The sequence below is a fragment of the Aricia agestis genome, chromosome 1, assembly GCF_905147365.1.
Source record: "Aricia agestis chromosome 1, ilAriAges1.1, whole genome shotgun sequence".
Taxonomy (NCBI): domain Eukaryota; kingdom Metazoa; phylum Arthropoda; class Insecta; order Lepidoptera; family Lycaenidae; genus Aricia; species Aricia agestis.
In genome coordinates, this window is record NC_056406.1 from 4,584,215 (window position 1) to 4,692,046 (window position 107,832).

Below are 107,832 nucleotides of genomic sequence, written 5' to 3' on the forward strand. Positions count from 1 at the left end.
CCTTTGAGTCATCAGATAAATAATATCAATGACGAGCTTTTGCCCGCGGCTTCGCTCGCGTTAAGAAGTATTATTATATACAAACTTTCATCCCCTATTTTAACCCCTTGGAGGTAGAATTGATTAAAATCCTTTCTAAGCGGATGCCTCCGTGATATCATCTACCTGCATGCCAAATTTCAGCCCGATCCGTCCAGTGGTTTAGGCTGTGCATTGATAGATCACTATGTCAGTCAGTCAGTTCACCTATGACCCTATGAGTTATATATATTCAGATTAACCCAATAAAAAGAGTAACTACACAAAGTGATAATACTTTAGGAGCTAAATGTGACTTTTAATAGAGGTTTTTTTGTTTTGTTACGCCTGTATAGTAAAATACGAAATAATACGTTGGTTTAACGTTAAACCTATACACGCAAATACTTGCAACGTCTTATTTCGAAATCGTTATATTATTAGAGGTAGTGAAATAAAAAGTTGAGTAACTATTTAAGTATTTTATTTTACTTAAGAAGGCAAGTCATTCAACACGATACGTGTGTAACATTTATACAAGACTGGAACCACACAGAAGTCATTTAAAACATTGTCACTTCGACATTATCCTTCCCTTTACCAGATGAGTGAAAAGACCACACACAGCTCTTAGGCTGTATGCAGAATTCTTACGCCGACGACGTCGCGAAATGCGAAAAAGCGGCAGACGTTTCTGTTTTCCCACGCACACGTCAAACAATAACATTGCTCTTCGATCTATTGCATGTTCGCAGTTCGCGGCGTCGTTGTGTGAACATATTTTTATAAAATATTGTCTATAGGTACTTTTAACTCTTAGCTCTTTAGCTTATTAGTTATATACATACATCTAGTGTTCGAGTTAAAGGACTTCTATGAGGTACAGTGTCATATCAATAGCGGTATGGCTAACATTTGTACACGGTATATCACAACAGGCAAACATAATATCGTTAATGCTATTATTATGATCATATTTTATTAGTACAATAATTACATAAACATCACGATTCACGTGATAATCTACTCTAAGCACGAGTTTGACTACTATAAAATAATATATTGTCATGATTTTGTGACTATAAAAGCGTATTCGGTTGAGTATTTATGTGACAAAGTCTTTGCTATTGCATGCCTATTAAAGCAACTCAAAGTGACTTTCCGATCTTTTACGCGGCTAGCCGCGACCGACAAAAATTTAAACAAAATTCAACTTTATGACATCTAAGGTATCATTTTCTTCTGACATGTGTGTAGCGGAACATGCTGCCGCCGCCTGTGGCGTAGAGTTAAATTAAACCTATAGCGGATAGCCTATGTCATAAGTCATAACTCATTAAGTGGCATTTTATTTTAATTTTTGTCGGTCGCGGATAGCCGCGGCAAAGATCGGAACGATAGCTTTACAATCAAACAGCTGCTGCACCTCGGAGTTTGTCTATTGCAAAGATAATACTGAAGAAAATAAAAACTGTCTAAGATTCCTGTCCCAAAAAGTAATGGCAAGGTATAATTTTTGTTTAGTGTTCTTTTGCACAAAAAGTCACAAGCGGGCTCTAGCAAGATTAATGTAACAAATAAGGGTGGGTTGCACCAGAGGCGTGGTTAAAGTTATGGTCAAAGTTATGGTTATAGTTAAGGGCTAAGGCTAATTTTAACTTTAACCTTAACTTTGACCACAGAATTTGACAGATGACAGCTGGTCCGACAAGGCTTGAACTGTCAAAAGTACGTTTTTACGTATGATGACAGCGTTAGTTCTTTTTTCGCCACGTTCATTCAAAGCCTTGTCGAGCTCAAGGTTATGGTTAAATATGGCGTCCATTTTTGACTTTAACCAAAGATTTTATATTTTGCATTGTACTATGGAGTGTAAATGGAGTTGGAAGAGAACTATCTCTGTATGTAAAAAGTGTCCGCTGAAATGCGTTAAATTAGGGTGGCGCTACAGTAGCAACAGGGTAAATTTTAAATCATTTAGCAGCTTTTATTTCAGCTAGTTTTGGTTATATTTTTCAAAATATATTGGTATTAACCTAGTAATTCTGTGACTCGGCTATTCGGCTAATTTTAATTTATATTTTGTCACCAACGGCTACATTCATTCCATACCCTTTGCTGCAGCTAGCACCACTCTTGGAGGATTTTTCAACTGTTATTTACTGCGTACAGCTGGGCACTTTTTCAAATATCCCCCATATAAGATAGTTCTCCTCCATCTACCCTCCATACATTGTAGTTATAGTTACATTTAATTTATAGCTAAAGTAAGTTGGTGCAACCCACCCTTATAATACATTATTTTGTTTTTCTCACAGTTAAATAAGTCGAAAATTTCTTCGGCAAGTGTGGCCCAAACTCTAAGCTAACTGATCTAGTCGTGATATTCAAACTATTATTGCAACATTGACTACAATTTATGCCAATTATTATTACAAGCTAACCGCGTATAGGTCACAGCCTAAAATTTTCTAAAACAACGGTTTTTTTGGTTAATTACAAAGCTAATTAAACATTACTTATTATTGGATATTGTTAACATTGTAATGTTAACAACAATATTTTAATAATAGTTATTATTTATTAATATAGTATCATCTGCGAATAATAAAAACTAAGGAAACACTCCCATACTTCAACCGTTTTGAATTTGGTTCTTTTTCACACTAAAATAAGACAATAGCTACGAAACACTACAAACATTCAAAAGGAAATAAAGCCGTTGACAATAATAATGATTGTCACTTGTATAAAAACACAAAATGAGTTTTGCTGGGTAATGTGGAAGAGTGCTGTGTGGTCTTGTATTATTTTCCTAAAATTGTGGTTTTTAATGTGTAATATTGGTAGAATGTTATACATTAGATATTCGTTTTCGTGCACAATTAGTGTTGGTAAATGCTGCAACTTCCAGAAACTTGTTTTTTTGTTGTTCCCTCCAAAACTCCGTGGAAAGTTTCAGTAAAGCGTCTACCACTTTACTGAATTGACCGACTTGACTCCTTGACTGTTTTGACTTTTACTTAGACTTTGGCTAGACTTCGATTTGACGATATTATTTTGTAGACTGGCGGACAACATTTTTGACACAGTTACTTCCTTCGTTTTTATTATTCGTAGAGTATCATGTATACTAATATTATTAAATTTTCACTTCGAAAATTTCTTAAAAAATTTCTGCCTTAATAATTATGACGGTGGGTAATTCAACGATAATGAGTTTCAAGTAATTGCAGTTTTCTGCAATGCCAAACGCAAGAGTAACATAAAAATATATGGTGAATTTCTAACATCGACTTAAGCGAGCATTATTATACATGCCACTGCTATTGATAGGATATCATAAATATATTATAATAGTATATAACTAAAATTTATTAGATTATAACGTAGATCACTTGTTGGAAGACAATAAATTAATGTCTTGAAAACATAAAATAATGTCAATTTAAATTATAAAACAAAATGGCATGGATATTAGATTGTAAATAAGTCTTTTAAATGAGTAAATAAATAGTAAAAAACAATTAACAAAAATGCAATCATACACTATACAGTTACTAATTACTATATTATTATAATATTAATTGTTTCAATTTTAATACCAGTTTTTATTAATATTCCATGTTTGTGAACAATTCACTATGCATTATACTAGGAACTTATTAATACTATATAACTTGCTAGTATTTGTGTATTATATAATAAAATAAATTTACTAGTCATGTTAAAATATAATTTCGTAGTATAGCACTATACTATAATATACTGAAGTGTGTAGTATGTCGTTTTGTGGAAGCAACAATAACTTATAGTGACTTTTGTGATTAAAGATTAAAGTACTCAACTAGGCGGATTGATGTGAACTGTGAAGTTCGGTCTACAATCAGTACAGAATGGTGTGCAGGCATTTTTACATGGCTCTTGTCTCTATTGTGATGATGAGAACGATGTTAACTTTTAAAGTAACGCGTTAGAACGAGACAGAATTATTTTGCTGTGCGAGTACCACAGTGTCTCACTATTCGAATTTCTTCGAATCGAGCAATGTGAACTAAAATACCTTCAACAGAATAAATCTTATAAATGAGTTTATTTCCTAAGCACAAGTAGTTATTGCTATAACTGATATTGCAACACTCTTACTCTACCTAATGGATATTAGGAATCCTTGAAATGTTTCCGCTAGAAATGTAATACGATAGTATTATTGTTTATATATTTTTTTAAACACATCACTTAAGAACTATGATTAGGTCGCCTTTTTGCCTTACTCTACCCGCGTTAATCATAAAGGCAAGATTAATAGCCATCTAGAGCCTTATTCACAATTCGTGATTCCACTCTAATTTGCCAACTTCACCGCGCGACGGCCAATGAGAGCTCGTCTTGATAGTCGTTGATCAATGATGACGCAGTTAGTTCCAAATCAACCGATATGAGTCATATAGCGGACTGATTCACAAATCCTGGTCGACCAGGATTTATGAATCAGCCCGCTTCAGTGACGAGTTAGTTCACTAGATGGCGCTTCCACATAACCTCCACTCATTTTATTGCATTTTCTAACTTATTGTACACGTCAACATCCTAATAACGAGTAAGCGTGAGTATAGCTTAAACAACAAGCCAATCAACATTTATAATTGACTTAAGGACAGCGTATTTGTGCGATATTATTCTAGTTCCGGGTCTAATCATGTAGGATGTCATCTCCAACTTATCTTTAACCTGCGAAGCGTATTTTGTACTCTTTTCCTTGTAGCACCGAGCTCGGCTTGTCACCAACGATGCTAGCTGAGATCCAGTCAACATACCTTTAACCTGCACGAGAAAAAAAAAGCAACACAATAGCTTTAGTAATAAAAATAACACAGCGGATATCCTATCCATAAATGCTATCTTTGTCTGACACATTGGGAAGCCCTGTCTTATTTTAATCTAGAATGCAAGCGCTTGAATTATTACTATTAGTCCGTCAGAGTCAAGACATACAACAAACAGCCGCGCATGCGCGGCATGCCCGCAATCGCCGTCACAATATCGCACGTCGGGCTGGTGAAGTGCGGGCAGCTCGCACGCCGCATCTATCGTCAGAGTCAATACACACCGTATCACCGGGCGCTAGGGCTCAGTATCGCGCGTCGGGCTGCTGGGGCGAGTGCGGGGAGCGGCGGGGGACGCCCGCCAGCCGCTCGCACACCGCCTCCAGCTGTGCGTCCAACATCAGCGACGCGATCTGCTCGTCCGTCAACATCTCCACGCTGGAAACGTTAAAAACGGTTGGTAAGATTGTTTAATTGATTAAAGGTGATCGCACATTCGTCCGCACCGTACGCACCGCATTTCGTGACGTCATTTCATACAACGAATTCTAAAATGCGGCGCGTACGGTGCTGACAAATGTGCGATCAGCTCAAGAAAAATGTTATAAAACTAATAAATCTTTTAGTACCGCTTATGCCCTTGGCTTTGCCTATATAAATATAGCACGAGAGCAAGCCGTACCTTTTTGGTTTAAAAAAGTTTAGCCTATATTATGTTGAACCAAGTTTAAACTTCAAAGCTGAGTAATTCCGTTGAATAGGTATTAGGTTTTATCCAATAGCATCCGTTCATTTTCATAAGATTTCATAATATAAAAACCTGACAGCCAGTTTTTGGTAATTTTATACTCGTAACAGCTGAAACTTTTCCTGTATATATGACCCCTATAGAGGAAAGAATTACCTGCAGTAACTATGGAGTTTCGGTAGTTCGGTCTCGGCAGAACTGAAAAATCCTAAGGTAACTGCGATCATTTAAACTGTCAAACGACGGACCTGGCGCGGCTGTCGGTGTCGGAGGCGCGCTCGTCGCTGGCGGAGGAGGCCGCGCGTGAGGGCGAGCGGCGCGCGCGCGGCGTGCGCGGCGCAGACCCCGTGCCCGAGCCGCGCCGCTCGCCGAACAGCGACAGACCTGCAACATGTTACAAAATACTGTACTAAACATGGTAACAACAACAATACTAATTGTTTTTATGTGCCAAAAACCAAACAGTCTTTCACTCGTTTTCGTAGTTTAGTTCTCTCAGTTTAATTTCGAAATTAGTAAGTACATTACATCAGTCCCGCGCGTGTATATTATGACAATGCGTTAGAGGCAACATTTATACATTCATCAGTTTATTATTCTCTGGAGCAACGTCTGCAGCGGACGACTTCATCGAATTACACCGCAGTTTATTATCAACTCCGAACAGTCCAGTTTAAACTTTACATACCCTGAAACATCTCCTTGACCTTCTCGCCGGTGTCGTGCAGCAGCGCATCTAGACTCTGTCGGCGGCCGCGCTCGAGCTCCGCCCGCAGCGCCGCCCCCCTGTCGCCGGCCCCGCCCCCCGTGCCCGCCGGCCGGATGATGCGGCGCGGCGAGGCGGCCGACACGCGCGACTCCATCGGGCTGGGAGGAGAGTCCTGCTCCGGCGACGACCGCGGCCGTAACGAGCATTTCTCGAAGCTTATCTGTAATGTTCGGGTTGAAAAGTAATAGTTTGACATAACGACGCTTTACATAAATTTTGTTATCTCATGATAAAACTACAAAATTTTCTTAACTCCAGAATTTTTTTACTGACCAAGAAGTTGTAGTTCTTGGCAAGAACTACTTTATTTTTTAAAGCTTTTAAGGATTTTCTGAGCTTTGTCCGGCCATTTTAATGACGTCCTAAGTGTCTAGAGTCTAGACGCTATCCCAGGGGCCTGATTTACAATTAAAGTGATATGACTCTGATTCGAGAACTGTGCCGGTTCTTCTCGCCGGGTTAGTTCCCGAACCGGTGGTATGCATCTTAGTTTCTACGTTCTTTCTACGACGACGTTCAAAAAGTGTATTCATGATACCTATTTTGAATAAAAAGATATTTTATTTATGTGCCAAGCGACAGCCAATTAACGTTCGTCACGCTATAACTGTGGACCAATGAACACGTCGTATTCAAGTCAAAAGTTTACCTCCTCGGGGCTGGAGTCGATCTCGGTCCAGGTGTCGGGGTCTGGGCGGTCGGCGCGGCGCAGCCACTCCCGCAAGTTGTCGTCGGTGTTCCAGCTGTTCCACTCACCTCCTCGGGGCTGGAGTTATAGTCCAGGTCGATCTCGGTCCAGGTGTCGGGGTCGGGGCGGTCGGCGCGGCGCAGCCACTCCCGCACGTTGTCGTCGGTGTTCCAGCTGTTCCACTCACCTCCTCGGGGCTGGAGTTATAGTCCAGGTCGATCTCGGTCCAGGTGTCGGGGTCGGGGCGGTCGGCGCGGCACAGCCACTCCCGCACGTTGTCGTCGGTGTTCCAGCTGTTCCACTCACCTCCTCGGGGCTGGAGTAGTCCAGGTCGATCTCGGTCCAGGTGTCGGGGTCGGGACGGTCGGCGCGGCGCAGCCACTCCCGTACGTTGTCGTCGGTGTGCGAGCACAGCTCCTCCAGCGTGGAGCTGGCGTTGGACTCGCTCGCCGTGTCCGTTATTGTCGACCGGTCTATGTCTGATAATCATACAAAAAAATTAGTACAGCATATATTATATTGTTCAGCACATATATTTTAGACGTAGGTACCGCCTTTTACGCTAGTCAAAGGGTTAAAGTTTAGGAACAAGAAACTAACAAAGTGAGTTGAATGTTAAATTCGAAGAAGATGTATTATGTTATTATATCTCTACTTGTTATAGAAATTGATTTTTCCGGTTCCTTCCATTTCTATAGCTTGGTAAAACCGATTTCTCAGACCTACCTAGATTCAAAGATGTTTTGGCGTGTCGACGACATTGTTATCCACGACAGATGTGAAGCAGATTTCAGTCAAGATGTCGCCAGTGTTAATTTCATTTCACAAGAAATTATACTCAACGCCACATGCAGACGCTCATTTTTGACGTGGGAGAGCCATGCTTCTGCACGAATGGGCCGGCTCGACCGGAGAAATACCACGTTCTCTCAGAAAACCGGCGTGAAACAGCGCTTGCGCTGTGTCTCGCCGAGTGAGTGAGTTTACCGGAGGCCCAATCCCCTACCCTATTCCCTTCCCTACCCTCTCCTATTCCCTTCCCTTCCCTTCCCATCCCTTCCCATCCCTACCCTCCCCTATTACCCTATTCCCTCTTAAAAGGCCGGCAACGCACCCGCAGCTCTTCTGATGCTGCGAGTGTCCATGGGCGACGGAAGTTGCTTTCCATCAGGTGACCCGTTTGCTCGTTTGCCCCCTTATTTCATAAAAAAAATGCAAAATTATATTCAATAGATATTTACTCCTGTGTTGTGATTTTGGACATGCTAAAAGATCCTTATAAGTAGACTCTTATCTATACTATAATATAATATTATAATTGGGAAGAGTTTGTTTGTTTGTTTGAACGCGCTAATCTCAGGAACTACTGGTCCGCTTTGAAAAAATCTTTTACTGTTGGATAGCCCATTTATCGAGGAAGGCTATAGGCTATATTTTATCACGCTAAGTATAATAGGAGCGAAGAAATAGAGGAAAATGTGGAAAAAACGGGGGAAAATTATCTGAAAGGGCTTATTTGGACGCGCTAATCTCAGGAACTACTGGTCCGATTTGAAAAATTCTTTCAGTGTTAGATATCTCATTGATCGAAGAAGGTAATAAGCCATATTTTATCACGCTAAGACTATTAAGAGCGAAGAAATAGAGGAAAATGTGGAAAAAACGGGGTAAATTATATGAAAGGGCCTATTTGAACGCGCTAATCTCAGAAACTGCTCTTCCGATTTGAAAAATTCTTTCAATGTTAGATAGCCCATTCATCGAGGTAGGCTATAGGCTATATTTTATGACGCTAAGACTTATAGGAGCGAAGAAATAGATGAAAATGTGGAAAAAACGAGAGAGAAATTATATGGAATTGCTTATTATATTATGAACTACTGAAGCAATTTTTATGTTATTTGGTAAACATGAAGAATAGACCACGTGAAGGGACATATAGGCTATTTTTTGCTGCAAAATGTACGGTTGCGTGAAATTCCTAAATTACGCAAGCGAAGCCGCGCGGAACATCTATATATAATAAAATCGTAGGAAAGTCATTTCTGTATATTGAATATTTTTGTACAATAAATAATACTTTGGATGTGAACTGCTATGGTAACGCGGACGAAGTCGCGGGCAACAGCTAGTAATTGGGATTTTGAAAAACAAAAAAGGATTGATTTTTTTTATGTATTTTAAAACTTTATTATTAATTATATTGATTTTTAATGCAAAAAACTTGAAAAAAAAATTTTTTTAATTAATTAAGTATAAACAATTAAAAATTGATAAAATTCAAATAAAAATCACGTGATTGTAAACGCGCCATGATTGGTCGCCATACTTGTGACGTCATAATGTTAAAGCAATTTCATGATAGTACAGTGTTTATGGCTATTATCTTTGACTTGATAAAAATATCTCAAATTTATTAGTGAAAAACGATTTGAAAAGTTTATTTCGACTAACTATGTGTGATAAAGGATTTATAAAAGCAAAATCGGATAATATTCCTGATGTTGATATATTTATGATCACTAATTTTTTTAAAAATGACGTTCGGTTTAATTCTGCTGAAGTTCGAGGTGCCAAGGCATAAAGGTAAGTCTGTTAAAAAATACTATTCTAAATGAAAATAAGTATTTATTCTCTATTAAATATAATTAATAATTATTTCATTAATTGTAGAGCATCACGTGAGAGTTACGGTGATAAAGCTATAGGTTATGTTCAACTTAATCGTAAGAATGGTATTTGTGTTTTAAAAGGACGTGTGTGTCCAGAACACCGAGTTCGGAGTAAAGCTTACTCAGTTACTCTAACTATCAATGAAAAATTAAGAAAAGTTATAATATTATGTAATAATATTATTAAGTAATATTATTATGAATACTTACATCGAAATGATCTTCACAACAAAAAAATATTTGATTTTGTTTTTGAATAATCTCGGTGCACTGCTTGAAACCATTTCTTTCGACGTTTTTCGTCTTGTGGAACATTTAAAAACATTTTTTCAGGAGTTGTTTTTGTAGTATTTGTACATAATGGTACAAAACAAGAGCGATAACTTTTGAGTTTTGACATTTTTGATTATTTAACAATGCCAACAGAATTTACTAGATAAAAACTCAAAACACTGTACTAATTATTATATCTCTGTATGCTACAATAAGCAAAAACTAACATTGTGACGTCACACGCGCTCGGGTTTATTCGGGAGCTGTCGGCGGATCTTCGGTACTGAATTTAAAATTTAATTTTTATTTTGAAATAACTTTTTAATTATTGCAAAAAAAAATATAGTTTTGTTATAAAACTTATATATGATCTTTCCATTTATCACAAAAAAAAATATTCAAAAACCCAATTATAATAATATCTACAGTGGTCGTACCATTGTTCCTAGCGGAGTGTCGTCGGGAGCGGTGCTTGTGTATCTCGTCCGATATTCGCTCGAGGTTGCGCAGCGCCTGCGAGTACTTGAGCTTGGCGTCGGCGACCTGTCCCTCCAGAGTCTGGATCCGCGCCTTCTGGGCCTCCAGCGCCGTGTTTATACGCGCCTTCTCCTCAAAGTATGGCCTAGAGTAGTAAGTAAAGTTGGTCCTTCGAGCCGCATGTTTCTAATCCGGCTCGAAGGACCAACTTTTTTTTGGAAGGGAGCGTTTGTAGAGACAGCAACGTGCTGTGACGATACACGATCGATAATACAGCTTTCGTCTGATGAAATATGTCTCACTGTTGCTTCAAAAGCTGTTGCTACCGACACTCGCTTCGAAAGTCCCTCGGCGTCTCTTGTAGGTTTATAAAGTTTAATAATATTAAATATATAATACAACCGTAACCTCCATAAACAACATGATAACATACCATCTGAAGGATATTTACAGTTACATGCAGAAATTATAAAATACATGTCACATGACTGTGAGATTTAATATTTACTCAAGAAAAATTAAAAACAACATTAATATTGAAAGTAAGACCATCACAATTAAATAGAAAAAAATTGAAGAAATATAAACAAATTGGTGTGCACAAGTTAAAGTTACGGCATAGAGTAAGTAAGCATGCAAAAGAAAAGAAAGCGTAAGTAAATAAAAAAATGTACCAAACGTGAGATTGGCCTGCGGGCGGCGACGTGCGGCTGACACTACTCTGTGCAACTAACAAGCAGAGAGGAACTACATTAGCAGACTATTAGAAATTAGAGTCTGACTTCCGCATTCAGAGACGAATATTAGTAACGTAAATGTAATTAAATGAAGAGTTAGATAATGTATGGGGATTATGTCAAAATCTTCATTTAATTACAGTTTAGTAATTGATATTAATCTCTGAGTGCGGCAGTAAGCCGAAATTGTACTAGTCTTTGTCAGTAAAGTGACACTATAGTTTGTGCGTTTTATGATGATATGCGTGACACATTATAATTGACAATAGTAGAGAAGTTACCTAACAAAAATTAATCGATAGTTTAAAAATATCGAATCACTTCGTAAAGGAATTGCAATCGCAATTACAGATTTCGTACTGACATTTCAGTGGTGCCGGCGATTTAAGATGGCCGCCCTTTTTATCGATTTGATTTCGATTCAACAGAGTCAATCTTTATTGACATAAGTTCCGTTTCATGCATCTGACATTTTTCAAATGTTTTCGGAACAATAATTTTATACTCCTATTTCACAGTTAATATTTATAATTTTATATTAATAAGTTAGCATTTAGCAACATTTCATTTTTATTCATTTACAATTATAGGAAACATTTGTTTTTGTAGATGGAATATAATTTATTACATTTTGATTTTTTTTGTTTTCTTGTAAAAAAAACCCGTAGCAAGGAATATGAAAACTGTCACCCATATCATCTTAAAACGCACAAACTCTAGCATGACTGTTATTTTTTTAAATACAAAGAGGAGAAAGATGATACAATAATATGAAATGTATGATTAACTGTTTAGACTAGTACAAGTGGGCTTCATAAGAAGTTAATATTTTTGACAACTAATAGATAAGTGTTTGTTAAATAAATCACTCATAATAGATAGTAATCTATTGCAGTAAGCTACTTAAAAATAAATATTTATAAAGATTAGTATGAGTGTGGTAGAAATATTTTTATCGTGGAAAAACGAGACACAATAGATTTCTATTGTTATCGCGGCGTTATCGCAACGCCTACGTGGTCTAGTGGTATAGAGCGCGGTTCTTGACTCGGAGGTCGTGGGTTCGATTCCCGCGTTGGAAACATGTTACTTCCGAGTTTGGTTAAGACAATGCAGGCTGATCACCTGATAGTCTTACAAGTAAGATGATCCATGCGTCGGATGGGCATGTAAAAAGTCGGTCCTGCGCCTGATCTCTCGCCAGTCGTGTCGGTCTTCTGTCCCACTGGGTTATGAGAGTACAGGAATAGAGAGCGCTCTTGTGTACTGCGCACACACTTGGGCACTATAAAATAATTACTCCTGCGTAGCTGGCCTGGTATCAATGAAACTGGCCACCGTCACCAAAACCGGTGTGGGAGCTATTATTGTTATCGCGCCGGGTCCTTATTGGGGTTGAGAGGTTAAGATGAAATCTGTCTGTTAGTCTAGAATGCACGAGGCGTTCTAGACATAAGCGCATCCGCGTCACATCGACAATCGCAGACATCCTGCAGACTCCCCAGTATAATGATATGTGGTAACTGGTATAGTTAGCTGAGTCCTTGATATTGATATTTTACTCGATCAAGTAGTAGTGTTCGTTTATTTTGATACATAATTATGTAGTGGTTAATAATATTATTCTTCATTATTTATAGTGATAAAGCAGATTGCATCTAACAAACAATATGTGATGAAAAAAACTTTACTGTTAAAAATTAAATTCTATAGTCTACTAAGCCGCACTACAACTAGTACAACTATCGTTTTAGCGTCGACTTATTTTTAAACGACTTCCAAAAAGGAGGTGGTTATAATATGTTCTGTCTGTTTATTTTTTTTATATTTTTTAATATTTATGTAAAAAAATTACGTCGAAGTATGAACACTAATCTTGTTTTAGCTGCGTAGGGTTGCCACCCGTACTTTAAGTACACCCGTAAGTTGCCCGCGACTTCGTCCGCGTGAACTTCAGTTTATAGCGCGCGGTGTCAACAAAATTGGTGTCAAAAGCTTTTTAAAACCCTGGTACCCCTTAAATCAAAATACCCAAAACAGCCGTGTAGTGTGCACATAATTTATTTTTTAAATTAAACTTTTTTATACCAAATTTTATTTTTTTAAATTAAACTTCATTATTACACAACTTAGCTGCAAATTGCAATACACAACTTTAGCTTTACCCATAAACTATTTAGTATTTATTATTGGTATGCTGTTGTTTCTGATATCTATGTTGGTAGGTGAGTTATTTGATAACGTGTATAACCATCGAAAGAATCGAAAAACTTAGTCCAACATGGTACCACCTCTTATAGAAATACATATGAGCAAGCGATAGCGCGATCTAGGCGACTCTTGGCGCCATCTGTTATGAGTTTTGGAACTATCTTAATTTGAACAAATTTACGCATAAACACCCCTTTACAACCCCTTTTTCCAGTACCAAAAGTAGCCTATGTCCTTTCTCAGGCTTTAGACTATCTGTGTACAAAATTTCATTACAATCGGTTCAATAGTTTTGGCGTGAAAGCGAGACAGACAGACAGACAGACAGAGATACTTTCGCATTTATAATATTAGTATAGATTGTACATTATTTCAGGCAATTGTACTTTGTACTTTACGAAAATAATATAGTAGGCAAAAATACTTTATTTCAAACTATATGACCCGATGAACCTCGTATCACATATCTCTCGAGTTTTAAAGAAACTAACAAAGTAGAGAATTAATTTTTATTTATACAGATAATTTTATAAATTGTACGTTATTTTTATACTGTGTACTGTTTTTTCTCACCTAAAGTAGCCAATGTATTTTATTTGCAAAAAATAAAAGTGGCAACCTTAGCTGCGTGTGTTCTTGTTTGCCAAAAATCATAGGTTTCTACTCTAAGGATGTAGCCGCATGTACCCACCTGGACTTGGCTATATGCCGCTTGAGGGAGTTCTGCAGTTGCTGCACGAGCGTGGCGGCCGCGCGGTGCGTCGCCGCCTTGTTACGCTGCGTCACCGTCGCCGCCGCGCGGTCTGCCTCCGCCTTTATCACATATCAATTTTTACTATCAAATGAATCGCCTGTAGTATGTAGAACAACGTCTATCTTAACGAGTATTAGAAATACGACAGTGTCTGTCTATAAAAATTCAAATTCTTTATTATGCATAAAATATTATACAATAGTATAAAAGCTAGGTAGCGTACATCACGTCGTCTAATCCCATTCTAAGTAAAAACTTGTGTTATGGCAATCAGACAACGGATGCACGCCGAACAATTTTATTCTAATAAGTATATTATATTAGGCGACTATAGGCTGATATGATGATGATGATGAAGTATATTATATTATTTACACACTAGCATTTTGATTTGACCGAGCTTTGCTCGGTATTCGATAAAACACGAATGAAATGACATTTTATAAAAATGATTCCCAGCTAGATCGACTTATCGCCCCCGAAACCCCCTTTATACCTACTAAATTTCATGAAAATCGTTCGTCGCGGATTCCGAGATTACAATTATATATATACAAGAATTGCTCGTTAAAAGATATAAGATAAGATTCACACATAATCACACTACACTTTATCACGTAAACGGTAAAGTCTCTTTCGGCGACGTGATGCACGCTTCGTTCGGGAGCCTCCCCCGGAACCTCCGGTAAACTACACCGGCGGGCCAGAACTCCTCCACCTCGAAGACGGATAAAACTTGAGTCGGCACTCTCACCACAAAGGAACTGAAATTCACCTTGTGGCGAGAGTGCAGACGCTCCACCCTCACTCACCTCACATCTGTTTTACTTTACGAGCGCCTAAACCAGTTTAGATGAAATTTGGTATAAAGATACTTTGGGAGACGGAAAAGGTCACAGGATGGTTTTTGTTGCGGTAAAATGTACGGTTTTCGCGCGTTAAATGTATTTCGACTCAACGGAGTTACAGGCGTCATGTAGGTATGTGTATAGTATAATAAAACTAATAATAGTATACCGCATACCGCTCAATTGATTCAAGGAGATACTTATTCATGTATTGGGGCATATCAATTACGTACTGATATTTATACTATTTGTTTTTGTAAGTTCTTAACTAGCAATCAACGCCTCCCAACCCGCTACTAACATAACTTTTCGGTAATAAATCTACCGAAAAGCGATTCGCAAGTCGTTGGCTACAACAAATTGGTTACATCATTAGGTTCAATTGGGGCGATTATCATCGCACGCGCACGATTCTGTTAAGTGCAATTAAGTGGGAGCAATAAACGTTTAAAACGCTAATTGTTATGTTGATGAAGTGAAAAGATAGAATAATAGAGATACATTCATTATATAAATATGTAGTAAGTATTGACTAATGGCCATTGGCCACATACCGAATCGTCGCGGTGATACCTGGTTGCCACAGCCCACAGTGTAATACCTGGTTAACGCGATGTAATACCTGGTTGCCGCAGTGCAATACCTGGTTGCCGCAGTGCAATACCTGGTTGACGAGGTGCAATCCAGCAATACCTGGATGCCGCAGTGCAATACTTGGTTGCCAGTTGCCACAGTGCAATACCTGGTCGCCGTAGTGCAATACCTGGTTGACGCGGTGCGTGGCGTGGTTGAGCATCTCCTGCCAGGCGGGGTCGAGCGTGAGGCCGGTGGAGCCGTCCGCGAGCCGCGCCAGGCCCTGCTCCGCCAGGTACACCATCTCGCGCGCGGCCGCGTGCGCGCTGTTCGCTTTGTCGTAAGCGAGGTTCGCCGCATGGAGCTCTTGGGATGTCTGTGGAATGCAGTTTAAGGGTTAGGTCACTAACTCACTAATTAATATGATTTCTAAGAGCCTGTTTCACCACTTTCTGTTAAAATGCCGGATAGGCTATCCACAACTTGGTTTTTCCTCCATACTTTATCTATCAAGTTAAGTGGTGGACAGCCTATCTGGCACTAATCAGGAAGTGGTGAAACAGGCCCTAAATCAAATAATTTATTTGCAGAATAAGTAATGCTACACTTTATAATAAAGGAGGTGCAACTTATTCTAACGACGACAACGACGACGTACAGGAGATGAAGTGGAAAGGTAAATTACGAGCGGTGCTGTCACTGTCTTGTATTATGTTATATAACGCGTCGCCACAACGCAAATACATATGTGTCAACCACTGCGTTGTTCCGTTCCGACAACGCAACCCACCGGTGTGGCTTCGCTCTTTCAAGCATAGCGACGTTGCGACTATTGTTTGGTACTACTAATATATAATCTGTGCTATTGTATACCTAGCTCGCGACCTCTGATTGATTCTTAAAGATTGTTACGTCACGGGGTACCTATTTTATTTGGATCATAAGACTCTTATAATAAGAGATTCTTACTATGTATCAACAATTTGCCACGAAAATGCGCTTTCGCGCTCTCCATGTGCTAAAGAAGTATATAATCTAGCTGACCCGGCAAAAGTTGTTTTGCCATATAAATTATTTCTAGTATCAATATAAAAAGTAGGTAAAAACCAATTCTCAGGCCTAACCAATGTTCACAGAAAATTTCATTAAAATAGTTTGAGCCGTTTTGGAACAGTTCGCGCACAAACACTGTGACACGAGAATTTTATATATTAGACAATTTTGTACAGTGGTGACTCACGATATTAGCTCTGAATCTGGCTTCATAATAGGGTCGCGCCTTGTGCACGCTGGTGCCGAGTTTCTTGGTGAGCTGCTGGATCCGGATGTGGCCCTCGGCGAGCAGCCGGCGGAAGGCGAGCCGAGCCTCGTCCAACTCTACCTCCAGCCGGTTTATCTCATCTGTGGCTGTGTTCAGGCGCTCCAACTCGATCTGTTAAGAGTTTTTAAAGACAAAATTACTATTTATTGGACTAAAGCGCGCTTGACATATTGGGCCAAGGCACGGAGCCAAAGTATAGACTATAGAGTACGGAATGTCGCTCCCAACTTAAGTATTGGGCCCACGTTTAGATGCCATGATGATGATAGTAGGCATCTACAGTCTACACGTTGGCCCATATGCGCTGGCTCGATGCGGTGGCCTAATGTGTACAGCGGGCTTAAAGGCCTTGTCACATTGGCGGTTTGCGGGGCAACTAGCGCAGCGCGACGGGCTTTACAATTTTAGATTATAGACGTTTTACTGCGGCGGATTCGCGGGGCTTCCTAGATATATAATAAACACCACGCATTCGCAACCGCTTCGCGCGTAAACTATTAGTGTGAGGGCCCTTATAGGTACAAAAAAATTCGAAAAATAGCCGTGGAACACAATTCGACTTTTAGCTGACCATTTCGTAGTTAAGAACGTCCATACAGAATTCAGGTACGAATTTTAAGCAGGCTATAATTACCCATGAACCAATTTCATTCGTATATTTTACAACATCAAGAACAGCCGAAGCAGCTACTTGCACTAAAATGAAAATCAAAAATGTTTATTTCCAAATAGGTTAACAAAGTTAACACTTTTAGAACGTCGTGTCTACATGAGGCCTACCACCGGTTCGGGAACTACTCGGCGCGCCGATTCTTTTCGGCGGGGTAGTTCCCGAACCGGTGTTCAAGTTGTTGGTGCAAGTAGCTGCTTCGGCTGTTATGTCGGCTGTACACTCTCGCCGAGAGCTCTCGGACGAGAGTCTCGTGCGAGAGCCCCTTGCCCGAGTGCGATCATGTACATTCTCGCTTAGTTCAATTACAGTTATGAACTCAGAGAAGATGGACCATTATTTTTCTCTATGCATCGAAAGATATCAATGTAATCCAAAGATCTATAATCATATTTAATTTTATTTCTCACAGATAATGACTGATAATGACGTTTATTATTGTTATTTTTCTGTTCTGCACTGTCTAGCGGCGCGACTAGTAGTGAAAAAACGCGAGAGTGTACAGTAATGCGCTCGCTTTCCTCGCGAGACCCTTTGTCTCGGGCGCAAAATACCGACACCGGACCGAGAGGGTCCGAGACAGGCGAGACGAGGCGAGCGCACCCATTTACACTCTCGCACTCGGGCCGCCTCGCTGTGTCTCGGCGAGAGTGTACAGCCGACATTAGGCGTAAGAAACTCGCACTGCAGCTGCAATAGTTAGTCTCGGCGCGTAATCTAAAGCGCGGGCACGGACCTTTTCGCTAATTTATAGAATTTAGCATGGTTTGACTTTTGTTTAACATAATGAGTCAATGAACAAGTGAAACTGAATAAAAAGTACCGTTACGTCGTGGGAGCCTGTGCCTATACAATAACAAGCGGGTTCGCCGGGTGACACGCGATGACACGCGATGCGGGACGGGCGAAAAGTATCGTTCATTTTCCGTGTCTGTGTTGATAACTTATATCAGAACTAAGAACTTACGAAAAGATCGGATATACTTAAGTTATAACTTATCGAAGCTACTACTAAAGGGCCAGTGGCGTAACTATATCATCTGAGGCCCGTAGCTAATTATCAGTAATAATAATCATATCCCGGACAGGTGGGCGCGTTAATTTCGGAGTGGCTACCGACTGGTCAGCGCGGCGTAATAGAGGCCGACCCAAAAAAAGGTGGCGCGACGAATTGGATGCGTTCGACAAAGAGTGGCCAGTAACATCACAAGATTGCCAATTATGGAATAAAAGAGGGGAGGCCTTTGCCCAGCAGTGGGACACAGTGGGCCAATAATAATAATAATCATAACGTAACAAAACAAGTACAATGTAAAAAAAAAAACTCGCGGCCTCTTAAACCAGAGCCAGCCCTGCCACCCTGTTTGCTTGTAAGAAAGAACTACAACACTCTTCACGACACTAAAAAAGTTCGCCGCTCAACTTTACGATGTTTCGGTAGGTATATCTTTGGAATAACACCCGCGGCCAGGGAATTTATATTAACTGCGGCAATGATCCTATAATAGGCTCAATAGGATTCCTATTGACGCGTGATAGTAGCAAGCTGCTTGTTGCAGTGCTAGCTACTGTGTTATTACTAACAATAATATAAATTATAATACTACACGGTTTATCATATATATATAAGTCAGCCCACAATCATTCGAAAGGACGACGCGACGTGAGATCATCCAATAAAATACCTTTTTTTTTGTTTTTCATCTACTATCCTACTTGTAGCCTAGTAGGTCGCATTAAGACAAAAGATAACTGGATTAGCGTTAGCCAAACATTTTTTAACATTTAAATTAATTAATAAATTAGATCATCCTTACATAATAAAGTTTATAATGCTGTACACGTTTTGTTTCACAGACTTGGCCTCGTCTCGTCTTTTCTTCAAATCTTGTATAGTGATATCTAACACCTACGTTACATAAAAATTTAATTTTCAACAAAAATATATTTTTACAGAATATTGATTTACCTGCACTCGAGGATCTAGCGTTTCTGAGCATTCCGCTGTACTATCGTTCATTGTTTTTATATATTATAATGCATTGTAGGCAATTTAGGTCGATAAATATATTAGCACAACAAGTTTTATTTAATAAAATAAGAAATCGCCATCAATCTATAACAAAAAGCTAATTTATTGACAAAAATTATAAACACAAAAGCTAGGTACCTATCCTCGCTTTTTGACATTGACGCGTGACGTTATGTCGAACGTCTGCAGCTGTCATTTGTCTGCTGTCAATATATTTTTTTACTGTAAGTGCCGTTTTACCAATGAATAAGGAAACAGATGGAGGCGACATAACTACAAAAGTGTGGCCGGCGCCATATTGCCTAGAACTAAACATGGCGGTCTATAGTGATGGGACACTCGATGGGATATTTGTCCAGGACATCGATAAACTAACATGTTTTAAGTGAGCGTCCTGTTATATTATATATTATATTGATATCCAAAATTTTTCTTCATAATATATAAAAAAAAACATTTTTGCCTATTTTGTCTCTATGTATTATAGTACATAGAGACACAATAGGCAAATATGGTTTTTTTCTTTATAAAGGAGCCTCCTTAATTTTAATAAAACTATTTAATTTATTTTAAGTTTATTAATTATTATTTAAGTTGCCATTATTAATATCGGGCAAAAATTACCAAAAAATCGGACAAATACTAGTTGTCCTCGCGCACGAAGTGTTTACAGTTTATTTTAGTTTTACCATAAATTATAATTATTATTAAAGTATGTATACAACTGTATGTATACCATAGACATAATATATACTGTCGTAAAGACCACCTGACAACTCGAAAATGCGTGACCATTTTTGATCTGTCAATGTGTGCGTGTGCTAGTGATGTATATTTTACTATCGATAGTATAGTATTTTGCTATCGATAGTTTAGTCCGTTCGAGTTATTTTACCTGAGTTTCTATAAGAAATAAATAATATGCAACTTTGATAGATTTGTATTTCAAATTAGGTATCATAAATTTTAATTGGCAAAAAAAGGTGACGATTGAAAAGTAGATACACATTTTCTTTTGGAATGATTTTTCAATCGTCGGATATGTTATGACATGAGGTTCTTATAGGGGTAAATAATTTACACTTAACACATTATAAAGTTACTTATTTATTACTCAGGTAAAATCTATCTGGTAAATCAGTCCTTATATTGAAAGTAAACGTTGAAAGTAAACAACACACATAGTATATTATATTTTATTCTTAAATTAAATACATATTATAAAATATCATAATATTTTATTACAATTATTTTGAACCGACTTCCAAACAGGAGGAGTCTAGACGTTCGCCTGTGGATATATTTTTATGTATGTTCAACGATTACTCCGCCGTTTATGAACCGATTTTCAATTTTTTTCTTTTGCTGTACATTGTATTGTTCCGAGTAGGTATCATGTTCACAAAAGTGGTGGTCTGGTGATGGAAACAATGAGAAATCGAAGTGACTCCTTGATATTCAAATGGGAACATATGGTCCCAGAAAACGTTCAAAATCTTTCGATTAATAAATTTAAAAAAGTAGTCAAATAACGTTTTGTGCCAAAGCCAAAATGATTTCATAATTGATGGCACATCTTGGGAGTAGAATGCTGAATGACTGCTTGCAAGGCTACTTCTACATGACTTATTATTATGTATCTATCTATGTTTACATTGTATAATTTTTAGTTACAGCATTGTAAATTTTGTTTTAAAAGATAATTTTTTTTCTCACTTTTTTTGGTAAAAAGTGGGCGTGCGAGTTTCTTACGCCGGTTCTTCTCGTCGGCTTAGTTACCGAACCGGTGGTAGGCACCATGTATTTTGAAAATATATTTTATTTTAGATTTGTTCAGAAATAAAGTATTTACACCAACTGTAAGTATAGAAAACGTTAAGGACAGCTTAAATGAGTAAAATTATTATTTTTAAACAAAAAATTAAAACCGACTTCCAAGGCAATGACAATAGTAATATTATACTTAAATGAACTAAAAAGTATTAAATAATTCTTATTCTGTACTCAGTATAATTCTGTTCTCAATCTTCATTATTTTGCAATCGGTACCAGCTAACCTAATCGCCAGTTCTCTGACAGAATAGGTATAACAGCAACTTATATACTTAGGACTGGTACCGACTTCAAAATTATGAAGATTGAGTACAGAATAAAGATTATTTAATACTTTTTAGTTCATATAAGTATAATCTTAAATGAACTAAAAAGCATTAATTGCTTATAATTGCTTATTTTTAATAATTGCTTCAGTAACAAGTGCAACAGTATGTCAAACTTACTGGCACAAATAAAGTTTGGATAGCTCCTTTAACCAAAATAGTATTTATTCTAATTTTTCTTTAAAAATTTTCAATGAAATGTTTGCTATATTGTTGAATTTTTCTTGGGATTCCAACCAACACGCCCAATTAATTTCAGCCATTTTCCTCTTATTAGAGGATCTTGAGGGAATCTGTAAAACAAATGATTATGATATATAAATATAAACCTTCCTCTAGTTTTAGAGTCACTCTATATTATAGTAGTTATATTATATGAGCTATATTATAATATACTATTAGTTAAAATAAGATAATATGTCCTTTTAGTCCGGCCGCACACTATCCGAATTTGTGATCACTAAAATTCGGACGCCCCGCCCCGCTCATACATTTTGACACGTCAGAAATTCTTTTAGTATGATGGGTCTACAACAAAATGTATGAACAGAGTGCGTTCCGCCGGGCGTCCGAATTTTTCTGATCAGAAATTTCGGATAATGTGCGGCCGGGTTTAAGGTGATAAATATAAAGGTAAATGATTTTTATTTTAGATTTATGTTATTGTAAAATATCGATAAGCATATCGATAAATTTGATTCAAGCACTAGCGTATATGTAAGAAATTTTGATGAAAAATTTTTCTTCAAAATTTGTGTAATATAGGAACAATAGTACCTTTAGTTACGCAAAATATGAAAGTAAAAGGGAGGATTCACAATATTTTATTTGAAATAGAGAACTAAAGACCATAATATATCAAAAATAAACACATCATAGCAATTAGGACATGAAGATTAATTACGTGTGAAATGTATATTTTTCAGGATTATTCCTATGATTTACACTGCAATCACTCACAGCACAAGTTATTATTGTTATATATAATAGTATTTGTTAAAAATAACATACGATTTAAATAATAAATTGCAAATACCGAAAGGGCATAAAAACGATTGACGACTTTTGACGACCTGTCAAATAAAAGTTGTTACAATTTTCATTAGACTGCCTCTCTCTTTTCATCTTGTTATAATTCCATAAAGGATTTTCTTCTCTCTCGCACTCTTTGCTGGTCTTTAGGAATATATTATGTCTATGATGTATACCAATAATGAACATCGAAAACCCAGATAACACAATTTGGGAAAAAATAATAAAAACCACACCAACAATAAAAAGTAGAAGTGTTAAAGTAACGTGCCCGCCAAAACTCCTTCAGTTGTCAGTTTTCAGTTTGACAAGACTTGTCAAACTGAAAAGTTAGTAGCAGCGTTTTACCTACCAATAAAACGCTTATTAAAACACTTTCCAAACTCGAAGCCTATTTATATATATATATATTATGAGATAGCGTGTTTGTTTTTTGTAATCCGAGGCGGTTTCTCTATTTCTATCTCTTTTCCCTTAAACGTCATACGACTTTTTACACCTGTCAGTTGCTCTTGACATCTAGATGTCAAACTTAAAAAGTATAAATGTCGGATGTCGAGAGCAGCGCGCTCATTGGTTTTACATAATATATATATTATATTATATACCAGGCAGATATACAAACTATAGGCTTCGAGTTTGGAAAGTGTTTTAATAAGCGTTTTATTGGTAGGTAAAACGCTGCTATTAAAAAACTGTTCCAAACTCGAAGCCTATTTATATATATATATATTATGAGATGTGTTTGATATCGCCTGGTGTGAAAAGTTTTAAACATTAATTTAAATAAAATTGGAAAAGACAGTACAAGTAAAATTAGTTTATTTACAGTTCAATGATACAAAAATAAAGGATATAATAATTAAATCATGTCAGTCCATTATATATAATTTGAGAAAATTAACTAAACAATAATTTGTAAAGACAAAAGTAAAATTCAACTATTAAAATAAAACTCAAAAACAAAATCTAAATAGGTGTAAATAATTTTGTTATTGACTTAACCTCTTGATTAGGTTTTATTATTCTTTTATAATATTTTAAAAATACATTTTGCGAACGCCAGTTTCCTCTTTGTAAAATCTCGTCAATAGGAAAATTTTGCACCCAATTTTTAGATGCAACAGCTGGGCGAAAACTACCTGGTGTGGCTTTTATGCCTGCTTCGGATAGTAGTGATTTTAGCCAGTTTGAAATAGTTGTTTTTGACGCCACTTTGGGTGGACCACAAACTGTCAGAAATAAGTTATTTAATTTACATTTATCTCGCCTTGCTCTAGATAGTCTAATTAGATATTTTATCCAAAAGGTGGGATCTAGAGCCCGAGATTCATTATTCTGAACCAGCTTCCATCCAGATTGCCTATAATCAGCATTATCGGTCTTTGAACCGTATTTAGGCCAGAAAATGACACTATCGTTTGATATTAAACAGTTATCAGGATCGATTGACAATAAAGTGAGATCATGTATACGTCTTCCAGAACACAGTAATAAAATACACGCTGTACGCCTAGAACACTCATATAAATTTAAATCTGTACTAAAAGTATTACAAAGCCAGGTAGATAGAAAATCAATGTCCCATATAGGAGGTTTCTCATTTTTCGGGCATTTATTAGAAATTGACTTTAAAATGTGCTGTACAAGTGGATGGGAACTAAGTTGTCTACATTCGTTAGGGTCACATAAAGTTGAGACCACAGATTTATGAAGCATAATAGTATTTCTAGAAAGCTTATGTACTTGAAAAAGGTCTGATAAATACCTAGCAAGATCTGACCCTGTAGGAGTGCCTATAGGTATATTATTCTGATGGGCCCAAATACACCACCTTCGCCATGCACACTCATAAGACCTCCTAGTAGACTCACGCCAACTAGACTTTAAAAGGTTTATTTGATCGGGTGTCCAGTCTTTTAGTGCCTGGGTCCACCCCCACATTTCCAAACTTCCATTACCCTGTTCTGTACTCGTGGAGACAGTTGATTGATCGTTATATCGACAAGGACTTTGTCTAGATTTAGGATCGTGAACGGAGCTTCTAGAGCTCGGCTGGCTAGAAGGTGGCTGGCCTTCACCCATCTTGGTGCTATAATTAGATAGCTTATCTGTGCGTTGTTCAAATGCGAAAGTACCCGAGGCATGAGAAAAGGGGGTGAGAATAGCCAGTCCAGGGGATAGTTCCAAAGACGACTTGGGTCGTGAATTTCCGCCTGATAGCCCATTAAATCTAGGTTTGGATACAAGGGGACTACATGGGCTGACTGAGGGGCAAATAGGTCTATCACCGGCAGTACCGTTTTTCTGAAAATTATCTCGGTGATCGGAGGCAGAGGATGCCATATTTATGGGGTCAATTTTTGTCTCGACAACCGATCTGCTTCCATATTGTACCGGCTGGACAGATGGTGAAATGATAGATTGACATTGTGTCGATCCAGGATAGCAAATATTTGACGTGACAGACTTAACAGAGATTGGAATTGAAAGTCTTCGTTTTTTAGAAACGCAAAAGTTGTTATGTTGTCCGACTGCACTGACATAGAGGTTTTTACTCGATGTGAAATTAAATTTTGAAAAATTTTGAGATTCGCCATCATCTCTTTGTGGTTTGAATGCAAGGATTGCTCGTGAGTCCACCAAGTTACTGTCATGCGCAGGTTGTCTATTTGAGTTCCCCAATCCGAACCCAATGTACTGGTGGCTAAGTAATGAGACACCGGATTGAGATGAATCGGAGATTAAACATGTAGGTTTCGAACCCACTATTGAATTTCCAGAAACGCCGGCATCGGCACAGGGAATAATTTCTTTGGAGGCATGTCCCGTATCTTTTGACAAAAGTCTAAAAGATTTCAATAGTCTAGGCGACCTCTCGTGAGTCTCGTGACACAAGGACTCACGAAATTGAGATGACTTGAAAATTGTATTGTTTTTAAATTGGCCATCTTTAATTGACATATTTCTAAACATATCTATTTTATGCGCAGAGTTTTGTCTGTTGGTAACCATTCTAGATTGCGGATCGGGTCCCACATTCTGCCCAAAACCAGTAAGGTTTGCTGAGGATCTAGGGCAGATTTTAACCAGGTTACTGTCTAACCTAGGTAAATTAACAAAGTCGAAGTTAGATTTATATGTTTGCGCAACATCTTTACGTATAACTGGCGAACAATTAAAAAAATTTTTCAAGTACACGATTAGGTGTATTCCCTGCTCTCGTAATATCTGAGCTAGCCAATTTGTTAAAGACGCGAATACCTTGGAATCTGTCGCCAGACTTTATGGCAGGTATATTATTATTTGAAACAGGTTGCCTTGGTAAATTATGGTCCCCATGTTTTTGAAAGAAATAATTTGGAGCGGATGGGTCTAAAAAATTTTATATGTTGGTAAAATGAAGGAGAGGTTTTATTTTGAACCGAATTCTGTAGCCCATGATTAATAAACTGTATGGATCCGCTCCTAACTTTACCCATCTGTTTGGGAATAGTTGTAGTTGACGGGCTATGAATTAGTCAGTATTTCTTTTTAAAGTTTCCGTCTCGACGAGAGGCGGTATGATATGTTTTATTAGCTTGTAGCCCGCTCCCTGAGGGACGAGGACCTCTGGGACGAAAATTCCTTCCTTGCGAAGGAAGACGTGGAAAATTATTAAAAATCGGTTGGTTTGGCACACCTTGCGCAGGTTGCATAATAGAATTAAAGGGTGCAATATTTTGTGACGGTATATAATTATGATTGTATCCAAAATTTATTCCACTGTGCGGCAGTGGGAGTAGGTTCTGACCTTGCGCAGGTACAGTGTTGTAAAAATTTTCGGAAAAAGATTTTCTAGCTTGGATTTTATCAGATTTTTGAGGCCAAAAAACTTTACAACTACCTCCATTTTTATCAATAACAGCCGAAAAATCGGTTTTATTAAATAAACTTTCACAAGTTGGGGGTATTTTTCGGAGGGTAGATTTAACAAATTTATTTTTAACCGATTTCAATAAAGCGTCTCTGCGCTGCTGTATAATATCGGCTCGATGGCCACATGCCATTTGCAAAAGATCGTTTGAGATTTTACTAAACTCCCCTTGCGTAAAAAGTTCGCAAATTTTAGATTCTACTGACTTCGCGTCAGTAACTTGCACTGAACTTAACCACGAAACAAAATCTTTAATTACTTGTTCCAATGCCTCATTTTGTTTGAGGATGGCTAATGAAATGGCTGCGAAACCACGTTCTGTATACGATAAATTTAAAGACGACTCATACGGTTTTAACTCGTCATTACAATCCAATTCTACAAAACCAGGATTTGCACAATACAATTTTTGTACGTCTGAATATCGTACTTCCGACCAATTATCGGTTTCAAAATGTTGCAATGATTTTAGCTTTTCAATATGACTTAGCGAAGCTCTTTGTATATTTGGTTCCTTAACTATAGTAGAAACCGGCATAGAAAACGAAGGCTCAGATACAGGTGTTAACTGAGGCTGATTTAATTCGGCAGAGCCAGGTATTTCATGCACATTTTCATCTTCCAAATTAAAGTTTTCAAATAACTCACCGCTGATGTTAGCGTCCAGTATGTCTGCATCTGGACTATTGTCCTGCACGGCATTTTCACTGGGTAAAAAGTTACTTAAATAATTCTGAATGTTATTAACTTGTAAAATTAAATTGTCTATAACTTCACTGTTATGACGTGGACGTTTTGCCGAAACCGAAAATAATTCTTCTGAATTATTGCGTTTATCCATAATTATTATTTATAATATAAAAATCTTAACAAAATATCTAAAAAGCGAACGGTAACACCGTTTAAAATTTTTAAAATACTAGAGAACCGCACGGATCAAAAAACAAACCGCCAATGAGCGCGCTGCTCTCGACATCCGACATTTATACTTTTTAAGTTTGACATCTAGATGTCAAGAGCAACTGACAGGTGTAAAAAGTCGTATGACGTTTAAGGGAAAAGAGATAGAAATAGAGAAACCGCCTCGGATTACAAAAAACAAACACGCTATCTCATAATATATATATATATAAATAGGCTTCGAGTTTGGAACAGTTTTTTAATATCATATTATGTCAGCGTGTACCTAAACTGTTACCAGTATACTGGCCTAATCGCTTAGGCATATTATGCTCTTCGTGAAATATTTTGATTTGTCACACTTGACAGTACACTGATATTTTTTAGAAACACAACCAATATGTAATCAGTGAAGCCAACCTGCAGATAATTTCAGATCGGTGGGAAACCAATAGAAAATCTAGAAGTGTCTACCGTCGCGCCATCTGGTGCAGATTCTAAACAATTCTAAAAAGAAAACAACCCATTATCGAGTAAATTTTCATATCCTTATCCTTGTCTGTCTTTGTCCTTGAAGCAGTAACGTTACGAAAAAATAACGATCTCTGATCAAGCGTTGCTCCTATAAAACAGGCTTTGGTATAATATAACGGCGTTACAGTCTGTCAAGAAAGTCAAGAAATTAAAAAGTGGCAACATCATAGTGTAATCCGTTTCAAATCAATCTACGAAAAAAGGGATGACACTACGATTTTGTCACTTTTTAATTTCTTCACTTTCTTGACGGACTATAGTTCCTTTTTTCGCCACGTTCATTTCAACTTTTAAAGCCTTGTCGAGGTATGTCGATAGAAGCTGCGACGCGACGTTATGACGTATCGTAGTCTGTCGACCGTTGTCGATTGCCACTTGTTAGTTGTTTACAGACATTTGTTTACAGTTTTACACCCTTCAACTACGATGATGGCAAACGAATAGGGTTTCTGCCAAACGAAGAAGAGGACTGATAAATGTCATTGTGACGGGTGACCATTGACGATTTACTTTCATTTGTATATTTGTGTCAAAATTATTGTTCAGCTTGTAAAGTTTAGTAAAAATAATTCAAAATGGTGTGTATTACGCGAAAATTTATGGTTTTAACTACTAAATATCTGCAGGTGATTTATGGATTGATTTTTGTTCTAGGCTACTGAGGTCGAAGAAACCATCAAAAGGATTCAATCCCATAAAGGTGTAATGGGTGTCGTCATCGTTAACCACGAAGGTTTGATCGATTCTTTTTTTTTTTTATGAAATAAGGGGGCAAAGAGCAAACGGGTCACCTGATGGAAAGCAACTTCCGTCGCCCATGGACACTCGCAGCATCAGAAGAGCTGCAAGTGCGTTGCCGGCCTTTTAAGAGGGAATAGGTTAATATAGTAAGGAAGGGAAAGGAATAGGGGAGGGAAGAGAGGGTATAGGGTAGGGGATTGGGCCTCCGGTAAACTCACTCACTCGACGAAACACAGCGCAAGTGCTGTTTCACGCCGGTTTTCTGTGAGAACGTGGTATTTCTCCGGGTCGAGCCGGCCCATTAGTGCCGAAGCATGGCTCTCCCACGTATATCTTTTACTTGTCGATTTTTTAACTTATACACGATTCTTTAACTTGTTAAATGCGATGTAAACCAATAATTAGTAATATTGTATTGAACTTCGTTGCAGGTATTCCGATTAAAAGCTCTTTGGATAATGCAACCTCCGTTCTGTATGCTGGTTTAATTGGTCAACTCACTGAGAAAGCTAAGAATGTTGTCAGGGAAATGGTAATTCATGTTTTTCAATAATTTTATGTAATATTTACTGACTAGACTTTGCGCAGCTGGTATCAAAGATACTATTGATAATAATTATCAGGTATGATTTATGTATTAATTATTACTGGTTGCAGGACTCAACAAATGAACTGTCATTTCTGCGAGTAAGGAGCAGAAGGCATGAGATATTGATAGCACCAGACCGAGAGTTTATTTTAATTGTTATACAGAATACATTGGACTGAACATCTGGCAGAAACCATTGGATTGAATTAATTCATGTTTTTCATTCCAATCAATCAAATAATACTTTAGTTTTAAGTGATATCATTTATTAATTTAGGAGTAAAATAATTTTCTGCAATGCAATATGAAGATTAATTTCAGGGCTTGGAAAACGGTATTTTTTTTTTACCGGTTTGACGAATTTACCCATGGAACTTTTTGAAAAAGGGTCTGTTTCTCTAAATCGGTCTTTAAAATATGCACACAGCAAATAGATACTTCGATCAAGTCGCGACTCGCAGCCGACTTCATAAGTTAGTATCGTTTCCTATTTGCTTCCGCTCTGGAACGAAACTGTATGTCAAAATCGGTTTAACCCTTAAAATACGGGTTAATGTTGAACCGGTTTCGAGCCCTGATTAATTTCACAAAAATGAATGCATGTATAAAATCAAAAGCTCTTTTTAATCGTAGTATTAAAAAAACGTATTTGTTTAGCACAATCATTACTTTGTTGTTTTGATCTATCAAATCAATTGGCTACATAATATGGAAGTAAAAGCTAAAAACCTCCCACAACCATGTTTTTATAGATGCCACAGAATTTTCAATTTTCAGAATTAATTAAATCATAATAATATAAATGTTCGACACTCATAATAAAAGTGCACTGCAAAAATAACTAATTCTAAGATTTTTTCATATTAAATTATTATCATAGGAAATCTTCATTTTTTATTTTAATCCCAGGACCCTGATTCATAATGCCCCACTCAATTTCCCTGTGCAATGTGACCCAAACATTCACCTGGCTAACAGCACAGCACCTAGCACTTGATTAACTTTCAATGCAATGGATAAGCATGTGGACTGTGGTACATGCTTATCCATATAAGTTGAATGGTAATTCTAAATTACTTTGCAGGTGAAAATAAAACCCAAAATCAGTTGTTGGTAAAGTTTATTTTTAATGCATCAAACCTGTTTTGAGACATGACATCACTTGTCCCATGAGGTTAATGACTTAGGCTCAACTCACACTGGAGCAGAGTCGAAGGCGGCATGACGTGGGATGTTTTTTGGCGTATGGCTTATTCATCTCTATTGCTCTATTACTTAAGGGGGCGACTAATCCAAAATTGATTTTATAATTCATTTTTATACGTGAAAATAAGCCCCGAATAGATAGAGAATAGATACTACATTATATTATTTCCAAGAATTTGATCTAAGGCTTCTTACAGACGAATGGCACGTGTTGGCGGCAGTCGACGGCAGCCGTCGACAATTTATCACGCTTGCAGTTGTGACATACGTACGTCGTACCGCGTAAAGGTAAATGTCCACAGGTCGGTATCGTACGCAACGGATGTCTCGCATCAAACGGATATTTTCTTGACAGTACGTCCACTAATATCGGCAGCGTACGGATTACCGACTAGCCAGTATGTTTATCTCCTAATTAGTCCAAACAAAGTTCCTAAGTCAAAATTTCTGCTTTCGGCTTTTCAATCCACACTCCCCTTTTGAGCATTCACTCTACTACTGTGAAAAAAATATCCGTTTGATGCGAGATGTTCGTTGCGCACGATACCGATCTGTGGACGCTTACCTTTAGGCGGTACGTCACAAGTCACAACTCGGGGCCTACCACGACCTCTAGCGACACCGTTTGACAGATGAGCAATATTACTTTAACGTCGAACTAGCGATCCTATAAAAGTTGATATTTCACAGCGGCTATAACAATGTTTTACATTTTTTAATTCTTTAGTAAAATTATATTTGAAAAGTGAGTATGGTAATGTTATTGTAATCTTACGAGGGCGGGATGAGAAGTAACTAGCCTATGCTATTTAAAATGTTAAAATTAAAAAAAAATGCATGTCATTTTTTAAATTCGTGTCTTTGGCCACCTGTGTTTTAATTTGAATTTGGTGGCGTGAAAATTTTATTGATTTTTTATTATTTAAAAATAAATTTCGTCAACTTTTTTGAATATGGATAAAATTGAACAAAGAGCGGTGATAAAGTTTCCTCACATGAAGGGGACATAGGGGAGAGATATCTATGATGAATCAAAACATGTTTTGGGTGAATCTGCTTAATCTTCTTATGCCACAGTAAAAAACTGGGTAGCTGAGTTTAAACGCGGTTGCATATGAGTCAAAGTTGAAGTCGCCCTGGACGTCCAAAAATCGTCACAACTCCGGAAATAGTCGTGAAAGTACATGTTATGGTTTTAGCAGAACGACGATTGAAGTTATCTGAAATAGCAGACACTATAGGTATCTCAAAAGGACGGATGCAACATATCCCAAGATAGGAATTAAATATGAAAAATTTACCGGCCCGTTACGTGCCGCAATTGCTTACGCATGATCAAAAAAGAATTAAAGAAAATCAATGAATTAAAGTATGATTTGCTGCCCCACCCACCTTAATTGCCTGATCTAGCGCCATCAGACTTCTATTTATTCTCTTAGCTCAAAACTTTTTTGGGCGGACAGAAATTTGCCACAAATGATGAAGTTATAGCCGCGGTAGAGGAGTATTTTGTTGATTTTGAAGGCCTCGAAAAAAATAATTTTATAGAAGGCATTACTGCTTTAGAATTAAGATATAAAATTAATTTTATTACGGAATTTCAAGTGTAGAAGTATTAGGCTAGTTACTTATCATCCCGCCCTCGTACAACAAGGTGTTCTGGAAACATGATATTTTTTCGAAAGGTCGTGGTAGGCCCCCTGCAAGCGTCATAAACTGTCGACGGCTGCCGTCGACTGCCGCCGACACGTGTCGTTCGTCTGTAACAACGATACACGATATCTTAAAATTTAAATTTGTTTTATATTTATCGAGTTATTAAGAAAAAACTAACTTGGCGATAATTCCGCGTCGTCCTTTTCCACCTGGCATATGAAAGACTGGCGTGAGTGTGAAGAGAGGACGATGTTTGATTTTTTGCGTTAGTCGCCCTCTTAAGTACAAATTTCTTAAGACCAAAAATATGGAGCCGTCGGAGCATGGTCGAAGCGCACATTCGCTCATCAACGCTTCCATATTTTCAAAACAGAAATTTGTACTACAACAATAGAGATGAATAATATTATGCTTTGGTAAAAAACGTGACGCTTCAACTCTGCCCCAGTGTGAGTTGAGCCTTAACAACCCAAGCTCTCAGATGAAGAACCAGGTCGCACGTGTGGCATTCTAGTGAGCTAGGGTTTTTAGCCATAATAATATTTACTGATTGTCAATACTTAATGAAATGATATAACTATTCTTTAAAACTTGTTGTTACACTAAACTCTAAGGGTCAGCGCAGAGGAGCGCAGCGGATAGGATTTTACTAACGCACTTGAAAATAAACTTTAAAATTATGGCACTAAAGTGCGATAAGGGAGTCCCGCGTATCCTCGAGAACGCGCGAGCATTTCTTGTAAGGTTCAAGCATTTATGCTGCGCTCCGTTCCGTCTGCGCTAAAGGTTAAAGTTTTGAATACCCTTTCTAGCTGATTAGACAGATATGCATAAATTATAAGCTTAACTAGCTTTGATAGCAAGTTGAGTCTAAGGAGTTCGGTTTTTCAGAGCATGCTACTATGATGGCATAATTAGTCTCCAACGCAATAAAAATATTTAAAAAATAATACTTTACCAATCCAGTGGCCATGTTGTTTTCTCTCTTCCAATGATGTTTGTTAGCTTGGTGTTTTGCTTTTGTGTGATTCACACACATTTTTTTATATTTTAAGCATAAGTCCCATATTGGAATTTAAAACTAAGTTATTATTAAATAAAGATTTTTTTTCTCTGCAATTTCTTCTATTTCGAAAAATTTTCTTATTACTTTAAATCAGGTTCACATTTTATGAAGATTACTATTTTATATAACATTTTTTTTACACAAAAAGCTTCTTTTACAAAACTGCTTTCTTTATAGCTTGCATTATATAACTTTAAGCTGTTTTAGCTTGAGTCGTTCAATATTTCAGGCATCTTGTGCCACTGCAGTGTGGATCTTTTTAAAGCAAGGGTGTTAATTACTTTCACTAATAAAAATATTAATAATAATGTTTAAGCAAATGTAATTGTTATACAAGTTTTGTCTTTTTCATTAGATTAGATATGGCTTGACAGACACAGACAACACATTATAGTAGGGGAGGGGAAGGTGCTAATTTTGTAGTCACTCGAGCGTCATGGAGACCTAGTAGGTTTTTTACATTAGGTAAAACTGAATGAAATAATTATAAGAGCGTTTTTATTTTAGCGGTGGGTTCAGAAACTGCAGCCATTTTAAAGTTTTGAAAAAGAAAATATATCCAGAAAATTGCTTATTTAGGTTAATTATAAATATATTTTAGACAACAAGGACTAAATCATTTACTTTAGTGCAAAATAAAATATCTGCGAAACTTAGTTAGGAAAATATGAAGCTTTATTTTTTTATATTTTAAAATGTCCCTACAGGCTTACCTAACCTTTGAATCGTCAGTGCTTTATATGGAAGCTTCTTTGGGGTATACTAAACATCCCCTATCTTAATCTGACAGATTTGATGACATTTCAATATTTAAAAAAAAAATTAACCCACCATGTGACAAATCTGATTTCTATACCATGATAACTAGACACATGTTGGAAGTCTATACAAGCTTAATCTGACACCTTCGAGCTTATCCCGAAATCCCCTCTTCCCCTCCCCTATTACTGCTGTATACACTGGATCTTTTAATTGTAATAGATAACAGTTTACTTTATATTACATATTGGTCGCACTTGCACCATTATCATAAACAAGTTTTTATAGCTTGGCTTTTGGCCTCAATATTGAAGTGTCTTCACATTTAAGTTGTGTTGTTAATAAATTTGTTTATAAAATAAAATATGAAGAACAGCATCTTATCCATTGCCATACAAGGCATTTATCCATTGCCAATCATTGGTGTTTGTCTTTCAAGTATTTTATATGAATAGATTGTTTGGACATGTTTTCCAATTAAAAATCGTTTTTTACATTTTAAAATTTTATTTAGTCACACATAGAATGTACTCGCTAGATTTCAATTCACATATAGATCTAAGAAGTTTTATGATAAATTAGGGGTATGTCATTACAACAAAATTTCAAGCTATACTAATTACCACAAATATTTCTATGCAATTAATTCTAGAACTTATTTTTGTTGGTGGTCAGAATTGCTTTAACAATTTGAAGAATGTTTTGATTATTATTACCTTAATAATACTTTAAAATCTATTTTATATAGAATATAATTTTGACGCGCACATTTAACTTCATATCTTTTAAACATACTTATTGTTAAAATGTGTATTGCATAGTTTGATATTAAAAAAGACAACTATGGGACTTACTATTTTATAAATACTTTTTGTATGAATATAAATGTTTAGTCAATTTTTCTTTATTTGGAATTTAATTTGCTCAAATTAGTTTTAAAATGTGGATATCTCGTTTAGGTAATTTTTTTTTTTCGATATACTCACATCTTAATGCTTCTTTTGGGCAGCCCTGAAAGCACAACAATACTGATGAATGTTACTTGTGCACACATAACACATCAAGCTCTAACATGTATACATATTTTGTAAAAAAATTCACATGCCTGACGAGTCAGCTCAATACATCAGTCAGCAACAGTAAGATTTGTTTTTTTAGTCTTTTGGCTAAAATACACATGTTAGTGCTCAAAACTACCAATTTACTAATTTAGAATTCAGAGCCCTTACTTGTGTGATATTTTGAAATTATTAAAGGTTTGAAAAAGATGGCCAAAATAAAAACAAGGGAGAGATTTAAAAATTTATAATTATTCATATAGTAATATGTAACATAAATCGTCAAGAACTAAAAAAATAACTGGACAAAAGGTGAACATAATGTTATAAAATAAAAAGTCTCAGAGTTCCTTTAAGAAGGATCTGTATGTCACTTATTTCATGTGGCGTTTAAAATATATATTTAATAGAAATAATAAAACTAAAATATGAGTAGAATAAAAATCATTTGCATGACGGAACATAGCTAGAATTGTGACTGTAATGCGTATGAAGATGTTTACTGTCTAGCATACTTAGGCTGGCGCTGGTAGGGCGCGGGGCGGGCGTAGTGGCGCTGCGTGTGCTGCACGGGGCGGCGGGTGCCCACCTCGCGGGAGCTGGTCTTGTACTCCTGCCCCTCGTCCTTGTAGTACGAGTCCTCCTCGTAGAATCGGTCGTTGCGATCGTAGTAGAAGTCCGGCTCGGGGGCGGCGCGGTGGGGAGGCCCTCGCACCTAAACATTGCATACTGTACGGTCATTTTATACTTATATATACTGCAAAAGTTTTTTTATTTGGTTACAAACATTATTAATAGCTTTAATTTTGATAAAAACTTTAATTCAATAATTACCGGAGGTTCAGGAACTGCATAGTGGTCATCGTATCCATAGGACGTGTCCATGGCAGTGCGAGCCCGATCTAGGATGCTGAAGACCTTGGATTTGGGATTCATTGGACGAGGAGGGCCCGGGGGCATGCGACCAGGCGGGCGAGCACCCACCAGAGATGGAGGTGGCATTGGTGGTCCTGAAAACAGTAGTGTTATTACACGAATTAAAACGTTAAATTGATACCAAACATTTTTTGTTGATACTGCATTGCTGAGCCTTGCGTTTGCATTAAATATGATAACATTTGTGACCTTTGACTTGATATAAATTGTATGACATACCCCTTTCCATGATGTCACGCATTGGTGGTTGCCTCATCATATCAGAGGGGTCCGGCCTCAGATACTTCTTAACCTCGGCCAGGGCATAGGCAATCCTTGCATGAGCCTCCGCAGGAGATGCTAAGGCTGATACTTCCACGTGCAGCTCATCGGTGAGGTGAGCATATTTGGGGTCCAATGAGTTTCTAAGTTCTTCCTCCTTTTGTCTAAAAATAGAAAGAGGTTATTTCATATTTACAACCAAATAAAATCCAACATATGAAATTGTGAGATGAGTGAGCCCGGAAAGGGAGATCTTCCACCAAGCAAGGTATTAGCTTGCCCAGGCTTCAGGCGACTGTGTTAATTGCCAGCTGAGTATATACCTCAACTTTGTGTAATATATTATACACAAAGCTGAGGTTATGAACTCTAATTGTAAATCTGGGTGCACAAAAAATTCCTGTTTTTAAAAACTTGTAAAATAAAATTGTAGTTTCAAGTCTTGTGCTGTAAAATTACCTATCCCTCATTGATCCCCTGCCAAGAATGGCCATCTTGCACATTGTTTCCTCTTGCAGCTGCTTCATTGTGTTGCCCTTCGGTCCCAAAAGCTTTCCAATGAAATTCACCTAGAATTTTAAAATTAAATTATTTATAAAACTTGTACTGTTTTTTTGTTGAAGTTTCACATTTTTATTTACATATTGATCATTTTTTATATAACATCATATTTATTAATTGTATAGTTAATACATGAGATATGAATTTGTAGCATTATATGGATTATCCATATTTATCATTGAAATGGTGAAGTATTAAAATGAATTAATGCCTAATAACAGCTACAAAAATTAATGATTTTAATATACCTTAGGATGCTCCTTAACAGGCACCAAAACTTTGACGGTCACTTTGATAGGTTTTTCCTTGTACACATCAAGGTATTTGAAGTCCTTTGGCGGAATTCTTCCAGAAGATTGTACCTTTGCAACTTCTAAAACAATAGTAACCAGGAGTAAGAAAAAGGGATTGTACTCATATGAAATAAAATAGTACAATGATTACAACCATGTAACACTAAGTTAATGTTTATTTTTTTTAATGAAATAAGGGGGCAAACGAGCGAACGGGTCACCTGATGGAAACCAACTTCCGTCACCCATGGACACTTGCAGCATCAGAAGAGCTGCAGGTGCGTTGCCGGCCTTTTAAGAGGGAATAGGGTAATATGGGAGGGTAGGGAAGGGAATAGGGGAGGGTAGGGAAGGAATAGGAGAGGGTAGGGAAGGGAAAAGGGTAGAGGATTGGGCCTCCAGTAAACTCATTCGGCGAAACACAGCGCAAGAGCTGTTTCACGCCGGTTTTCTGTGAGCCCGTGGTATTTCTCCGGGCGAGCCGGCCCATTCGTGCCGAAGCATGGGTCTTCCATGGAAATACAATAACAAACCGAATGTCACTACTGAATAAGGTGAATCTCCACAGTTAAGGGTGTGGACTCTAGTGTGCCAGAGATAAATATGTAATCGCATAGTCAAAATTTTAACCCTTGGTGTAGTTGGGTAAATCAATACCATGGTCTAGTAGGCGAATATATATAAAATATCGAAATAAGACTAATTTACTGTTCCTGCGAAAATGTTTTCCTTGCCATAAAAATTAGTTAATAGCGTGGTTTAGAAGTAGTAGTAAGTGTTATAAATTATTATTGGTTGCCGCCTGCCGGCAAACATGAAACATTTTGACAGGAGCGGCACATGAGACAAAGACCTAAAAAAGTTTCCAAAAACTATACAAACCTTGGTCAATAAGTTTCGTCGACATAGGAAATTTGGAAGTGTTGAGCTTGATTTTCTCACTTAGGAGTTCTCGTACGTATTCACCGGCTTTTTCATTTATTTTAGCGCCTTCTTCGCCATCTTGTAAATGCTCATCGTGATCCTCTGCATTTTCTTGATTCGAATTTCTCCTAAATTGTCCGCTGTTGAAGCCATTCTTGTCATATTTATCAGCCATTGTTATATTTGTTTTAAAATAACTACACAAGTAGATAATAATTGAGTAAAATACAAAAATTTAAGTAATACAAAACTAGGCGTCCTGCGTCATACAATCACTTTTGCACTTTTTTTTTTAAACATGAACGACGCAGTGAGTACTCAGTGTGTCAGGGCTGCCAGATGTAAAAACTGCGCGATCGTAATTCGTAATCGGTAGCTCTAATACTACATTTACACTCAGTACTGTTGGACAGGGAAGTGGGGAGGGAAGTGGGCAGCGTGAATATGTAAATAGGTGACTCGCGCTGCCACTGCTCATGCCGCCGCCATTGCCCGGCGCTCCCTTGAGTGTCGGTTTTTCGGGCGGAAGTCAAAGGACGGGCAGCGCGAGCGCGAGTGAGTTTACATTCAGCTCTCTCGCTTACTTGCCGTTTTGAACGAGAAGCACGTGCGACTAAATCCACAAAAATGTCACCGCCTATGATACCGCCGCCAACTGAGTGGAGTAACGAGAAAATCATAAAATGTTTTTTTCTAATTCTATGAATTTCTCTCATCCACAATTTCCTTTTACTACGACGATGGCGTCTTCGATTCGATCTGTTTTTTTTAAATGAAAATATGGGGGCAAACGAGCAAACGGGTCACCTGATGGAAAGCAACTTCCTTCGCCCATGGACACTCGCAGCATCAGAAGAGCTGCAGGTGCGTTGCCGGCCTTTTAAGAGAGAATAGGGTAATAGGGGAGGGTAAGGAAGGGAATAGGGGAGGGTAGGGAAAGGAATATTGTAGGGGATTGGGCCTCCGGTAAACTCACTCACTCGGCAAAACACAGCGCAAGCGCTGTTTCACGCCGGTTTTCTGTGAGAGCGTGGTATTTTTCCGGTCGAGCCGGCGCATTCGTGCCGAAGCATGGCTCTCCCACGTATCAAATGTGTTTTGATCTCTTTTTAAAATATGCATATAAAACTCGTGACGCTCAGGCCCTTCCCCATACAAAAGTGAAAAAAATTGTTCGTCTTTCAGAGCGGCTACTTTCACAGTGAACTCTCTGCAAGGAACACGTACACACCCTAAAGTATTATCACTTATTTTTGTTACACACTGTATACTCAGCAGACTTAATGCTGTCGCCGCAACAGTTTCGATATCCGCCATCGTTGCGAGTCGTTACGTAAAAGAGTATGAGGGCTGAGTGTGACCACCTACTCGCCTCTATAATGCCGCAGAAGTATTTGAGGCAATATTTCCGACAGCGGCAGGAGCAGTGGCAAGGGCTGAGTGTAAACGTGCCATAAAAAGTCGCATTCTGTTATAGACTATAGTAGGCTCAACTCAACATAAAAACAAATCGTAAACAAAAATATTTGTTTACGATCTTTGTATGTTATATTATTGTACCAGTAACGATAGCTGCAGCCGTGGGTGCCAAAAAAAAGCAAATTTTAAATAATAGTTTATTAATTATAACTTTTACATTAATTAAAATTAAAATTACTAATTATGAATTACAAATTACAAATTAAGAGTGACTCCCTACTGAAGTGAAGTAAAAGAATGAGGTCCTCCGCTGGTCGCACGATGGTGGTGGCCGCTTCTGCTGACTTGGACATTCCCTCGAATTGATGTTGAAATCTTGCACCGTGTGCGGTACAGCGCGGTAAAGCTGTGTGCACACTTGGGTTTCTGAATATTAAAATAAAGGTGTGGATACACTTATATTGAGGTGTATCGTAGTTAGGATGGTGTAACATACCTCTATAAAGTACAGTAAACACTAAATAGCAACAAAAGAGTTTTGAAAATCAATCAACAAACGGTGGAACAATAATATACCTAATCAAAGGCAAGATTTTTGACAATAATGTGATGATTCATGGCATGATTATAGTGATGATTTGGTGATAATGATGATGATTAGTATTATTGACACATTGACATGATATAATAATATGCTTTTTGTTGTTGAAACAACCCCAAAATTTGCCAGCACCTTCGGACCTTCGGAACCAGGGTGTACTTCGGCGCAAATTCTTATTTTTTGGTAGTTAAAGCTTAAAATCCTTCAGAAAAACGTAAAATCACTATATGTTTTCATATAAATTTTAAGAAGTCCTGTCGATTTCTCATTGATTGCATCATCAGATCACCACTTTTGTGATCATGTTACCAAATTCGGGCTACATCTTCTACAACAACAAAACAATTTTGGAAATCGGTCTACAAACGACGGAGTTGTCCGCGAACCTAAATAAAACAAGTGAAATATATCCTCTTCCTTTTCGGAAGTCGGTTAAAAGTAGCCTAAGTTATGCCTTACTACATCAGCTATGTCATAATATGTGCCAAAAAAAGTCCCGTCAAAATCGCTCCAGCCATTTCAGAGATTAGCCGGAACAAACAGACAGACGGACAGACAGACATACAGACAAAAATTGTAAAAAATGTTGTTTTGGTGTATGTACCCTATATACATTCATATGGATCTAGTTAAAAAATGGTTCTTTCAATATTACAAACAGACACTCCAATTTTATTTATATTATTATGAAAATGTATTTATTCATTTCACTTAACGATACTTATTCTGAGTCTGAATGCATTTTTCAAATAATGAATCTTTTATTTATTTTTTTACTATACGTCCATCACGTACGTCTTTTTAGCATGTTTTTTTTTGGTTATGAAATACATTTTGACAGTCGTATGAACATACGTCTATACTGCACGACATTTTATGGGTAGGTCATGTAAAATCGATTAATGTATGTGTATAGGTCCTTGTGGTCTGATACACAATTCGTCATTCGTCCTTACGACCGCTGTACGTCTCTCTGGCATGAAAATAAATATTATGTGACTTCAATTATACGCCTAAAAATATATTGTTCATATCTTTTAAACTAATTTACCTACCATTATGAAAAAAACAGGGAAGGTGTATTGGTAAAAATAAGAAATATTGGCGAAATAAAAAAAAACGCATTTTTTTCTATACGCCCTTCTGGTTTGAAGCCCGCGATATGTATAGAGTAAAGATGTATAGAGTATAGATGATAGTCGGTATGTCACGACGGCCGTCGCTAGATGCCACTCTCTGTTTTCTAGATCGTGCCATCAACTTTTATTTCTGGCAGACAGAATTAGCGAGGCGTATTGCTTGACCGTTATGGTGGCGCCCGCGTCAAAGTAAAATACCTTTTTGGAAGTATCTTAGATTGCTTGTTTTCTAAGAGAGGCCGCAAGAAATGGAACAGCAAGAAATGGAAAGGGCGTAAGCGACAAAATGGTTTTTGTCGCGTAATTTTAAAACAATAAATATATTTCTTGAAACTTATGTACAAATTAAAGTGTATGCTTGAACCAATCTATGTACAAATTTTGTAAGCTTAAATCACTCTCCTCTGTTGGCAAAATTAGAATCCCTTTTTTTAAAGAGGTCTTTTTGATTGATTATTCTGGGTTATAAAAGTTGACCAATCGTGTTATGCTATGGGTAATTCAAAGACAAATACATGATAATACTGACAATGAACTTTAATTTCTTAGCTTTAGTCATTGCTGAGAAAAATCGACATCGCTACAGCCAAATTATCAAGGCGTCGCCACATGAGATTTCACTACTTTTTGACACGACGAACTATAAATGTTTAAATCTTGGCAACATTTTTACATGAAAATGTTTTTGGTGGGATAATCTATGATATTCATCATTGTGGATAATGATTAATGATACTTAAGCATTTTGCCTCAGGTGATATTTTATTGAAAATTGAATAACGTACGTCTCTACTCTCTACTATCTAGTTCTTTAACTCACGGTCAACGCGTCTTCATCGGAATCAGTCGGAATCGAGCCGTTCGCTCTACCTATATCAGTGGTACCCAACCTTTTTTTTACGCGGGTCACTAAAACGTTTTGGTCTTGGTGTCACGGGCCGTACCCAACATTTATTTAGGGTTAAAACTTAAAATAAGAACATTCTTTAAAATTAGGGATTCAAAAATGGCAAAATTTTCATGACCACTTTGCACAATTTTGCCGGTGGGGGCGAAATTCAAAATGGTTTAAGTATCTACACGCGGGCCACTAAAAGGATCTTATCTCTGCAGGTGATCTACACGCAATGCTGATAGATGGATGGCGAGAGTGCATTAGGATACTGGATATTGCATCGCAATTTGTTTACCATAATGCCTTTTAATATTCAACGAAATGCTAGGAGAAAATGTAGTCTGGTAGAGCTGTGGTCGAGTACTAAGTAGCTTTTCTTGATCACCAAAGTAGTGAGTAGGAGTGTGTACAATGTACTATCAGAGAAGTTGATTCCTATGCAAATCGGGGACCTAAGTAGTTTGGTTGCATTAAGTATATCAAACCCAGCTGACAGATCACAATTAACATTGAATTGACATATTCGACCAAAATAACGTTGGTCTGTCAATTGCATAGGAATCAACTTCAACTTACTCGATGGTACATAGTACATACCAATAGTACTTTGCCCAATGCCCAGTACCTACTTAATTCGTCTTGCTTGGCAATTGCATGCCTTTTGATAATAAAGGTATTTTTAGGTCAAAATAGGCATAGTTGTAAAAGTAATATTTTATTTAAAGTGTAAGTATAAAATCCTTAAAAACACTTTCAAACTAAATATTAAGTATTATTTTATTTCTCTCAATAGAGCTATTGTTTTGTATGACTGCTATGTTAAATTCCTTGTGTGGAACAGCTAATACTTCTAGCTTCTTCGTTTGCAATCTTACAACAAGGACTTCGTCGAATGGATCCTGCAAAGATAACAAAATAAATAAATAAATTTATTTGACTAGATCCATACAAAATACAAGCCTGGTAACTATCTTGGTTACTGAAAAATTTGATAAAATGCTGCTGGCTGCACAAGCGAGAAAGAGAATAAGGTAAGTAAGTAATTATTTTTTCTCTCTTGTGCAGCTTTTTAAAGATTCAAAGTGTGTAGGCAGCGCACAAAATATGTAAGATCGCTGAGCAAAACTAGAAGGAAAGGTTGTCAGGTGCGTTAAAGTAATGTAAACCACAAATTATTATAACTAGCTATTTGACCGAGCTTTGCTCAGTATTCGATAAAACATGAATAAAATGTAATTTTCTAAAAATGATTCCTAGCTAGATCGATTTATCGCCCCCGAAACCTCCTATATACTAAATTTCATGAAAATCGTTGGAGCCGATGCCGAGATTCCAATTATAAATATAATATACATATACAAGAATTGCTCGTTTAAAGATATAAGATAACTACTAACTGTTGATACCCGAAACTCCCGTTTCGTAGACAATTGTTTATCGCGCAGGAACCATCATAAGTATCCAGCTATGTCTAATCCCTTTTAGCGGTTTGAGCGTGAAGAGGTAACATAAGGCAGACAGACACACTTTCGCATTTTTAATATTAATATGGATGTATGTTAAAGACATTGAAATTAAGTTGTCACTTTTTTGTCTATAACAGCTGGGCTTTTATAGAGTTTCCTTAGAAGCCTATTTAACTTCCGCGTATTATTATAAGAGTGCTTGCTTAATACTTCATCGGTAGTAGATTGCGAAAACAGAAAACTGCGTTACGGAACTCGGAAGTATCCACATATCTGTGAATTCTGAATATGAGGTAGGAGACTGTGCTATAAAGTGTATACAGTCGTAGCAGTGATTTCCCTCAGGAAGTGTCTTCACGACTTGTTCACGACTGCAGTTTTCCATACACGTACGTGCCGAAAAGGATTTAAAAGGTTAGGTATTGAAACATTATAGATTTGACTAACGAAGAAATCTCTATATAGATTGTAGACTGTTTCTAACAGCGCCGCGATGTTTGTTGCCAAACACCACCGAAACGGTTGGACCAATTTTGATGAAATTTTGTGTACTTAGTTATATATCGCCTTATCGGGTAGCTTTGAGGATTCCCAGGCCGATAACGTTCCTTATTTCCGGGTCAGGAGAGCTAATAAAAATATGTTTGTTTAAAGAACGCACTTTCGTTGTAAGTTTTTAAATTAGTCCACGCATTAGCCTCGTCTGATCACTGATCTGCCAATATCGTGTCCCCATGCGCTCATACCTCACTCCACCAAAGAGTTTTAATTTAGTGGCGGCCTTACCCATTGCGAGGCCTCGGGCGGTAGGTCTTTGCGAGGCCCTGGGCGGCAGGTCTTTGCGAAGCCAAAGCAAACGCGTTGGCCGACTCGTTGGCCGGCGCGCCGCTGGCCCAATGTGTAGAACGGGCGTTCGCGCGTTGGCGGTAGGTATTTCGCCTGATCTACACATTGGGCCAGCGCGCCGGCCAACGCGTCGGCCAACGCGTTCGCATATAATATGTAGTCACGACTGTATGAAAAAATACCTTGCGAGGCCACTGTAAGAGGAGGCCCGGGGCGATTGCCCTGTTCGCCACACCCTAGGGCCGCAAGTCGCAACTGCAGTAGGTATCGCCTAGCAATCTATTGTGCGCAGCATGTAACGTATAACTTATAAGTAATATGATACTCCGCTTACAATTTCAGTGACGCTGTATTTGGTCATCAGGCCCAGCTGCTGTATTGCTTTTCCGTACGTGTTCGCGTGCTGTAGGTTTATATTCGTGAAGATTGGGTTACCTAAAACGGTTGTCCAATTCAACAATGTGGTTAAGTGTTTTTCAACGTAAGGCTTTTGGAACAGCCGTAGATGTAGCATACCTTCTTTGTTAGTCATCACCACCCCTTGCACGGATTCGTCCTCTAATATTCTGTCTACGATCGGATTGGCTTCATTTAGCGTTGAAATCTACAAAATATATTTTGGTTAAACCTTTGTGATTTTAGGATTATATAAGTACTTATACACCACCACAACCTAGAAATAGGACAAATGTATGTAAATAGGAGAAAATCTATTTTTAATTTGAGTGTGTTGATCCTCGACAGATAATAATGTATACCGTATACTACTTTTTGACCTAACTCGGCAAATAAAGTTCAAAACTGGATTCTCGTATCTGTGTTTCTCAAACATGTTAAATATAATGTAGTTAAATAAGTAAATAAACGCTTACATGGTCCATGTGGGAGTTTGTAACAAATTAGGTACCGATCTTTAGGGCGGACGAGCCCAAAACAAACCCTTACAATTGTCCTAAGGGACGCCAGATCGAGGCGCCCTGATTAGATTTATTGCTCATGAATTTTTACTTTGTCCTTATTGTGAGTTATGTGGTGTTTAGCCTTCCTTTACTGGCTGAATAGCAATCGCTAGGGATAAAAAAAAATCCAATTTCAAATTGAAAAAAGAACTCACGCGAGACTTGAACTCGATTAAAGTAGACGGTATTGGTGAAAAGTCAAAGCAAGTAAAATTATTATATGCTGCAATATTTATATAATTTTAACACTGACTATGTAAAGCATCTACGTATTATTCGTTTCAGAATTTTGCGGAAACCTATTTTTTTTGCGGGAAAATGTACTTCTCGCAAACAAATTGCTTATGTTCACTCACGTGGTCTACTCTACATGTATGCCACTATGCTAACTTAAAAATTATTGCTCATCAGTAGTTCGTGTGATAAGCACTTTCTAATAATTTTACACTATATATGTATATAAAACTCAAAGGTGACTGACATGGTGATCTATCAACGCACAGCCCAAACCACTGGACGGATCGGGTTGAAATTTGGCATGAAGGTAGATGTTACGACGTGGGCATCCGCTAAGAAAGGATTTTGATAAATTCCAACCCCAAGGGGTTAAAATAGGGGATGAAAGTTTGTATACAATAATACTTCTTAACGCGAGCGTAGCCGCGGGCAAAACTCGTGCTATATAAATTCACTGGTCCGATAATGATTATATTATTATTAATTGTAAGTTTTATTTGTTTCTTTTAAAAATCGTTATTGATATTTATAGTAGTAAAAGGTACCGAAAAGGAGAAAAGTAGGACTCTACAAAAAAAAAGTGAGATCCCATCAGAAACATCCTGTAAAAAATCCAAGTCTCGCAACTCAGTTTGCAATGCCAAGTCGGTTAATTTATTCAGTCCCTACCTAGAGGACCTTCTGTCTCAAGTTAGTACGTAAGTTATTATCATATCAATATTATCAATCTTTTACGTTTTAAATAAATTGATCGACTTGGAAATCGCATGATTAGATTGTTTAGTATAACACTATACAGTATCACACAGCACTACGGGCCTGCATCAATCGCATGGAGCGCAATAGATTAAACAATCTAATAATATCATTATTATGTATAAATTGTAAGATACATTGTGTTTTCATGCGATGTCCAAGTCGATCTATTTATTTAAAACGTAGAAGATTTTAAATATTGACTAGCTGTCCCGGCAAACGTTGTTTTGCCACATAAATAATTTTTGGTATGAAAAATAGATGTTGGCCGATTCTCAGACCTACTCAATATGCTCACAAAATTTCATGAGAATCGGTCAAGCCGTTTCGGAGGAGTATGACAACGAAAACTGTGACACGAGAATTTTATATATTAGATAATATGATAATAACTTACGCCCTAACTTAAGACAGAAGGTCCCCTAGATAGGGACTGAATAAATTAACCGACTTGGTATTGCATGGATCTCATATATATATATATTTTTTTATGAAATAAGGGGGCAAACGAGCCAACGGGTCACCTGATGGAAAGCAACATCCGTCGCCCATGGACACTCGCAGCATCAGAAGAGCTGCAGGTGCGTTGCCGGCCTTTTAAGAGCGAATAGGGTAATAGGGGAGGGTAGGGATGGGAAGGGAAGAGAATTGGGGATGATAGGGAAGGGAATTGGGCCTCCGGTAAACTCACTCACTCGGCGAAACACAGCGCAAGCGCTGTTTCACGCCGGTTTCTGTGAGAACGTGGTATTTCTCCGGTCGAGCCGGCCCATTCGTGTCGAAGCATGGCTCTCCCACGTTAAGTTAATTTTTACGGTATAAAAACTGAGTTGCGAGACTGGTTTTTTTACAGTATGTTTCTGATGGGATTAAGTATAGATGTAGCAATTATTGAATTATACTACTCTACTTACTGTTTGAACGAGCCACTCGTCGTTGACATCTTTTAGTAAGTTGGACATTATCTTCATAGCGACTAATTTATAAGTACGAGTATTTTATATAGTTATCTGAAAAGGAAACAAACATATTTCAACTTTTTTAGTTGTATTAAGCACTTCTTTCTCTTTTTAATTAAGTACCAACTAATGATCTGTATACATTTTTTTGGCATAGCTTTATTAGCTTATAGTATTTATCACGACGTGACATACAGATATATTTTCAGGTGAAATGATAAACCAAAGTCCACGACTTATTGGTCAATGGTCAGTTTTTGCACGACGCAGGCGGTGAACTGACGGTTATCTATCTCTTACCTGGCAAGGATGCTGACTAGACAGTCTCGTGGTAATGCTCGCGACTCTTTTTGGTCAGTTTGTGTACGACGCAGGCGGTGAACTGGCGGCGCACGACCGCGGCTATCTCGAAAGAACGTGACTGTATGCGGACTGCGATGACGTCATCCAACACATCCTGTAGGCCGTGGTAAGTCAAAACTATATTTATAAACTATAACTGTGCTATATTTTGCACACAGGACACTGAGAACTGTAGTAATTTCATTTTTAAAAATAGATTTTCTTCATAAAAACTACAAAAGATTGTAATATTCTCGTTAACGCGCAATGATCAAACTTGTTTTGTAATGGTTAAGTTCCTATAATCTTATGTATTGGGTTATCCTGTAATAGTAGTTAGATAAGTTTGTTTAATAAATCAATAAGTATTTATACTGAAAATAAAAACTTTTTCTGTGTCAAATTAATACTGACCACGCTAAATAACGCCAGTCGACCGCATGGTGGTAGTAGCAAGCAGCCCGTAGGGCGTAGAGCCTACGTGCTACGTGCCGTAGCCCGTTACGTAGCAGTGCTACGAAACGTAGCACATCGTAGGTCTATTACCGTAGAGCCTACGTGCTACGTGCCGTAGCCCGTTACGTAGCAGTGCTACGAAACGTAGCACATCGTAGGTCTATTACCGTAGAGCCTACGTGCTACGTGCCGTAGCCCGTTACGTAGCAGTGCTACGAAACGTAGCACATCGTAGGTCTATTACCGTAGAGCCTACGTGCTACGTGCCGTAGCCCGTTACGTAGCAGTGCTACGAAACGTAGCACATCGTAGGTCTATTACCGTAGAGCCTACGTGCTACGTGCCGTAGCCCGTTACGTAGCAGTGCTACGAAACGTAGCACATCGTAGGTCTATTACCGTAGAGTCTACGTTTACATTAAGGGCCTTCCCTACGGAGATTCCGTAATTTACCGTATATTTAAAGCCTTATAAACTCAGAATTTGAAAGCTACAAAGTTATAACAAAAATACAGCATTAATCTTCAGTATATCAACACGCCTTTCCCCGTTTTAAAGGACTATGAGAAGAAACGTCCCCACCAACCAACAGAGCAGACAGGTGTCATTCGAAAAATTCACTAGAATAGAGAATTTTTTACTATGGCGACATCTGTTAAATACGTGGGGTTACAGTGCAATTCCATCAAACTTGGCGCGGCGTCGTCATCGTGCCATGACACGACGCCGTCACCCTGACACGGTGCGACGCCGCACAGTGTCCCGGTGACGCGAACGGTGCACCGCGCGTCCCTATTCAGGAAACTTCCGAAAAATTGCGTTCCAAACTTAAACGAGGCATGTGAAATACCTATCAAACAAAGTCGCGTAGTGGAAATATTGTCTGATTTCCATCGAACTAAATAGGCCACGGGGCGGCGCACTGTTCGTGGCACCGGAAGTCGGAACACGCGTCACGTGTCACGGTGGCGGCGTCGTATCGTGGCACGGTAACGATGCCGCCAGAGTAGACAGAATTATAGAGTATGCCGTCTTAGAACTGATGTTGAAATTTTTAAATTTGACTTATTATGACGAAAATCGTCGCTAGGGTTGTTAAATTGTTAAGTGCCCCGAAGACGATCAAACGGTTTGACTCAAACACGTAAATTTTAGTTTGACTCAAACCGATTTGATCGTTTACAAAGCTTATTTGAACGGTTCGTCAAACATTTACGTGTTTGAAGCATGTTTGATGAAATTTCATATTTTCGTTGTGTTTGACGCGCCGTTTGATCGTGTTCCGACGCGTTTGAAGGTTTGAACAAACCCGGGTTAGTTTAGTGCTGGATTATGAAGAAGAAAGAGAAAGAAGCTGTAGTTTCTCGCACTTTCTGTAGATATTCGTGGGTAAAACGATATTTATTTATTTATTTAAACACTTCATGCAAATATTTACATAGGCGGGCTTAATGCCTAGTGGCATTCTCTACAAGCCAACCTTAGGGTGATGATGAGAATGTAGAATAGGCGCATTCTAAAGCAATATTAGTTAAAATATGATGTAATAAACAGTTTTGAATACATATTAATGTTTTATCAATTTTTATTTTTATATAATATATTATCATATTATAATAAACCTACATAAACCGTACTTACTTATTACATACTAACTAAACACAATATAATATTATGATAATACCATACATATTATTTAAACTATATAATTAAAATATACCTACATAAAATATGTACATAATTAAATATATATTAAGTTAGATATTATGTTAGTCCATACTCCATAGTCCATAAGTACCATTCTTTGGACCAGTCTTTTTCTTTTTTTTTTTCTCTTCTGACGGAGGACATTAACGCAGGGCCCCCGCAAGGGCTACTGGCGCCTGTGTGCAAAAAAAGAATTTTGGCGCCCCTTTAGGCAATTTTTTAGGACTTTAGTTTTGGCGCCCCTAAAGATGGCAATTTGGCGCCTCTAGAGGATGGCACCCGCGTGCATTGCACACATTGCACATATGGTGGCCCTGCATTAATATTATAAACATAAGATAAGAAAATCGCGATCCTCGTTTTAGAATCTAGAGCATCTTCTGCATCACAATTCACAAGACGTGTACTCGACAGCGCGTATTGAATGAAACTGCGCAGTGTCGTTTGACAAACCGTTCAAACTGACATCCGTGCCGTGATAGTTTTCCTTTAAAGTCAGCATAATATCTCCTACTCCCGCGAATTTTTCCACATTTCCAGAAGCAACCTGAGCTAAACAGCTAAACCTGAGCCTGAAACCTGAGCTAAAACAATTTAAGCTAGTGGAATGGGGGACACTGGACTCTAACGATTTTTTTCACTTTAAAACTTCATATTTCACAAGTGGATCCCTAAATCGGAAAATGATCTTTGAATACTCTAAATAATATTTTTTTTAAAACGTACCCAACCACACCCCACACGATAGGATGGACGCGGAAAAAAATCACCCCCGCTTGATGTGTATGGGGAGGTACCATAAAAAAAATAAAGATTTTATATACCATTTTGTCGCCATCATTAAGATAATATGCATACATGCCGAAATACAGCTTTGTAGGCCCTATAGTCTCTGAGAAAAACCGCGGACAGACAGGCAGATACAGAGACGGACGAAAAAACCGAAACTATAAGGGTTCCTTATAGTTACGGAACCCTGATATGCTTTTTGTTTGTAAAAAAAGTATTTTTTTGTTCAAAAATAAACGCCTTTTTTTTTGTAGAAAAGTTCATTTTTTTAATAAACCCCATTGATTTTGAAACTGACACTGGTATTTAAGACTTTTCTGGGTCCCAGTGAACAAATCGAGACGCATCCCATGTAGTGTTGAAAATTTCGGAAAGTTTCCGAAACTTTGGAAAGTTTCAGGAAGTTTACCGGAAAATTTCCGTGAAAACTTCCAAAGTTTCCGAAATTTTGGAAACTTTCAGGAACATTCGCGAATTTTTTAAAAATGGTTCTTCTTCTATAAAATAGTAATTTTTACTGACCGAAACAAATGAGGTGCTCAATTCAATACGTAATTTTTTTTATATAAGTATGAGTAAGATCAAATCAGCTGATTGACTTTAGAAAGAAGTTTAGCCGTTAATTCGACCCTTAATAGAGACACTTATACTTCAAAAAATGTTATTTTCTGTATTACTATTAGAAAACTATTCTAGTTTTTATTTAAAAAATACAATTTTATATGTTTCCAAGAAAAATATACTTAATATAAAAAAATCGAAAAGCGTAAAGCAAAGTCAATCCTGAGCAATATATGTTTGAAAATAATGTTATCTTAGATAAATATTTATAATAAAAAAGATCTAAATCATGCGACTGAATAATAAAGTAGACAAATCTGCTTTCATATCACATATTTTATACCTATAGTATGTTCAATTTAATCAAAACTATAAAAAGTACCTAATTTTAGTGTTATTTGCATTTAAAAATAAAGTTTTCAAAACTTCCTAATATGGAAATTTTCAGGAAGTTTTCAGGAAATATTCCTTAGAAATGGAAACTTTCCGGGGAATTTTCATCTCTAATCCCATGACTGTTGAAGAGTGGGGACGGGGTCCATACAAAATCCCCCATAGGCCTTTTCTAATTTTGTTTATTGTACTCATGATATCAGCTTCCAAATTAAAACCAATTTATCAAAATTCAAGCATACATTCAGTATCTCCTTAGGATTTACAAATTACTTTTATTTGAAACACACGCCAATAGATCGAAAATGGCATATGCTACATATTCCCCGTTTTAAATTTTTTTAGGACAATTTTGAACTAAGTTAAGTAAAAAACCGGCCAAGTGCGAGTTGGACCCGCCCATGAAGGGTTCCGCAGCAGCAGTAAGGATTATTTTTATGAAATCAAAAAGTTTTTCATTTATTTTTATATTTCAGTTGATTTAATGAAAGTTTATTTGATGTTTACCTTTTGTAACTTAAAAAAAAAACTACTTGCTAGATCTCGTTCAAACTAATTTTCGTTGGTAGTTTTTATAGTAATGTACATCATATATTTTTTTTTAGATTTATCATGCCCTTACTTTAGAAGTTAGAGGGGGGGCGACACACATTTTTCCACTTTGCAAGAGTCTCTCTCGCAGACTATTCAGATTAGAAAAAAATTATAATAGAAAATTCAATATGATTTTTGAAGACCTATCCATAGATAACCCACACGCATAGTTTAGATGGAAAAAAAATTTTTTGTTGGTTTAAGGTTTACCATTTATGACGTATAGAAAAAACTACTTGCTAAATCTCGTTCAAACCAATTTTCGTTGGTAGTTTTTATAGTAATGTACATCATATATTTTTTTTAGAATTATCATGATGATATCCCTACTTTAGAAGTTAGAGGGGGGGCGACACATATTTTACCACTTTGGAAGAGTCTCTCTCACAAACTATTCAGGTTAGAAAAAAATAATATAAGGAACCTCAATATGATTTTTGAAGACCTATCCATGGATACCCCACGCGTATAGGTTAGATGAAAAATTTTTTTTTTGTTTCAGTTGTACCTATGGGGACCCCTAAATTTTTTTATGGTTTTTCCATTTTTATATCAAAATCCTAATGCGGTTCATAGACTACATCTACTTACCAAGTTTCAATAGTATAGCTCTTATACAATGTGTAACAAAAATAAGTGATAATACTTTACGGTGTGTACGTGTTCCTTGTAGAGAGTTCACTGTGAAAGTAGCAGTTCTGAAAGACGAATTTTTTTTTCACTTTTGTATGGGCAAGGGCCCGAGCGTCACGAGTTTCCCCATACAAAAGTGAAAAAAATGTTTGGTCTTTCAGCGCTGCTACTTTCACAGTGAACTCTCTACAAGGAACACGTACACACCTTAAAGTATTATCACTTATTTTTGTTACACCCTGTAGTTTCGGAGAAAAATGGCTGTGACATACGGACGGACAGACAGACATGACGAATCTATAAGGGTTCCGTTTTTTGCCATTTGGCTACGGAACCCTAAAAATAGGGTTTTGGTGCGATCTCGGCAACGCGGCAAATGTATGGCCAAGGTTTTCAGTTAAGACTTTCTTTGAAATTACTAACAGTTTCTATTTTGTTGCGATGCAAACCAGCCCGACGTCCAATTTGTAATTTCGTAAATGCTTTTGACTACCTTTGAAAAAACCGCAAGCCACCTTACTAAGGTTTTGTCAAAGCTTTGATCTAGTCTGAGAGCTGATTTGTGAGTTGAAAGAGTTTTAATTACAATTTCGGCGACGGCTCTGCGGACGGCGGCAGTCAGCAGCGGTAGCTTGTTCTGCAGCGCTTGCGTCATGGCTTCCGGGGTTGTCGCCATTTTGAGAGCATCTGCAAGCCGCCATTTTGTTGAGGTCATGAAGTGTATACATAAACGGTGGTGCTTAGTGGATGGTACAATGGAGGATTAATGGATGTAGACGTTTCTCGTGTACGCTGCCCCTTAATATGCACTGCATACATGGCACATGTAATCTAAAAACTAATACGCTGTTTTTGTCTATCATTTCCATAACAATAACAAGGTACAGAATTTCATACAAATGTTGACATTTTACGGTCAATTCAGATCTTATAATTATTAATAGTAATATATAACACCCATAGATAATACCTATAATACCCATAAAGTGAATATACCTATGACCTGTATATTACCTTTATGATAATACCCTTATACGAAGTATTGTCTCGGTTTGCCGTTTAAACTTTAGCACTTTTTGGGGCAGTTTTCTATCAGTCCGTGATATTATCACGTCGAGTTTTATAACCAAACATAAACAAACCACACATGAAGTACACTTTTCAGCTTTAAAGCCTTTAATTTATGGATGACCAATTACTGAATGTAAATAAATAGGATTTCTTTGTGCGTGGAACTCTTAATTGGTGACATAAATGATCGGTTCCATGTTTCGTATTTCATCAATATTTCAGGATTGAAAAGTTCAATTTTGTTTGTGTTTCTTATTTTGTTTCCTTTATTTATTTCATTGCTGTTAATCAGCACGATTGTGCTTATTGCAATATTACTATGCAATATATATTTGTACTGGTTTTATTTTGAAAAGTCTGAAGTTTTAATAAGGGTATGTTTACACCAAGGTGTCTAGTCTCAGAAGTAACTAAAACATAGGGCCGAATAAACTTTTTCAAAACAAACTTTGATAAAATACCGTTTTCCAAATACAGAACTCCATAAACATTGTGATTATTCTCTATTCTTGATATTGTTTTCAATGTCGCTTCACAGAACTCCTGAAAAAAATCAAGAACTCCTGAAAATTCAGCAACTGAATTGGTAAATCGTACCTGCCATGTAATAATATTATTTTAGTATAGATTTGGCCACGCAAAATTAAGATCGCCCTACAAACTTCGAAAGGGGGGTGTGTTGTTAATTTTTTTAAGTCTATTTGGTGGGGCGAGAAGTAAGCGGGGAGGATGCGACCTGCGGGGATCAGACGAATAGTTACATAATGGTATGTATCTCTCTAGTTTCATTAACCAACCCTATAGTTATATGTGGCCTTAACTAGAGATTTAGTTCTTGTCCTTCAAATGAGTTATTTCTAAATCAATCTTACCTTAGCAATAGCCTTCCTGTCAATCTTCTTTTTATAATGCATAATAATATCAAATTCAATTAAAGTACCGTATAAAAATATAAAATATTATTAATAAAATATATTTTATCAAAAACTAAAAAGCTGTAAGATAACGATAAAATCGCATTGGCTGCGACATCATTGGTCACTTAAAAATTCTATACGTGGGAGAGCCATGCTTCGGCACGAATGGGGAGAAATACCACGTTCTCATAGAAAACCGGCGTGAAACAGCGCTTGCGCTGTGTTTCGCCGAGTGAGTGAGTTTACCGGAGGCCCAATTCCTTTCCCTATCCTCCTCTATTCCCTTACGTTCCCATCCCTACCCTCCCCTATTACCCTATTCCCTCTTAAAAGGCCGGCAACGCACCTGCAGCTCTTCCGATGCTGCGAGTGTCCATGGGCGACGGAAATTGCTTTCCATCAGGTGACCCGTTTGCTCGTTTGCCCCTTCTTTCATAAAAAAAATATGTTAGATTCCGCGCGAATTGCTAGTAGAGTATTAATTATTTATTCTATTATTAATATGAAAAATAGAGTCAACTTCTCTTCAAAACGTGATTTTCCTTTGCAGTCAATTATTATTGTGAAAAGTAGACTTAATTTTACAGAGTCTAAAATCAGTATGCAAATAATAACCAACAGAAACATAATATTAATCTGTCGTTTATGTGCGCCGGACCTTATGCAAGCTGTTCCCAGCCACATTTCAAAAACTCTTTATTGTAACAATCCCTAAAGGTGCCCCAGAAGTATTATTTAAAGGACGCATCCCGCAGTAAACAAAGAAAAATATACGCTAAGCGAGGAAACAAAAAAATCATTAATCTTCATGGATAATGATGGTTTTTGTGGCCCAGTTGAGATTTAACATTAGGTAAGGCTTCGTTCACATTGGAAGTATTTTATCATATATTATTTTTGTCACGTGACATTGGTATAGAATATATCCATATTAATATTATAAATGCGAAACTGTGTTTGTCTGTCTGTTACCTCTTCCATGCCCAAAGCGCTGAACCGATTTTGCTGAAAGGCAACTTAAAAAACTCGTAGAATCACTATGATGCTACGACACCAATATTTTTTATTTCCACACCAATTTTCGTTCAAATATGTACCAACAAGAATGTTGAGTTCTGCGCTTACCTTACCGGATTTACCTGTTAGTAAATAGTAGGTAGGTATATAATATAGCCTTAGGTAATTTTTCGTAGTGGTCTATTATTTTACATGTCGGAGCGCCGTCACGCGGAACCCTCCCGAGGCAGTTTATGTACATTGTACAGGGGGAAATCGCAATGTAATTGAAATAAAACATCCCTTTATGTTTAAGTACATGTTAATTTATTGCGCTGAAAATATGTCTTATTTATGTCAGATACAGAAATCAGTAATGCATGAGAGTTGAGAGTACCTACAGGGAAATAAAGTTCCAGCGATGAATATCCTCAAAATTCGTTTGATTGTAATAAATATGAATTGGCACTGATATATCATTATTTTTATGTTTGTGTTCGCATACCTCCGGAACTACGAGTGCAAGTCCGATTTAATTAATTCTTTTTCTCACGGGCGTATATAATATAGCTTTGATATGGGGTAACGTAAAAAAGCGGCCAAGTGCGAGTTGGACTCGCCCATGAAGGGTTCTGCAGCAGCCTAAATACCTACTCTGCCTACGGACACGCTCCACAGTATAATTATTATTAAGTATTATTATATTGTAAATAGAAAAAAAAATATGTACCTCGCCGATGAAAATCGGTGGGTACATAATATTATATTGTCGATTGGGCAAGTAAGATGGATAGTAATGGGGGGGTTTACGAGCATGTCAGTAAACTTTTACTGGACATCCATAAAATAGTTCCGTAGTCTTCCATAATAATGCATCAGTTTCGACTTGGTCTCCTCGATCTTCTGTCGGATGGTGGACTTGTTCTTCCTCTTCGTCATCTCGTGGTGGGGCTCCAGGCAAGATGGCGGGTAGTCGAGGCGGCGGTGCCTGATGATGCAGGCGTAGTGGTGGGCGGAGAGGCGCGGGGTGCGGGCTCGGTTGGGGTCTTCGTAGTTCACCTGGTAGAGGCCGAACTTGGTCCTGAAAAGAAATGATGATTGTGGTTAGGTATTTAAAGTTTGGTTTGCTACACGAAAAATGTAATAGTAGGTATTTTAGAGGAGGTGATTTTGTTTTATTAATATTTAGTTTAGTGATACAATGAAAAGCGAAGCGTGCGAGCGAGAACAAAACACGATATGCAGAATTAAAACAAATATTTTGTACTACAAAAAACTATGGCATCTCAACTCTGGAGTGAGGCTCACTAAGTTTCATTTAATTACATGAACTTTAAATTATTTGGACGCCTCCGTGGTCCATGTGGTTAAGAGCGTGGCTCTTGACTCGGAGGTCGTGGGTTCGATTCCCGCGTTGGAAACATGTTATTTCCAAGTTTGGTTAGGACAATGCAGGCTGATCACCTGGTTTTCTGACAAGTAAGATGATCCATGCGTCGGATGGGCATGTAAAAAGTCGGTCCTGCTTCTGATCTCTCGCCGGTTGTGTCGATCTTCCGTCCCACTGGGTTATGAGACTAAAGGAATAGAGAGTGCTTTTGTGTACTGCGCACACACTTGGGCACTATAAAATTACTCCTGCGTAGCTGGCCTGGTTTCAATGAAACCGGCAACCGTCACCGAAACCGGTGTGGCCCCCCACACCGGTATTATTTAATTACATACACAGAATTTTGCTATGTAAACTTACTTGTATCCATCGAACCACTCAAAATTGTCTATCAGAGACCACACCGTGTAGCCGGTGATTCGGACTCCATCTTCCCTGATAGCGAGTAAAAGCTAAAAAATAAATAAATCAATAAGATACTGGCGGCTAAAACGATAAACACTATATTCTATATTTAAAAAGCTTTAAACACCAGCTGTTTTTGGTTAGAGAAGTCACTGGTTTGAAAATAGAATTCTAACTTATTCTAAATTCAAAATTCTCTCACCTGGTCAAGGTATTGACTGATGTAGTCAACTCTGATGTGGTCCATAAGGTCGTATCCCGCGGTGGCGACACCGTTTTCGGTGATGAAGATCTCGATGTCCCCGTACTGGTCCTTCAGCCAGTTCACCAAGCGACGGATGCCTTTGGGGTAGATCTACAACAAGTTCCCTTTAGTAAAGTGTAGCGGAATATCCAGTGGAAATAACGGACGCTCATAGACACAATTCATATAGACAGCATGCGACTGAAGAAAATACTACTGCTGTCAATCGACTGTGCATTGCTGTCGCATGCGGTAAAATATATGATCGCCAGAACAACAGCAGACTTAGCAGGCCACGGTATAAGAAGGAATAGAAAATTTATTCTAGAAGATTTTTCTGGGCAAATGCCTGTTTTTCTTTGTCAATCTGTCTTTTCGTCTTCCTTTTCGTAGCATGAAACCTCTTTTCATCTACAGTAACACGTCGTCTATTTACCGGCATAATTTTCAGCGCACCATACGTTGCGTTGGGTGGAGGCACCATAACAGCGTTCAGCTCCTTAGACCCCTCGATGAACCACGTGCCGGGCGTCTCGTCCGCCCGCGCCGACCGGATCATGGACGTCGTGTAGTGGTTGAACGAGAACATATCCGCAGTACCTGAGACACAGGTAATTTCCTAATTTTATAATGGCTCAGCCCTAGTAGACAAGTGGCAAGCGATTATCGTAAACGCTAACAAAAATGTATGCGATTTGACATAAGTCATCGCTTCGCTAGCGAATACTAATGTCAAATCCCATACACTTTGTGGCGTTGGCGTTAGCGTTTACGATAATCGCTTACCGCTGGTCTAGGCCTTCAGAATGTAGGCGTGTAGGAAAAATTCAAGAGAAAAACGCGTGACACTCAGGGACGGCCGCGGTAAAGCTATTGCATGGCATTTTTATCAAAGTATGCAATTATAATTCGCATATGTTTAGTCGCACGCACACAAACACTGTGACGAAGTCTGGTAACTCCAAACGTTTTGATACGGCATGGCCATGGGCGCCGGGTGCAGATTTTAGTTTTCTTTCTGTTCTTTTCACTTTTTACGAACAACGACTGTCTATTTACGTCAACATAAAACATTTAGTGCTGAAACATTACGAACTATCCTTGTACGGCATGGTAATAGGGTTTTTTTTTTTTAATTATTAAAATTGGGGCCGTCTATGGACTGTTCGTCCATATTCTTTTTTTGTTATTTTATTATTTAGATTTTCGCACCAAGAAAATTAATTGTAGTCCATCACGCCATGGACACTTTTTTTTTAATATATATATATATATATATATATATATATATATATATATATATAATCTAAGGAAATCGGAAATATGTATATATATATATATATATATATATATATATATATATATATATATATATATATATATATAATCTAAGGAAATCGGAAATATGTATATATATATATATATATATATATATATATATATATATATATATATATATACATATATATATATATATATATATATTTCCGATTTCCTTAGATTTTATGCTGCTCCACCCTTTGCCTTTAGATGTTGTGACATTGGCTTGGTGGAGAGGGGTCACTCAAGCTGGGTGGGTTTTCTATTTCTGTGTCGAATCTACCCGCTATGTGGCTTAGGACTTTATCGTTCCTGTCTTTTATAGCCATTTTTATGTTATAATCTTTTATGTGTTCGGTTGACACCTCCGTGGCTCTTTTTATGAAGCTTGCCACAGCGTCTCCATCAGTGTCAGTGTAATAGACACAGGTGTTAGTGTGCCGGGATATAGCTACAACTGCATGAGGAACGCTGTCATGGATTGTCAGCTTTCGGGACTTAGTATGTATGATGATCACCGAAGGACTCGTTAATCCCTGAGCTTCATGGATTGTGAGGACACGAGAGTCCATTCCCAATCCATAGCCTGTATTAGTGAGGGCTGCTTTCTCCTCTTGTGTGTGGACAAGATACAGGGTATTTAGATCGGTTTTAGGTATTCTCGCTCCTGTGTACTTCATTAGCTTTAGGGACCGCACAATTTCCTTCGATGAATAGATGTTATTATAGACCATGCTTAAGGCGTATGCCACACTCCTGGTTGATGCTGGTTACCAGGTTTGGACGAGTGTATGTATCGCTCATGATGTTAATTAAGCTTTCCTTGGATGTCTTTGCCAATGGTAATAGGGTTACAAAATGCTTTTTATTTTTATAATTCCTGTTGATCCCGAGATTCTAACGGGGTGCACCCTGCAAGTGCACCCCCTGGCAGTTGGCACCCCCCTGACGGCGCCCATGGGCATGGCTACTCCGTTGACCGTGATATGAACGTTAATGAAATAGAGATGTGTTGATTATAATAATTAAATAAAGTTTTTCGACATTCCTTTTAGTTAAATTTATCTATGTCTGGTGATACTGTATAATAATTACCTTTAATAAATTCTTTTTCTTCTTTTGTAAAAGTCGGCAACCTGGACTCATCATATCCCTCTTTCATGCTGACTTCTTTCATTTTCTTCTCAACTGTTTCTGGCCAACCTCCTTCCTTAGAGAATATTGGATGAGCATATCTTCCAATCTACAGGACATAAAAGTAACAAAATATGATCACATGGATGAAGAGTAGTAGTATTTAGAGCCTTCTAAAATATCACAAGGATCTTTACTATAAAAACTTAGTTTTAAACTCAAATAAAAATCAATACTGTATACAGTACCATAAATTGTCTGCCAAGTTCAGCTAGCTTTTCCTCTTCCGGAGTCTCAGGTTCAATCCACATTATATGGTTCGCGACGGATATAGTACCTATATCCAAAACAATTATATTATTCCTTTAAATATAAAAAGTTGACGCCCGCAACTTCGTTGCGGCAAAATTCGTTTATCGCGCGGAAACCGTATATTTTTCTACGAAAAAACTATCCAATGTCCTCTCCTAGGACTCAAAGTATCTCTGTACCAAATTCCAATTCAGCAAAATCAGTTAAGCGGTTTGGGCGTGAAGAGGTAACAGACTGACACACTTTCGCATTTATAATTGTGTAAGTATACATAATGTGCATACCATCATTCGTAGGCCGGAATTCTTCGTCGAATATCCTATAAGCTTTCGCGTGAGCCAGTAGCACATATTTATTGCAGAGGAACGGAGCGAACTTCGCCTCCTGTATCTTAGGAGCGAAGGTTCCGTAGTTGTAGTTGAAGTCGCAGACCACTGTCGGCTCGTTGATGGTGATCCAGTTCTTGACTCTGTCACCGTAGAGGGAGTATAAAACTCTCGCGTACTCCCCAAACCAGTGGACTATCAGAGGGTTGGTCCAGCCACCTGTGAAACGAAAAGATTTAGGATTATTTGAATATCATGATTAACGATAGATATAAATTATTATTTAAATCTGTGTACTTATAGTGCTTTGCTTAACACGAAAATTTGGTTAAGCAAAAGCTAACTAAAATTAGATGGCATTGTATAAGTTAACTGTAGTTTATCAAAACTCAAAAAGGCTATTGTTGCGTTGTACAAATTGTAGTCAACTTGCCAACAAGTCCAACTACTAAGTCAGTTCCATGTATTATTATATTTCTCTATAACCAGTTAGTTCATTCAGATAGTGTAAAAGAAAAATAAAAAGTTTTGTACATCAAATTAAGCCTAGTCAGTACTTGAAAACCTTTAAACAAAAGGAATAAATAATATTTAAAAAAACTAAAAAGAAACCGCTTTTGTATTATTTTCAAGAATGTCATTGGCTCTTAAGGCATCTATACGTATGCAACGTTTCCAATTAACTAGACAATTACTGGAGCTAGGTAAAATCGTGCTCAAAGATTTCGTTACATACATACAGCCCAAGCTAATACTCAAATGCATGTCGCTCTTCAGCAGGGTTTTCCAAACTTATTTTGTCTACTGCCCACTTTGAGAACAAATTATGTAATTTAGCGCCCCCATTGTTTCAATTTTAATTGCATCCGCCAGGTGAAATGAATCACCCCGCAAGCCTCTATACAACGACACACCCTCACCGCCCCCTAGATCTTCAGCGGCCACAAGGGGGTGTTATCGCCCGCATTAGGAAAGGCTGCTCGACTACAGAAGTAGAGCGCAGATTCTTACCCAGGTCTTGCAGAGCAACAGGCAGGTCCCAGTGGTACATGGTGACGACGGGCTCAATGTTCTCAGCCAGGAGACCGTCAATGAGGTCGCTGTAGTACTTCACGCCCGCCTCGTTGATCACATCCGTCCATCCATTCGGCAGTATCCTCGGCCACGATATGGAAAACCTGGAAATTTACGACTGATGGCTAGTTTTATGGCGGATGATTTCACTCGGATGATTTTATGGCGCGTATGAGCTTGGATAATGGAATGTTAAGAGGATACACCAGGGGCGAGAGAAATTGAAAATAGGTATTTGAAAATGTATTGCTGTCTCACCAATCTCAAGTCTCCCACCGCAGAGCGCGATAGAGACAACACGACAAAAGTTCTAATAAAAGAACAAAAAATCTTCGATTCGTTGTCCGCTGATTCCTTCTCCAAAACTTAACCGATTTAAGTACTTTTTTCATTAAGAATTAAAACAAGGCTTGAGCTGTGTTCCTATGTTTTATTTTTTTGTATATTTTAGCCAGTTTTGTTTTCTGGGTGTTTGAACACAGAGGAAAATCTTGCCATTTTTTTGGATTTTTGGACGTTCTTATCTTTTTTAATAATAAAATTATGAAAAAAAAAAGAAAACATAGGGACATGCTAATAAAGGGCCATAGATATTCAGGAAAAAAATCATAACTCTACCGGCATTATCCAGGGAGGAAACAGGGGACAGCGTTTGTATGGAAAAACGGCGGTGTGGACTCCTCTTAAAGTTGTATATTGGGTCTAATTTTTTTGTTCAGAAAAGCCGTAACTTTTCTGAACAGATATATTATATAGCACCAAAAAATGAGGAAGCATATTATTATAAAGATATAATATCCATACTAATATTATAAATGCGAAGTGTGTTTGTCTGTCTATCGGTCTGTTCGGTCTTTCGGTCTTCACGCTCAAACCGTTGAACCGACTTTGCAGAATTTTTAGTGTGGAGATACTTTGACTCTCGGGAAAGGACATAGGATACTTTTTATCCTGGAAGAATGTACGGTTCCCGCGCAATAAACGAATTTTGGCGCAAGAACAAAGACATGGGGCGATCTTTGGTGCCACCTAAGATGTAGAGCATAAACAGTCATGATTTATTGAAAAGAGCTTTTTTTCTCTGAACCTTCCATCCCTTATTACCTGTAGAAGTTCAGCCCCAACTCAGCAGCGGCCTTGACGTCCTGCCGCCATTGGTGGTAGGAGTCGGCCGCCACGTCGCCCGTCTCCTGCTTGTATATGTTGTCCGAGGAGTGGAGCAGCTTGTCCCAGATGCTTGGACCTTTGCCTGGTTAATATAATGGCAGAATTATATTTTCGTTGCGCGTAAGCTCCGAGGATTTGGAAAGTAAGAAGCAGGTGGAAATATGGATGTCTATCGAAAAATATGGAGGATATTATTAATTCAATATCTCTTATAACTCCTTAAAAAGCTTAACATAACATGATGGTTATGTTTAAATAGAACCCCCTATTTTCAAATGAAATGAAATATTTCCGGTACACTTTGGAGCAAGTACAACATATAAGCATGGCACATTTGACTTGTTGATTTTAGCATGATTATTATGAGTGAGGAGAAGTCTTTTTAAAGTTGCCTACAGCTATAGTGCAACATACTATACCATCGGCATCCCAGCCTCCCTCTATCTGGTAGGACGAAGTGGCTGCCCCGAATTTGAACTCCGGTGGAAACTCCGGACTGCCTTCTATGCGCGGCAAAACGATGCTGCGTCAAATCATTAAGATCAATTTGTTACTAGGTACTTCATTAATTAAAAGTTGGCTGTAAATTATAGTACGTAAACGAATTAAAACTTTTGTTAATTCATCACAAAAAACATTTGTTCGTTCTTTATGCGCTTTTGTTTTTTATTTTTTTTAATTGCCAAATAAAATTAAAATAAAGTGTACTAGTGTGCTAGTGTGCTAGTACTGCTAGTGTACTGTTATCATAATATTAATACGCGAACGAAAAACTTTGTAACCCTTTTTACGAAAAATGGGGAAACGTAGGTCCATGAAATTTCGCACAGTTATAGTTTATATGGTGAAGGAGTGCACCGAACTAATATTATTTTGACTTACACATACACACACTACACACACTACAACACACACATGAGAAATGACAGATTTTTGAGTGACAAGCCTATACATACGAATTATACTCTTTTATTTATGGTTAAGTCTGTTGACAACAAGTTGACAAATTGAAAATGGATTATAGTTTTTTTTATTGAATCTAAGATACTATTAGACAATGCTTACACGGCCCCAGAGACAAGAGTTGAAAAAAATATGATAAATTCAATATTTTTTACAAGTATAGGTACTCAGTAGTCCTAATGTCGTTGATCGAATTTCGACCATTGGGCGATCTCTAGTTAAACAAAAAAACTCATTCAATCAACTATTAATAAAAAAGTCTTACCATAGGGCTGCTACACTGAACCAAATCATGTTTACGATTGAATCACACTAAAACAAACTAAACAAAATTCGGATACTGATAATTATTATTGTTAATCTTGCACATTTCCGCTCCTGGAGATAAAATTCAATTGCGAAAAATATGTTTTGTTGTGATAATAATTTTATTTTAAATAATTTATCTGTCGCTCTGTGGATCAGTCAGATTATTATTTATTATCCTGGGGGTCACGGCCAGTTCACGAAAGGTCATCGACCTCCATTGATGACCTTAATGTAGGGATGGATATCGTCTATAGTCTATACTCTATATTATCTTATATATAAAATTCTCGTGTCACAATGTTTGTTCCCGTACTCCTCCGAAACGGCTTGACTGATTCTTATGAAATTTTGTGAGCATATTGAGTAGGTCTGAGAATCGGCCAACATCTATTTTTCATACCCCTAAGTAATAAGGGTTGTTCACCCTTAAATTTTTTTTTTTAATTTTTGGACGAAATTTTTTGTTTTTATTTTTTTATAATGTGGCATTAAAAATACACACAACCCTACATTTTTACTTTTTTATCACCAACCCCTATTTTTTATAGCTATTTTAGTAATTTAATCATTGTTCATACTTCATCCCCGGTCTATATGGCAAAACAACATTTGCCGGGACAGCTAGTTCTATATACCTTCATCTGTGGATAACGTTTTAAGGAAAGGAGTCGTAAGCTAACTACCGCATTTAGTGGCAAAATTAATGATATCTGTAATTAAATGAAGAAAACAGATAGTGCCCCGTACATTATATTTTCTCTTCATATAATAACAGTAGTAATTAATATTCGTCTGTGACTTCTGTGAGTGAGGCTGAGGTGATAAGAAATGTAAGATTCAGTCAATTTACTTGAAAGCAGAGTAAAATGTACTCGCTATAAACTGGGGGATTGACGAGCGCTGTGTTTATCGCTTCATAGTCCGGCTTTAGTAAAACAAATATCGTTGTAGTAAATGAATTCAATGTATGTGGTACACTCCGATAGATTGGTTTCTTACCCCAATTTCTTAACATTTTAATGTAACTTCAATAGGGAATATTGCGCAAAGGTCAGAGTAGAGGGCGCCACTAGCATAATAAATATGGTATAAAATCCGACCAAAATGCGACATGTTGCACAGAATATTTACAGCAACGTTGTCAAAGTACGTCGAACACGAACATAATTTTTTGTTTCCTGTCTGTGCGGGTGCTGCCTCTAGTAAAAACATTGCAGTAATATATTATCCTATTGACTTGGCCTACAAGAAATGTTAAGTACGTTGCTACAATACCCCACCAAACGAACCCAAAACAAAGTTAGAAGTGCAAGTAGATCAACATTGATATAGTACAGCTGCTATACTCAACCTGCGGCCCGCCGGGACTATATTAGTGGCCCACGTGAAGTAAAGCCATGTTTAATTTCACGCCCACCGTCAAAATAGTGCAGTCGTCGTGAAAGTCATGAAAAATTTTCCACTTCTAAAAGGCGTGATAGATTTACGAACTTAAGGCACGCGGGTTCGCAAACTTACTCGGCTCGACGTCACGTCGGTGACACACGAGAATCGCTCACACTGGATTACCATGCTCCCAGGCTCGCGGATCGCGGCTCTTTGCTGACACACAGGCGATTAAGATCGTCGAGCCATAAGTCCGCGTACTTACACTCACGTCTGTCACTTCTTTAAATTGCTGAAGAACGTTAATTTTTAACTCTTAAAAATTCTGGTTGCGGCCCGCGACACTAAGCTTAAACGTGTTTGTGGCCTGTATAAAAAAAGGTTCAGTACCACTAATATACGTAGTAAGTAATTCTATTAAACGCATAAATTAAACGATACTCCACAAACAATTAATTGTCACAGCTTCAATAAAAACTAGTTCACAAGTCCATGTAATGGGACATTTAATGTGCTAATTTGTGCCATTTTCGGGCAATATTCCGCCAAAGCATATCTCACTGCTAACTGTTGAATAACTTTAGGTCGTTAAACACAATTCTAAGAACTCGAAATGATGTAATATATTCAAGAATTTATTCCCCAGAACGGTTCTACGACAATAGCCACGAAAATTATTTTATTAATCTAAAAACCTTTTAGTATTTGTTGAGATTACTAACATTTCGTTCTCGGTATTTCTCTTAGGCCAGGTTCAATCCTGCGCGTGTATATTTTGTATAAATTGGTCCATGATATTACGAAGTTTTGTGACTCGTCTCGCTCGGATCTAATCTATTTTATGTTGAAAACGCTTGAATAAAGAAGGTATGATTTCATGAGTGCAATTGACAAGCTACACAAGCAAGCGCCGTGAGATGCACCCATCAATATTAGATCCCGTCGGAAAGTTCTCGAGTTAAAAATGTAGTTCACGTGCTGGATCGAGGGAATAAATTATTTAGATATGCCCAAGTTTCACGGCAAACTGACGTGAAATTCACCGGGACCTAGATGACTGCGAATGGCTGTTTATTTATGTACTGCTGAAATATATCTTCGAGTTACTGCTCAAGAAATGTGTAGTGTAAAATAAAGTCAAAATAAAATGGTTGCTCTACAGTGTCAGGTAGTACTGAAAGATACGGCAGCGGCGTACATTAAAGTTGTAGATGTAGGCGGATTGAGCAACCTCTACGTTTGCTAATTACTCACGAAAAGGATTAAATTGTGAGTTAAGAGGATTCCACACCGCCGTTTTTCCATACAAACGCTGTCCCCTGTTTCCTCCCTGGATAATGCCGGTAGAGTTATGATTTTTTTCCTGAATATTTATGGCCACTATTAGCATGTCCCTATGTTTTCCTTTTTTTCATAATTTTATTATTAAAAAAGATAAGAACGTCCAAAAACCCAAAAAAATGGCCAGATTTTCCTCTGTGTTCAAACACCCAGAAAACAAAACTGGCTGAAATATACAAAAAAAATAAAACATAGGAACACAGCTCAAGCCTTCCTTTAATTCTTAATGGAAAAAGTACTTAAATCGGTTAAGTTTTGGAGAAGGAATCAGCGGACAACGAATCGAAGATTTTCTGTTCTTTTATTAGAACTTTTGTCGTGTTGTCTCTATCGCGCTCTGCGGTGGGAGACTTGAGATTGGTGAGACAGCCATACATTTTCTAATACCTATTTTAAATTTCTCTCGCCCCTGGTGTATCCTCTTAAGGTTCAATAAAAGATCACAGATTTTGAATATTTTTTTTATTAGTTTGTCTTATTTTATAAGAGGTAGAATATTAACATAATATATGACTATGCTTCCATACTGACGGTATAAAAATGAATATTAAGTAGTATTTTTTTGTTAATACTTATTGCCAGAGTATTATTTATACTACTTATTGACTTAGTTTCTTCTCGAGCCGCGTTAAGACTGACTTAATCCCTTCAATTTCCAACGACAGTTGATCAACTTTGACATGTAGTTGCTCAACCGGTGTGGACTCGTGGACATACGATATGACCTTATCTTCCACTTTTGTGACGCACTCGTCCAAACTGTTCAGGCGATTCATCACCTCGTCATACTTCATCTTCTGTTCCAACTTCTCTCCTTTGACCGTTTCAATTTTTTCTGTTCTCGTGTCTTTGCTGGTCAACGCTTCGTGTATTTCTTGCATCAGTTTACTGAAAGCTTCAAATCTGTGCTCCTCCTCTATCTGTTTGTTTTGTTTCTGTACTTTATCCAAAATGGCGTTACGTATTCGACTCGGTATCGTCTTGTAGTATCCCCATCTCGGTCTACCGGGACAGAGGACCATCGTTTCACATACTTTCTTCTTGTTTTTTATACCAGAATTAATTTTTCTCGGAAGAACTACGTTGAAAAAAGTGTTGTATACTAAATTGTCTAATATACTTAGAAACTCTACTTGCTTCCCTAGCCTTCTTATGTTCCCGAGAACCTCCAAGTCGTTAATGTCGTTGACGGCGACGCCGACCATTAAATTCATAAGTACGATTGCAGCCAATATTAGAAATATCAAGAATATTAATCGTACTATAATCAGGGATGTCGCAAGTTCCTTCGAATGTTCTTCATCAAACAGAGCTCCATAATCGAACTCGGACGTCATCATGACCATAGTTTTAACCATGGCCGCCCACGGACCATCGAATGGTGTATCAGAACGGAACTGTATCATGAAGCTTAGCGAAAATCCAACGACGAGGAATCCAAATGTTAAAAGAATCTGAAACAAATTGCAAGTATTCGAGTTTAACTCTACCGTATTTTTTCAAAAGGGGTATATTTAAGTACACAATTTAAAAAAGAAAATCACCTTTATCACATTAGATGCTACTTTCCCAAACATAAGAACGTAGTATCCCCAGTTAGGAAACCTGGAGAGCAGAAACATGAGTTCTATCCAAGAAAGTAGCAAGGCACATGTAGCGACGTGTCTCGGCCATTCGCTTTCAGTTCCTAAAGCGATAACCACAGTTGGTGGTAGAATGGCTGCCAGGATTATTGACGAAAATTTGATCCACGTTTCGAGTTGTAATAAATATCCAAGGCTTTTCACGTTCATGTACAGTACTTCCTGGAATGATAAAGACAATAAATGAATACTAATCAATTGATAGATTTAAAACGTAATAGTCATGAAAAAAATTAAAATATTTTTGATAAAATATCACTTAAAATTTTATATGTAACTTATGTTGTTTCAGTATTTTATAAGTATGTTTGAACCTTTAGTGTAATTATAAATAATAAATAATAATATCTATGGGCGCTTCACACCACGTCAGTCTGGCCCCGTGCTAAGTACCTAAAGGACTTGTGTTACAGGTACCAGACAACAAGGAAATATATTTAATACTTTTATACTATACATATATTTAAGATTTTTATTATGTCATACACATATTTAATATACATCCAGACCCGGGAACATTGAAAACTTTTTGTTCCGTCGGCGGGATTCGAACCCGCGACCCCCGGCTTGAGCTACCAACGCGCACCACTGAGCCATAGAGGTCGTCATTTTTTGTTCCACTTTTTCTGCTTGTTTTACTTGACATTAAATAAATAAGTAATGATACCTGCAGTATTGTGAGAAGAACTGTGCCATACATAATGCGAGCCCAAAGATGTGGTAGTAGAAATTTTGGTGGACGCTCTTTAATGTCTTTGAAGTAGAACACAGAGTAGCAAAATATTGTTAGAGACGCCACAAATAGTGAATAAACAAATATAATTGTATAGAAAAATGGTAGCAATGCCTTCCATTTAAGGTATAAAAAACTTTCCACCAACGGATGTAGCAGTAATCTTTTCTGTCCGTATCTGTTGCCCGTTTTTAAAAGTGCTTTAATAACTTTAATTTGTTCCATTTCACACGTGCTCGGCATAAGTATTCTGTAATCTACTGTAATTTCACAGGCGGAGTCTTGAAAATTTTGGCAGTTTGATGAGATGCACGTATCGAACACCTCCTCCATGAAATCAGTCGGCTTAGATAAGTTATTCAATATCATATCAATCGCTGTTCTTCTGAATTTTTTTGGTCCATCAGTATATCCTGAGAGATCAGCACCTTCTTTCAAAAGTAGCATTATGACATCTCTACTGCCGTGATGACTCGCCGAGTGCAGAGGATACCAGCCCATCGCGTCGACCTCGTAAATTGTAGTTTTGTCGTTTTCTACGATAGCTTTGGCTACATCTTGGAAGTTTCTAACTGCAGCTATGTGCAGAGCCGTTGCGGATTTGTGGGGATTTGAAGTCGTTCGTAATCTAATATCGGCATTCTTAGACAATAATATTTTTAGACTTTCTACATTATTATTTAATACTGCGTAGTGTATGGGTCCAAAACCTTTTTTCTCTGGAGCAGTCAAATAGTTAATCATCTCGACAACTTTATCGTAATTTAATAAATAGTTGAGAATATCATTGTGTTGTTTCTCTGCTGCCACATGTAATACGTTCACGTCCCCTGGTAAAGTAATCTTGGTGGATGCACCTTCATTGAGTATAGCCTCAACGCAATTCAGGTGGCCATGATTTATTGCTTTGAACAATGCTGTTTCCCCATCTTGGTTCTGACAGTCTATTAAATCTCTCTGTTTCGATACACTGAGTATTTCGTTTAGTACGTCAAGGTTGCCAAGGGCAGCCGCTGAGTGAATTGGAGTCTCCCCATCGTTTGCCTGAAATGTACACCATATTCAATTTACTACTTCATTCAAGTTTATGCCTATCATTATTATTTGTTGAATGAAAATTGGTATTTACACGCATAGCCACATCGGCCCCTGCCTCCAGAGCTATGCACACTCCAGGAACCCACGAAGCTTCCACAGACGCCTGCAGTACAGTGTGACCCTCGTAATCCTTCACGTCGACCATGGCCGACATCGGATCAGCGTCTTTGTAAGCGTAGTTAGCTAAAATCTGATTATATGAAAATATTTTTACATCATACGCACTCCGTTAAGTAATTTTCAATTGCAACTATAGTTAAAGCGCTAGGACCTACACTTATTTAAGCAAACAAAGTTATAGTAACTTATACATTAAATATACCTGAAGGGGATCTTCTAGCTCATTCTTAACGCATAAATGTAATGGCGTCTGTCCTGATGAGTCGAGACAGGCGATGGACACGCCAGCATTAAGCAGATCCTCTATGCTCTCTATGTTCTCCAGTAGCACAGCTGTGTGGAGAGGGGTTTCGATATTCTGCCCCCGAGCTTTCATGGTGTAGAATTTTCCACCGGCATTTAAGAGTATACGGACTACTTCCGTGAAGCTGGAAAAATATTCAGTCATGTATGAATAACGTAACGATTTTGTTACAGATCGCCCTACCCGAAATCTATATTTATGAGTTGATGAAAGCCGCAGTCTGTACCCAAATTAGTAAAATAATAAATAGGAGGCCGAGAGCGATCGCGGTCGGAACCCTTTCCCTGGTGTTTGTTAATAATAATAATTGTTGATGAATATTAGGGATTCTAACTTTGGCTCGAATTTTGAAAATAGCTCCATTATGCTTTGATTCTCATAATCGATTCAGTGGGTCATATCAATTACTTGTCTCTTGGGTTCCTCTTATCCGACCCAATTAGTGAATCGTTAACTTGTATAAGTTTAGGACAGGCAGGTTAACATATTAATAATAATTATTATAAGATAATCTTAACGTTAATGTTTCCGCATGTTTAACATCTTACACTTTACAGAATTCAAGAACCTTCATAACCACCACCACTACGCTCATGGTTTTCTGAAATTATCTGCTTTTTCACAGCGTACAAATGGAAATTTTCATGGAATAACGAAAATATTTGAAATCGTGATGGATCGGTCTTACTTACGTTTACGTCTTATGGATGGACACATTACAATTTACATTATACATAGTACTATCGGAGAAGTTGATTCATATGCCGATTGCGGGCCTATGTATTTTGGTCGCGTTATGTCAAACCCTACAACTAACACTGAATTGAAATAATTCGACCTCATAGTGCAGCACGAGTCGGCGCATGAGTACCGGAAACTATTCCCCTCAATTTTTTTATGCGATCCTCTTCAAATTGTCCTCCTAATAAAAAAGGTCCTATGACTTTTTACGATAAAGTTAATATTTTTAAAGATATGAATTTTTAAAGGTTCGAAAAATCTCAAATTTGGGTACTTTCGACCCATGAAAAATATATTAAAAAAATAAATATCTAAGTCATATATTTTATTAAATTCTCTATACAATAATTAATTATATTGTTAATAGAGATTTAAAAAAAATTCATTGTTTATATCTTTTTTTTTATCTTACTAAAAGTAGACAAAAAATTGTGTTTTTTGTATGGGAGCACCCCTTAAACATTTACTTTATTTTAATTTTATTATTAATTATTAAAGTAAAAATAAGGATTTTGTGAAAATATCAAGTGCCTAACTGTTACCATTATTGATTACGAGCAAAAAAGGCCAAAAAAATCACGTTTCTTGTATGGGATCCCCCCTTAAATATTAATTTTATTTTATTTTTAGTACTTATTCTTATAGTGACAACACATATATATACATAATCTGTGAAAATTTCAGAAGTGTAGCTATAGCGGTTCTTGGGATACAGCCTGGAGACATATAGACAAACAGACAGACGGACAGACTACGAAGTCTTAGTAAACCCTATTACCTACTAAGACTTCTGAAATTTTCACAGATTGTGTATATATCTGTTGCCGCTATAACAACAAATACTAAAAATAAAATAAATTTAAAAATAAAAAAAACCATTTTATTGGTATTTCAATAAAGAATATAAAAAAATGTCCGGTTGACTTGCAATTGTTTAAACAATGTTTGTTTAAACAATATGGCACCGGGTTGCGCCATGGCAACATGCATTTATATCATCAGGAGGGCAATTTGAAGAGGATCACATAAAAAAATTGAGGTGGAATAGTTTCCGGTACTCATGCGTCGACTCGTGCTGCACTATCATGACGTAGGTCCGTCAACTGCCTATGAATCAATTCTTGGTGGTCTTCGATGGTACATTCAAACCTTACCATTTAGCAGCAATCCCATGTCCGTAGTAGTACCCGGAGCCGGCGACGTCGAGCGCGGTGCGGCCCATCGCGTCGCAGATGTTGGGGTCGGCGCCCGCCGCCAGCAGCAGCCGCACGCAGTGGGTGCGCGCGCACGATGCCGCCACGTGCAGCGGCGTGAAGCCCGGCTGCAGGATCGGCAGCTGGGGAGGGATGGTGAGCTTTATTACACGACGTTAAAGTAATCATCAGGGAGATTGAAATATAAGTAGATCGCGGAGTAACGTACGGACGGTTATGTATGTTAGAGCAGGCTGCGTTCACAACAAACTGACTTATGTATACATGTACCATCTAAATAATAATAAAATTGATTTCATAGAGACAAATAATACACGTGGCAATTGATTTATATGCCGCGGCCGCATATGCGTAATGTTTCGCGATAAAAACGATTCTATTGGACGATCTGCATGTATACATGCAAATCGTATTACTATTGGACGATAGTCCAATGGTAATACGATCTGACTATTGGACGGACGGACTATTGGACGATAGTCCAATAGTATCGTCTCATTAAGCTTATAGTCCTTACACACTTAAGCGAAACAAACTTAAGCGATAGTCCAATAGTATCGTCTCATTAAGCTTCGGACGATAGACGCAGGTGCGGCCGGGCCCATAGGTAGTTGACGGACCTGCATCATTTAGTCGGATTATGTCAATTCAATATTATGCTGCTGCTGCATTCAGCTGTCGGGCCTGTCGGCTGACTTTGACGGTCACGCGACGGTGAACGCGACCAAATCTGCCTATGAATCAACTTTTCTGATAGTACATGATACTGTAGGCCTATCTATACAATTGTTATTTGACACTGTGATTATCATGATCATATCAGAATAATAAAACGAATGCTATGAGTGTATCTCTATGGCTATAGCCTTTAATGTATTACTATATTTATAGTCATTATCCTGATTTGTGACACTAAACGATGCTCATGTTAAACAAGTATTTTGCTTTAAAGGCTCTTCAGAATCAAAGCGTAACTCACAGTTCCCTTAATAGCCATGCAATTGTGGTCGATATTGTCCTTCCAGTTCTTGGGCAGGATGGTCTCGACGTTGCCGAGGTTGCAGCGGATGTTCACCAGCTCCTTGGTGACGGGACACAACTTCTTCACCTCCTCCTCCGCCTCTGATGATAAGTCATCACTGTCCACTCTCTTCTGCATGTCTGAAAATAATTTTTATATTAATACCTTACCTAATTTGCTCTTCATGTGTTGTTAAGTGGGTGGTACGACACTTTAATTGTTTTCAAATATATATTAGTAACAGGAAAGAATACAGATAGACAAAATAAATTATGTAATATTCATACAATTTACAGATATATTTTACCTACTCATACAGCTATATATGCTCAGAGTAATTATTTTTTTAATCAGGGCATTGGGCAAGTTGGTATGGCACTTGGGATGAACTAGTGAGAAAGGGAGATTCCATAGATACAGGTAGTTATGGCCACGCATTAAGTAGATAAGTAGTAACTAAATTTTAACTTATGACTTCATACTTACTTAACTAAACTTGAACTTGCTACTAAATTTTGTGTTTATAATATATGCAAATAGCAACTTAAAATTAACTTAATACGACGTGTAAACCAGCCATTTTTCACGAACCTTTAAAAAATCTTATTTCAACGTCTTTCACAATTGACGTTAATTACAATTCAAGAAGATTTTGATACCATTTCGCCGGTAAACGAAACAATTCGTGCTTAATTAAAAATATGGAGATCGCTCAGAAGTTCATGGTAATAATATTATCACTGCCTGCTGTAGCTGCAATAGTGCTTTTAAACCTATTCTCTACTTAAAATTTTGTATACTAATTCATACCTAAGTTTTTCTAGTACAAAAAGTGCTCTATTTTGGTAAAATCTGAAAATATTTATGATTAATGTATATTTTCTAAAAACCGACGTGTTCTTTAATGAATACTTTCATTATTTACAAATCAATTTTCAGGGAGAGCTGGCTACGAATGCCATGCGCAGAATCAACGACAACAGCAACGTGGTTGGAACTATTATAGTCAACCAGGAAGGTATTTTATTTTCAGAATTTGATTTTGTAGTTTAAAATAATAATTAAAGTGGCTGGTAAGCTGGCAAGCGCCCCAGCGTCACGAGTTTCTCCATAAAAAAGTGAAAAATATGGTCTATCAGCGCTGCTACTTTCACAGTAAACTCTACAAGGAACACGTACACACCCTCAAGTGATTATCACTTAGTTTTGTTACACCTTGTATATTCAAGAGTATGTTTACCAAAGTTACAGTGCTCCCAAAGTGATAATGCGCATAGAAATCATCGAAATTTTACGACAATGGTCGTATTTCCCGAGCGACGGTAGACGATATTGCTACATGTATTAGTCAAAGTTCGTCGTGATATTCCTGTAGCTTTTGTAATACGGTCAATATTACTGTGATTATCTCGAAAATGGTTTCCAATAAACGTTCTTTACAACATACTTGAGTTAAAATAAACGTCTCTATGTAGCATAGTAGTACGTACTATATCCCACAACCGCAATTTACATTACTAACGAAGTATCACGCGTATTCATAGTAATTTTTATTTATATTATGTAGATGTGTTTTCATCGGTCAGTCTATGTTTGGTTACTATTGAAATATTTAAAAAAACTGCCTTAAAGATTATTACCACGCAGAAAAACGACGCGAGCCCTCGCAAAGCTCGGCTTTATCTAGTTTATATTTGTCTGTATGTAGCACACAGTAGTTTATTATAATTTCGTGCCAAGGTTTCCCGGAGACGACGACGCTGGACAGCCTGACGGCCGCCACCTACTCCACGCACATGAGGAATATGTGCTACCACGCCTCCAACGCTCTCAAGGAGATTGTTAGTACATACCCCGCATTCCATTTGATGTTAAAAACGATCAAAACGCTCAAAATGTCTCCTATTTTGTTGATCGTTTTAACATCTAACGGAACGCGGGGATAGTGTTGTATATTGCCAAAGAGAAATGTAGCTTGTAATCACATAGATGACGTCCACAAATCAGTTGCGCTGAAATTACTTTTTTCGCAACAAAATCTATCCTACCAGTCTCTAAAATTACTTCTACTCATACCAAATTCCATCTGGTATGAAGAGGTAACAGACAAACAGATAGACACATTTTCGCATTTATAATGTAAGTAAGGATGGTAAATTAAAGCCATCAAGTTTGCAGCAACTTTCAATGGTTGAATAGTAGGAAAATGAGAAAGAAGTATTTTTTTTCAGTACTGTGTAATATTAAAAACGTGCCAGTATCAAATTTTATACGTGGGAGAGCCATGCTTCGGCACGAATGGGTCGGCTCGACCGGAGAAATATTTTCTCACAAAAAACCGGCGTGAAACAGCGCTTGCGCTGTGTTTCGCCGAGTGAGTGAGTTTACCGGAGGCCCAATCCCCTACCCTATTCCCTTCCCTACCCTCCCCTATTACCCTATTCCCTATTAAAAGACCGGCAACGCATCTGCAGCTCTTCTGATGCTGCAAGTGTCCATGGGCGACGGATGTTGCTTTCCATCAGGTGACCCGTTTGCTCGTTTGCCCCCTTATATCATTAAAAAAAATCTTATCACAATAATGATATAGTAGAAGGTATGTCAAATTCTTAGAATAATCCTAAAAATGTTATCTTTACAGGATGTAACTGATGACTTACTAGTTTTGCGTTTGATATCGATAAAATCAGAAGCGGTCGTGGTCCCCGATAAGGAGTTCCATTTGATCGTGGTCATGAGCAGAACATAAATATGTTGATTGTTGGTACATATAGTTTGGGACTAGTACGGAGCAAATAAATTTTTGAAAAAAACCTGTCTTAAATTATTTAACTTAAATAATTATTGCCAATGAATACAAAAGAAAAGTGAAATAAATATTACAGGTAGAGGTAATTAAAAAACAACCTATGCTTATCGCGGTATCATAATCGAGGATATGAGGTAAGAGCATATAATAGGTAGACTGACAAAATGACAAAATGCTTACTCTACCTTTGGGCTTCGCATAATCAGGTAAAAATATGTTATGGCCATACGTTTTGACTTACCTTCAGGGAAGTCCAACAGAATGGCGACTTGTCGTGAGTTTCCCGCGAAAGCTGCTAGATGCAGGGGCGTCCGGCCGAGCCTGTCCAGCCGGTACTTCTCCGCTCCGAACTTGATGAGCAGACCCAGGGCGTCTCCCCCGCTCAGCGCCGACATGTGGCACGCGGAGACCAGGTCCAAACGACATGTTGCGTTTGGATTCGCACCATTTTTGAGCAGTCTGATAAAATGTAATGTCAATTAACATAAAAGTATGGACTTTATTTCGAGAAAGGTAAAAGAAGCATATCGCCGAAAATTCAGACCTCAAAAATCTTTATTTTATGACGTCATCTTTATAAAATTGTGTCAGTCTTGGGACTTGGGCTTCAGAGTGACTAAGAAATGTTTTCAAATCGGATTTAAGTAAATCATTCCACCCAAACCTTATAAAGCACAGTTATGAATAACATACTTTTCCACCTCCTCTATGTCATGGTCGTTTATCGCTTCCAACAGTTCCGTGTTGAGGCGCCGCAGCCTCCTGTCACTCCGCCTCCACTTCCTCGGGAAGATGTCTTCTGTGTCGCCCAGCGGGGTTGTGTCGGGGGTCGATATCTCAGACGATGGACCCAACTGGTTCATGAAGGCTGGGTCTTCATCGCTGGAAAAATGTAAAGAGAAAGCTTTTCAGCTTTTTAACCCATCAATCCTCAAGCGGCAGCCGGCTGCCGCATAATAATTGAAAATCTATTGTGTCTGCGATACCCACGATGGAGGTGATAATCACTTGTAAATTATTCTTAGTATAAATGATACATCTTAGTTTTTTCCGTTCGGGAGAAGCACACATTCAGGCTTTCAGGTGTAGTCTGGGGAAGGGGAATCGAGTTATATGAAAACCGCGCCCGGTCAAGATCCACTAAAACCAAGCGGTGTTCCTGCTTCTCCAATTTTGGCAGAGCGAGAAACGCAGGATACACAACCGCGTCACACGTCTTAGCCTAGGCATTGATAGTCACGGCCGCACTAAAGTAGCAATCTGTCCCCCGTCTTATCACTTCACTACGAGTACTCGTATGTCTGGGAGATTACTCACAAGTTGCCGTACGGAGTGAGCCTGGGTCTCGCCGGCCGGAGCCGCTCCAGCCCGGGGCTGGGACCGAGCAGCGGCGCCAGGCTGTCCTCCGCCTCATCGCCTCGCTCTACGTCTGAAAAGGAAGACCAAATTCAAATTTTAGTTGGCTAAAGGCCTTGCAATTACCATTTAGGTAATGTAGGACGGGCCGAATTCCTGTAAACATTTATAGAAATTCAGCCCGTCCTACATTCGGTCATCGAAATACTTTCATTCGGTCCCTAAAAAGCATAAGAAAACTTGGATATTTTTGGAGTCGTTTATTAACAGATTTATCAATCCAAATATTATGTTTTATCCATTCAGCATACCTAATCGCCTTTATCTCAATCAATTGGTCACCGAGTGTCCGGCCAATATTCGGTCCATTGAGTCACAATTAGAGAAGAGCACCTTTTGATCGACAAACATGGTTGATTAAAACTTGGTCGACGGAAGTTTGATCCCGGGGCGCGGACGTGACCGGCCTACGTCAGGGGCGTAGCTACTCGTGGGCCCCGGGCGGTCGGGCCTCTGAGATGAGTTAATATTGCCATGCTAACGACACTTTCGGAAATGTGAAGTAAATAACGCGTCCCTTTTTGGCAAACCGTAAACAGGAAATGGTAGATTCTGTTTACTAAACCCAACTCTTATATCTCTTTGAACTATTTGAATTAGTTTTACTTCAGAAGTGTTATCTACATATATACTGCAAAAGTTTTCACGCTTAGAATAATCAACATAATTTTCCATATTGTGTATGTAATTTTAGTCTCCAGAAATGGCTCACAGTTAGCTTTTGATGAGTGGCGCACTATCAACATAGTTTACGGCCAGTCATTACAAACGTACGTAAACAGTAAACACTAGTCCATAATCTCTTACTGATTTTAAGCTATGTGTGCCAAATATTCAAATTAAGTATAAACAATCGATCAAGTGCGAGTCGGACTCGCGCACGAAGGGTTCCGTACCGTTATAGAGCAAAAATAGGCCAAAAATTGTGTTTTTTGTATGGAAGCCCCCTTAAATATTAAAGTACACTGTATAATTAAGGATTTTGTAAAAAATTCAAGTGCCTAACTGTTTCCATTATTGATATAGAACAAAACAGACCGAAAAAATCACGTTTGTTGTATGGGAGCAAATATTAATTTTATTTCGTTTTTCGTATTTGTTGTTATAGCGGCAACAGAAATACAAAATCTGTGAAAATTTCATAAGTCTAGCTATAGCGGTTCTTGAGTACAGCCTGGCGACAGACAGACGGACAGACGGACAGATGGACAGACGTACAGATGGACACACGTACAGATGGACAGACATCGAAGTTTCAGTAATAGGGTCCCGTTTTTACCCTTTGGGTTACGAACCCTAAAAAGTAAGGTAAGGCAAAAAGTTGTGAAAATACTACAAAACAATAAAGAGAGAAACAAAACTTTTTACCAAATGTCTTTTATTTGGTAAAATTAAAAAAGCTTAAGCTACCAACAACAATTATTGTAATACTTCATAGGTACCTAATTGCTTAAAATCTTCAAGGCACAGACTAACCAAGTCTAGTCTAGATCTTAGTAATTGTGCGAAATGACTACACAACTCTAAAAAAAAATATATAAAGAAATGTCGATTAAAAAACAACACTTGCCTCCGAAAATCAGTGGAGGCAGTTCCGGCTTCCGCCACATTTTAAAATCATTTTATGACCACATTAATGCACTCGTAAACACACTTAAAAATACTGGCAGGTAATAAAAATAATTTGAAGGAACATTCCAAATGACACTTCGCGTGCGAGTTGCGACTGACAGAAATACAAACAGACCGAGTTGAAGGCTGGTCTTATAGCGTCGCATGAGCATCATGTAAAGTACACAGATAAATAGATTTAGTGGAAATATTTTGAAATCAAGCCGGAAGATCTATATTTTGACCATTTTCCACCCTTTTATGTTGCTCAAATTTTTTTCACTATTTTTTTTTATTACTAGGTAGGTTGTTTTAAATATATACAAGAAATTAATAAGTACTTTTACAATCAACACCAAAAGCGCGTCAAATTTTTATGAAAACCGGATGGTTAAGGAATGTGCAGAAAAATCACTCTTATCACATTCTGCGCCATTACATCCAGCTATTCGTGGCACAATTTGTGGCCATTTCAATGATATTCTATGTTACTATTGGGCCATTTTCTGACCAAAAGGCTCGTAACAATGACAATGGAGACTTTAAGGACAATATTTTCTGAAAGCAGTAAGAATACGTCTTGATAATAATAATTTCCTTATGGGCATAGCTACTATCAAAGTAAACGTTTATTCTCAGCCCTACAGGATTGGAATTTGGAACTCAAAATATAATAATCAGACTCACGAAAAAATCACATATCAGAATATTTTATGTTTGAGATAATTAATTGATAAATAGAATGGTGGATTTATTTTACATTTAAAGTGTTATGCAAACATTAATCTGGAGTGTTATCACAAAACGCAAACAAATAAATCACATTAGCTGTGCAAATGATAATGATCACAAAACAAATCTGTTGTTATTGTTTTATTAATAGCAAATAATATAACAAAATAAAATAATTTGCAAACTCTACACACCAAAAACCTTCTACAATTGCGTTATTCTTAAATGGACGAACTTTTTGCATATCAAAACGCGTAGATATTGATGAAATGATTACAGGTTAACATCGGGTTTGACATTATTTCAGTAATCCAGTCCAGCGCTGGATTATTACTGGAATTTTGTAAACGGTCACTGGAATACACTGAATTGCATTAAAACCCGCTGTTATTCTGAAAACGAAGGACTTTTGGAATGTCAAAACGCGATACCAAGGTCTGTTTCAAGGTGAAGGGAGCCTTATCGTTTTTCGATTAGTAACACAAACATTGACATACCTCTGAGTAGAGACATCTCCCGCGCGGCGTACTGTGTGTATTGCCGGTTATCGCGAACGTAAACGTCTTCGACGCACCGATTATCGTTATCAGTTGCTTGAAAATATCGGCAACGTGGACTTAGCGCCGTGGAAGAGGCAATAACAGAGTACAAATGACTATATTGCACTTGAGAAGTGCCGGCGGAAATGAAAACGATTTTCGCCATCGAAAAGAAAGAAAAATGGACATAGTAATATGTCCGGTCGATGGACCGATGGACCGATGGACCGATGGACCGATGGACCGATGGGCCGATGGACCGATGGACCGATGGACCGATGGACCGATGGACCGATGGACCGATGGACCGATGGACCGATGGACCGATGGACCGATGGACCGATGGACCGATGGACCGATGGACCGATGGACCGATGGACCGATTGACCGATGGACCGATTGACCGATGGACCGATGGACCGTCAGCGCGGTGCAGGAAGCAGTTGCCTCCTGCACCGCGCTGACGGTCTGCTCTACCATATTACGAATTTTTGATTGGATCAGGTGCTCTGAAGGGAAAAAGAAGTACACGATGACGTCGCTAAATAAGTTTTTGACATACTACATAACGAGATAGCTCGCCTTGCAAATGCGTAGTTATTTACTCCACATTGTGCAATTTTTCAATGTTTTCATATAATTTGAGGTGTGAATTGGCACCTGAGTCAGTTCTATTTATTATCAGGTCCGTGACGATCGTTACCTTATCAGCAGGTAACGAGGACAAAGTCACTTAGTCACATTTTACGATTTACGATTACATATTACACCTTCACAATGATTGCTTTACTGATTTTGTTTATGGGCTCTCCGCTTATTGCTATCGAATGAAGTACCAAAAATACCCTGAAGGGTGCTTTTAGAGTATTGGCTCACGCTAAAATATAGGTATTATTACCTGACCCGGCAACTTTGTTCTAGTATCAATATAAAAATTAGATAAAAACCTATTCTCAGTCCTAACGAATGTATACCCGAGGAAATTGATTCCTAGGCAGTTGACAGACCTACGTCGTTTGGTCGGCTAATGTCAATTCAATTTTAGCTCTGGGTTTGACGTAACGCGACCAAAACTTTACTTAGGTCCGCCATCTGCCTATCAATCAATAGTACATACAAAATTTCATTAAAATCAGTTGAGCCGTTTTGGAGAAGTTCGCGCACAAACACTGTGACACGAGAATTTTATATATGAGATGGATGGAGGTTTATTGTAATATTTGCATGTAATATGTAGTACTTTAACAAGTTGGACGTTATACCGCGGGCGGCGTGTCCGGTACCTGCCGGCATCGCTCATGCAACTCCTCTCCCCCAAGACTCATTAGCGGTCAAACTTCGATGCCCAATGGACGGAAATGTAAAAAATTTACATTTGACAAAAAATATACAATTTATTTTATTAAAGGCCTGATATGTAAAGCTTTAAAATGCGGATCGATGTGTCTGTCTATCTGTGAGTATGTTTGTCTGTCGATCGATTCTGATCTAGTTTTTTTGTTTGGAAGTTGTCATGATCAAGTGTTCATAGCAATAGTTCATTTTTATTCTTTATCATCCTGCTCAGTGTTGCTTTGGGTTTAGCAATTTCATGAATGGTTCTAAGTTTTCGGTAAAGTGTCAAAATCTCAACAAATTCGTGGCAAGGTGGTGGCAGGTGGTGGTGCACTAATGTTGTTGAACCTTATTTAATTATTTCTACAGCGGCTTTTCCAAGCTTATTACAGACACAAAGCCAATATAAGTTTACAACTCGGTTTATTTACTGTCGTCTAGGCTCTGGTGGGTCTGACATGATGCGGTCTGTGCAACTCGGTTACCTCAGGTACTGACTTCTTAAACTTCGCTAAGTCCCGGTGACTTGTGACTGCCGAGTTTCAGTTTGATGTGGTGTCAGTTAGAGCTAGGGTTGAATGAGGTTTTAGAGAGTATAGTATACCTGCCTGAGTTACCTAGCTACCTATGTTATTAAAGGTAAATACCGAGCTTTCTCTTAGCGGGCCCATAGATAAGCAATTTTATTGTCATCGATATGGAATTTTAATCAATGAGTAGAATTATTATTCTCGTCGAAATGACCAAATAAAAGATATTATATAATATGTCGTTTGTCGTATGTCGTAGCTTCACCTTGATAACATTTTTTGGTTGACTTAACCAACTTCCAAAACAGGAGATTCTTTGTTCGTCTGTAGATCTTCAAGAACTCTATTTAGTACCTTAACTTTTAACAAAAGAAACAAAGAAATCCATTTAAATAACAATGTTACATCATAATGCATTACTAGAGTAAAATAATACAGCAAACAGTACGGGGTTTGTCTGTTTGTTTGTCAACTGTCGTCACAGTGAAGAGGAGCGACGTTGTTAAATGCAGTTTTCCGTCTCCCTGTTCTGTTTGCCCGGGGAATAATATAGTACAGGAGCCAGGAATTACTAAGTTGAAGGTAATATGACAGCTTTAAGTGGATAATTGTGTAATGGTGCAGAGTAATTAGGAACGTTACATTCATTAGTTTTGTAAGTGAACTGAGAAAAAATGGGATTTGACATAGCGCATTTCTAAATTTACTTTACGTTCTGACTTAGTCAGAACGTAAAGTAACTTTTAAGTAACTTTTGCACTTGTGATTCATTGTGTAAAATCCCATGTTTTTAAGTAACCGACTTCACCAGAAATAGTTATGCTTTTGAGAGTATGTAAGAATGTTTATACAGGTGTAACAAAACTAAGTGACAATACTTTAAGGTGTGTATGTGTCCTTTATATAGAATTCACTGTGAAAGTAGCAACAGCTGAACGTGCATTTTTTTGTGATTGGTATGGGCAAGCGCTCTAGCGTCATGAATTTGCACATACAAAAGTAAAAAGAGCTACTCTTTCAGAACTGCCACTTTGCCAGTGAACGCCATAGAGACTCAAACACACCCTAAAGTATTATCATTATGTTTTGTTACACCCTGTGTATACACATTACATGCTCTGACATGTCTGACACGCTCTGTAACTTGAATGGTTTGACGAATTCTAGCTTGAAAAAAAAGAATAATATCACAAAACACAATACACAACTTGTGTTTTAGCCGTGTTTACCTGTTTATAACCTCGCTGTTGAAAGTAATGTTTGGAAAATGAATATGTTTAAACTTTAAAGTTCAATCTATTAGGCCTATACATAGCACGGGAGGTAGACTTCAATCTCTGTGACTAATTCACTCTAGTGTAGGAGGCAGCGGTGTATATTTTGTACGAGTAATCTAATATAGGCTCATCAAAGCGTTATAACTGACTCCCGCACACGTCCCGATTACAGCCGTATGTTTGTTTGATGTGACATATTATTAGAGGGAGGGAGGGAGGGGGAGAGCACAGGCAGAGCTAATTTACTTCAATAATTTAGAGCAAGATTTATTTTTGAATTGAAAACTCGAACTTGTTCTTTAGGGTGAGTAAACTGATTTAAGTACTTATACCTCTATGCGTCCGCTAAACGAGTGGCCCAGTACTAATCGACGTGATCACGAGAAAACTAATACGTTAACTATAATACCGGCGCTGCTTGTGATCTCGGGGTGTAGCGGCCAAGCCGCTCTGTAACGCGGAACTCGGAAGCATATAAATCGAGCCCAAGGGTCAATTATTTATATTAGCGCAGAGTCGAAGCGAAGCGAATTTCCAAAAACCGAACACAGAAAATTCAACCTTAACTCTAGAGCGTAACGCACACATTACTTTACTTCTGCGAGGCCAATCAGCGTTGGTTGGGCGCATCCACGCGAATTCGCGCGGATGCGCACGCCTTTTTAAATTCTCAGAATTAATAAAGTGCGTTAATGCTTTGGAGTTAAGGTTGAATTTGTTATGTTCAGTTTTAATAATTCGCTTCGATGCACTTCGACTCTGCGCTAGTATAAATTGACCCTAATAGCACGGGAGCCCAGGAACAATTTTTTTTTGATTACTAACAAGCTAATTTTTTTGTGAGTACTGAGTAGCTTCATTTTGATTAGACAAACAACTTTTTTATTTTCGAAAAATCTCGAATGACGTAATGGTATCTCACAAAAAATTAGCTTATTAGTAATAAAAAAAAAATTGTTCCAGGGCTCCCTTACTATAAACTCTCGTTAGACAACGTGACCATCGAAAATTCGTAATGGCTGCCATACATGTATGGGTACACCGTAGGTGGACTTCTCCGATAGACCGTAGCATGCATGCTACCGGCTACGGTCTATCGGAGAAGTCCACCTACGGTCCACAGGTGGACCTCTCCGGTAGACCGTAGCGTGCATGGGCGTACCGAGGGGGGGGGACGTCCCTACTAAGTATCTCATCTAGTACTTTTATCGAAAATCTAGTACCTTCATAGAAAAAATATCTAGTAGTTTCATAGAAAAACTTATAAAAGATATTAGCGATTCTTACACAGAAGACGTTATAAATCGATTTGCCGAAGACCCTCGAAAATTACTTTTAAAATAGACAATGTATAAGTATCCCCCCCCCCCCCCCACTCTCCCCGGATGCAAATTTTGCCCCCGCCCACCTGGGTACGCCCATGGCTTACATAAGATGGAATGAGTTGACAACCGCTGCGGCGCAGGAGAGAAAGACTGCTGTTTCTTTTCACTTCTGCTGAAACTCCCAAAGTACTCGAAGTGCAACCCATATATTTCGCCAGCGACTAATTTCGAGCTTATTTTAGGTAAAAATAACAAAACTGTTGCCTACTTCTACTGTTTAGTTTTCACTTCCGCTGAACTCTTGAAATGCGACCGGTTTTTTTAACTTGTGACTTATAATTTCAAGCTTATTCTAGGTAAAAATAACAACAGTTGCAAAAGACAGAAATCATGTTTTCAAAGCTGTACACCATATTAATTTCAGGCGGTCGTGTCCGCCGTGTGTTAAGCAGAACTCAATTAACAACTTAAATTGAGTGAAAGCCGTAAGTACAACATAGGCGAGCTGTGTTGGAGGGATTTGGACCACATCTGTCTTGTGTCGGGAGTTGTAACCCAAGAGCCAGACAGCCAGACTATAGTCATTTTATAATTATGCTGAAAGTTTACCTGTATATGACATCTATAGAGGGAACGACCAAAAGTTGTAGTGTTTTGATCGCGGGTATTTTAGGAATTAGGAGGTATCCAGTTTTGAAGATCTACCTGACCTTCGATAAAGAGTTATACTAAATTTATCCTATTTTTTTTATGATAAGATAAGGGGGTAAACGAGCAAACGGGTCACCTGATGGAAAGCAACTTCAGAAGAGCTGCAGGTGCGTTGCCGGCCTTTTAAGAGGGAATAGGGTAATAGGGGAGGGTACGGATGGGAAGGGAAGGGAATAGGGTAGGGGATTGGGCCTCCGGTAAACTCACTCACTCGGCGAAACACAGCGCAAGCGCTGATTCACGCCGGTTTTCTGTGAGAACGTGGTATTTCTCCGGTCGAGCCGGCCCATTCGTGCCGAAGCATGGCTCTCCCACGTACGTTTCTTCTACATAACTGAAGGCATCTTGTCTTCCACTTCCGAACTTTTTGACAGTTGCTTCCCAGACCATCTCAAAGTCTAATACTTTAAGGAATTTTAATTCGCTGGATCTTGGGTTATTAGGTTAGATACCAGAGCCAGAGCCCATTCGATGTAAGGGTTAACTGTCAACCCTGAGTCCGACTATCATCAGTTTTCTTACGTAGATAAGAGGGCGTCCATAAATTACGTGAGACGAGTGTGAAATTTTTTGTAAGATATCGTGAGATTCATCTTGAATCTCCTTCACCCTTTAATCTAATCTCACGTCATAATAATACGTACAAATACCTAACTTTGCATTATTACGCAAATAATGTTCGCAAACATTAAGTGAGCTTTTCTGACATCATTCCTCTTTCCCTCACTTGATTTCACTAAGATTTTAATGGAGCCCCTATCTCCAAAATACCTAACGTAATTTATGGACGCCTACTTACATAAAGCTAAATTTGATGGCTACTCCATATATCATAAATTAACATAAATTACTTGCTTAGTAACAGAAATAAAATAGATTTTTACTAAGTAATTGGTTTTTTGAGGTATATCGTCACAAATATTATGGTATAAGGTGGGTAACGTCTAAATGTTGACCAATCAATAACGTTGTTGACAAGATAAACTTCTGTCAAATACTTTAGGCTGGATTTATATTATTATAGACCGCCCAAACGCGTGGTAGCGGGGTGGTCGCGCTTGTAATCTCGCGGTGTTGCTGTCAAATAGCGCGTTCGCGCGGACGCATAATGTACCTAAATCCAGCCTCAGAACCCGAGCACTAATGATATGTAAAGTAGCGACAAACGGGAAAAATTAAATAGAGATAGGAAGCGAGTAACGACCACTTACATATTGTGTAAAATAACGCAGCGGGAACCGCGCTTATGGCGTAATGAAAAAACTTTGCGTTCGGCTTAACCCGTTTTGTGTCGGTCGGTTAACATAACTGTTTTATTAATGTTCTATATTCTAGTACATCCTGGAAATCGAGTTGGCCACGAAATCGCTTAGGCCATGGTTTTCATGGTTTTCATAGGAATGAAAGAGATGGCGATATTTTGCATGAAAATAGAGCCAGACCGTTGAAATGTATGAATATCGTCTCTTCTAATTTCTAAGCGGGCCCCTAGACGATCAATTGTATTGTATACCCGAGGAAATTGATTCCTTGGCAGTTGACAGACCTACGTCGTTTGGTCGGCTTATGTGAATTCAATGTTAGTTGTGATCGGTTGGATGCACAAATTTTAGAAGTAAGTTGGATGAGTTTCCATCTGCCTTGGAATCAACTTCTCTGGTAGTACAATATCACGTATTGTGCAATATTACTGACCGTCTAACTAGGGTTATTATTTTTAAATGCCTTTCAATCTTACCTATTGTCAAATAAGTTGTTCAATAACAATATATTGTTCAATACGTCTTATTATCCCCGCGTTCCAGATGACGTTAGAAACGCTCACGCTCAAGACCGTAGTTTTTCCCGTTCCACTAGCTTGTGAGCGTCAGTGATACAAACCCAAGTGGAACGGATTATGGATCGTTTTGAGCGTTTTGAGAAAAGTTTAAAAAAAGAACTATATTTTTTTTATACATAGGTACATTGAACCGAACTTGGATATTACGATTCTTTTCTTCAAGTCGTAAATAAAAGTAATTTTATTGTTTATAGTTACATTTATTTTAATAAAATATGTAGGTACATAATGGCTGCGTTCCAGAAGACGTTAATTTTGACCAAAACGCTCAAAACGTCCCCTTCTGCCGTTCCATTTGACGACCGCGGTCGTGTTGATCGCGGCTATGACGTCACTCATGACGTCATCATTTTCGCTCTAAACGACCCTCGATGAAGATGGGTCAAAGTGGTCGTTCTAGTTTTTTTTTTTAATTTTAACGTAACTATATCGCGAAAGCCATGTTCGGAAAGTTTTCACTACAGAGTAGAGACAAAAAACTTTATATTATTTCATTACAAATAATATTTTAATTGAAATATGTATATTAAATGAAATAACATTTTATGAAATATTTTGATTGGAAAATAAATTGTTTTAAATGAAAGGTCAAATGATTTCTTATAAAATATAATACTAATTTTCATCAGCTCTCCTATACCTGTTGACCTCGTACTTGACTAAGCATTACGCGGTATTGTTACCTAACGTTTATAATATGTGACAATAGTCAATATTCAACGTATGTGGTTTTGTTATTAAAATATGATTCAATGTGAAAACTCAAATACATATACTTAAGTAATAAAAGTTTAACTATATTAAAATATTAAAAAATGTAATACTAAAAACGAAACAAATATAATATTATGTATTTTATTTGTAAAATAAATGAAATATTCATTAACTATAAACAATTACTTTTATTTACGACTTGAAGAAAAGGATCGTAATATCCAAGTTCGGTTCAATGTACCTATGTATAAAAAAAAATTATAGTTCTTTTTTTAAACTTTTCTCAAAACGCTCAAAACGATCCATAATCCGTTCCACTTGGGTTTGTATCACTGACGCTCACATGCTAGTGGAACGGGAAAAACTACAGTCTTGAGCGTTAGCGTTTCAACGTCATCTGGAACGTAGGGAATATTATATTTGTTTCGTTTTTAGTATTACATTTTTTTACTTAAGTAATCATATTTTAATATAGTTAAGCTTTTATTATATTTGAGTTTTCACATTGAATCATATTTTAATAACAAAACCACATATTTTGAATATTGACTATTGTCACAATATACATATAAACGTTAGGTAACAATACCGCTTAATGCTTAGTCAAGTACGAGTAAGTCAACAGGTATAAGAGAGATGAGATGTTATTTAATTTATTATCATATAAGATGGGTCAAAGTGGGCGCTGTAATTTTTTTTTAATTTTAACGTAACTATATCGCGAAAGCCATGTTCGGAAAGTTTTCAGGAGAGAGTAGAGACAAAAAAAATTTATATTATTTCATTACAAAAAATATTTTAATTGAAATATATTAAATAACATTTAATCAAATATTTTGATTGGAAAAGAAATTGTTTTTAATGAAAGGAAAGGAAAAAAATGATTTCTTATAAAATATAATACTAATTTTCATATCTCCTGTACCTGTTGACTTACTCGTACTTGACTTTACGCGGTATTGTTACCTAACGTTTATATGTGACAATAGTCAATATGCAAAGTATATTATAATAATATTATATGGTTTTGTTATGTATTAATAAAAGTTTAATTACTATTTACTATATTAAAATACAATTACGTAACTAAAAAAATATAATACTAAAAATGAAACAAATATAATATCTATTATGTATTTTGTAATAAATGTAACTATAAACAATTATTACTTTTATTTACGACTTCAAGAAAAGGATCGTAATATCCAAGTTCGGTTCAATGTACCTATGGCTGCGTTCCAGAAGACGTTAATTTTGATCAAAACGCTCAAAACGTCCCCTTCTGCCGTTCCCTTTGGCGACCGGGGTCGTTTTGATCGCGGCTATGACGTCACTCATGACGTCATCATTTTCGCTCAAAACGACCCTTGACGAAGATGGGTCAAAGTGGGCATTCTAGTTTTTTTTTTAATTTTAACGTAACTATATCGCGAAAGCCATGTTCGGAAAGTTTTCAGGAGAGAGTAGAGACTAGAGACAAAAAAACTTTCATCAATTATTTCATTACAAATAATATTTTAATTGAAATATATTAAATAGCATTTAATCAAATATTTTGATTGGAAAAGAAATTGTTTTTATTGAAAGGTCAAATTATTTCTTATAAAATATAATACTAATTTTCATATCTCCTGTACCTGTTGACTTACGGCCGTTCCCAATATTTCTAACTCTGGTTTTGCCCTACTAGAGATAGGAATAGACATAAAATATATGTCTCTTAAGTCTAATGTGAGCTATTCCTATCTCTAGTAGGGCAAAACCAGAGATAGATCAAATATTGGGAAAGGCCGTTACTCGTACTTGACTTTACGCGGTATTGTTACCTAACGTTTATGTGACAATATGCAAAGTATAATCTATACTAATATTATAAATGCGAAAGTATCTCTGTCTGTCTGTCTGTCTGTCTGTCTGTCTGTCTGTCTGTCTCGCTTTCACGCCAAAACTACTGAACCGATTGCAATGAAATTTTGTACACAGTTATTCTAGAGTCTGAGAAAGGACATAGGCTACATTTTGATGTGGGAAAATATCTTATTTCCATGAAAATATCGATGAAAATTACTTCGCATTGCGCGTGGCCAGCGCTCATCCCGGGGGTCCTGGGTTCGAGTCCCGCAGGCGGAACAAAAAGTTTTCAATGTTCCTGGGTCTTGGATGTGTATTAAAATAATATTTCAAAAATCTTAAATATATTTTATGTATAATATTATAAAAAATCCAGAAATATATCGACGCGATGCAATGAACATTTTAGTTCTAATACGATTCAACAGATGGCGCTTTTTTTACTTCGTTGTAACATAGAACTAATCATACTTATTAGTTATTATGTTTTTGTTTATAGTTTTTAATACGTTAGAATATTATGTTTAATAATATTATCACTTGCTATAATAATAATCAATCTATCTTATCTTATAGAACTCCTACTGCATTTCTAAGGAGTTCGAGTGTGTTGTGTTGGCCTATATTCCATCCAGAAAATATTTTTACATTTTAATTCTAATATATGAAAACAGATGGCGCTTTATTTTTTACTTCATTATTATAACAGAACTAATCATACCTACGAGTACTTTATTATATATTATTGTTTTTATTCATAACTAGCTGTTGCCCGCGACTTCGTCCGCGTGGACTTTAGTTTATAGCGCGCGGTGTCAACAAAATTTGTGTCAAATTTAAAAACTTTTTAAAACCCTGGTAAGTGGTACCCCTCTTAGGGCCGCGCAGCGCGCTACACCGGAATGGCAGCGCTGAAAGTGCTCGCCTCGCCGCTGCCGTTCCGGTGTAGCGCGGCCCTTAATTAATCAAAATACCCAAAAACAGCTGTGCAGTGTGCACATAATCTGTACTAATATTATGAATGCGAAAGTATCTCTGTCTGTCTGTCTGTCTGTCAGTCTCGCTTTCACGCCAAACGCCAAAACTACCGAACCGATTGTAATGAAATTTTGTATACTGATAGTCTAAAGCCTGAGAAAGGACATAGGCTACTTTTTTACTGGAAAAAAGGGTTGTAAGGGTCGTAAATTTGTTCAAAAAATTCATAATAGATGGCGCCGTGCGTCTTCTACATCGCGCTGACGCTTGCTCAAAAGTCTTTCTATAAGAGGTGGTATCATCTTACATTTAAGTCTCGATTTTTTTCGATTGTTATATCTATTCTACGGTATTAAATAACTCAGTACTTTATCTGTGCAGGCAGTGACGTAACCTTAAGACCAAATTTCACCAACGACTGTTAAAGTTAATGCTCGAATTAGTATCACGTTAGCTGTTTCGTTTTTCATATGAATGAAAGAGAAGACAGGATATTTTAACAAGCTGTTAACACTAACAGACGTTGGTGAAATTGGGGCTAAACCTATCAATGATAAATAGTTTATGGGTAAAGTTGTGTAATTGGGGGGCTAAATAAGCTTTAAAATTTGGCATAATATATAAAGTTTAACATACAAAAATGAAGTACTTATTGTTTGCACACTGCACAGCTGTATTGATTTAAGGGGTACCAGGGTTTTTTTATAAAAGCTTTTGACACCAATTTTGTTGACATCGCGCGCTATAAACTGAAGTCCACGCGGACGAAGTCGCGGGCAACAGCTAGTATAATAATATAATGTGGTTTTGCTATGTATTAATAAAAGTTTAATTACTATTTACTTTATTAAAATACGATTACGTAACTAAAAAAATATAATACTTAAAACGAAACAAATATAATATCTATTAAGTATTTTGTAATAAATGTAACTATAAACAATTATTACTTTTATTTACGACTTCAAGAAAAGGATCTTAATATCCAAGTTCGGTTCAATGTACCTATGTATAAAAAAATATTTTAATATGTTCTGTTTTTAAACTTTTCTCAAAACGCTCAATACGATCCATAATCCGTTCCACGTAGTGATTATATTCTCTTTGATCCGTTCCACTTGGGTTTGTATCACTGACGCTCACATGCTAGTGGAACGGGAAAAACTACGGTCTTGAGCGTGAGCGTTTCTAACATCATCTGGAACGCGGGGTATGTATAAAAAAATATTATATTATGTTCTTTTTTTAAACTTTTCTCAAAACGCTCAAAACGCTCCATAATCCGTTCCACTTGGGTTTGTGTCACTGACGCTCACATGCTAGTGGAACGGGAAAAACTACGGTCTTGAGCGTGAGCGTTTCTAACATCATCTGGAACGCGGGGTATGTAGGGCTAGGGGCCCGCCCACTAAACAAAAGATTCTAATTTAAAAATGGAATACTAAGTAAATTCTAAAATAAAGATTCGAACTTCGAATTCAATCTAAAATGTTGGAATCTAAGTTATTGGTACCAACGGCTCAACGGTACCAAAGGTATGTTCTATAAGCGCTATGATACCTATGATGCCGTGACAAGAGACACGACGAAATGAAAATCATGACCTCCGTTAGGCCTTAAATTCGTCGACGTACCTGAGGGATTACCTCTAAAGGGATGGGTTCATTGTCCAAATATTTTATTAAATATTTTAAGTAAATTAAAGAAAAACTATTTTTTTATGGGGATAATCGATGAGTCTTAATGATGACTAAAGATCGCCCAATGGTCGAAATTCGACCTTAGTTACAACGACATTAGGACTACTACGTTTAATTTGTAAAAAAATATTGACTATCATTTTTTTTCAACTCTCGTCTCTGGGACTCAGCTGATCCCAGACTGGCCGTGTAAGCATTGTCTAATAGTATCTAAGATTCAATAAAAAAACGTTGTTGTCAGTAGACTTCAACCATAAATAAAAGATAGCATTATATTATGTCTATGGTTTGCATAGAATTAGTATTTTGATATCGTTGTTGGTTTGTCACTCAAAAATCTGTCATCTCCTTGAGTGTGCGTATTGTAGTGTGTGTAATGTTTTATTTGTTAAAAAAATGTGTGATAAAAGCATAAACTTATAATATACTAAAAGCATAATTTCAAAATAATATTAGCTCGATGCACTCCTTCACCATATAAACTATAACTGTGCAAAATTTTATTCAACTACGTTTCCGCATTTTTCGTCAAAAAGGGATACAAAGTTTTTTGCTTGCGTATAATATATAGATAAGTTAACGTAAAATAGGTAGGTAGGTAGGATAGGTAAGGTCGTTGCGTAGTCAAGAGAAGAAGTAAAAATTAAGTTAAATTAAAGTTTACGATTAAAAAGGGGATACGCCTAAAATTTTAGAGAAAGAAGAGATTGGTGTGACTAGAAACTAGATCAGCGACAGTATCTAGTCTAGTAGATAATCTGTAGAAATTAAAAAAGAACTTTGCCACATGACAGAACTTGCCGATAAAAGTGATTCAAGAGTGAAGGTGGCATAGTATATTTTGTAATGGGGCAAACTTTTTTAACGTTGACAGTCTCGTCTTCCCATTATTGGCACCTTTAATTTTTGTTCGCAAATAGAAACAGGGCCTATGCATCCATTGCCACGAATAATAAAAAGTAAGGAAAAGTAACTCCGTCAAAAAACATGCTCCACAATACTTGTCAAAAAAGTGTACCTTAGGTACACATTTCAATCAATGAATAAGGAAACAGATGGAAGCGACATAACTACAAAAAAGTGTGGCCGGCGCCATATTGCCAAGAACTAAACATGGCGGTCTATAGTGCTGAGACACTTGGTTGATATTTGTCGAGGATATCGATAAACTAAGATGTTATAAGTGAGCGTCCTGTTATATTATATATATTGATATCAAAAATGTTTTTTTTTATATTATATAAAAAAAATCATTTTTGCCTATTTTGTCTCTATGTATTATAGTACATAGAGACAAAATAGGCAAATATGGTTTTTTTTATATATAGGAGCCTCCTTAATTTTAATAAAACTATTTAATTTATTTTAAGTTTATTAATTATTATTTAAGTTGCCATTATTGATATCGGGCAAAAATAACCAAAAAATCGGATAAATACTAGTTGTACTCGCGCACGAAATGTTTACAGTTTATTTTAATTTTACCATCAATTATTATTATTAAAGTAATTATACAACTGAGTATTTTGTGAACATTTCAAGTGCCTATTTTTTCGCGATATATCGAATCCGATATTGATATTTTTTCAAATATCGATATCTCGATATTTTCTTTCAATTTCGTCATCCCTATAATACGACACTTTGACAGTTTATGTACCTCGGAGAACCGGAACATAAAATGGCGGACCGGCCACAGTATTTTGATTTGGTAGAGACTATTATGCCGAGTCCACTTAGGTCAATGATTTCAATACATTTGCAATATTTAGGTGACCTTGAGCGGTACTAGGCTGACGTTACATGACAGATCAAAAGGAACCAAATTATGGGAGTTACGATTCCTTAGTTTTTATTATTCGTAGATCCATTGTGAATAATTTATACAGTATTTTCAGGTCTAAGTAAACACTCTTCAAATACTGGGACAATATTATTTTTTCATGTCCGTATTGTTGACCACCCACATACGGAATTCTCGCAACATAATCGGCCTAGTCCAGAGGAATGAGGAGGTCAATACGTCGGGACCAACCATGTGCGGGATTCCTCACGATGTTTTCCTTCACCGTACGAGCGTAATTAAATATTATGTACTTGAGATCTGAAAATGTCTTACACGCCTACACCCAGGATCGAACTCTCGACTGCGAACCAACGTTCCCACTAGGTCTTGGACGCTCTCGCAAATACAAGGAACAGCAATATTGGAATATGAACATGCTAATTATGATGTAACAGCCACGGACGTAAAAAAAAGTAACAGCATGCTACGTATTATTGCTTTGCTGTTTGCTAAAAACGTGGCATAGTGAATATTATCGGTTCGCATCGCATCGCTCGCGTCGAGTATTATTTCGCATCGAGTGAAAAATAGCAGTTCATTTTAGTTAGCGCCGCGGTGCGTAACAGCGCGGACGTGAATTTTTTTCATGGTCGCTGACTATTGCTGCACACGATTATTATCAATCGTATTTTTAGCAAGTACGATTAATTTAATTATTGCTAATGGGCATTTAACAATGAATTATTATTGCTAATGCTATTTTTACCAACACTAAGCAATAATGCCCTATAACTTTGGTACCTGCCAATGGGTATGCTGCTTTAGGCCGCATTCAATAATACATGTGCCGCGTTGTTCAGGGCGTGGCCCCGGGTTTGTCCCCGCTCGTACATTTTACACCACCTTTGCGCTGCATTTTAAAACTTTATCCACTTAAAATTTGAGCAATTTTCATAATTCGGGTCGCGAAGTTTGCGGCAAAGGCCCCAACCTAATTACGGAGATATAATTACTTCTTAATTACGATGTGTAATTACAATCGTTGATGGGATTTTCCGACCTCTTCCGGGCCACATTAGTCTAATAATTCTTAATTAAAAACATCTCAAATTTCTGGGATGGGATCTTAAAATGGACAGGTTGTCTACCTCAATATTATGGCCTCGATTGTAAAAAGTTTTTAACTGTTGTACAAATATAGTTATTTTTATCGGTAGTCTGATTCTTTGTTTAATATTTGAGGTATTAGGTTAGAGTTTTTAACCGACTTCAAAGGAGGTTATCAATTCGACGCGTATATTTCTAGAACTGTCCAGTTTTAGTCTAGATCTGAATGTCTGAACAAATGTATGTATGTATGTTTTTATGTTTGTGTTCGCATAACAAGTCCGATTTCAGTAATAATTTTTTGTTGTACTTGGTATTGTTCAACTTAGGGAATACTGCAAGTTTCATCAAAATCGGTCTTTTTTTATCAAATAAGGGGGCAAACGAGCAAACGGGTCACCTGATGGAAAGCAACTTCCGTCGCCCATGGACACTCGCAGCATCAGAAGAGCTGCAGGTGTGTTGCCGGCTTTTTAAGGGGTAATAGGGGAGGGTAGGGAAGGGAATAGGGGAGGGTACGGAAGGAGATAGGGGAGGGTAGGGAAAGGAAAAGGGTAGGGGATTGGGCCTCCGGTAAACTCACTCACTCGGCGAAACACAGCGGAAGCGCTGTTTCACGCCGGTTTTCTGTGAGGACGTGGTATTTCTCCGGTCGAGCCGGCCCATTCGTGCCGAAGCATGGCTCTCCCACGTCAGAAAAACTCTAAGTCTAGTAGGTCTAGTAGTTTTTGAGATAACGTAATTTTAATTCCCAATTACGCACAATTTTGAAGTCGGTTTTATCTTTTTATATTTTAATAATTATAATTTAATCATGTCCTTCTTAACTTTGCTATAAAATATTAAATGGTATGAGCATTGAGCATAGCCCAACTTTTTGTCATAATTTTATAGCAAAAATATTTTCATGCCACTGCTAATTAAATAGCAATACATATTTAGCGCTAAGATTTCTACTAACTACATAAAATAATAATTCTTATCAAAATATACAACTGTCGAGCCAAATATTATTTCTATTAAAATATCACATTATTTTGAGGAATACATATTTTTAAATGGTTAAAACTAAAATGTAAGTACATAAAAACGAGAATTGTATCGTTTGCTACTTAGGTATTCTTTTTGCTCAATCGCACGCTAAAAAAAAATAATGATATTTAAATTTTGAAATTTTAGGATTACTGACACAATAATTCAATTTTATGGTCTGCTCTACTACATTAATTACATTTAACATGAATGTTATGGAATTAATGTAGGTTCAACTAATTCGTTACGTAAAATGACCAGACTGACGACATCTTATTCAGCAAATAGACTGTACAAAATTTAACGATAGGCAATTTAAATGTTAAATTTAGGAATTGCCTTTTTGTTGTTAAGCCATTAGGTATTATGTTATAATTTTACCTTTTTGACTAACTCTTTAAAGATAGACATATTTAGATTATAACCTTGGTAAGTTTAATACTGAATAGGATTTTACACTGTGCTAATAAATTGTTTTTTTTTTCTAAAAGAAAACCCCTAAACAAATAAATGTTTAGGCCCAGAATGTTCTAGTATTTAATTTGTCGGGTTGGAATTCGTGTTTTTAAATTCAGGCCACGTCGAGGAGTTACGGTGCGCAAGCGGAAGCAAATTCGTGCCGCCATTTTGTGTGCCCTCACTTTTTCCCGCGCTTAGGGGAATGATGTTATCTACCGGTTGCCACTTGCACTATCGTGAGGTGGAAAGTGATTTTTTTTTATTATAATGTTCTTTTTACGGCCTCTGTAACGTTTGACGTTAAGAGTGAGTAAAGTTTATTTGTGTAACAACTTAGGTACCACACAAAATCACAAGCACCTCTTTTACTCACTTTACACGACGTACAAAAAATGTATTTTTAACCGACTTAAAAAAAAGAAGTTATCAATTCGACGCGTTTGTATGTAATATTTCCAGAAGTGCCCAATTTTCGTATATTTTAGTCTATATCAGCGTCTAAACTTGTGCCAAATTTCAAAATATGTATGTATGTTTTTATGTTTGTGTTTGCATATCTCTGGAACTACCATTCCGATTTTATACTTTATTCTTTTTTTGTTGGACTAGGTATTGTTCAACTTAGGGAATAGTGCAAGTTTGATCAAAATCGGTTCAGTAGTTTTGGAGATAGGGAGTTTTAATTCTCAATTATGTACAATTTTGAAGTCGGTTTTATCTTTTTAAAACACAATTATTTTATTATTCATTAAATATATATATATGTTATGATATTATAGACTTGTTAGATCATATATATATATATATATATGATCTAACAAGTCTATAATATCACCCGGGACATTACTCGAAAGCTCAATATGAACACTAGAACATAATATTATATCTATACATCTTCGGTCCATAGTCCATACCACGTTCATACCAACAGATGGTTGAGTATAATATTACGACTCATAAAATTGTACTCACGAGAATACTGATTAAATTGTAGGCGAGATGTTAGCGGCGACTCGATTCCACCCAAATCATACCCAAATAATGAAAAATATGGAACTTCGTCCAAATATACTGCATGGAAAATTTTATAATATTTCCGTTCCCTTGCATTTTCAATTGGCGAAATAGAATTAATCTCATCTCGCATTGTCGAGATTTGCCCGCGTCCTCTATTCGCCATATTGGATTCCGGCGTTTAATATGTTATGAAGATGGCGGCTGCCGGCTGTCCAGGTAAATTACGTGCCGCGGAGATATTGAAAAATACCTACACTCCCGTGCCCTACGTCTCAGAGTGCTCCGAGCTCCGACCGCAGTAGGGACAGCGCAGACATTTCAAGTTTTCTATTTCTTGTAGTGGATTTTTAATTTTTGTTGATTAAACTGAAAGCTTGATTATTACGATGATATGTGGCAATCAAAGAAAATGAGAAGATCTTGGCCACTCCTCTCTAGTTAGCAATAAACCGACCATAGAGTTGAGTGACGCCAAGGTCTTCTTTGATCTTTTATGTAATTCTGCACAAACGTAGAAGAGCAGACGGGGAAGACCAAAGGCAAGTTTTTCGCCGAAGAATATACCCGCGTGAAACGACTAGTAACAACTATTATAATACATGATTTACACTCGCGCGCGAGCCACGAGGCTCTGCGGGGCTGAAATGGTCGGAGATTCATATTTTGAATCAAACATTATGATTCATTTTTAAAAATCGCAAAATGCAAGTCTGCTTGCAATTCATGTCTAGTAATTCGTACTAATTTGACATTTGTCAGTTTGACAGGTTTGACAATTCATTTGCTGAATCAATCAATTCAGCAAATCACAAATGAATTGTCAAACCTGAGGAATTGCTAAATGTGACCATTTTAGCCCCGCTGAGCCGCGAGACGCGCCACGACCAAGAGTGTAACTCGAGCTGGCGGCTCATCTCGCGGCGCGGCTCGCGGCTCGCAGGGCTCGCGTCGGGAGCGGTTTTTTTGGCACGAGTCAAAGGAGCTCGCGGGGGACGCGAGCTTTGTGTTTACACTCGCGCTTCGACGCGAGCCGGCAGACGCGCCACGAGCCGAGTCACGAGACGCGAGTATAAATCTAGCATGAGCCCATCAGGAGCAGAGTGCTTAGTCAAAGTGCAAGCGCTAGTTTTGATGGCGAAGTTAGACATCATAAATGTATGGGATTTGACTTAACACATCGTGGACCATGGTGCTTTGGATACGTTATGTCCTAAGCATTTGTGACATCAGCAGGCTGCAACAACATTAGAAACGGAAAAGAACGGACATACTGACAGATTTTAGTGACAAAATGGAGGATTTCTTTTGCCTGACTGTCACTTAGTATATTCTTTCGTAGAAAGAAACCGCTTCTATGGTGACCATGCTAAGCCAGCTGACTTCGCTCGCGCTATCGAAAGCAATTTGATATCATAAGGAACTGTTGGATGTGAGGTTCGGAAACATGTAACTGGTAATACTGGTGACGATAGTGCGATAAGTCGGCGGAACCGGCGGCTTCCTTCCTGGCGTGCCGGATGAGGCGGGTGAGCGGCGCTTATCGCGCGCATTAGCGCCGCGATCCCGACACATTGTGATAATTGTTTACGGGAGCCTTAGCGGGTCCCTAGACGATCAATTTTATTGTGCAATATCACGCTTCAATTTTATTGAACAGTTTATTTGACAATTAGAATGAAGGCGCACGATGTTCAGTATCAACTCTAGATGGTCTATTACGCAATACGTGATATTGCACAATATAATTGCTCGTCTAGGGGCCGGCTTTAATAGAGCCTTTAGCCTTTTATATGACGATAGATGACGTTTAAGAGATGCATCACAGAGTTATAGTTCTGGCCCTTTAGCCGAGACCTTTTCTTTATAGCTGCAGCTTTATAGATTCGTCGTATCAAAATGTATGGAATTGACATATAAGCGCTACAAACTAAACAGCTGAGCAAAACCTGAACATCAATATGATGGACGTTGAGCAAATAACAATTTGTAAAACTTACCTAATTAATATTAAGTTGTTGCAATATAAACATTTTAATAGTAAATAAGCTGCAATAGCTTGCAATAGCAATGCGCGAGATTAGCCGATATGTCCACACTGTGTCTTTTTTTGTTCATCAAGGGCATGTGTTATAGCGCAGTCAACAGCGCACGTGAGGCATGCCTGCGACGCATGCGCTCTGACCGTATCCAAAACTTTCGCATGACAAATGTTGGCGTTGCGTTTGTTTCCGCATTCAATTATTGAATGCGCCAAAAAACGAAAGAATGAAGGAAGATGACGAAAATTGAAGATGAAAGTGCACAGTGTGGATTGAGCGCGGCGACCGAATCAACAAATTCCGTAACGGAAAACACCTAACATTCGTCTAACGTCGTTTCAGTTCGGCAGACTTCGGCTCGGGGTGTGGTGCTTCAAGTATGGTAATTATTGCATAAGTTGATAAAAAATGCTATGCTATAGCATTGCGGCAGTTCCCGGGTGACACACGTATTTTTTTAATCTGTTATAATATTTGCCATGAATAACAATGTAGGCGTTAAAAAATATTCCGGATATATCCTAGATATTGGTGCTTCTAGAGTCTAGACGCATCCATCATGGATATTTTGCACGCTAGTGTTTCCATCTGACGCTAAGTGATTAGTATTTTCGGACGCATATTGTGTTCGACTAGATCTAGAATAACAAACGAAAAACATTTTATAATCCTAAAACAGTTGTACAAGCATTATTACAAATGCTATGCTGTCTAGGGTAAGTTCACGATTATTAATAAATTTGAAATATTTAGCCATTAGCCTAAAACTAAAGGCAGTGATAACACTAGACCAGCACCTGCCTCATATTATGTTACTGGATGTTTTTACGCTAGAGTATAGCACCAGCATAGACAGTAAACAAACAATTTAGTTCGAGTCTATTTAACCAAATGACCAGTCAACTCGCCAAAAACTTACGTTGAAATCAGTGCTGGATTACCGCATAGGCCTGTTTCGTAGCCAATTAATGGCAAAAGAAGAAACACTAATGGATTCGTCATGTCTGTCTGTCTGTCCGTCCGTATGTCACAGCCATTTTTCTCCGAAACTGTAACGACTATATGGATGAAACTTGGTACATAGATATATTCTGTGAACTGCATTAAGATTTTATACAAAAATAGCAATAATAATTTTATTATTATTCCTATTCGAAGTATACTCAAACTGATTTTTTTTCATCAAAGCCATACGTGTATATTTTATGGATAGGTCTTCAATATCAAAATATTATATAGAACTTTGTTGTTCAAAAGGGGCGGCATATTAGACTGGGCCTAGGGCGGCAAAATGCTTAGTCCGCCACTGGTTGAAATTTAAATAACATGTACGCTACGAATAATAAAAACTAGTAGGTACGTCTATGTACGGCTGTTTGGATGGAATTCATCCATGTTTGTACTACGTTTTTTAGTTTTCTAAACGGCCGTTCCATCAATTAATAATAAAATATGATCTATGATTTTGTAATGGAACCGATAATTACGTGTCGAGTAGTGACGGATCAATCGTGACTCGTGAGAAATCCTTTCATAATTCGATGGCGGCCATGACACCAACCGCGTCTTGGCGGAAATTTATTGTTCGCGTCTAATCCGACTTTCCGTGTCGGATCTCGAGTTTGTATTAATCCGCCTTAAGAGTTAAGATGTAACGCTTTTACTTATTACCCAACTAAACTGCATCAGAAGTAGAGTAATATTATATTTGGTGTGTATGTTACCACTTACAATGTACTTATTCATGAATGAATATAATGTATTTATGTGTATTTTGCACTTGAACTTGTTATGCTAAGTACTCACATACGGTTTTGCTCGATAGTTTTAATCCAAATCGAGTAATAATTGCTGTGTGGACCGCAAAACTGACAGCTCGAAGGCTCGCATCGAGTTTGATGGAACTGGATCGAGCCGGATTCATAGAATGAAATATATCGATTTAGAATAAAACTATTGAGCAATGCTGAATGTGTGGACGAAAGCCCGAGACGCGGGTGTTGCTCGACGTTATTGCTCGATCGAGCAAAACCGTATGTGAGTACTTAGTTTAGCATAAGGCATCATTACATTCGTCTTAGTCGTGAGAGTCAGATTGGATATAAATTATAATTCTGTATGTATCTTATATTTATTATTAATTATTATATACGAACATTTAGATCGAACCGAGTTTCGAGTTAAAATTAACCCCAGTTTCACTTTTATCTATTACTTAACGGACTGTTATCCGCTATTTGTTGTTAATGTACACATTTATTATTGACAAGTAGTATTGTTTTCGGCCTTAATTATTATCATAATATTTGGTTTTATGTTGCATAATAACGTTCTAAACCGGGCTATTACTTATTAGAGATCCGTGGTGCAATACTCTAGGTGAATAATGATTAGTGAAAAGATAATATTTTAACTCAAATCTTAAAACTACCTAAAAACCGAGCTTTTTGAGGTCCGCCATAGTGTCATAGTAATATTTCTTGTATTTTATAGTTTTCTTTTAGAAAGGAATAAAATAAAAAATGAGAAATGATAAAATTTTAGAGAAAAGTTTTGGCCAAATCATTTCCCAACTACAGTAAATGGACTGTATAATACAGGATGCAATTAAACCTTCCTGCCAATTTTTTTCCAGGGCTTAGGTATCATTAGGAGAGTCCATTTAACAAAAAAAAAATTGGGTGTTATTTTTTTTCAATGACATGTTTTAACGAAGAACGGTCACTCGCGGCGCGGGGGAATGATCGGGGGTAACGCGGGGGGAGGCGCGAGCGCAGGGGCACGTCACGTGTGGCCGACGCATCGTGTCCATTAATTGTAGTGTTTTTTAGGATAACTTTCGGAAGCTATTTCTCAACATTTTAGTACTGATTGTTGATTGTAAAAGAAAAATACGTGTATTTTTATTTTTGATCAATATATCAAAATTTGGCAGGAAGATTTAATTGCACCCTGTATAAAACTGATGTTTTATTTTAATTATTCAAGAAAATATGTTTTACAAATCTTTCTAGGCTTATTCTTATTATTTATGTACAGATAAACTTACATAATATAACGAGCGCGTTAAATAAGAAATATTAAATTACTAGTGTGATGACGTCACATCCAAATCGGAAGTACCACAAAAGCGTTTTCGCCAGTACAAATTAAAAAAATAAAATCATATTTTCAAATCGACTTTATTTATCAATCATAAGCTTTTATTTGATGATAAGGGTGAAATACGGTTTCCTAGGCCAAGTTCTACTAGAAATATGCATTTGTTCAATGCAATTGAATATAGGTCAAGTAGTCTATTACGTTACAATGAAAAATCAATACACGGGGCACCGGCAGATTTCGGCCGATTTTAAAATTTTTATTTACCACGGAATTATTTCGCAAGACACTTACAAAACCTTTTAGATAATTTTGCGTCTGCCGAACCCTATTCAAAGAAGTTTATTTCTTACTTAACGATGTTTCCAATACTGTAACGTCGTATTCAATGCAGATCGCACTCAGTTTTAATTATGTCTTGTCTCACTGTAGTTGCGTTTTGGTAAGTTACCTTTTTTAATTCACTGATACGCAAACTTTAAAAAATTTTACTACACTTTAGTGTATAAGAACACTAGGCCGAAAATACGCGGCCGAAGTTTTGCATGATTACGCCTGCAATGTATTTTAAATGACTAATGACACACCATGCCGAAATTACGTCGCGTTACATTGTATGCGTAGCGCATTGCACGCGTAATCACGCCGAACTTCGGCCGCGTATTTTCTGCCTAGTGTATTAAGACACATAGAATCTTTAGAATAGTGTTTTCAATATTGTATTGAAAACAATAATAGTATGGTTACGAACATAGAAGTATGGTTATGAACATAGTCTTTATTGTTTTTTAATGAAATAAGTACCTATAATATTATTCTCGGCCACTGGGTTTCAGAAGCTTTGACACCCAGGTTGAAAACTACATAATAATTATATTATAAAACTCTCGAGAAAAGAAATTTCTTTCACATAAAAGAGAGCATTTCAGAAAACACTGGTTTTCTTTTTTCTTTTTTTTTATGAAATAAGGGGGCAAACGAGCAAACGGGTCACCTGATGGAAAGCAACTTCCGTCGCCCATGGACACTCGCAGCATCAGAAGAGCTGCAGGTGCGTTGCCGGCCTTTTAAGAGGGAATAGGGTAATAGGGGAGGGTAGGGAAGGGAATAGGTGAGGGTAGAGAAGGGAATAGGGTAGGGGATTGGGCCTCCGGTAAACTCACTCACTGATTCTATTCTATTTTTGGGTCCTAACTGGTTTACTTTAACGCTTAAGAGCTATTATAATGAGGTTACAGAGAATAGTGGGAGAAGATAGAGCCATCCGTACTAACATATACCTGCGAAAGTGTGTCCGTCTGTCTGGTACCTCTTCGCGCCCAAACGTAAAAATAAACAGTATTTCTTCGTTCACAGTATGCTGACTATACGCTATAGCCTATATCTGACGTAGCTACGTAGTCAATCAGTGTCTGCAGAGCGTAGTGACGTGCTATATTACTCGGCCGCCGAATGTAAGCCCACGCATAGCGTAATAGCATATTGATGTGAACGAAAAAGTGAATATGTATGGAAATACAATAAAGTGCGTAACGTTCGCTCACATTCGGCGGCTGACAGACAGTTTGGTTTGAACACGGCCTACGGTTCCCGCGTTATAAACTTGGCGCAACGGAGTTGCGGGCGTCATATAGTATTTTGATATATTCCACCTTAACTTACCCTGGATATTGCGCAGCGCACTCCTGGGTACGGCCTGGTCCTCCCGGCTGGAGTTCCCCCCGGGGTTCCAGTTCGGAGCCGCCACCTCCTCCTACCAGATCGAGGGGGGCTGGGATGCTGATGGTAAGTGAATGTTACAAACTCCAATATCATGGATGAATACTACGGTATTATTATTTGTGAGGAGGAATATGTATATGGTTGCATATTTGCACGGAAAAATAATGCCCGGAGGAATTTTGATTCACTTTAGTATGTAAGTAACTTAGGTTATAAAATCATTATATTTAGTAGTACTATTTGCGGCATAATATGTTCAAGCGAAAGATGCCATTTGAAAAAGGAAACTACTGAGATGTCAAAATAATGCTTACCACGCATTTCATTTATTTGCGAATAATACATTTATTCGTAACTGTGGTAATTAATTTACTGAATAAATTACCAATGAGAATAAATGAATTGTTTAAGATAGTATTGATAATAATCACAAGTAGCAAGTGCTTAAATAATAATATGTTAGTAATTATTTTCGGTAAAATATAACCACATATTATTTTAGAGTAACAAAAACTAGTTGCTTATTATTTCAAATAATTTACCAAAAGGAACTTTTTGTTACAATTTGTTAGTGTAATTATTAAGAATTTTTTCATGCTTTAATAAATTTAAAGCAAAATTTTAGTAACAAAATATTATGTGGTAAAATATAACAGCTGCAATCTACGAATAATAAAAAGTAGCTGCAATACAATTTAAAGTTACTATTCGTAAATTAAAAGTTATTTTTATAATTTTACAAAAACTTTTGTAAGTACATGACTTCATTAGTCTTACAATAATATCTAAGGTGTTATATGCGGGACGTTAGTACTAGGTCCTTTTTTACTAGCTAGGCTAGTTTCTACTTTACAGATCATTTAAAGAGTTAAACACCTTTTTTTTTGGTGCGCGGGGGAAACCCTTTATGTGTGCCCCGGGTTGGGGGTGTGCCTCAGTTAAGCTGAAGCACCCCAGAGGTATGTGGGATTCCCGGCGAGAAGCGCCGGGTTTACCCACTACAACCACCTGCGGTTTGCTGTCAGCCGTATACGGAGGGATGTCCTGGATCTGTCTAACACAGGAATTCCTCCACGACCGGCTGGTCTACCTCATAAGGGACCGGACTACAACCAAGTTAGGGAACGCTTCGGCAAACTGAAACGTTCCCCTCGGCGCCGGGACTAGCCGGCCAGGTTAAAGAGTTAAACACTTAAACACCTCATTGTATGTGTATATAACCGTACCGTGTGGTACGTTGCATAATATGATCAAATAATAATAATAATAATATCTATGGACGCTTCACACCACGTCAGTCTGGCTCCGTGGTAAGTACCTGAAGGACTTGTTACGGGTACCAGACAACGGAAATATATTTAATACTTTTATATTTATACTATACATGTATTTAAGATTTTTATTATATGATACACATATTTAATACACATCCATGACCAAGGAACTTTGAAAACTTTTTGTTCCGTCGGCGGAACCCGCGACCCCCGGCTTGAGTTACCGACAGCCCACCCACTGAGCCACAGAGGTCGTCAAAGCCGATCAAATTATGTCTATACTCTCTACGTATAGCCTGGTCACTGGACACATTTGGCCTATCGCATCGCTACTCCTAATCATTTTGCAAACTATCGCTCATGTCGCATCTGAGGCTCTTCTCCTCGGGCTAATTCCCGAATCGGTGGTAGGAAACGAGACTCTCGTGTGCGAGTGAAAGAGAAAAAATAACTATCTCCCTCTCGCTCCAGGCAAAGGGCCGAGCATATGGGACCGTCTGTTCCACTCGGCGGCCAACAGCGGGTACTTCAACCAGACGGGCGACGTGGCGGCCGACTCCTACCACCAGTGGCGACAGGATGTCAAGGCGGCTGCTGACATGGGACTTGACTTCTACAGGTACTGTGGTGGTAAAGAGTGAAAGAGCAGCGGGTAGACATTTTAGCTAATACAGTTTGACTACAAGGTTACATGGCCGCTGTGTCAACACATAACTCTTAATGAAAGGATAGAGAAAG

The 107,832-nt window shown here is 37.6% G+C and overlaps 7 protein-coding genes and 1 long non-coding RNA gene across 10 annotated transcripts in view; 2 read left to right on the forward strand and 6 right to left on the reverse strand.

The window, feature by feature from the left end:
* Positions 1–3,688: 3,688 nt before the first annotated feature.
* LOC121726377 (SH3 domain-binding protein 5-like) lies at positions 3,689–19,726 on the reverse strand. The gene is made up of 10 exons (XM_042113726.1): positions 19,555–19,726; positions 16,835–17,026; positions 15,785–15,970; positions 14,111–14,232; positions 10,432–10,616; positions 7,356–7,528; positions 6,281–6,521; positions 5,841–5,976; positions 5,129–5,282; positions 3,689–4,842 (listed from the first exon to the last, which is right to left on the reverse strand). Exons 1-9 carry the CDS (start codon positions 19,603–19,605, stop codon positions 5,150–5,152), a joined length of 1,419 nt encoding a protein of 472 aa, XP_041969660.1. The 5' UTR covers positions 19,606–19,726; the 3' UTR covers positions 3,689–4,842; positions 5,129–5,149.
* LOC121726387 (dynein light chain roadblock-type 2-like) lies at positions 16,743–29,747 on the forward strand. 2 transcript variants are annotated; one of them, XM_042113744.1, is made up of 4 exons: positions 16,743–16,747; positions 28,813–28,891; positions 29,331–29,431; positions 29,557–29,747. In XM_042113744.1, the coding sequence occupies exons 2-4, from the start codon at positions 28,864–28,866 to the stop codon at positions 29,665–29,667; spliced, it is 240 nt and encodes a 79-aa protein (XP_041969678.1). In that variant the 5' UTR covers positions 16,743–16,747; positions 28,813–28,863; the 3' UTR covers positions 29,668–29,747. The 2 variants fall into 2 exon arrangements, with proteins under 2 accessions (XP_041969678.1, XP_041969669.1); XM_042113735.1 differs by lacking the exon at positions 16,743–16,747 and adding an exon at positions 28,657–28,736.
* An 844-nt stretch (positions 29,748–30,591) lies between these two features.
* On the reverse strand, positions 30,592–33,452 carry LOC121726401. Its single transcript, XR_006035532.1, has 2 exons — positions 32,637–33,452; positions 30,592–30,762 (listed from the first exon to the last, which is right to left on the reverse strand). It is a non-coding gene; the product is annotated as an uncharacterized LOC121726401 (long non-coding RNA).
* A 1,473-nt stretch (positions 33,453–34,925) lies between these two features.
* LOC121727839 (glycine-rich protein GRP33-like) lies at positions 34,926–38,503 on the reverse strand. Its single transcript, XM_042115869.1, has 7 exons — positions 38,167–38,503; positions 37,240–37,364; positions 36,890–36,999; positions 36,389–36,594; positions 36,068–36,243; positions 35,749–35,948; positions 34,926–35,186 (listed from the first exon to the last, which is right to left on the reverse strand). Exons 1-7 carry the CDS (start codon positions 38,381–38,383, stop codon positions 35,165–35,167), a joined length of 1,056 nt encoding a protein of 351 aa, XP_041971803.1. The 5' UTR covers positions 38,384–38,503; the 3' UTR covers positions 34,926–35,164.
* A 4,455-nt stretch (positions 38,504–42,958) lies between these two features.
* On the reverse strand, positions 42,959–54,980 carry LOC121726308. Of its 2 annotated transcripts, XM_042113624.1 has the most exons (7): positions 54,492–54,511; positions 53,546–53,646; positions 47,786–47,942; positions 47,441–47,536; positions 45,091–45,178; positions 44,909–45,009; positions 42,959–43,161 (listed from the first exon to the last, which is right to left on the reverse strand). In XM_042113624.1, exons 4-7 carry the CDS (start codon positions 47,495–47,497, stop codon positions 43,021–43,023), a joined length of 387 nt encoding a protein of 128 aa, XP_041969558.1. In that variant the 5' UTR covers positions 47,498–47,536; positions 47,786–47,942; positions 53,546–53,646; positions 54,492–54,511; the 3' UTR covers positions 42,959–43,020. The 2 variants fall into 2 exon arrangements, with proteins under 2 accessions (XP_041969558.1, XP_041969548.1); XM_042113614.1 differs by lacking the exons at positions 47,441–47,536; positions 47,786–47,942 and adding an exon at positions 54,903–54,980 and having other exon boundaries at positions 54,492–54,573.
* A 1,744-nt stretch (positions 54,981–56,724) lies between these two features.
* Positions 56,725–64,658, reverse strand: LOC121728434 (myrosinase 1-like). The gene is made up of 11 exons (XM_042116967.1): positions 64,544–64,658; positions 63,735–63,838; positions 63,253–63,397; positions 62,086–62,252; positions 61,033–61,293; positions 60,685–60,773; positions 60,398–60,545; positions 58,419–58,582; positions 57,941–58,093; positions 57,694–57,785; positions 56,725–57,024 (listed from the first exon to the last, which is right to left on the reverse strand). The coding sequence occupies exons 1-11, from the start codon at positions 64,570–64,572 to the stop codon at positions 56,772–56,774; spliced, it is 1,605 nt and encodes a 534-aa protein (XP_041972901.1). The 5' UTR covers positions 64,573–64,658; the 3' UTR covers positions 56,725–56,771.
* Positions 64,659–67,846: 3,188 nt separating this feature from the next.
* On the reverse strand, positions 67,847–81,293 carry LOC121733248 (transient receptor potential channel pyrexia-like). Its single transcript, XM_042127110.1, has 11 exons — positions 81,254–81,293; positions 78,315–78,426; positions 77,691–77,879; positions 77,239–77,456; positions 74,147–74,328; positions 73,108–73,289; positions 71,111–71,336; positions 70,820–70,978; positions 69,625–70,734; positions 68,859–69,119; positions 67,847–68,768 (listed from the first exon to the last, which is right to left on the reverse strand). Exons 1-11 carry the CDS (start codon positions 81,267–81,269, stop codon positions 67,914–67,916), a joined length of 3,510 nt encoding a protein of 1,169 aa, XP_041983044.1. The 5' UTR covers positions 81,270–81,293; the 3' UTR covers positions 67,847–67,913.
* Positions 81,294–105,324: 24,031 nt separating this feature from the next.
* The window catches only part of LOC121730898 (myrosinase 1-like), an 11,714-nt gene continuing 9,206 nt past the window's right edge, over positions 105,325–107,832 (forward strand). Inside the window, exons 1-3 of the mRNA XM_042120108.1 lie at positions 105,325–105,386; positions 105,777–105,883; positions 107,566–107,713. Of these exons, the coding sequence (XP_041976042.1) occupies positions 105,325–105,386; positions 105,777–105,883; positions 107,566–107,713 (317 nt within the window). The remainder of the gene's footprint in view (positions 105,387–105,776; positions 105,884–107,565; positions 107,714–107,832) is intronic.

Coding starts and splice junctions, on each gene's coding strand:
- LOC121727839 (XM_042115869.1), bottom strand. CDS start 38,383: ATGGCTGATAAATATGACAAGAATGGCTTCAACAGCGGACAATTTAGG. Junction 37,000..37,239: donor CTGTTAAGGAGCATCCTAAG/GTATATTAAAAT, acceptor TTAAAATTCTAG/GTGAATTTCATTGGAAAGCT. Junction 36,595..36,889: donor AGGGGATCAATGAGGGATAG/GTAATTTTACAG, acceptor TTCTATTTTTAG/ACAAAAGGAGGAAGAACTTA.
- LOC121726387 (XM_042113735.1), top strand. Junction 28,892..29,330: donor CGTCATCGTTAACCACGAAG/GTTTGATCGATT, acceptor ACTTCGTTGCAG/GTATTCCGATTAAAAGCTCT. Junction 29,432..29,556: donor AGAATGTTGTCAGGGAAATG/GTAATTCATGTT, acceptor TACTGGTTGCAG/GACTCAACAAATGAACTGTC.
- LOC121726308 (XM_042113614.1), bottom strand. CDS start 54,944: ATGCATTATAAAAAGAAGATTGACAGGAAGGCTATTGCTAAG. Junction 45,179..53,545: donor GCAGAGCCGTCGCCGAAATT/GTAATTAAAACT, acceptor TATATTTTGTAG/ATTTCAACGCTAAATGAAGC. Junction 45,010..45,090: donor GGTGATGACTAACAAAGAAG/GTATGCTACATC, acceptor CAACCGTTTTAG/GTAACCCAATCTTCACGAAT.
- LOC121728434 (XM_042116967.1), bottom strand. CDS start 64,572: ATGATTTGGTTCAGTGTAGCAGCCCTATG. Junction 63,839..64,543: donor TTCAGTGTAGCAGCCCTATG/GTAAGACTTTTT, acceptor GATTTGACGCAG/CATCGTTTTGCCGCGCATAG. Junction 62,253..63,252: donor TTGGGGCTGAACTTCTACAG/GTAATAAGGGAT, acceptor GTAAATTTCCAG/GTTTTCCATATCGTGGCCGA.
- LOC121733248 (XM_042127110.1), bottom strand. Junction 73,290..74,146: donor GCATGGCTATTAAGGGAACT/GTGAGTTACGCT, acceptor ATCCCTCCCCAG/CTGCCGATCCTGCAGCCGGG. Junction 70,735..70,819: donor GGGCCGATGTGGCTATGCGT/GTAAATACCAAT, acceptor TGTACATTTCAG/GCAAACGATGGGGAGACTCC.
- LOC121726377 (XM_042113726.1), bottom strand. CDS start 19,605: ATGAACGATAGTACAGCGGAATGCTCAGAAACGCTAGATCCTCGAGTG. Junction 15,971..16,834: donor CCAGATTCAGAGCTAATATC/GTGAGTCACCAC, acceptor TGCATTCCACAG/ACATCCCAAGAGCTCCATGC. Junction 6,522..7,355: donor ACTACTCCAGCCCCGAGGAG/GTGAGTGGAACA, acceptor CGAACATTACAG/ATAAGCTTCGAGAAATGCTC.